The sequence below is a fragment of the Schistocerca gregaria genome, chromosome 11 (genome assembly GCF_023897955.1).
Source record: "Schistocerca gregaria isolate iqSchGreg1 chromosome 11, iqSchGreg1.2, whole genome shotgun sequence".
In the NCBI taxonomy this organism is placed as follows: domain Eukaryota; kingdom Metazoa; phylum Arthropoda; class Insecta; order Orthoptera; family Acrididae; genus Schistocerca; species Schistocerca gregaria.
In genome coordinates this window covers 61,340,379-61,484,557 of record NC_064930.1, presented here as the reverse complement: position 1 = coordinate 61,484,557, position 144,179 = coordinate 61,340,379, and the positions used below count along the sequence as shown (strand labels likewise).

At 42.3% G+C, this 144,179-nt stretch overlaps 1 protein-coding gene across 2 annotated transcripts; it reads right to left on the bottom strand.

The window, feature by feature from the left end:
• Nucleotides 1-78,372: 78,372 nt before the first annotated feature.
• LOC126295083 (zinc finger protein 664-like) lies at nt 78,373-143,958 on the bottom strand. Of its 2 annotated transcripts, XM_049987334.1 has the most exons (7): nt 143,852-143,958; nt 143,375-143,520; nt 125,898-125,978; nt 114,615-114,689; nt 114,459-114,533; nt 98,912-98,949; nt 78,373-79,819 (listed from the first exon to the last, which is right to left on the bottom strand). In XM_049987334.1, the coding sequence occupies exons 2-7, from the start codon at nt 143,411-143,413 to the stop codon at nt 78,550-78,552; spliced, it is 1,578 nt and encodes a 525-aa protein (XP_049843291.1). In that variant the 5' UTR covers nt 143,414-143,520; nt 143,852-143,958; the 3' UTR covers nt 78,373-78,549. The 2 variants fall into 2 exon arrangements, with proteins under 2 accessions (XP_049843291.1, XP_049843292.1); XM_049987335.1 differs by lacking the exon at nt 125,898-125,978 and having other exon boundaries at nt 143,375-143,951.
• Nucleotides 143,959-144,179: the final 221 nt, after the last annotated feature.

The following is a 144,179-nucleotide window of genomic DNA, read 5'->3' as shown; positions in this document are numbered from 1 at the left end:
GACGCATCCGTCTGAGTTCCCTAAAGCTCTGCTCATGCAGGAAGCGGCCAAAACAAAAAACCTGTTATCATACAAAATACCGGGTGCTCAAAAAGTCAGAATAAATTTGAAAACTTAATAAACCACGGAATAATGGAGATAGAGAGGTAAAAACTGACACACATGCTTGGAATGACATGGGGTTTTATTAGAACCAAAATGCAGGATGGCGTTCCACCCCATATTCTCTGCCGATGACCAACTTCTCTGCCTCACTCATCTCCTCTCCCTCCAGCTTAACTCCCGTCGTTCCGCCATTTTTGTTTCCCTTGACCTTGAAAAGGCCTATGACCGTGTCTGGCATCTCGGTCTCCTGTTTCAACTCCAAACCTACGCCCTTCCTATCAACTACATCCGTCTGATGGTCTCCTTCCTCTAACACCGCCCCTCCTATATTACCATCCGTAATGCCAATTCCCACTCCTTCTACCCCGCTGCAGGTGTGCCCCAGGGCTCTGTCCTCTCCTCTCTCCTCTACCTCCTGTAAACAGTAGATATGACCACCCCCCCTCCAGTACACCTCTTGCAATATGTTGATGACATCGCATTCCTCGCCCTCACTCCTACCCTCCAACAGTCCCAACGCCTTCTCCAGAATCACCTTGACCTTTTTGTAGCACGGTGTAACCAGTGGCTCCTGAAAATCAATCCTTCTGAGACCCAGGCAATCGTCGTAGATCGTACCACTTGCTCCTTCCGGCTCCTGGATTTCTTCCTTACCGTCTGCGCCCATCCTGTCCGCCTCACCCCCACCCTCACCTACCTTGGCCTCACCATTGACCGTCACCTCACCTGGATCCCTCATCTCTGCTCCATCCAATCCAAAGCCCACAACCGTTTACGACTCCTCAAACTCCTATCTGGCCGGACATGGGGGTTGCACCCCTCTACCATCCTCCACACCTACAAATCCTTAATCCGTCCATTCCTCCATTATGCCAGTCCCACCTAGATATATACCCCCTCCCAAATTCTATTAGTCCATCCAGATCCTTGAGCGTCATGCACTCTGCCTCGCCTTCAGTGTACGCCTCCCATCCCGCACGCGGATCCTCTATGACCTCATTCCTTTCCCCCATCTGCTCCTATTCCTCGAACATATCTGCATACTCTATACCTCCTGCCACCTGAATCCCCCTCACACCCTGGTTGCTCATCTCCTCTCCCATCCCCACCCACTGCCATGTCTTCACTGTTGTGTCCCCCCTACCTTCCATCTCTACACCCTTCATCTCCTTTCCCAAGGTGGCTTCCGTCAACTCCCCCCCCCCCCCCCCCGGATGATGCCCTCTCTCCCTCCATTTATACCACCTATCAACTCTGATACTCACTCCCCCTTCTTTCCTCTGTCCTTTTCCTGGGCTCCCTCTCCCCCTTACATCCTCTTTTTTCGCTGCCTACCCTCTCTCTGCCCCCCTTCTCTCCCCCGAGTCCTTTTGCATTTCCCTCCTCTGCCTTTTCCCATTCCCTCTCGCGTCTGCCCTGCCCCTCCCCCCTTATGGGTCCTCTCCCTCCTTTGGTTCCCCCCTTTCGTTTTTTCCTCTCCTCCTTCTTGTTTTCCCCCTCATCTGTCCAGGTCCCCCCCCCCCCCCATCTGCCCTCAGCTAGCGAGTGTCATCTTTGTGCTGACATTTTCGTGCAGTGTTTTACAGTGAGTGTTCAGTGTTTTGTGTCTTTTGGGAAGTGTTGCGAACGGCCATCATACTGTCTCTTGCAAACAGAAAACAGAATGTCGCCATGATTTTTTTTCAATGGTGTGTCTGCTATGTTAGTTGTCTGATTCCCGTGTATTTTATTAGCATTGCCAACTCCTTTTCTTTATGTTTTAACTTTCCACTATTTTCCAATGTTTTACAAATTAAGTCACTGTCTTATCGACTGCTTTTATTGTTTCTTTTTTTCTTACCTTTTTTAAAAAGTCTGTAGACTGTAGAGCAGCGTACTAAGCTGCTGCTAGCCCACTCCCTTGGGGGGGGGGGGTGATCGAAATTCAATAAAGGAAAAAAAAATCCACCCTATATTGCTAGACGCCTGAAAGGTCTCTTGTGCACTTCATTTGGTGATGATCGTGTGCTCAGCTGCCACTTTCGTCATGCTTTGCCTCCCAGGCAAGGAAAAAAATTATGTTTATTTTTCAGGCAGAAGCGTGAAAAAGATAGTAAAGCAACCCCCCCCCCCCCCCCCCACTCACCATCCCTCGCTCTCTTTTCGGAATCGTATACAAACGCTTCCTATCATGTTCTCCAGGAATGCAAAACCCTTACTGCATGTAAGAAGTGAGCTGCTGTAATAAGTGCCTTACTGCATGTAAGAAGCGAGCTGCTGTAATAAGTGTCTATGGAATTATTAACGGAAATTTCCTAATATTTTCTTTCGGCACCAATCGAATGCTCCAGTAGCTGCCACTGCAACACAGTTGGGTAAAATGTAATAAAACTATTTTACATAAGCATATGCGGCGAAACACCGATACGAACGACGTCCGCAAGTCTGTCACACTCTCCGTCAATCAAAATTTCTCGAAAAAAAAAAACTTCAAACATGATCTTTGTCGAAAACGTCAAATAACTACTTATATTGTCAAATGTTTGGTGTACATAGTAGAGTTTGACAAATTACTTGATCGCATACGGAGGTGTCAAAAGTTAACAGACTGCGTACTATCAATTTGGCTGCTCGATTTCAGGTAGTCACGAACTGCAGACGGCGACAGGAGACGAGGTTTACCCAAAATGAGGGTAGCATTCATTTCATGCTAGGTGAGGCGAGCCCTACGTCAACGTGACGCAGGCACGCGTCATCATGAGTTTCACGAGTTGGCCTATCGACTGTTGTGTGCGTCTTGAATCTGCACTGTTCTTTGTTCTTAGTTGATTTACAACATGAAGGCAAAATTAAATGGAACTAGATGGTTTAATATTTCCAGCAACATTCGGAATTACTTCCAACTTCAGTTTCTCAGTTTAACGTTTCTGACCACATGGATTATGTACAATGCTTAGGCTTTTATAAAAATACGAAACACTTTAATTTCTTCCTATTTCACGTTTCCATCCACATGATTTATCCGCGATTAATCGGACTAAAATATGCCTAGACACTTTCGGTATAGTTATGATTTCTTCTTTCAGATATTCGTAATGTTCATGAAACACACAGTTACATCCCACATTCTTTGGATTGCAGCTTAATAATTAATTATTTCACGATTTATGCACGTTTCATCGGATTAAAAAAATTGACTAAAAGCTTTTATTTTTACTCTCGTGATGGTTCCTTCGTTCATACATTCATTATGTTCCTGAAACACATAATACCATCTCAAATTGTTGGGATTACAGCTTAATAATTAATTCAACTGGGATGAGCGTAACAGATAACTCCTTTCACTTCGTTTGTACACATGTATTTACATTTAGCTTTGACGTTATCGGTAAAACCGCAAAGATCGATATACACACTCATGTAGTCGATTTGGGTTATTTACGTCACGATGACGTAGTGCTACGTCGCTATGACGTATGGTTCTCCTCACCTAGCGTGAGAAGAATGCTACCCTGAGAGTAGCATTCATCTCACGCTAGGTGATGAGAACCCTACGTCATAATGACGTAACGCTACGTCATCATGACGTAAATAACTTAAATCGACTAAATGAGTACGTATATAAATCTTTGCAGTTGTACCGATAACGTCAAAGCTAAATGTAAATACATGTGTACAAACGAAGTGGCAGGAGTTGTGTGATATGCTCATCCCAGCTGAATGAATTGTTAAATGTAATCCCAACAATTTGCGATGTTATTGTGTATTTCATGAACATAATTAATGTCTGAGCGAAGGAGCCATAACGCAATAAAAAAAAAAAGCTTGTCATTCTTTTTAAATCCGATGAATCGTGCATAAATCGTGTGGACAGAAAAGTGAAGTAATTAATTATTAAGCTGCAATCCAAAGAATGTGGGATGTTATTGTGTGCTTTGTGAACGTAACGAATATCTGAATGAAGGAATCATAACCATAACGATAGTTTAGAAAGTGTCTAGTCATGTTTTCAATCCGATTAATATTGAATAAATCATGTGGATAAAAACGTGAAATAGGAAGAAATTACAGTGTTTCGTATTTTTATAAAATCCAATGAATTGTACATAATTCATGTGTGCAGAAACGTTAAACTGAGAAATTGAAGTGGTTCTGAAGATAATTTCGAATGTTGCTAGAAACATTAAACCATCTAGTTCCATTTAATTTTGCTTTCGTGTTGTAAATCAACTAAGAAAGATAGTGAAATCTTTCAGACTATCTTCATGGATCTGCTCGAAAGTTCTCTCATCTCCGTTAGAGTCCATGTTCAGAACGACGTACACGCTAGCAACACCGGACAATAGGGCAATGAAAGCACATAAATAAATAACAATGCAGATTCAAGAGGCACACAACAGTCGATGTATACAGAATGCACACAAAAGTCGATAGGACAACTCGTGAAACTCATGATGACGCGTGCCTGCATCACGTTGACGTAGGGCTCTCCTCACCTAGCGTGAGATGAATGCTACCCTTAAAATGATGGGTGCCATGTTTTCCCGGCATCGCGTGGCGCTGACATCTGTCGGCGACGCCGAGCAGCAGTGGAGCACGCATAAGCTGTGTATTGGATCTCGCAATAAGTGTCCATATCTGTTAAAAACTTGTGAAGAGAATACTTCACACCCAGCAATATTCTTGCTAACGTGTTCGTTATATATGTCAAAAAAGAATAAAATTCCACTCTCTCCGGTGGTATTCCGCAAATTTACCGCCCTTCGGTTGTGCCATTCCAGCACTAATCGAAGCGCTAGTTTTCCAGCCAGCTGGTACAGTCGAGCAGCAGCAGCAGTAACAGCGGTCCCGACTGGCAGCAGCGGTACCGGCCAGCATCAGCGGTACAGCCTGTAGCAGCCGGCCACCCTTCCAGCAGCAGCAGTCCAGCCAGCCAGCCCGCCCTCCAGCAGCAGCAGTAACAGCGGTCCCGACTGGCAGCAGCGGTACCGGCCAGCATCAGCGGTACAGCCTGTAGCAGCCGGCCACCCTTCCAGCAGCAGCAGTCCAGCCAGCCAGCCCGCCCTCCAGTAGCAGCAGCAGCAGTAACAGCGGTCCCAACTGGCAGCAGCGGTACCGGCCAGCATCAGCGGTACAGCCTGTAGCAGCCGGCTACCATTCCAGCAGCAGCAGTCCAGCCAGCCAGCCCGCCCTCCAGCAGCAGCAGCAGCAGTAACAGCGGTCCCGACTGGCAGCAGCGGTACCGGCCAGCATCAGTGGTACAGCCTGTAGCAGCCGGCCACCATTCCAGCAGCAGCAGTCCAGCCAGCCAGCCCGCCCTCCAGCAGCAGCAGCAGCAGTAACAGCGGTCCCAACTGGCAGCAGCGGTACCGGCCAGCATCAGCGGTACAGCCTGTAGCAGCCGGCCACCCTTCCAGCAGCAGCAGTCCAGCCAGCCAGCCCGCCCTCCAGCAGCAGCAGTAACAGCGGTCCCGACTGGCAGCAGCGGTACCGGCCAGCATCAGCGGTACAGCCTGTAGCAGCCGGCCACCCTTCCAGCAGCAGCAGTCCAGCCAGCCAGCCCGCCCTCCAGTAGCAGCAGCAGCAGTAACAGCGGTCCCGACTGGCAGCAGCGGTACCGGCCAGCATCAGCGGTACAGCCTGTAGCAGCCGGCCACCATTCCAGCAGCAGCAGTCCAGCCAGCCAGCCCGCCCTCCAGCAGCAGCAGCAGCAGTAACAGCGGTCCCGACTGGCAGCAGCGGTACCGGCCAGCATCAGTGGTACAGCCTGTAGCAGCCGGCCACCATTCCAGCAGCAGCAGTCCAGCCAGCCAGCCCGCCCTCCAGCAGCAGCAGCAGCAGTAACAGCGGTCCCAACTGGCAGCAGCGGTACCGGCCAGCATCAGCGGTACAGCCTGTAGCAGCCGGCCACCCTTCCAGCAGCAGCAGTCCAGCCAGCCAGCCCGCCCTCCAGCAGCAGCAGCAGCAGTAACAGCGGTCCCGACTGGCAGCAGCGGTACCGGCCAGCATCAGCGGTACAGCCTGTAGCAGCCGGCCACCCTTCCAGCAGCAGCAGTCCAGCCAGCCAGCCCGCCCTCCAGTAGCAGCAGCAGCAGTAACAGCGGTCCCGACTGGCAGCAGCGGTACCGGCCAGCATCAGCGGTACAGCCTGTAGCAGCCGGCCACCATTCCAGCAGCAGCAGTCCAGCCAGCCAGCCCGCCCTCCAGCAGCAGCAGCAGCAGTAACAGCGGTCCCGACTGGCAGCAGCGGTACCGGCCAGCATCAGCGGTACAGCCTGTAGCAGCCGGCCACCCTTCCAGCAGCAGCAGTCCAGCCAGCCAGCCCGCCCTCCAGCAGCAGCAGCAGCAGTAACAGCGGTCCCAACTGGCAGCAGCGGTACCGGCCAGCATCAGCGGTACAGCCTGTAGCAGCCGGCCACCCTTCCAGCAGCAGCAGTCCAGCCAGCCAGCCCGCCCTCCAGCAGCAGCAGTAACAGCGGTCCCGACTGGCAGCAGCGGTACCGGCCAGCATCAGCGGTACAGCCTGTAGCAGCCGGCCACCCTTCCAGCAGCAGCAGTCCAGCCAGCCAGCCCGCCCTCCAGTAGCAGCAGCAGCAGTAACAGCGGTCCCGACTGGCAGCAGCGGTACCGGCCAGCATCAGCGGTACAGCCTGTAGCAGCCGGCCACCATTCCAGCAGCAGCAGTCCAGCCAGCCAGCCCGCCCTCCAGCAGCAGCAGCAGCAGTAACAGCGGTCCCGACTGGCAGCAGCGGTACCGGCCAGCATCAGCGGTACAGCCTGTAGCAGCCGGCCACCCTTCCAGCAGCAGCAGTCCAGCCAGCCAGCCCGCCCTCCAGCAGCAGCAGCAGCAGTAACAGCGGTCCCAACTGGCAGCAGCGGTACCGGCCAGCATCAGCGGTACAGCCTGTAGCAGCCGGCCACCCTTCCAGCAGCAGCAGTCCAGCCAGCCAGCCCGCCCTCCAGCAGCAGCAGCAGCAGTAACAGCGGTCCCGACTGGCAGCAGCGGTACCGGCCAGCATCAGCGGTACAGCCTGTAGCAGCCGGCCACCATTCCAGCAGCAGCAGTCCAGCCAGCCAGCCCGCCCTCCAGCAGCAGCAGCAGCAGTAACAGCGGTCCCGACTGGCAGCAGTGGTACCGGCCAGCATCAGCGGTACAGCCTGTAGCAGCCGGCAACCCTTCCAGCAGCAGCAGTCCAGCCAGCCAGCCCGCCCTCCAGCAGCAGCAGCAGCAGTAACAGCGGTCCCAACTGGCAGCAGCGGTACCGGCCAGCATCAGCGGTACAGCCTGTAGCAGCCGGCCACCCTTCCAGCAGCAGCAGTCCAGCCAGACAGCCCGCCCTCCAGCAGCAGCAGCAGCAGTAACAGCGGTCCCGACTGGCAGCAGTGGTACCGGCCAGCATCAGCGGTACAGCCTGTAGCAGCCGGCCAACCTACCAGCAGCAGCAGTCCAGCCAGCCAGCCCGCCCTCTAGCAGCAGCAGCAGCAGTAACAGCGGTCCCGACTGGCAGCAGTGGTACCGGCCAGCATCAGCGGTACAGCCTGTAGCAGCCGGCCACCATTCCAGCAGCAGCAGTCCAGCCAGCCAGCCCGCCCTCCAGCAGCAGCAGCAGCAGTAACAGCGGTCCCAACTGGCAGCAGCGGTACCGGCCAGCATCAGCGGTACAGCCTGTAGCAGCCGGCCACCATTCCAGCAGCAGCAGTCCAGCCAGCCAGCCCGCCCTCCAGTAGCAGCAGCAGCAGTAACAGCGGTCCCGACTGGCAGCAGCGGTACCGGCCAGCATCAGCGGTACAGCCTGTAGCAGCCGGCCACCATTCCAGCAGCAGCAGTCCAGCCAGCCAGCCCGCCCTCCAGCAGCAGCAGCAGCAGTAACAGCGGTCCCGACTGGCAGCAGCGGTACCAGCCAGCATCAGCGGTACAGTCTGTAGCAGCCGGCCACCCTTCCAGCAGCAGCAGTCCAGCCAGCCAGCCCGCCCTCCAGCAGCAGCAGCAGCAGTAACAGCAGTCCCAACTGGCAGCAGCGGTACCGGCCAGCATCAGCGGTACAGCCTGTAGCAGCCGGCCACCATTCCAGCAGCAGCAGTCCAGCCAACCAGCCCGCCCTCCAGTAGCAGCAGCAGCAGTAACAGCGGTCCCGACTGGCAGCAGCGGTACCGGCCAGCATCAGCGGTACAGCCTGTAGCATTCGGCCACCATTCCAGCAGCAGCAGTCCAGCCAGCCAGCCCGCCCTCCAGCAGCAGCAGCAGCAGTAACAGCGGTCCCAACTGGCAGCAGCGGTACCGGCCAGCATCAGCGGTACAGCCTGTAGCAGCCGGCCACCCTTCCAGCAGCAGCAGTCCAGCCAGCCAGCCCGCCCTCCAGCAGCAGCAGCAGCAGTAACAGCGGTCCCGACTGGCAGCAGCGGTACCGGCCAGCATCAGCGGTACAGCCTGTAGCAGCCGGCCACCCTTCCAACAGCAGCACTCCAGCCAGCCAGCCCGCCCTCCAGCAGCAGCAGCAGCAGTAACAGCGGTCCCAACTGGCAGCAGCGGTACCGGCCAGCATCAGCGGTACAGCCTGTAGCAGCCGGCCACCATTCCAGCAGCAGCAGTCCAGCCAGCCAGCCCGCCCTCCAGCAGCAGCAGCAGCAGTAACAGCGGTCCCGACTGGCAGCAGCGGTACCGGCCAGCATCAGCGGTACAGCCTGTAGCAGCCGGCCACCCTTCCAGCAGCAGCAGTCCAGCCAGCCAGCCCGCCCTCCAGCAGCAGCAGCAGCAGTAACAGCGGTCCCGACTGGTAGCAGTGGTACCGGCCAGCATCAGCGGTACAGCCTGTAGCAGCCGGCCAACCTACCAGCAGCAGCAGTCCAGCGAGCCAGCCCGCCCTCTAGCAGCAGCAGCAGCAGTAACAGCGGTCCCGACTGGCAGCAGCGGTACCGGCCAGCATCAGCGGTACAGCCTGTAGCAGCCGGCCACCATTCCAGCAGCAGCAGTCCAGCCAGCCAGCCCGCCCTCCAGCAGCAGCAGCAGCAGTAACAGCGGTCCCGACTGGCAGCAGCGGTACCGGCCAGCATCAGCGGTACAGCCTGTAGCAGCCGGCCACCATTCCAGCAGCAGCAGTCCAGCCAGCCAGCCCGCCCTCCAGCAGCAGCAGCAGCAGTAACAGCGGTCCCAACTGGCAGCAGCGGTACTGGCCAGCATCAGCGGTACAGCCTGTAGCAGCCGGCCACCCTTCCAGCAGCAGCAGTCCAGCCAGCCAGCCCGCCCTCCAGCAGCAGCAGTAACAGCGGTCCCAACTGGCAGCAGCGGTACCGGCCAGCATCAGCGGTACAGCCTGTAGCAGCCGGCCACCCTTCCAGCAGCAGCAGTCCAGCCAGCCAGCCCGCCCTCCAGTAGCAGCAGCAGCAGTAACAGCGGTCCCGACTGGCAGCAGCGGTACCGGCCAGCATCAGCGGTACAGCCTGTAGTAGCCGGCCACCATTCCAGCAGCAGCAGTCCAGCCAGCCAGCCCGCCCTCCAGCAGCAGCAGCAGCAGTAACAGCGGTCCCGACTGGCAGCAGCGGTACCAGCCAGCATCAGCGGTACAGCCTGTAGCAGCCGGCCACCCTTCCAGCAGCAGCAGTCCAGCCAGCCAGCCCGCCCTCCAGCAGCAGCAGCAGCAGTAACAGCGGTCCCAACTGGCAGCAGCGGTACCGGCCAGCATCAGCGGTACAGCCTGTAGCAGCCGGCCACCCTTCCAGCAGCAGCAGTCCAGCCAGCCAGCCCGCCCTCCAGCAGCAGCAGCAGCAGTAACAGCGGTCCCGACTGGCAGCAGCGGTACCGGCCAGCATCAGCGGTACAGCCTGTAGCAGCCGGCCACCATTCCAGCAGCAGCAGTCCAGCCAGCCAGCCCGCCCTCCAGCAGCAGCAGCAGCAGTAACAGCGGTCCCGACTGGCAGCAGCGGTACCAGCCAGCATCAGCGGTACAGTCTGTAGCAGCCGGCCACCCTTCCAGCAGCAGCAGTCCAGCCAGCCAGCCCGCCCTCCAGCAGCAGCAGCAGCAGTAACAGCAGTCCCAACTGGCAGCAGCGGTACCGGCCAGCATCAGCGGTACAGCCTGTAGCAGCCGGCCACCATTCCAGCAGCAGCAGTCCAGCCAGCCAGCCCGCCCTCCAGTAGCAGCAGCAGCAGTAACAGCGGTCCCGACTGGCAGCAGCGGTACCGGCCAGCATCAGCGGTACAGCCTGTAGCAGCCGGCCACCATTCCAGCAGCAGCAGTCCAGCCAGCCAGCCCGCCCTCCAGCAGCAGCAGCAGCAGTAACAGCGGTCCCAACTGGCAGCAGCGGTACCGGCCAGCATCAGCGGTACAGCCTGTAGCAGCCGGCCACCCTTCCAGCAGCAGCAGTCCAGCCAGCCAGCCCGCCCTCCAGCAGCAGCAGCAGCAGTAACAGCGGTCCCGACTGGCAGCAGCGGTACCGGCCAGCATCAGCGGTACAGCCTGTAGCAGCCGGCCACCCTTCCAACAGCAGCAGTCCAGCCAGCCAGCCCGCCCTCCAGCAGCAGCAGCAGCAGTAACAGCGGTCCCAACTGGCAGCAGCGGTACCGGCCAGCATCAGCGGTACAGCCTGTAGCAGCCGGCCACCATTCCAGCAGCAGCAGTCCAGCCAGCCAGCCCGCCCTCCAGCAGCAGCAGCAGCAGTAACAGCGGTCCCGACTGGCAGCAGCGGTACCGGCCAGCATCAGCGGTACAGCCTGTAGCAGCCGGCCACCCTTCCAGCAGCAGCAGTCCAGCCAGCCAGCCCGCCCTCCAGCAGCAGCAGCAGCAGTAACAGCGGTCCCGACTGGCAGCAGTGGTACCGGCCAGCATCAGCGGTACAGCCTGTAGCAGCCGGCCAACCTACCAGCAGCAGCAGTCCAGCCAGCCAGCCCGCCTTCTAGCAGCAGCAGCAGCAGTAACAGCGGTCCCGACTGGCAGCAGCGGTACCGGCCAGCATCAGCGGTACAGCCTGTAGCAGCCGGCCACCATTCCAGCAGCAGCAGTCCAGCCAGCCAGCCCGCCCTCCAGCAGCAGCAGCAGCAGTAACAGCGGTCCCAACTGGCAGCAGCGGTACCGGCCAGCATCAGCGGTACAGCCTGTAGCAGCCGGCCACCATTCCAGCAGCAGCAGTCCAGCCAGCCAGCCCGCCCTCCAGCAGCAGCAGCAGCACTGGCCCCATCCGCAGCAGCGGCGCCAGCTGCGCCATTCCTGCCAGTCAGCTTCCGCGCCAGCAGCGTGAGCTGCTGAGCACAAGTTTTCTCAGGATCCATCTTCATAAAATAATCCCACACCGGGCTCCATAAGGTCATAGCTGAAGACAGAAGAACCGACACGAACGGGACTGGAGGTGGGAGCAATACCTCTGAAACCCAGTAGCACGTCCTCTTCCATTGATGCATGACTGTTTTCGTCATGGTATACTATCCACAAGTTCATCAAGGCACTATTGGTCCAGACTGTCCCACTCTTCAATGGCGATTTGGCGTAGACCCCTCAGAATGGTCGGTTTGTCACGTCGTCCATAAACAGCCCTTTTCAATCTATCCCAGACATGTTAGATACGGTTCATGTCTGGAAACATGCTGGCCACTCTGCTCGAGCGATGTCGTTATCCTGAAGGAAGTCATTCACAAGATGTGCACCATGGGGTCGCGAATTGTCGTCCATGAAGACTAATGTGTCGCCAATATGCTGCCGATATGGTTGCTCTGTTAGTCGGAGGGTGGCATTCGAGTATTGTACGGGCGTTACGGCGGCTTCCATGACCACCAGCGGCGTACGTCGGCCCCACATAATGCCACCCCAAAACAGCAGAGAACCTCCACGCCGGCCGCAGTGGCAGAGCGGTTCTAGGCGCTTCAGTCCAGAACTGCACTGCTGCTGCAGTCGCAGGTTCGAACCCTGCCTCAGGCATGGATGTATGTGACGTCCTCAGGTTACTTAGGTTTAAGTAGTTCTAAGTCTAGGGGACTGATGACCTCAGGTATTATGTCCCACAGTGCTTAGAACTTTTTTTTTTTGGAACCCCCACATTGTTGCACTCGCTGGAAACTGTGTCTAAGGTCTTCAGCCTGACTAGGTTGCCTCCAAACACGTCTCTGGCGATTGTCTGGTTAAAGGCAAATGCGACGTTCTTCAATGAACAGAACATGATGCCAATCCTGAGCACCCCATTCCGCATGTTGTTGGGCCCATGTGTACTGCACTACATGGTGTCATGGTTGCAAATATGGACGTTGGGAGTGAACTTTCGCATCATGCAGCCTATTGCGCACAGTTTGAGTCGTAACGCGACGTCCTGGGGCTGCACGAAAAGCATTATTCAACATGGTGGCGTTGTTGTCAGGGTTTCTCCGAGCTGTAAGCCGTAGGTAGCGGTCATCCACTGCAGGAGTAGTCTTTGAGCGGCCTGAGCGAGGCATGTTATCCACAGTTCCTGTGTCTCTACATCTCCTCCATGTCCGAACAAAATCGCTTTGGTTCACGCCGAGACGCCTGGACACTTCCCTGGTTGAGACCCCTTCCTGGCAAGAAGTAACAGTGCGGACGTGATCGAACCGCGGTATTGACTGTCAAGGCACGGTTGAACTACAGACAACACGAGGCATGTACCTCCTTCCTGGTGGAATGACTGGAACTGATCGGCTGTCGGGCATCTCTGGACAGTCAAAGGGACTGTGTCTGTGATTCAACATCCACAGTCATCATCTTCCATGTAATGTAGTTGAGAGTGTAGAGTTTAGAAAAACGACTTATTTATTAAATGAAAACCATATACCTCCCAGTAGAAACACACTCTCCAACAGTTTACTTTCTGAGTAAACTAGTACTAGTTCGAGTAAGATCTGCAGTGCAAACTGAACCTTACATGTCCACTGTGACTGTGACTGATCACTTCATTGATGAAAACTGCAATCCTAAGTCATATTTGTTATCTAGTTTTAAATTCCATTACAAGCATTCAGTTGACAACAGTTCCAGTGACTTACAAAATGCGACTTCAACTTGGGTTATTACCAATAAAATTGTAGCTTACACCATGGATAATGCAGCTAATATGGTGAAGACAGTGCTGATGTGCAAATGGTGGCATGTACTTTGTTCTGCACATACACTGAATTTAATTGTGCAAGCAAGCCTTGTACCAATTACAGACACAAGGGCAAAAGTGAAGTCAATGGTGGAATTTTTCAAAACAAGTCCTTAAGTATTTGAGAAATTACATTATATTCAGAAGCAAATGGGCTTCCCTATTTTAACACCAAAACAAGATTGCCCTACGAGATAGAATTCCTCATGTGAAATGTTTGACAGGCTTTTGAAAATCAAAGAGCCTTTGCAAAGTACCCTCGCCATCCTCAGTGTGGCAACATTTGGCAAGATTTTGACCAAGCTGTAGGAGGCTTGATCCAAAGTGTAAACAATCCATGTGCTGCAAGTATAGTCGAGCTTAATAAATATACGAAGATGTCACTGATACAAAGATCACAAGTCCTATTGCTGTGGTGGAAAGAAAATCATGCGTCCTTTCCTACATTATTTGAAATAATAAAACGACATCTTTGTATTATGGCCACCTCTGTTCAAAGTAAGGGCATATTTTCAAAGCAGGTGCAAACAATAACAGACAGACGATTCCGTCTTCCTAGTAATAAAGCATCAAAAATGATATTTCTAAATTACAACTTAGAACAGGTCCAGTTGATGTACTCAGAAATGAAACAATAAAATTTCAGTTGATTTTGTTCTCTTCTGGACAATGTGCACAGAAATTTTATCCAACTGCATTTTGTTTAGCCTACACAATCTTACATGTAGCTACCTTACAAGACCATTTTACACAAATTTGTTGTACACAGAAGACATTTACGTTTTTGATCACCATTCAGCGAGTTTAATTTTTTGAATATGTTATTTACTTATGTGTTTGAGAATAATTATCTGATTCATGTATGTATAAGTTTGTGTGTTTAATTTTGTACATGTGCTATGTTATGGTTATTGCATTATAAGCATCTTATTCCTTGCGTATCATAAGTAATTCTCAAGCAAATCAACAATGATACTTTTGTTTTTGGCGTTCATATACTGTGATAGAAATTACATTCCAACAGCAGCTTAATTTCATTTCTGATTTCCTGGGGAAGTTTATAACAAAATGATAATATATCTGCTTGCTTTGAGTACTTGAGGGAACTCCATACACCTGTAACTCATCCAAACTTCTTTAGCAAGAACAGAAAGTGGTGTAGAGCCAAATTTGCTATGAAATAGGTACCACAAAGGCATTACACTATATGAATTGTTTCAAATTTTACTCTGGTTTTTATACTTCATGGAAACATACCGAACTCTGCATTTTAGTTATCTTGAAATGTTTAATATGTTTTCCAGTTCTGTCAAGTGTACATATTATGAGCTTTATCCATCTGACTTTTAAATTTTAGATGAAAAACTGCCACACTCGACCATTGTGTTATATGCTGCAGTCCATTATGGTGTAGTGGTTAATAAAGAAAGAAAAGAGAGAAGAAAAGAAAAAGGAAAAGAGAAAGGTTGAAAATATGGGAAGGAATCGTAAGTGAAAATGGGTTTTTTAAAATCGTTAATGGCCGTGAAAAAAGGGAAAGAAAGAAAGAAATGCAGATTGGACTTCCTATTACAGAAAAGCTATCGGACTTCATGATTCGGAAAAGCTATTGTTGGGGTGGTCCTTGTGGCGTTTTTGAGCAAAAGTTAAACCAATTTCCACTACAAAAATGATTGAAAAGAAACAGAGAATAACAAAATGTAACTGACAGGGGAAGTGGCGTAGATAAGAGTTCATCCTTTACCAGGTTAACTTGTCTTCTTTCGTGCGGCGTCCAGGTCTTCAAAAATCTCCTTCATTTCTGCGTGAAAAGTCTGCTCCGAAATCTTGCAATCGTCCAGGAATCACTAATTTATACCAATTAAAATCATCTTGATACTGTATGCAATTTAATTTACTTTGGTACTCCCATCCTCCAAATTTCTTAACAACTTCCACAATATGTCTACACATTAAAATCAGATCAAGACTAGCTAATAAGGTTTTTTTTTTACATCTTCATCAGATCACATCTGGCTTAAGCTTCGGCTATCAAGAGACAATAAAGAAATGGATAGAAAACAAAAAAGAGTTACTCTCTGCCGTCAAGCGCTCATGCCGCTGCGACGGTACAATTTTTATCTGAGGGAACGAGTGAAGCGCGGCGAAATTCAAAGTCTGACTAGAACGGTAATTTTTTGATCAGTCACTATGCAGTCCTGCTCTGTGTGACAAACAATGGAAAATTCAACTGTGAGTAAGAAAAATGTGAGTGGCACACTCATAAGTGTGAATCATTCACAAGATGTGCTATACCTCAAGGATCACAAGGGGTATCTGAAAAAAGTTAAATAATAGTGATTCAGTTTTTGAGTTGTGAGCTGACTCAAGGTTTTCCGGTAGGTGCATTTCATGTCTTTAATATGTTCATTGCACTTTGACTGTTAGGTAAACATAGTCCAAACAGACAACATACTTGTTTACCTTCTGACCAATGTCTAGAGTGGTATCAAATACATCAGAATAGTTGTGAATAAAATGTAATCACAATTAGAGACTTGGAAGGTTCTATAGTTGTATGTTTAAAATTAATAAAATATAAGCTTCATAAAAAATCAACAAGTTTGTAATCAATGCTATAAATAAAAACATTAGTCAAACTGGTTTAGAGCCACAATTTTTGTTCTAGCTCTTTTGGACTGGCCTCCAAAAATTTCTCCATAATGAAGAAAATTGCTGTGTTCAAGTCCTCTCTAAGTTTTCTTTTCAAGTCTGCTAATGCTTCCACATGCTTCACATTCTCAGTTGGACTAGTTAATAAAAAGTTAATATCTTTGTGGGATCTTTATCAGCAAGTTTATGTCTTGAACTGCCGATATAATAATTATTTTTGTCTCATGTGTGATAACTGGGCCATTCTTTGTTTAACGTAAACGCACTGTTTATTTTAACAACATGATGCTTCTGCATAGCTACATGTACGGAACTGTTAGTATTCATTGAAATTATTCCTGCAAGAAGTCTGGGTAACAGCAATGTAATACATGTTACTGATTTTTTCTTATGCTTTTAAAGCCTGTTTATATATGTATGAGGGTGAGTCAAATTACAACCTTAAATTTGTAATAACAAATCGAAATTTCACGCCGTCATCCTGTAAGTTGGTAAGCGTGTTACAAATAGCGTGCAGAATGGCCTGTAGGTGGCAGCATACTGCAGATGCACACATACCGTCGGAGTATCATTATAAAGATGGCTGCCGCACTTGCGACTTGCACCAGGGAAGAACAGTGTTCTGTTATTCGGTTTATGGGTAGTGAAGGTTTGAAACCTACTGAAATTCATCGATGAATGAAGGTTCAGTATGGTTATGCATGTTTGTCACAGCAGCAAAAGTACGAATGGAGTAGGAAGTTCGCAAATGGTGTGACTTCAGTGGAAGATGCTCCTCGTCCAGATCAGGCACAACAAGTTGTGTCTCCATAGAACATTGCAGCAGTTGAAACAATAGTGAAGGAAAACCGCCGAGTGACACGGAATGACACTGCACCATGTTTACAGACTAGTCACAGGTCAGCACGCAAAGTGTCTGCAAGATGGGTGCCACGGCAGCTGACTCCTGAAATGAGAGAACGACGTGTAGATGCTCGTGAAGAATTTCTTCGACACTCTGAACGAGAAGGTGATGGCTTCTTTGCAAGAATCGTGTCGAAACCTGGGTTCACTTCCACCAACCAGAAACGAAGAGGGCGGGCAAGGAATGGTGCCATTCCTCATCAAAACCAAAGAAGCTTCGAACAGAACCATCAGCAGGGAAGGTTATGCTGAGTCTCTTTTGAGAGGAAAAAGGCGTCATTTTGGAGCATTACGAGCCTAGAGGGACCACTGTCACCAGTGCATCATACACAGATCTCCCAAAATATCATCTGCGGCCTGCAATCAAATCAAAGCGACGTGGATTGCCGTCAGCAGGTGTCCTTTTTCAACATGAAAATGCGGGGCCCCACACTGCCCATGCAACAGTTCCATCAATCACAGACCTGCATTTTGAGTGTCTTCCTCATCCACCATACTCAGCATACGTTGCTCCAAGTGATTTCCATACGTTTGGACCACTCAAAGACGCAGTTGGAGGAACGAAGTTATGTTCTGATGAAGAGGTGTAGTGCATGAGTGCTTAAACGGACTACCAAAAGAACTTTTTTTCTAAAGGAATTTATGCACTTTGTAAGCGATGGAGGACTTGCATTGAGCGTGGGGGAAACTACGTTGTAAAGTGGTACAGCTTTGTACCACTTCTGCACAATAAATAATATTTAAAATAATATTTAAGGTTTTCATTTCACTCACACTAGTATATTTGCTGCTATGGTCCATATTATCATGTAGTATAACAAATGTCCCCTCCCCCCCATGAACCATGGACCTTGCCATTGGTGGGGAGGCTTGCGTGCCTCAGTGATACAGATAGCCGTACCGTAGGTGCAACCACAACGGAGGGGTATCTGTTGAGAGGCCAGACAAACGTGTGGTTCCTGAAGAGGGGCAGCAGCCATTTCAGTAGTTGCAAGAGCAACAGTCTGGATGATTGACTGATCTGGCCTTGTAACAATAACCAAAACGGCTTTGCTGTGCTGGTACTGCGAACGGCTGAAAGCAAGGGGAAACTACAGCCGTAATTTTTTCTGAGGGCATGCAGCTTTACTGTATGATTAAATGATGATGGCGTCCTCTTGGGTAAAACATTCCGGAGGTAAAATAGTCCCCCATTCGGATCTCCGGGCGGGGACTACTCAGGAGGATGTTGTTATCAGGAGGAAGAAAACTGGCATTCTACGGATCAGAGCATGGAATGTCAGATCACTTAATCGGGCAGGTAGGTTAGAAAATTTAAAAAGGGAAATGGATAGGTTAAAGTTAGATATAGTGGGAATTAGTGAAGTTCGATGGCAGGAGGAACAAGACTTCTGGTCAGGTGACTACAGGGTTATAAACACAAAATCAAATAGGGGTAATGCAGGAGTCGGTTTAATAATGAATAGGAAAATAGGAATGCAGGTAAGCTACTACAAACAGCATAGTGAACGCATTATTGTGGCCAAGATATATATGAAGCCCACACCTACTACAGTAGTAGAAGTTTATATGCCAACTAGCTCTGCAGATGATGAAGAAATTGAAGAAATGTATGATGAAATAAAAGAAATTAATCAGATAGTGAAGGGAGACGAAAATTTAATAGTCATAGGTGACTGGAATTCGAGTGTAGGAAAAGGGAGAGAAGGAAACATAGTAGGTGAATATGGATTGGGGCTAAGAAATGAAAGAGGAAGCCGCCTGGTAGAATTTTGCACAGAGGACAACTTAATCACGGCTAACACTTGGTTTAAGAATCATGAAAGAAGGTTGTATACATGGAAGAACCCTGGAGATACTAAAAGGTATCAGATAGATTATATAATGGTAAGACAGAGATTTAGGAACCAGGTTTTAAATTGTAAGATATTTCCAGGGGCAGATATGGACTCTGACCACAGTCTATTGGTTATGACCTGTAGATTAAAACTGAAGAAACTGCAAGAAGGTGGGAATTTAAGGAGATGGGATATGGACAAACTGATTAAACCAGAGGTTGTACAGGTTTCAGGGAGAGCATAAGGGAACAATTGACAGGAATGGAGGAAAGAAATACAGTAGAAGAAGAATGGGTAGCTTTGAGGGATGAAGTAGTGAAGGCAGCAGAGGATCAAGTAGGTAAAAAGACGAGGGCTAGTAGAAATCCTTGAGTAACAAAAGAAATATTGAATTTATTTGATGAAATGAGAAAATATAAAAATGCAGTAAATGAAGCAGGCAAAAAGGAATACAAATGTCTCAAAAATGAGATCGACAGGAAGTGCAAAATGTCTAAGCAGGGATGGCTAGAGGACAAATGTAAGGATGTAGAGGCTTATCTCACTAGGGGTAAGATAGATGCTGCCTACAGAAAAATTAAAGAGACCTTTGGAGATAAGAGAACCACTTGTATGAACATCAAGAGCTCAGATGAAAACCCAGTTCTAAGCAAAGAAGGGAAAGCAGAAAGGTGGAAGGAGTATATAGAGGGTCTATACAAGGGCGATGCACTTGAGGACAATATTATGGAAATGGAAGAGGATATAGATGAAGATGAAATGGGAGATATGATATTGCGTGAAGAGTTTGACAGAGCACTGAAAGACCTGTGTCGAAACAAGGCCCCCGGAGTAGACAACATTCCATTGGAACTACTGATGGCCTTGGGAGACCCAGTCCTGACAAAACTCTACCATCTGGTGAGCAAGATGTATGAGACAGGTGAAATAACCTCAGACTTCAAGAAGAATATAATAATTCCAATCCCAAAGAAAGCAGGTGTTGACAGATGTGAAAATTACCGAACAATCAGTTTAATAAGCCACAGCTGCAAAATATTAATACGAATTCTTTACAGACAAATGGAAAAACTAGTAGAAGCCGACCTCGGGGAAGATCAGTTTGGATTCCATAGAAACACTGGATCATGTGAGGCAATACTGACCCTACGACTTATCTTAGAAGAAAGATTAAGGAAAGGCAAATCTACGTTTCTAGCATTTGTAGACTTATAGAAAGCTTTTGACAATGTTGACTGGAATACTCTCTTTCAAATTCTGAAGGTGGCAGCGGTAAAATACAGGGACCGAAAGGCTATTTACAATTTGTACAGAAAGCAGATGGCAGTTATAAGAGTCGAGGGACATGAAAGGGAAGCAGTGGTCGGGAAGGGAGTAAGACAGGGTTGTGGCCTCTCCCCGATGTTATTCAATCTGTATATTGAGCAAGCAGTAAAGGAAACAAAAGAAAAATTCGGAGTAGGTATTAAAATCCATGGAGAAGAAATAAAAACTTTGAGGTTCGCCGATGACCTTGTAATTCTGTCAGAGACAGCAAAGGACTTGGAAGAGCAGTTGAATGGAACGGACAGTGTCTTGAAAGGAGGATATAAAATGAACATCAACAAAAGCAAAACGAGGATAATGGAATGTAGTCGAATTAAGTCAGGTGATGTTGAGGGAATTAGATTAGGAAATGAGACACTTAAAGTAATAAAGGTGTTTTGCTATTTGGAGAGTAAAATAACTGATGATGATCGAAGTAGAGAGGATATAAAATGTAGACTGGCAATGGCAAGTAAAGCGTTTCTGAAGAAGAGAAATTTGTTAACGTTGAGTATAGATTTAAGAGTCAGGAAGTCATTTCTGAAAGTATTTGTATGGAGTGTAGCCATGTATGGAAGTGAAACATGGACGATAAATAGTTTGGACAAGAAGAGAATGGAAGCTTTCGAAATGTGGTGCTACAGAAGAATGCTGAAGTTTAGATGGGTAGATCACATAACTAATGAGGAGTTATTCACTAGAATTGGGGAGAACAGAAGTTTGTGGCACAACTTGATCAGAAGAAGGGATTGGTTGGTAGGACATGTTCTGAGGCATCTAGGGATCGCCAATTTGGTATTGGAGGGCAGCGTGGAGGGTAAAAATCGTAGAGGGAGACCAAGAGGTGAATACACTAAGCAGATTCAGAAGGATGTAGGTTGCAGTAGGTACTGGGAGATGAAGAAGCTTGCACAGGATAGAGTAGCATGGAGAGCTGCATCAAACCAGTCTCAGGACTGAAGACCGCAACAACAACAACATAACAAAGTTTTTCAGTTTTGTGTCAGTTAATTCCAAGTTTACAAAAATCAATAACTTTTGGCTTCTGCCAATAGGAAGAATTTCTAAAAGAACATTTTTAGCTATATTTCATGCTGACAAAATTCTGCAAAAAGATAAGTGTCCCTATTCTTGTTACCATCCAGTCGCTAAAAAATGATGGATAAAGTGCTGTATACCTTAGGGGCATAATTTCTTAACTCAGTGCCTCACTTCCCAGAATGCTACCTCAATAAGATATATCTCATGATATGCTTTTTCAAGAGCACATACAGAATGTCACTTATAAAACCTGTGAAAATTAGACACTAGAATACAGAAAACGAGTTTGCCAAAATCTGTTACGTCAAAGATATAAACATCAGTCCTCAGACGCTTGGCGTGGTGATTCAAGATTGAGGTGCTGCGTATAGACATTCTAATCAACAGATCCGCGGAAAATTACGAATTTTTCCATCCTGTGTGTGTAAAATGTAGTAAAAATGTGAGAAATGGTGTTAAATTATGCCCTTGATCGCAAAAAGCATCCATCGACAATGTTTAAATACTTTAGAAGAAAGAAACATAACATGTGACTGTGGAAATGTGCACTGTAGTTATCGAAATATATTGTGTTTACAAATGGAATATCAAGAAGACTGTGTGACTACTTCATTAAAATACGATCTTATGTTAGCCAAACTGTATGTACAGTAACTTGAAAAAGTGGTAAAAGTCAATTCAGAGTGTAGTGAAACTGTTGTAAATGGGCAAAACGATAACTTCATATGACCCAAAAAGTTCCATCATGTTAACGATTACAAGAACAACTCCAGGCTCCAGCAGCAAATAATTTTGAAATTTTAACCAGTGATGAGCCTAAAAGATGTGAAAATAGCAAAAGAAAGGAAGTACTTTCACCAAATGCAGAGATTAAAAACCAGTCGAGTACGAAGCAAGGAAATACCGGTACTATAATTAGCAGGGAACATACATGTCATGAAAATATGTGAACCTCAAGTAAGAAGAACAAACAAGATATTTTCATGCTGTCAGACAGTCATGGAAAGGGCTTATCTGGTATCATATGTAACATGCATACTATATTTAAGGTTAGTGGAATAACGAAACCAGGCACTCCATTGAGTGAAATTCTAAAAAACTGTGAACATTTTTTGCAGCCTGGAAGAAACTGTTTAATAATCAGAGGTGCTAATGACGTTTATAGAAATGAGGGTAAACTCGCCACAAGAGCGCTAAGAACCACACTACAGAAAATTACAAATGTGAACTTCTATGTTGCAAGTATACCACATGACCTGATGGAAAAATGTTGTGTCAACAAAGAAATCGCTGTTACTAACAGAAAATTTGAAAAGAAAAATGTGTCGAAGCTTCTCGAATGCCACATATGTGAATGTACCATCTTCAGAAAGAAGTCATTTTACCAGATATGGGATACACAGAAATAAACTTGGAAAGGCATTCATTAGACGAGAAATACTTAATGCAGTGTTAGCAGTTGAAGACAGGAACTGCCCTTCCATACCATTACCACTACCCATCACAGCAACTGAAGTTCTCCAACATAAGAATGAAACTGGTTCACTGGCAACAGATCCAGCGGTAGAATCTTCACTTGCCACAAAAGTAGCTGAAACAAATGAAGCCTCCACAACAGCTCCGACAGTATCGGAAGCAGCTATAAACTATTCAGGGGCATCATTAGCAATAAATGTGCTTACAGCAGGCGAGTCATTGGATACAACAGGAATTCCAACATCGAAAGTTGCTGCACATCCAGAAGAAAGAAAGAGAAGATGCAAGAAACCTGTGTCCCTAAAGGATTTTTGGTATCCAGCCTCAACACGAATAAACCATTGACACCAGAGAATACAAGTAAGAGTTCCTCTCAACCGAGTTCCAATAGCTTAAAGGTACTTAGCCTCAATGTACAGTGACTCAAAAATAAAATTCTAGATCTCGAGATTGAGGCCAGTGAATATTAAGTTGACTGTATTTGTATTCAAGAACATTGGTGCAAAAATTATGAATTAATATTTCTCCATATACCTTGATTAGCCATTTTTCTATGAAGGAAGCCAAGAATGGGGGTGTCTGCATTTATGTAAAATCTGATATTAAAGTGCAAAACCGGCCTGAAGCTGAACCCCTGAGCATAGAAAAACTTTTTGAGGCAACAGCAGTGCAAATGACTGTAAAAAATAGGAATATAAAAGTCATGTCAGTGTATAGATTACCATGTGGAGACCCAGAATTTTTTCTAAATAAGATTGAAGAACTACTGAGCATGATGAGAAGTCATCAATAATTTACATGAGGACTTAAATGTCAATATGTTGGCAAATAGTCCATTTAAAATTAAATTCCTCAATATTCTACACAGTTTCAACCTATATTCTATTATAAACAATCCTACAAGGGTAATAAACATTTCAGAATGGATTATAGATAATATATTTTCAAATATAGCAAGCCCAGATACAGAAGTTTTGAATATTGACCTAGCAATATCTGACCATAACGAACTTATGATACAAAGGCTGCATACAATGTTTTCTCCTCTGTTTTCACAACAAATTTTAAAATTTGCTTTCCAAAAGGATTAGTTAAAAACAACTCATCTAGCCATAAAAACACAAATTCTTGGATCATATCTAGCATTAAAAACTTTTCCAAGATTAACATCTGAAATCAAAATTAATACTGACCCTAATCTTAAAAAACATGTTAGTAATTACAAAAAGGTATATAGAAGGGTAATTACCAAAAGTATTAAGTAATGATAGACTGATAAGGAAGTCAGACAATAAATCAAGGACCACATGGGAAATTGTTAAAAGAGAAATAGAAAGAAGCTCTAAAGACCATGACATCATACTTAATTCTAGTGATAACATTGAAATAAAGAAGGAAGTCTTGCCCTGTTACATTAACAACTATTTTCTAAGTACACCAGATAAATTATGCAAGAGCTTTATCAAAGAGGAGAAAACAACAACTACATAAGTAGTCAATACCATGATAATAAGTTCCACTCATAAATATGAAATACTGAATGTAATTAACAGTATGAAACCCAAAATATCTGCAGGACTGGACGAAGTGCCAGTGACAATAATAAAAAAAAGTCGCCACACAAACCTTGGAACCACTAGTACATTTTGCCAATTTATCATGCAGTGGAGGTGTGTTCCCCCAAAGGCTGAAAATTTCTAACGTTGAACCATTATTCAAAAATGGGGATATACATAAGGTAGAAAACAATAGACCTATATCCCTCCTTTCATCTCTACCAAAAAATTTTGAAAAACTGATGAAAATTAGACTCATAAGCTACCTTGACACCTTCAATCTTCTAAATTGTAATCAAGATGGTTTTTGTACAGGTTACAGCACAGAAACAGCTATACAGTACTATGCAGAAGAAATTATTAGAAATTTAGACAATAAAAAATGTGTGGTAGGAATCAGCCTAGAACTTTCCAAGGCCTTCGATACAGTAGCTCATCAAATTCTCTTTGACAAACTGGAGGCAATAGGCATCAGAGGAATTGGAAGGAAATGGTTTGAATCCTATCTCCAAGATAGAATTCAGGTTGTGGAACTCATTCATCCCAGAATGAGCAAAAAATAAAATGGGTTTCTGATGCTAAGAAAGTGGCAGCAGGTGTCCCTCAGGGTAGTGTTCTTGGACCCCTATTATTCCTAATGTGTGTAAATGACATTTAAAGGCCCAATAGAATATCAAAAATTATGTTATTTGCAGATGATACAAGCATAATTATAAGTGATGACAGCAAATCCTTGTTCACTACAGCTGAAAAGGTTCTGAAGAGTGTGCAGCAGTGGTTTTACGCTAATAACTTAACACTCAATTTAAATAAAACAAATTACATGCAGTATGGTTAAGTAAATGACAAGGATGTCACCACTTATCATTGAGCGACCATGAAATAGAGAAAGTCTAGTCTACAAAATTTTTGGCCATGTACATTGATCAACACTTGAGCTGGAAAGACCATGTAACATACATATCCAAAAAAACTCAATTCAGCTTGATTTGCACCGAGAATAATTTCTAGAGTTTGCAGTGCAGAGTGTACAAGATTAGTTTATATGGCTTGTTTCGATTCTATTATAACCTATGGAATAACATTCTGGGGTGCAACTAAATGTCGCTTGAGAGAGGTTTTTAAATTGCAGGAAAGGGCCATTAGAATAATTACACACAACTCCCCACAAACACACCGCAAGCCCTTGTTCATGCAGCTAAACATACTTACAGTACCATCTTTGTAAATATTAAAAAGCATACTGCATACAAAAACACACTTGAGTAGTTTACGTGTAAACTCAGTCCTTCATGACTACAATACACGTATCTGTAAGAATCTGCGTGTAGAAAGAACAAGAAAAACAAAAACTCAAGAACATGTGAGCCACTATGGAATAAAGCTTTATAATGCTCTGCCACTCTGCATCAGGGGAACACAGATCAAGGAAAAATTAAGTCATAATTAAAAAAGTTCATGATAAATATATGTTTTTATAGCATAGAAGAATATTTTGAATCCTTAAATCACTAACTGATAGTTGTATTGTCAATATCATGTTGTTCTCATTGTCAGTTATATGTATCATCTATACTCTTTTAACTCTAAAATTATGTGTAATATGTGTTTCCCAAAATGTACTTAATATATATAAATCCATCACGTACGGTACATATTAAAAGAGTATGTAAAAGAATAACACATTAATTCAATGTTTTCATTTTCAATATATTATATAATGTTAATTTTATGTGTTTTAATTCAACGTTTCAATTTTTAACACAATGTTAATTTTGTATGTTTGATAGAACTTTGTAATATTCTGCTGTTCATAATTTGAACAGCATTATGACAATTCCTCTATCATGTAAATGATGAAAAGGGTGATAATAAATGAAATGAAAATGATGGGAAAGTATGAAAGTCACATGACACTAACGTATTGCATTTGGTACAGGAAATACGAAACTTCCAAGACTCTTGACAAAGTTTGATACTTCTCGCGATTTGATTGGCTCTCTCACATCTCGTTTGTGTTTATATGGCAATATTTATACAGCAGACACTCAAAATGATATAATGTGCAGGTCTATATGACTAAAAAACACAAACTGTTTCATTGTTTTGAAATTGTGTTTTGAAATATTACATTGTACTGTTTCATTTGTTTCGAAACAGTTAGATGTTTGAGTTTGCTCAACTTTAATTTACAGTATATATATAATGTTCACATCGCTTCTACATAATGTTTTCAATGCTTCTATCAAAACTCGTTTGTATTATGATATACCGTGAGATTTCGAACATTTGCGTGTGTGGTGACATAGGCCACATGTGCCATTATCTTCAATTATGGATTCCAAATTATTTGTGCTCTCTTGAAGCTTTTAACTATAATAGGCCTATCCTCATATAAAATTATATAAATGTCATATAAATGATACACAACATTCTTTAGATGGTGAATATTGTTATTGTTTATAATGCTAATAACAATTATCCACTACTTTGTTAAATTATAGACCCTCTAAGCAGAATAAACAGTAAGTATAGTCCCTTTTACAAACTGATCTCAGTACTAGTCATATCATAAAATTCTTGATGCAGTAAAATAAGTTGTCTAACAACCATTTGTAGAGTCATCCTTTAAGAATTTGTGAAGGAGTTGATGAGCAGTTTGTAACACCTTATTGAAGGTTTTTAAAGTGTTCACTTTGTATGAGTTAAACGTTTTTGTTAATCTGTACCTTGGTATGCATAATCTACCTTATTTCTAGTGTTGTAGTCATGAATTTCTTCCCTAATGCTCCTTTCATGCCACTGTTTTTACACATGCTACACAGACATGTATGTACACGTTTATAACTGTTGATAGCCTGTGTCTGGCAAACTGAGGACGATAATGCTCCTTGGGATCTATTTTACACATTGTATACATAACATTCTTTTCTGTGTTTTCAAAATTTTGGTAGTTTAAGATGAGTGTTTCCAAATGTGAAAGCCATTAGTAATACTTGGTGTCTAAAAAGCCTTTCCCTGAATACATAAATTGATAACTCAGGCTAGAAGTAAGATACAAATACGAAACTGGTGTCTAATTGTTTACAAACTATCAAAGTTTTTTCACACATCAGTGAACTTCCAATTCCATTGTTGCCCAATGACAGTACACGTCGATATGACTTTGCCATCCAAATGCTATCACGTATTGAGGACAATGATGGTTATGTCAGACGAATTGCCTTTTCCGACGAAGTGACCTTTTTTGGCAGTGGAGTAGTGAATCACCATAATGTGCGCATTTGGGGTTCACATCTCCCTGGCGAGGTCATGGAAATGCACCAGAGGCAGTCCAAAGGTGAATGTTTCGTGCACGCTATTGCACTATTCACTGAGGCTACCATCACATGTGCAGTGTATCTGGACATGTTGCATCTGTATGCTGTTCCTCAGCTGCTTCAGTGTCACCGTGATGTCTTGTTTCAGCAAGATGGTGCACCGCCTCATTGGGGTTTGGATGTCCGTGCCTATCTCGATATGACCTTTCCTGGGAGTTGAATTGGTTCTGATGGGCCAACTGTTTGGCCTCCATGCTCTCGTGACATAACCCCATTATGGGGGACTGATGACCTTAGCTGTTTAGTCCCCCTTAAACATCCCAACAACCACCACCACATAACCCCATTGGACTTTCTTTATTGGGTTATGTCAAGGACGAGGTCTACCGAACACGTGTGCCAGATCTTGAAACCCTGCGGCAATGGACAGCCACAGTCATTGAATCGATCCCTCCAGTGATGTTGGCTTATGTGTGGACGGAAATTGAATATCGCCCAGATATGCTTCGTGCTACCAAGGGTGCTCATGTGGAAGTTTACTGATGAGTGAAAAAACTTTGCTAGTTTGTAAACAACTAGACACCAGTTCCATATTTGTATCTTACTTCTAGCCTGAGTTATCAATTTATGTAATCAGGGAAAGACTTTTATGACACTCTGTATGTGATTTTAAGGGTCCAAAGTACGTTAGTCTAAGTAATCCATACTCATCACATCTCTAAGTTTGGAAAGGAGATAGAAGGCCCTTTTAATCTTTTTGCGTACCTGGGCAACCCTAAAGCCATAGAAAATTAACCCAGAAAACCAAGCAGAAATGCTCAATTTCATTTTCACAGCTGAAATCGTTCAAACTTAACAAAACGCTAGGGCCTGATGGAATCTCTGTCGATTCTATACTGAACTGGTGGTTGTTTTAGTTCTCATGTAACTATAATCTGTCATAGAACCTCCGAACAAAAACCCACACACGGTAGCTGGAAGAGAGTACAAGTCACACCCATTTACAAGAAGGGTAGTATAAGTGATCCATGAAACAACCTTATGATCCCCTCAACACCGATATGTTGTAGAATCTTGGAACACATTCTGAGCTCAAATATAATGAGGTATCTGAAACAAAAACCTTCCCCAATTGCAACCAATATGGATTCTCAAAGAAATGATCATGTGAAACCTAAGTCACACTTGTCTCAGATGACATACTGTACGCTTTGGATCAAGGCAATCACGTACTTGCAGAATTTCTTTACTTCCAAAAAGCTTTTGACTCAGTACCAAATCCATATTTACTGTTGAAACTACCATCATTTGGGGTATCAATCGAAATTTGTGAGTGGATTGAGAAATTTTTGGTAGGAAGGACACTGCATGTTATCTTGGCTGGAAAGTCATCATCAGATGTAGAAGTAACATCGCATGACCCTCAGGGAAGTGTATTGAGACACTTGTTGTTCATGTTGTATACTAATGACATTGGAGACAATATTAATAGTGACATCAGGCCTTTGACAGGTGATGCAGGTACTTATAATGAAGTACTATCTATAAGAAGCTGCATAAATATTCAATCGAATCTTGATAAAATTTCAAAGTGGTGCAAATATTGGGAACTTGCTTTAAATATTCAGAAATGTAAAATTATGCAGTTCACAAAACGAAAAAAAAACATTATTTCCTATTATTATAATATCAAAGAGTCACTCACAGTTGGAATCGGCAAAATCATACAAATTCCTGGATGTAACATTTTGTAGGCATATGAAATTAAATGATTACATAGACACGTTGGTGGGTGGAGCAGATGATAGACTTTGGTTTGTTGGTGAAATACAGGGGCGGTGCAGCCAGCTTATGAATGAGATTGCTTAAAAATGAATCGTGTGACCAATTCTAGAATATCGCTCAAGTATGTAGAAACTGTACCGAATAGAACTAACAGGGTATATGGAATGTATACAGAGAAGGGCAGCATGTATGAAAACAGGTTTGTATGATGTGTGGGAAAGCGTCACGAAGATGCTCAGGATTGAACTTGCAGAAGATAGACATAAGCTGCCCTGAGAAAGACTTCAAGATTACGTATTAATCACATAGGAATCGTGAGGAAAGGCTTACATTTATTACTGCACACACAGAGGTATTTAAACTATCATTCTTCCCACTCTCCATACTTGAATGGAATGAGAAGAAACCCTGATAGTTGGTACAATGGAACATACCCTCTGCCATGCACTTCATGGTGGTTTGCACAGTACAGATGTAGATGTAATGCCAGTAGAGCATTTTCATTTGGGAAAGTGTGTATAGTCGTTTGTTCCCAGTTAACTGTGGTAGTAAAATATGATTTTGAGAAGCATGCAAACATAACCTGTTTTGGTATCAGATGGTCGCACCGAAGTACACACTGAGGTGACAGTAGTCATGGGATACCACCTAATATTGTGTCAGATCTACTTTTGTCTGGCCTGGTTCAGCAAGTCGACTTGGCATGAACTCAACAAGTCATTGGAAGCACCTGCAGAAGTATTGAGCCATGTTGCTCTATAGTCATCCATAATTGCAAAAGTATTTCCAGTGTAGAATTTTGTGCTCAAACTGATCTCTCAATAATGTCACATACAAGGGTCGTTTGAAAAGTCCATGCAAAAATAAAAACTACTTGTGTGTTTGGGATAAACCTTTTTTATTTTTCGACATAGTCTCTATTTAGACTTATACACTTTGTCCAATATTGTTCTAATTTGTTGACCCTTCTGAATAAAACGAATTGTCTAAGTCTGCAAAGTAGCTATTAGTTGCTGCAATCACCTCCTCATCTGAATAAAATCTTTGTCCCGCCAGCCATTTGGAGAATAGGGGGATGTGAAACGAGTTGGAATCCTATTTCTATTAATTTTGCGGCCACAACTGCTGAGGTGTGTACTGGTGCATTGTCGTGATGGAAAAGGATTTTTTTGCTCGAATCGCCGGCGTTTTTCTTGGAGCTCCATTTTCAAACAGTCTGATGACGATGAATAACTTTCACCTTTCATAGTTTAACCCTTTTCCTGATAGTCGATGAGGATTATCCCTCACAAATACCAAAAGACAGTCGCCATAAGCCTTCCAGCCGAAGGAATGGTCTTCGCCTTTTTTGGTGCAGATTCTCCCCTGGTAACCCATTGTTTAGATTGTTGTTTGGTCTCAGGAGTATAGTAATGTATCCATGTTTCATCCACAGTGGCGAAACGACGCTTAAAGTCCTTCAGATTCTTCCTGACCAGCTACAAACCATCCTTGCAACACTTCACATGATTCCGTTTTTGGTCAAGCATGAGCAATTGCAGAACGCATCTTGCAGATAGCTTTCTCATGTCCAAATTTTCATGCAAAATATTATGTACCCGTTCATTCGAGATGCCCACAGCCCTAGCAATCTCGCGCACCTTAACTCTTCTGTCATCCATCACCATATCATGTATTTTATCAATGATTTCTGGAGTCGTAACCCCACAGGGCTTACAGAACGTTCAGCATCACTTGTGCCCATATGGCCACACCGAAAATTTTGAAACTACTTACAAACTGTTCTAATCGAAGGCGCAGAGTCACCGTAATGCTTATCAAGATTCTCTTTACTCTCCTGGGGCGTTTCGGTTTTCATAAAGTAAAGTTTAATCACCACACGAAATTCTTTTTCGTCCATTTTTTGAAAATCACTCGACTTCCTTGATTCATACGAATGCCAAACACAACGAAATAGACCAATATGGCTGAAACCCGGTGTGCGTTCTTTCCAAAGATGCTACTAACTAAACATGACCTCGATACGCACCGGTGGTGGCATTTCTCGGACTTTACACAGACTTCAAACGCCCCTCGTAAATATTCAATGGGATTCAGGTCGGGCGATCTGGATGGCGAAATCATTCCCTCGAGTTCTCCAGAATGATTTTCAAATCAATCGTGAACAACTTTGGCCGAGTGAGACAGCGCATTGTCGTCTATAAACATTCCATCACTGGGTACATGAAGTCCGTGTATGGCTACAAATGTTCTCCAAGTAGCTAAACATAAGCATTTCCAGTCAATGATCGGTTCAGGTGGATCAGAAGATTCAGTCCATTCTATGTAAACATAGCCCACAGCGTTATGGAGATACCATCAGCTGCACAGTGCCTTGTTGAAAACCTCGGTACATGGCTTCAAGGCGTGTGCTTCAAATTCGAACCCTAGAATCAGCTTTTACCAACTAAAATTCGGACTCATCTGATCATGAGACCAGGAGAGTAGGTGCAGGCGATGTTGTGCTGTTAACAAAGGTACTCGCATAGGTCGTTGGCTGCCATAGACCATTAACGCAAAATTTCACAACATTGTCCTAACGGATACGTTTGTCTGCAGTTATTTCACCCAGTGTTGCTTATATGTTAACACTGACACCTCTATGCAAACGCTACTACTCTCTGTCATTTGAAGGCTGTTGGCTATTGCGTTGTCTGTCGATCTCATGGAGGGGTAATAAGGGGAGATGGCGCTACAGACTTACGCTGAACGTTGTTTTAAACCCAGTGGGCGGAACCTGCCGCCATCGTGGATCCCCCAAAACATTAGCAGACGAGTTTTCACAATAGCTTCTTTTTCGTTATTTCTGTCGTGTGCACGTGATATTTGTCTTATATAGTAGATGTTACACTGTTTTAGTGACGAACACACCATAAGAAACGCAACTTCAAACGTTTTTCTGGTCATAAATGCATATTCAATATAGTAATACGACACGAAAATATGACGCTTCTCGCCTCAGTACAGTAATTCCTTTTTATTTATACACTTCGAATAACCGAGAGGAGAAGTATGTGCTATGAAAAGCGTGCTTTCATAATCCAGTTCTATTCACTTTAATTGTGTTTGTGTCGATAAATGATAAAACCAGAACTTGATAGTTTAGAAGTATCGATTTGTATTCGTTGCAATTTCAAGTCAAATGCAAATTATAAATGTTCAAGTTTGCAAGAAACGTACCACATTTCCTTTGGTGTCCCATAGATGTATGCAGGGATGATATAAACAATCCAGCTGTCAAGTCAACAAAGTGAAAGATTCATTAAATTAAGAAGGAAAAGAATTTAAGATAGTCAAGCCCATTGTAGTTTACACATCTGCTTTGCTTTTAAATTGTACCTACCAAGTGACATTCAGTGTGGCAAATAACAGCAATCTACAGAGTAACACGACAATACAGTGATTCATGTAATGATCTAAGTAGCCTAGACTTAGATAGGGAACTTTGCTTTAACAAATATGTAACCCTTTAAGTACTTATAAGTTAACCACTGTAACAGCTGTTTCACACATTTTACTGAAGGTTTAATTAACTACATATAGCTACATCACTTTTATATTACATTATTTCATTTAAAAATATTAGTCCCCTTTTCCAGAATATTCATTGCCAGGACTTATCAGTTTCTTGGCAATAAGCAAACAATGAAAACCAAGTGTATTGCTAACCTACAGAGAGCTCTTCACATTGGATTGATACGAAATCTAAAGCCAAACCACAGAAATAAAACCATACTGTAAAATTTTACAGTGCATCAGAAATTCAAGTATATATAAGAAAATAGCTCTTAAATAAGTCACCTCGCGTAGTGTAAGAAATTCTGTTGGGAAATATTAATTGGAAGTATCGTCAAGGATGCTGTCCATTATCTCCATTGTCTAAAGTCAATGTTGTGCATAAAGAAGGCAAAGTCGATGTCTTGGTTTGTTTCTGATTACCTCATTAAGACTAAAGAATTTAAGAGTGGCATAATGTAGAAATGCGTAGTCAGATATTTATACAGTGACATTCTTCATTAATATTTGCCTGTATAATGGGAGAATTTTTAGTTGTGAACTCTTATGACTGCTTGCTTATAGCAGACACGAAATTACTTTGAGTTCTTCCTCAGTGCTTGAGAGCTTTAGAGCTGACTATTGTTGGACATATGTACATAATTTCGTCAGTGTCATTCCAACACATCTTATCGTACTTTAATGTCCGTCAGTTATCAGTTTTGACAGTAGCTGGCCACAACAGTCAAGATTAGGTACCTTGTGTATAATAACTTTATTGAGAGTGCATACCTATGTTTCATTTTGACAGTATTACACAAACTGCTAAGAAGTACTAACAGCACAACACTGCTAGTAGGTACAACAGTGGTGAAACAAAAAACGACGAAAAAAACACTACAGCGACGAGAACTACCAAAGATCATGTTGATGCGTTCTCGGTTAGTGTGGCGGGTAAATGGGTGGGGCTTGTGCAAATGTCCGGGGCTGTCGCTAACGTTTCCTGCTCTTGGTTGGTGTTGTGGGTGGTAGTTGTGGAGGGGGCTAAATGGGCGGGGCTTGTGCAAATGTCCAGGGCTGTCGCTACCGTTTCCTCTTATTTTTACCTCCACGGTCGATCTGCTGTCTTCGACTTCTCTGATGTAAGATATTTATGTTGTTATCTACTGTATATGTCCAACTTTTTGTTATATCTACACCTCAGTTGGAGCGGCCAGAAAGATCTTCACTGTAATGGTGACTAAATTTCGGGTTTCCTTAATAATAATAATAATAATAATAATAATAATAATAATAGCAATAATAATTATAATAATTAATGCGAACTTTTTGCACAGTCTATCATCCTTCATTTGTTGCTGTGTTACCGAGGACAAGATAGTTAATAATGGCTTTGGATTTTAGTTATTACCTCAACTTCCTATTTCCGACGTTTCTACTTATCTGCACTGTTTCTGACTTTGTATCATTTCTGCCCGATTGGAAATGAAATGTTAAATAGCTTTTTAGTCACAATTTACGTTGTGTAATGCTTTATAATCGAACCTCCCGTCATCCAGAGATACAGTTTGCAGTTTGCCAATGATTATCGTTCAATAATACACACGTTATTTTGGAAATCACTTTAGTTTTTTTATTAACAACATTTAATAAAAATTAAATGATCATGAATGCTTGCATTTTTTCAAGTATGGCAACTAAAATGTCACTCAAAGGTATTATAGCAAGGACTATGGTTCTATACTATACTTCGATACAGTCATTAGATATTTGTACGCTTTTACTTTCACAATGCTAAGTGCCCAATACCGTTCTTATATTAATTTTAACGTCCCTTCGCATGGTCCACAGATCCTATTACCGGTTATTCGGCTTGTAATATAGGTTAATACTGAGTGCTACTTTCTCATATGCACACGATTCCTCATATATTCTTGTCCGTGATCTTACAGTAAAGATCTACCTATACCTCAGTATACGTTTCAATGTAAGTCTGTCCTGTATAAATTAACTATATTAACTTTTTTTGCAGTTTAACAGAAGTGCCCTGATCCATTTTGTAGCACATCACACGGAAATGCCACCTACACTAAGTGATCAAATGTATCTGGACACCCCAAAAAAATATGTTTTTCATTAGATACTGGCAGAAGTAAAGCTGTGATGACCGGGCGTGAGTCGTGCTTTGATAGCTCAGATGGTATAGCACTTGCCCGCGAAAGGCAAAGGTCCCGAGTTCGAGTCTCGGTCGGGCACACAGTTTTAGTCTGCCAGGAAGTTTCATACGTTTTTCATATTAGGTGCATTGGGTTGCCCCTTCTCCCCCGCCAGGTACACCATATCAGCGACTTCAGCAGTCATTACACATCGTGAAAGAGCAGAATGACGCATTCCGCAGAATTCTACACTCAGCTGGCGGCTACACGGGTAGCGGAGGCTGTGTGGCGTGGACTGGGCGGTTTTTTAGGTTAGAAGGTCTCGGGAAAGGTCGGGGTAGGCTGCAATCTCAAAGGGTGCATGGCAAATACAGGACGTGCTTGGATCAAGGAACAGTCGGAATTAAAGTTGTAAATTGTTGTAGTTGTGCTGGGAAAGTCCCTGAGCTACAAGCGCTAATAGAAAGCACAGAAGCTGAAATCGTTATAGGTACAGAAAGCTGGCTAAAGCCTGAAAAAAGTTCTGCAGAAATTTTTACGAAGTCTCAGATGGTGTTCAGGAAAGATAGATTGGGCAGAATTGGTGGGGGAGTGTTTGTGTCTGTCAGTAGTGGTTTTTCTTGTAGTGAAGTAGAAGTAGATACTCTGTGCGAATTGGTATGGGTGGAGGTTATACTTAACAGCCGAACTAAGTTAATAATTGGTTCCTTCTACCGACCCGCAGACTCCGATGATATAGTTGCTAAACAGTTCAGAGAAAATTTGAGTCTCGTAACAAATAAATACCCCACTCATATGGCTATAGTTGGTGGGGACTTCAACCTTCCCTCGATATAATGGCAAAAATACTTGTTCAAAACCGGTGGTAGGCAGAAAACATCTTCCGAGATTGTCCTAAATGCTTTCTCCGAACATTATTTCCAGCAGTTAGTCCACGAACCCACGCGAATTGTAAATGGTTGCGAAAACACACTTGACCTCTTAGCCACAAACAATCCAGAGCTGATAGAGAGCATCATGACTGATACAGGGATTAGAGATCACAAGGTCTTTGTAGCTAGGCTCAATGCCGTTTCTTCCAAATCCACCAGAAACAAATGCAAAATAAATTTATTTAAAAAAGCGGATAAAGTGTCACTAGATGCCTTCCTAAGAGACAATCTCCATTTCTTCCGAACTAACTATGCAAATGTAGACGAGATGTGGCTCAAATTCAAAGATATAGTAGCAACAGCAATTGAGAGATTCATACCTCATAAATTGGTAAGAGATGTAACGGATCCCCCATGGTACACAAAACAGATCCGAACGCTGTTGCACAGCCAACGGAAAAAGCATGCAAAGTTCAGAAGAACGAGAAATCCTGAAGATTGGCTATAATTTACAGACGCTCGAAATTTAGCACGGACTTCGATGCGAGATGCCTTTAATAGGTTCCACAACGAAACATTGCCTCGAAATTTGGTAGAAAATCCGAAGAAATTCTGGTCGTATGTAAAGTACACAAGCGGCAAGACGCAGTCAATACCTTCGCTGCACAGTGCCGATGGTACTGTTACCGACGACTGTGCCGCTAAAGCGGAGTTATTGAATGCAGTTTTCCGAAATTCCTTCACCAGGGAAAGCGAACGGAATATCCCAGAATTTGAAACACGAGCAGCTGCTAGCATGAGTTTCTTAGAAGTAGATACCTTAGGGGTTGCGAAGCAACTCAAATCGCTTGATACGGGCAAGTCTTCAGGTCCAGATTGTATAACGATTAGGTTCCTCTCAGATTACGCTCATACAGTAACTCCCTACTTACCAGTCATATACAACCGATCGCTCACCGATGGATCTGAACCCACAGATTGGAAAATTGCGCAGGTCGCACCAGTGTTTAAGAAGGGTAGTAGGAGTAATCCATCGAACTACGGACTTATATCATTGACGTCGGTTTGCAGTAGGGTTTTGGAGCATATACTGTATTCAAACATTATGAATCATCTCAAAGGTAACGATCTATTGATACGTAATCAGCATGGTTTCAGAAAACATCGTTCTTGTGCAACGCAACTAGCTCTTTATTTGCACGTAGTGATGGCCGCTATCGACAGGGGATCTCAGGTTGATTCCGTATTTCTAGATTTCCGGAAAGCTTTTGACACCCTTCCTCACAAGCGACTTCTAATCAAGCTATGGGCCTATGGGGTATCGTCTCAGTTGTGTGACTGGATTCATGATTTCCTGTCAGGAAGGTCGCAGTTCGTAGTAACAGATGGCAACTCATCGAGTACAACTGAAGTAACATCAGGTGTTCCCCAGGGAAGCGTCCCAGGACCTCTTCTGTTCCTGATCTATATAAATGACCTGGGTGACAATCTGAGCAGTTCTCTTAGGTTATTCGCAGATGATGCTGCAATTTACCGCCTAGTAAGGTCGTCGAAGACGAGTATCAGTTGCAAAATGATTTAGAAAAGATTGCTATATGGTGTGGCAGGTGGCAGTTGACGCTAAATAACGAAAAAAGTGAGATGATCCACACGAGTTCCGAAAGAAATCCGTTGGAATTCGATTACTCGATAAATAGTACAGTTCTCAATGCTGTCAATTCATTTAAGTATCTGGGTGTTAAAATCATGAACAACTTCAGTTCGTTCTAGGCGCGCAGTCCAGAACCGTGCGACTGCTACGGTCGCAGGTTTGAATCCTGCCACGGGCATGGATGTGTGTGATGTCCTTAGGTTAGTTAGGTTTAAGTAGTTCTAAGTTCTAGGGGACTAATGACCACAGCAGTTGAGTCCCAAAGTGCTCAGAGCCATTTGAACCATTTGAACTTCAGTTGGAAAGACCACGCAGAAGGCGAGCCAAAGGTTGCGTTTCATTGGCAGGACACTTAGAAGATGCAACAAGTCCACTAAAGAGACAGCTTACACTACACTCGTTCGTCCTCTGTTAGAATATTGCTGCACGGTGTGGGATCCTTACCAGGTGGGATTGACGGAGCACATCGAAAGGCTACAGAAAAGTGCATCGCGTTTTGTATTATCACGTAATAGGGGAGAGAGTGTGGCAGATATGATACACGACTTGGGATGGAAGTCATTAAAGCAAAGACGTTTTTCGTCAAGGCGAGATCTATTTACGAAATTTTAGTCACCAACTAGCTTAAAGTTAGATATAGCGGGAATTAGTGAAGTTCGGTGGCAGGAGGAACAAGACTTTTGGTCAGGTGAATACAGAGTTATAAATACAAAATCAAATAGGGGTAATGCAGGAGTAGGTTTAATAATGAATAAAAAAATAGGAGTGGTGGTAAGCTACTACAAACAGTATAGTGAACGCATTATTGTGGCCAAGATAGACACAAAGCCCAAGCCTACTACAGTAGTACAAGTTTATATGCCAACTAGCTCTGCAGATGATTAAGAAATTGAGGAAATGTATGATGAGATAAAAGAAATTATTCAGGTAGTGAAGGGAGACAAAAATTTAATAATCATGGGTGACTGGAATTCGTCAGTAGGAAAAGGGAGAGAAAGAAATATAGTAGGTGAATATGGATTGGAGGGAAAAAATGAAAGAGGAAGCCGTCTGGTAGAATTTTGCACAGAGCATAGCTTAATCATAGCTAACACTTGGTTCAAGAATCATAAAAGAAGGTTGTATACATGGAAGAATCCTGGAGATACTAAAAGGTATCAGATAGATTATCTAATGGTAAGACAAAGATTTAGGAATCAGGTTTTAAATTGTAAGACATTTCCAGGGGCAGATGTGGACTCTGACCACAATCTATTGGTTATGAACTGTAGATCAAAACTGAAGAAACTACAAAAAGGTGCTAATTTAAGGAGATAGGACCTAGATAAACTGAAAGAACCAGAGGTTGTAGAAAGTTCCAGGGAGAGCATAAAGGAACAATTGACAGGAATGGAGGAAAGAAATGCAGTAGAAGAAGAATGGGTAGCTCTGAGGAATGAAGTAGTGAAGGCAGCAGAAGATCAATCAGGTAAAAAGACGAGGGCCAATAGAAATCCTTGGGTAACAGAAGAAATATTGAATTTAATTGATGAAAGGAGAAAATATAAAAATGCAGTAAATGAAGCAGGCAAAAAGGAATACAAACGTCTCAAAAATGAGATCAACAGGATGTGCAAAATGGCTAAGCAGGGATGGCTAGAGGACAAATGTAACATTGTGGAGGCTTATCTTACTAGGGGTAAGATAGATACTGCCTAGAGGAAAATTAAAGAGACCTTTGGAGAAAAGAGAGCCACTTGTATTAATATCAAGAGCTCAGATGGAAACACAGTTCTAACCAAAGAAGGGAAAGCAGAAAGGTGGAAGGAGTATGTAGAGGGTTTATACAAGGGCGATGTACGTGAGGACAATATTATGGAAGTGGAAGAGGATGTAGATGAAGACGGGAGATACGATACTGCATGAAGAGTTGGACAGAGGACTGAAAGACCTGAGTCGAAACAAGGCCCCGGGAGTAGACAACATTCGATTAGAACTACTGACGGCCTTGGGAGAGCCAGTCATGACAAAAGTCTACCATCTGGTGAGCAAGATGTATGAGACTGGCGAAATACCCTCAGACTTCAAGAAGAATATAATAATTCCAATCCCAAAGAAAGCAGGTGTTGACAGATGTGAAAATTACCGAACTATCAGTTTATTAAGTCACAGCTGCAAAATACTAATGCGAATTCTTTAGAGACGAATGGAAAAACTGGTAGAAGCGGACCTTGGGGATGATCAGTTTGGATCCCACAGAAATGTTGGAACATGTGAGACTATACCAACCTTACGACTTATCTTAAATGAAAGATTATGGAAAGGCAAACCTACGTTTCTAGCATTTGTAGACTTAGAGAAAGCTTTTGACAATGTTAACTGGAATACTCTCTTTCAAATTCTAAAGGTGGAAGCGGTAAAATACAGGGAGTGTAAGGATATTTACAATTTGTACAGAAACCAGATGGCAGTTATAAGAGACGAGGGGCATGAAAGGGAAGCAGTGGTTGGGAAGGGAGTGAGACAGGGTTGTAGCCTTTCCCTGATGCTATTCAATCTGTATATTGAGCAAGCAGTAAAGGAAACAAAAGAAAAATTCGGAGTAAGTATTAAAATTCATGGAGAAGAAATAAAAACATTGAGGTTCGTTGATGACCTTGTAATTCTGTCAGAGACAGCAAAGGACTTGGAAGAGCAGTTGAACGGAATGGACAGTGTCTTGAAAGGATATAAGGTAAACATCAACAAAAGCAAAACGAGGATAATGGAATGTAGTGAAATTAAATCGGGTGGTGCTGAGGGAATTAGATTAGGAAATGAGACACTTAAAGTAGTAAAGGAGTTTTGCTATTTGGGGAGCAAAATAACTGATGATGGTCGAAGTAGAGAGGATATAAAATGTAGACTGGAAATGGCAAGGAAAGCGTTTCTGAAGAAGAGAAATTTGTTAACATCGAGTATAGATTTAAGTGTCAGGAAGTCATTTCTGAAAGTATTTGTATGGAGTGTAGCCATGTATGGAAGTGAAACATGGATGATAAATAGTTTGAACAAGAAGAGAATACAAGCTTTCGAAATGTGGTGCTACAGAAGAATGCTGAAGATTAGATGGGTAGATCACATAACTAATGAGGAAGTATTGAATAGAATTGGGGAGAAGAGGAGTTTGTGGCACAACTTGACTAAAAGAAGGGACCAGTTGGTAGGACATGTTTTGAGGCATCAAGGGATCACAAATTTAGCATTGGAGGGCAGCGTGGCGGGTAAAAATCGTAAAAATCGAGACCAAGAGATGAATAGACTAAGCAGATTCAGAAGGATGTAGGTTGCAGTAGGTACTGGGAGATGAAGAAGCTTGCACAGGATAGAGTATAATGGAGAGCTGCATCAAACCAGTCTCAGGACTGAAGACCACAACAACAACAACAGTCACCAACTTTCTCTTCCGAATGCGAAAATATTTTGTTGAGCCCAACCTACATAGGTCAAAATAAAATGAGAGAAATCAGAGCTTGAACAGAAAGGTTTAGGTGTTCGTTTTGCTCGCGCGCTGTTCAGGAGTGGATAGTATGATTGTGGTTCGATGAACCCTGTGCCAGGCTCTTAAATGTGAATTGCAGAGTAGTCATGTAGATGTAGATGTAGATTCATGGCCTTTGAACGTGGTCAGGTGCTTGGGTGTCACTTGTGTCATACGTCTGTAGACGAGATTTACACATTCCGAAACATCCCTAGGCCCATTATTTCTGATGTGATAGCGCAGTGGAAACGTGAAGGGACATGTTCAGCACAAAAGTCTACATGCCGACCTCTTCTGTTGACTCACAGAGAGTGCCGACAATTGAAGAGGGTCGTAATGTGTAATAGGCAGTTGGCCCAATTGAAGGAAGGTAATGTTGACTTCAGAGCTTGTGTTGACATGCGACTCATTGCTCTATAGTACTAGCATCAAGCACATCATGCGTAGCATCAACAGGTTAGTGTTCATCACGAACGTGGTTTTGAGGTCAGTACAATGTTTACAAATGCGGAGTTGGCAGGTGCCCATTTGATGTATGGATTAGCACGGGGCAATAGCCGTGGCACGGTACGTTTGTATCGAGACAGATTTCCAGAACGAAGGTGTCCCGACAGGAAGACGTTCGAAGCAATTGATCGGCGTCTTAGGGAGCACGGAACATTCCAGCCTACGACTCGCGACTGGGGAAGACCTAGAACGACGAGGACACCTGCAATGGACGAGTCAATTCTTTGTGCAGTTGATGATAACCGTAATGTCAGCGTCAGAGAAGTTGCTGCTGTACAAGGTAACGTTGACCACGTCACTGTACAGAGAGTGCTACGGGAGAACCAGTTGTTTCCATACCGTGTACAGCGTGTGCAGGCACTATCAGCAGCTGATTGGCCTCCACAGGTACACTTCTGAGAATGGTTCATCCGACAATGTGTCAATCCTCATTTCATTGCAAATGTTCTCTTTACGGATGGGGCTTCATTCCAACGTGATCAAATTGTAAATTTTCACAGTCAACATGTGTGGGCTGACGAGAATCCGCACGTAATTGTGCAATCGCGTCATCAACACAGATTTTCTGTGAACGTTTGGGCAGGCATTGTTGGTGATGTCTCGATTCGGTCCCATGGTCTTCCACCTACGCTCAATGGAGCCCGTTATGATGATTTCATACGGGATACTCTACGTGTGCTGCTAGGACATGTGCCTTGACAAGTACGACACAACATGTGGTTCATGCACGCTGGAGCTCCTGCACATTTCAGTTGAAGTGTTCGTACGCTTCTCAGCAACAGATTCGGTGACCGACGGATTGGTAGAGGCGGACCAATTCCGTGGCTTCCACGCTCTCCTGACCTCAACCCTCTCGACTTTCATTTATGGGGGCATTTGAAAGCTCTTCTCTACGCAACCACGGTACCAAATGTAGAGACTCTTCGTGCTCGTATTGTGGACGGCTGTGATACAATACGCCATTCTCCAGGGTTGCACCAGCGCATCAGGGATTCCATGCGACGGAGGGTGGATGCACGTATCCTCGCTAACGGAGGACATTTTGAACATTTCCTGTAACAAAGTGTTTCAAGTCATGGTGGTACGTTCTGTTGCTGTGTGTTTCCATTCCGTGATTGATGTGATTTGAAGAGAAGTAATGAAATGAGCTCTAACGTGGAAAGTAAGCGTTTCCGTACACATGTCTACGTAACATATTTTCTTTGTGTGTCAGGAATGTTTCCTGAAAGTTTGGCCGTACCTTTTTGTAACACCCTGTATATCGATAATTTTAATCAAAACTTTTTCAATGGTATTAATTATTACTGATATTATTGATCACCTGTATTGTTCTCAATTAAAAGAGCAGTTATACATGGTGAGAGGGCAATGTGTGAAATCTGGCATTCTCGGCTCACAATCGACGCTGTGGATCAGGGAATATTGAATTCCCCGATAACTTCCGAGAGGAAATGTCCCATGCGTCTAGCTCCAACTACCATTCTCCGTTCAAAGTCTTTTAATTCCCATTGTGCGACCATAATGATGTTGAACACCTTTCCGTATGAGTCGCCTGTGTACAAACGACTGCTGTTGAACACTGTCTGTACACGATACTACTGCCATCTGTATATATGGTGCCCATAACCTCAGTGTATAGGTGAAAGCCATTGACATCAAGTATATCGTTATGTGGTTATAGTCGCTGGTTTTACAGTTCTGCAATCCGTTTTCGTTCCCATATAAACACACAGCCTGTTCTGAAGTGTTATAGGATTGTCAGGTTTTGTCTTATGTCATCTTGTCTCATTTTAAACGTCTCGTAATATGGAGAAAACAAGGTTTTCTACAGCCAAGGAGGGGAAATACTGGACCGGACAGGAAGTAATTTGTACGCTTTATGTAATAGGGGAAAAGGATATCTTAAATTCGCTGGATGTAAAGAGGTTCTGAAATAGTGATATTTTGACGGAACTAGTGCAATCTATGGCTGAAGGTGGATACGAACGAACACCCGACCAGTTAAGCAAAACTATGACTGAAGGTGGATGTGAACGAACAACAGTTCACTTAAGGATGGGGTAACTTTTTAGATAAAAGTAATGTGTAAATATAAATATTTCTATTTACATTTAAACTGGAGGCACCTCCATTTATTGTTGTATTTCAGATCAAGGTGAAAGAAAGTCTCTTGAAGAGGGATTTCCATGAGGTTAAAAAAGCGCTATCGAAATCGAACGGTCAGATTTCGCATTTTACGATGAGATGGTTAGTATCTTGGACTGGAGTTCGCCTGCTCTAATTGTAGAACGTGGTGTAGAGTCCACATCACGCAAAGAACCTAAGTGCTTGGCTCTTATCAGGAAACAATGTTTTTAATTAACTCGATAAAACCAAACGCTACATGGCGCATTATTTTACTGTGCCGGATCTTTAGAAACACACCAGGAAATGGTAGATCGGAGTCTCTAGTAAATGAGGAAATTGCTTTTATTTTGTCTGTGGAGGATTCTCATAATTTTACAGTCACAGCAGCCAGCAGACCTGCAAAAAGTGGATGCTGCTTTTATCTGAAATTTATTTATCCTTGCCAGTTGAAATTGAGTTTTGTTATTGATAAACGGCAATGATTGCCATCATGGTTTTATTACACAAGGTGAACATTAATAAAACCAACAAACTGAAAGGATTGATTCCTGCATGTAAGTGGAGAAAGAAAGGTACTAGAAACATGTGTCAAGAAATGGAGAGTGTGTGCACGACGACGACAAATTGTCCTGGGACTCAGTACAGAGCTGTGTTTCATCTACATTACAAAAGATGGTCAAAATAGCCTCCATGGGATGCAATGCATGCATGTACATGACGGATTACGGATTGCCACAATCTTTTGCACGTTTCGGCCTCTCTCTGAATAGCATCACAAGCATCGCGAACACACTTTTGGAGGATCTGCACATAAAGAACCTGTTCAGCATACACAAAGCTTTCCAGGTGGCCCCAGAGGTAAAAATCCAGGGGGTTTAAGTCAGGTGATCTAGCAGGACGTGCTACAGGGCCTCCAAGTCCTAACGAACACCTGGAGAAGATCTTGTTGAGGTGTCAGTGAACTGTAATTTCGGTGGTGGGGTGCTGCTCCGTCATGCAGAAACCACATAACCTGTCATACTGCCAAAGGGACATTCTGAAGTAGCCCCTGTAGACTATTCCACAGGAAGTCTAGGTATGTTCCTCTGTAGAGGCATTGTGGAATAATAACTGGTCCAAATGTGTGGTCACCAAGAATCCCTGACCACGCATTGATGCTGAACCGATGCTGATGAGACACCTAACCATTTCCCAAGGATTGTCTTAAGCTGGCAGATGATGGTTATGGAGTTTAATTATGCGTCTTCTAGTAAAGGTTGATTCGTTGGTAAAGAGGATTGATGACAGATATACCATAACTGTGACGGTCTGGTGCAAATGTGCACTTTGCGGGTGATAGGTGTAGCACTGGTTGTCAAGCAGGATACGCATAATCCTACTTTGGCTTACGCCATTTTGGTGGACCACTTTCCTGGAGATTGTACTATAGTTCGCCTCATAGTCCTGTAGAACCTGTTCCTCCAAATATGGTGTACGCACAGTCCACCGACTCCCTGCATCAAACTTCCTGACAGATGTAAACTGTGTGCCGGACCGAGACTCGAACTCGGGACCTTTGCCTTTCGTGGGCAAGTGCTCTACCAACTGAGCTACCCAAGCACAACTGACGACCCATCCTCACAGCTTTATTTCTGCCAGTAACTCGTCTGCTACCTTCCAGACTTCACAGAAGCTCTCCTCCGAACCTTGCACAACTAGCACTCCTGAAAGAAAAGATATTGCAGAGACATGGCTTAGCCACAGCCTGGGGGATGTTTCCAGAATGAGATTTTCACTCTGCAGTGGAGTGTGCGCTGATATGAAACTGCCTGGCAGATTACAACTGTGTGCCTGACCGAGACTCGAATTCGGGACCTTTGCCTTTCGCGGGCAAGTGCTGTACCATCTGAGCTACCCAAGCACAACTGACGACCCCTCCTCACAGCTTTACTTCCGCCAGTACCTCGTCTCCTACCTTCCAAACTTTACAGAAGCTCTCCTGCGAACCCGAGTTCGAGTCTCGGTCGGGCACACAGTTTTAATCTGCCAGGAAGTTTCATATCAGCGCACACTCCGCTGCAGAGTGAAAATCTCATTCTAGCATTTAATTAAGAATTCACAATGAACATAAAAAAGGCCTCACATGTCCTTACAACACACAATGTCATGTAAACAAATGAAGGCCATGCTGTGTGTGACGTCATTACCAAGAAAAACAACGATCGGCTGCCAGGATGTGGTACTTCTTGGAAACAGAATAATACTGGATTTGGTACTCCTCGCCTTGAATAGCAAGTCTTAGGGAAATATAAAACGGCTATGGTCAATTTTGGCATACATAACAGTTCCTATTACATAGGTAATGTTTCTAAGTAGTGCTGATACATGTCATCTCATTACTTCACATTTCTGTTTCAACATTCCTTCCATGCAGACATTTACCCCAATGAAGAGAAATGAGACACGCTATTTTTATACAGCAGGTAATGGCATGAGGTGTATTGTGAAAGAATGTAGGATCACCCAGAGGAGTGACACTAGCATCATACCCATCGTTATCATTTGTCACCACATCAGGCACTCAAAGGATGTGATTCCAAAAGTGGTATAGAATTTTGATGGTTTGCACTACATTGCTTGGAAGACAGCACTACATTTCTCCAACGTGTTCACTTTACCCACGAAGCAATGTTTAGGAACCACGGTAATGTAAATTTGTGGAAAATGCACTATTGGGCAGCTGAAAATCCACACTGGCTTCGTCAGGTACAACAATAATGACCGTAAAGAGTACATCTACATCTGCACCAATACTCCTCAATCCACCCCAGAACGAGTGACGGAGGGTACCCCGTTTACCACTACCAGTCATTTCCTTTTCTGTTCCACTCGCAAACAGGACGAGGGAGAAACGACTGCCTAAGCACTTACTTATGAGCCCTATTTCGTCATATATCCTCTTCGTGGTTGTGGTGTCACAAGGCTTAGGCCTGTCCCACCCCTCATTAAATCGACCAAGACTTATACGAATAATTGTAAGAACAGTTATTATTATTATGTTCTTTAAGTTCGTTTTTGGGTTTTCAGAAATACTGTGGGAAGAAAGTTTATTTATGTTGCAGATGACGTGTAAGACGTTGCCCGACGATCACCACGAAAGTTCGATGTAGCGGCAAGTGGGTAAGGAATAAAACGAATGCTACAAACTACCGCTAGCTGTGGAAGAGCCCGGGCTGCGAGGGCGTTGAGCTTCCTAGGTCGTTGTTGGACAAAGTCAAAGGAAGAGATATTCTGCTTTCTCATTGTAAACAGATCGATCGAGTCTTGAAAGGTTCATGTAAAACGTATAGGCGGGTGACACATTAAATGGGACCCGATGCCTGTAATACTTCCACAGTTATAAAAAAAGTTGTTAAACGGCAAAACCAATAGTTCATCATTTATAGAGATAAAAAGTAGTAAATGTATAGGAAAGGAAGAGCTGTGGCGTCAGAACGAAAAGTGATACATAGCTCAGCAACGAAAGAGGACATAAACAGGGGTGTTATGTGGTGAAAACAAATCAACTGATAAAATAGTAAGTCTGTAATTAAGCACAAAGCCAGACAACAGTGCGTGGTCCTTACGTGTAATGTATGTTGGAAGTAACAGAATCTTTCTGCAGTCAGTTTCAAATGCCACTTCTCTAAACTTTCTTAACAGTGTTTCTCAAAAAGAGCGTCACCTTCCTTCCAGATGATATACATACGTGGTTTGCTGGCCCGAGGAGGAGGCGTGAAGTTTGAGGATTGGCAGTAATGTCACGACAAGAGGTGGTCACGAGGTCTGAGTGGCTGAAGACATGAGCTGCGCATGGATGGCCTGTGCAGAGCAAATATATCGGAGTATTTGACCGGGCTCAACGTCGGCTACGAGCAGCAGGCCATCCCGTCGGCTGGTTGGCAAACATTCGTGTCTAACGACCGCTCGCGGCCTGGCTGCCCTCTTCTACCTGGCTGTCATAGGCACCACTCAGTAACCGCTGCGACGCACCGTGGATCCATGGAGCTGCTTGCTGGTAAATAATCCTCACAGTGATTTGTTTCATTGTCTACCTGCCCTCCTACCTATCAGGTTGCAGCTAGCAGTCTACTGGCGAAGGTTTCTTATGGTTCCTTGGTTCCAGACAGGCCATTTAATTTGTCTACAAGAAGAAAGAAGAAGCTGAATGCTGACGTGTACCTGTTCATTTGGGTCAAAGCAGGCAACAGCAATTGTAACATAAAGATTGTAAAATAAACAGGTTGTATGAAAAGAAAATTATGTTGGTGGGTCCTCCCTCCACGTTTTCCTTAATTCCAGTAAGTACCACATATCAGATGGTATGTGCAAGGAAGTGGTAGACAGTACGCAGGCGACTGTTCCATTGTTGTTGTTGTTGTGGTCTTCAGTCCTGAGACTGGTTTGATACAGCTGACCATGCTACTCTATCCTGTGCAAGCTTCTTCATCTCCCAGTACCTACTGCAACCTACATCCTTTTGAATCTGCTTGGTGTATTCATCTCTTGGTCTCCCTCTACGATTTTTACCCTCCACACTGCCCTCCAATACTAAATTGGTGATCCATTGATGCCTCAGAACATGTCCTACCAACCGATCCCTTCTTCTAGTCAAGTTGTGCCACAAACTTCTCTTTTCCCCAATCCTATTCAATACCTCCTCATTAGTTATGTGATCTACCCACCTAATCTTCAGCATTGTCCTGTAGCACAACATTTCGAAATCTTCCATTCTCTTCTTGTCCAAACCAGTTATCGTCCATGTTTCACTTCCATACATGGCTACATTCCAAACAAATACTTTCAGAAACGACTTCCTGACACTTAAATCTATACTCGATGTTAACAAATTTCTCTTCTTCAGAAACGCTTTCCTTGCCATTGCCAGTCTACATTTTACATCCTCTCTACTTCGACCATCATCAGTTATTTTACTTCCTTAATAGCAAAACTCCTTTACTACTTTAATCCCCTCATTTCCTAACCTAATTCCCTCAGCATCGCCCAATTTAATTTGACTACATTCCATTATCCTCGTTTTGTTTTTGTTGATGTTCATCTTATACACTCCTCTCAAGACACTGTCCATTCCATTCAACTGCTCTTCCAAGTCCTTTGCTGTCTCTGACAGAATTACAATGTCATCGGCGAACCTCAAAGTTTTTATTTCTTCTCCATGGATTTTAATACCTACTCCGAATTTTTCTTTTGTTTCCTTTACTGCTTGCTCAATATACAGATTGAATAACATCGGTGAGAGGCTAAAGCCCTGTCTCACTCCCTTCCCAATCACTGCTTCCCTTTCATGTCCCTCGAATCTTATAACTGCCATCTGGTTTCTGTACAAATTGCAAATAGCCTTTCGCTCCCTGTATTTTACCCCACCTTTAGAATTTGAAAGAGAGTATTCCAATCAACATTGTCAAAAGCTTTCTCTAAGTCTAAAAATGCTAGCAACGTAGGTTTGCCTTTCCTTAATCTTTCTTCTAAGATAAGTCATAAGGTCAGTATTGCCTCATTTGTTCCAGTATTTCTACGGAATCCAAACTGATCTTCCCCGAGGTCAGCTTCTACTAGTTTTTCCATTCGTCTGTTCTATTAGTGTTGTGTAAACCTTCACAAACTATACCTGCAACTTGCACAGCAAATATTGTGGAAATTGAAAGTGCCATTGATGTGTGGTCTTCACAGAATGCATTGGTAGTAAGAGACTCATACTGTTAGACAGTCAATAGATAGTGATAACACTTAAGAAGTGTACTCTTTGTACAAACATACAGTTTTTTAACACGGAACACGTAACATTACTGCTGGGAATGTAAGTAAATACTATTATTTAAAACAGATATATAGTAATGTTGTCTTTGGAATGTGACTGAGCAGTCTCACCAAAATGGGATAATAAAAAAAGTTCCTCCACTAGGTACGGAACACAATGTGCTTGTACTGAAAATTTAGACTGAAACTAATAATCGTGGAGTATTGAATTCCCTAACAATACCAAAATGGAATGTCCCACGCATCTAGCTCTAACTGTTATTTTGCTTTCAAAGTCTGTTAATTCCCATCGTGCAGCCATAATAACGTCGGAAACCTTCTCACCCGAGTCACAAACGCCAGCCCTGCCAGGGCACTGCCCTTTTATACCTCGTGTACACGATACTACCGCGATCATATGTGAATGTCGCTATCCCGTTACTTTTGTCAGCTCATTATAAGTCTCCTCTGTACAGTTTACAACAACAGCTGCAGTAATCAGTAGTGCTGCAGGCACAGTGAGTAAACTGTGTAAATACTTGTACTTGAACACAATAGAGTTGAGGACTAATAAATATAAAATGAATTGTATTGGCACACTGGAAAGCTGTTGGACCCACACAGTCCATTTGGCTTCAGTGAAAAATGTAATGTAATCTGTGATAAAACCTAGTTTTCAAGAAAAGTGTTTCAAAACAAGTATAATAAATTCTAATTCTCATTTATTTTAAGTCATCTCCTTACCAACCAACACAAAGCTCACAACAGACTCCGGCCAGACACAGGGTCTGCATCCTTCCACCATCCTTCACACCTACAAATTCTCGATTCACCCCATACTTTGCTATGCCATCGTTGCTAGGATTTCCGCCGCTCCCAGGTTCTATAAAGCCCTCCAAATCCTCGAACGCCATGCACTCCGCCTCGCCTTTTGCATTCTGTGAAGACATCGTTATTTTGCGATAGATATATAATTATTTTGTTTTTTTCCCCGTCTGTTCATATATCTTTGATGTTGAAGTGCATTTTTTTTTTCTTTTGTCCTGTAATATAGAGATAAAAGTTGTTTTCTAGATGTAATATGTAACTGGAAATTATTTCTTTTTTGTAAGTAGATAAATATGTTTAGAGTTTATTGATTGTGGAAACCTTTAATTTTTTGTGTTTATCGTTTACTGTAATAAGTTTGGTAGAAAATAGTTGTGTGAAGATATATGTAATTTACTTTGTTGTTGTATAAACTGTGGGCGCGAGTATTGAGCAAAAGAGAGAGAGAGAGAGAGAGAGAGAGAGAGAGCAATATCGATAGTCGACCCAACAAAGGTGTGTATTGTTGGGTAGCTAGAGAAGCGGACACGTGTTTTCCTGCGGGAGTCGTGACTTTTACGAGCTGGTGAAGATTGAGTTTAGTGGCGAGGAATGTTCACTTTGAATGACTGTTTTATACCAGTACGTGATATGATAATAGTGAGTGTAGAAACTGGGCGAAGTAAATACTGAGACTGTGCCGTGAGACGAAGTAGCTATGACAATGCAACCGAGAATGGACGGTATTGTAGCTCTGTGTCTGTGAATTGAACTGCACTTGTATTTTGACTGTGTTTTTCGTACAATCAAGTACTGTGTACTTACATATTTATTCGCGTTTCGATGAACTGTCGGACGCCTATAATCAGTAACAGTCGTTATGAACTTATGCGAACTGTCTGTTGTGCGTGAGTACATTTCCGCCCAGGGCGGTTTTTCGCGATCGCGGCAGGTATATTAGGAATTGACTTTCTATAGATTTCGCCGTCGGCTAGTTTTATAAACTGTGTGTGGCATAAGTAGACTTAAAATGTGTGTGCCAGAAACATTAATACTGTGCACTGTAACAGCAATTACATCGACCAACCTGTGGCCTGCAAAACGTCACTGTAATCAGATTTGCAGCTTAATACCACCGCCCGCCCGATTACAAGCAAAAATGATCAGCTGCAATCACACGACCGTGGGAAGCAGATCTCAGCGTTTGACCAGAACCAGCCAGCTGCTGTCGATGTCGCGACCATCGTCACAACACACAAGATAAGATTTAAAAGCAGCGCTGTCCTCTCAAAGACTCAAAACTATTGCAAACAATTTTAATTTGTAATTTCTTTTTCTTTTGGCTGAAATTCAGATAACATTTGTCTTCTTTAGAATAAAAGTGTTCCCCACGAAGTGGGTTGTTCTATGTAGACACTGTTGAGTTTCATTAGCAGTAGCCATTTCCCTTTTAATTATTTCCATTTCTTTTTTTTTACATTTTAAATCCGCTGCCGCTACATGTGTATTTTTTTATACTCTCCTAGAAATTGAAATAAGAACACCGTGAATTCATTGTCCCAGGAAGGGGAAACTTTATTGACACATTCCTGGGGTCAGATACATCACATGATCACACTGACAGAACCACAGGCACATAGACACAGGCAACAGAGCATGCACAATGTCGGCACTAGTACAGTGTATATCCACCTTTCGCAGCAATGCAGGCTGCTATTCTCCCATGGAGACGATCGTAGAGATGCTGGATGTAGTCCTGTGGAACGGCTTGCCATGCCATTTCCACCTGGCGCCTCAGTTGGACCAGCGTTCGTGCTGGACGTGCAGACCGCGTGAGACGACACTTCATCCAGTCCCAAACATGCTCAATGGGGGACAGATCCGGAGATCTTGCTGGCCAGGGTAGTTGACTTACACCTTCTAGAGCACGTTGGGTGGCACGGGATACATGTGGACGTGCATTGTCGTGTTGGAACAGCAACTTCCCATGCCGGTCTAGGAATGGTAGAACGATGGGTTCGATGACGGTTTGGATGTACCATGCACTATTCAGTGTACCCTCGACGATCACCAGAGGTGTACGGCCAGTGTAGGAGATCGCTCCCCACACCATGATGCCGGGTGTTGGCCCTGTGTGCCTCGGTCGTATGCAGTCCTGATTGTGGCGCTCACCTGCACGGCGCCAAACACGCATACGACCATCATTGGCACCGAGGCAGAAGCGACTCTCATCGCTGAAGACGACACGTCTCCATTCGTCCCACCATTCAAGGCTGTCGCGACACCACTGGAGGCGGGCTGCACGATGTTGGGGCGTGAGCGGAAGACGGCCTAACGGTGTGCGGAACCTTAGCCCAGCTTCATGGAGACGGTTGCGAATGGTCCTCGCCGATACCCCAGGAGCAACAGTGTCCCTAATTTGCTGGGAAGTGGCGGTGCGGTCTCCTACGGCACTACGTAGGATCCTACGGTCTTGGCGTGCATCCGTGCGTCGCTGCGGTCCGGTCCCAGGTCGACGGGCACGTGCACCTCCCGCCGACCACTGGCGACAACATCGATGTACTGTGGAGACCTCACGCCCCACGTGTTGAGCAATTCGGTGGTACGTCCACCCGGCCTCCCACATGCCCACTATACGCCCTCGCTCAAAGTCCGTCAACTGCACATACGGTTCACGTCCACGCTGTCACGGCATGCTACCAGTGTTAAAGACTGCGATGGAGCTCCATATGCCATGGCAAACTGGCTGACACTGACGGCGGCGGTGCACAAATGCTGCGCAGCTAGCGCCATTCGACGGCCAACACTGCGGTTCCTGGTGTGTCCGCTGTGCCGTGCGTGTGATCATTGCTGGTACAGCCCTCTCGCAGTGTCCGGAGCAAGTATGGTGGGTCTGACACACCGGTGTCAATGTGTTCTTTTTTCCATTTCCAGGAGTGTAACTTTTGGAGGGTATGTGTCTATATTCGTGTGCCGTAGCATTTAACAGAAGTATGGTAATGCTTTGCTTCTTGGACAAGGGCGCACGCCATTAATTTCTTAAATGTTGACCAGTGACAGTGAAGCTCGCTTGCTATTGGTGCTAACGTTCTATAGTGGGTAATTCAAAGGTGGGTAGCTGTCAAACCACACAGGTTGTGATTACTTTGAATGAGAGTCGTGTAAAATTGTAGGTTCATCACTCAAGTTTGGTATTCTTTTGTTTATTGATGTTAGAAACAATTTTTTTTTGTCAATGTCCTTAAATCTTATTTAATATGGTTATTCTATGCTAAACTTTGATAAATGCATGGTCAGATTTTGTGTTGGGAAGTAAAATTTGGAGAAACGTCTATTTAGATACGGCTTGATTTGGACTGCAATAGTTAACAGTCTATTTTTCGGGTATTTTGGCGATACTTAGTGAGAGGGTAGAAATGCAGTCGCCACAATCCCTCATGCGCATCCGCTATGACCTCATTCCTTTCCACCACCATCTCCTTTTCTCAAACACATCCACATCCTGTATATTATCTGCTGCCTCGATCCCCCTCACCACCTGGTGTTTCCCTACCTCTCCACCTGCAGCCTGTTGCTACGCCTTCACTGTTGTGTCCCACCCTCTCTCCATCTCCATACCCTCCACCACCTTTCCCGATGCAACCTCCGGCATCTACCCCTCCCGGATAATGAGCTTCGCCCTGACGTCCACCCTTCCTACCGACTCTAACCCCACCTTCCTCCTGCCTCCTCCTCAGGACTCCCTCTCCTCCCCCTCCCTCCTCCTGAGCGGCTTTCCCCTCCTACGCCCAGTCCCTCTTCTGTCCTCCTTTTCAGTGAACTCCCTCTTGCCTTGTCTTCCCTCTTCCTCTCCCGCCCCACGTGTGTCTTGCCTTTCGGTGCACCCCTGGCGCCCCTCCTCTTTTCATCCTGCCCCCTCCCCTGCTGCACCTCGCTCTCCCCTCCTTTTCCATCCTCTCAGGCCTCTCGCTCGGCAGGTGCCTCCTGCCTCATTCTGGAGTGCTTTTAATACTGTCGCCAACGTTTAACCCGTGTGTGTGACTCTAGTGTCTTTTTTTGTGCCCTACAAATCGCCAGCTGTGTTTTTTAACTTTATGTCGACTTTTTTAACTGCCCCCCCCTCCTCTATGAACGTTTCCATGTCCCTGTATTTTTACCTTCATTATCTCCCCTTACTCTGTTTTTACGTCCCCATTTTTTATCTCCTTTATATGTATAATTTTCTTCTTGTATTAGCTGTCGTGTCACTTGGCTGAAGATGGGCAGATTGTGCTGCTGATAGCCCTCCCCTGCCTATATGGCAGAAAAAAACATTATTTTAAATTTATGTTTTGAGGGCATTTGTGGGGATGCAGAAATTAGCGGCAATTGCTGCTAAACGTAGCAGATAATTTTCCCCAGCAGAATTTCTCGACACAGTAATGTTTGTGTAATTCATTGAAATTGCTTGGTAAATAAGTCAAGTGTCAACCGTCAAGGCGAGTGACCGACTGCAGGCGATACTGCCTGTGACGGATCGCTGTGCTCTGTCACTCGTGTGTGTGGGGCCCTTTTAACCCGTAGGCACCCCCTAACCGTTAACCTCGTAGAAACTTTGTCTATTAATGTCCTGATTGCTATAGAACAGGTTTCGAATCTTCCTGATCTATGACACTTAGTAAATTTGTTTATCTTTGCTGCAATGTATTTAAGATACAAAAATGCTAACCTTGGTCATTCAGCAGATTTCCTTTTATATATATATATATATATATATATATTAAAAATAAAGATTCCAAGACTTACCAAGCGGGAAAGCGCCGGCAGACAGGCACATGAACAAAACACACAAACACACACACAGAATTACAAGCTTTCGCAACTGGCAGTTGCTTCGTCAGGAAGGAAGGAAGGAGAGGGAAAAATGAAAGGGTGTGGGTTTTAAGGGAGAGGGTAAGGAGTCATTCCAATCCCGGGAGCGGAAAGACTTCCCTTAGGGGAAAAAAAAAGGACAGGTATACACTCGCACACACACACACACATATCCATCCGCACATACACAGACACAAGCAGACATATATGTCTGCTTGTGTCTGTGTATGTGCGGATGGATATGTGTGTGTGTGTGTGCGAGTGTATACCTGTCCTTTTTTTTCCCCTAAGGGAAGTCTTTCCGCTCCCAGGATTGGAATGACTCCTTACCCTCTCCCTTAAAACCCACACCCTTTCATTTTTCCCTCTCCTTCCTTCCTTCCTGACGAAGCAACTGCCAGTTGCGAAAGCTTGTAATTCTGTGTGTGTGTTTGTGTGTTTTGTTCATGTGCCTGTCTGCCGGCGCTTTCCCGCTTGGTAAGTCTTGGAATCTTTATTTTTAATATATTTTTCCCATGTGGAAGTTTCTTTCTGTTTTATTTATATATATATATATATATATATATATATATATATATATATATATATATATATATATATATATATATATATATTTTACAATAAATGTCAGATTGCAAAAACTTCGAAATGGCACACAGAAATTAAAGACTATACAGTAACTTCAATATGTAATAAAAATGTGAGAAAACACTTGGAAATAAACATTTAAAAATGTTGCCCAAAATGAGATCAACTAATGCTGTCAATTATTTGTCTAGTGAAACAAAACCAAATTGTAGCTGCACACTTGCATATTCTGTGCGAACAGGCCATGAAGGTCCAACGGTACAGACCGGCCGCCATGTCGTCGTCAGGCCACAGGTGTCATTGGAAGCGGATATGGAGGGTCACGTGGTCAGCACACTGCTGTACCGGCCGTGTGTCAGTTTCAGAGACCGGAGCCGCTACTTCTCAGTCAAGTAGCTCATCAGTTTGCCTCACAAGGGCTGAGTGCACCCCGCTTGCCAACAGCTCTTGGCAGACCAGATCACTTCGGTGATCTGATGGTAGACAGTGTCACCACTGCGACAAGGCCTTTAGCCACTAGCATACCAGTAAAATCAAATTGTAAAAATTGATTACTCACTTGCTGAAGACATGTCTTCATTTCAGAAAGACAAGTGGCGATGTTCCAAATGTTGCCATAGCTCTGAATAGGCCATTCATTAATGGCTGCAGCAGTGACCTGGACATAAAAAATTTCCAGGAATAGTGGGGCTCACCTTGTGCGAATATTCACTTGTTACTTAAAATGCTTTTCCTTCAAAAATGTTTTATCACATCAAAAGCAAGTACTACTCCAAAAAATATGTTTTTAATATTTTTTTTTTTTTTTCCCCCGTCGTCAGTCTACTGACTGGTTTGATGCGGCCCGCCACGAATTCCTTTCCTGTGCTAACCTCTTCATCTCAGAGAAGCACTTGCAACCTACGTCCTCAATTATTTGCTTGATGTATTCCAATCTCTGTCTTCCTCTACAGTTTTTGCCCTCTACAGCTCCCTCTAGTACGATGGAAGTCATTCCCTCATGTCTTAGCAGATGTCCTATCATCCTGTCCCTTCTCCTTATCAGTGTTTTCCACATATTCCTTTCCTCTCCGATTTTGCTAGAACCTCCTCATTCCTTACCTTATCAGTCCACCTAATTTTCAACATTCGTCTATAGCACCACATCTCAAATGCCTCGATTCTCTTCTGTTCTGGCTTTCCCCCAGTCCACGTTTCACTACCATACAATGCTGTACTCCAGACGTACATCCTCAGAAATTTCTTCCTCAAATTAAGGTCGATATTTGATATTAGTAGACTTCTTTTGGCCAGAAATGCCTTTTTTTGCCATAGCGAGTCTGCTTTTGATGTCCTCCTTGCTCCGTCCGTCATTGGTTATTTTACTGCCTAGGTAGCAGTATTCCTTAACTTCATTGACTTCGTGACCATCAATCCTGATGTTAAGTTTCTCGCTTTTCTCATTTCTACTACTTCTCATTACCTTCGTCTTTCTCCGATTTACTCTCAAACCATACTGTGTACTCATTAGACTGTTCATTCCATTCAGCAGATCATTTAATTCTTCTTCACTTGCACTCAGGATAGCAATGTCATCAGCGAATCGTATGATTGATATCCTTTCACCTTGTATTTTAATTCCACTTCTGAACCTTTCTTTTATTTCCATCATTCCTTGCTCGATGTACAGATTGAAGAGTAGGGGCGAAAGGCTACAGCCTTGTCTTACTCCCTTCTTAATACGAGTACTTCGTTCTTGATCGTCCACTCTTATTATTCCCTCTTGGTTGTTGTACATATTGTATATGACCCATCTCTCCCTATAGCTTATCCCTACTTTTTTCAGAATCTCGAACAGCTTGCACCGTTTTATATTGTTGAATGCTTTTTCCAGATCGACAAATCCTATGAATGTGTCTTGATTTTTCTTTAGCCTTGCTTCCATTATTAGCCGTAACGTCAGAATTGCCTCTCTCTTCCCTTTACTTTTCCTAAAGCCAAACTGATCGTCACCTAGCGCATTCTCAATTTTCTTTTCCATTCTTCTGTATATTATTTTTGTAAGCAGCTTCGATGCATGAGCTGTTAAGCTGATTGTGCAATAATTCTCGCACTTGTCAGCTCTTGCCGTCTTCGGAATTGTGTAGATGATGCTTTTCCGAAAGTCAGATGGTATGTCGCCAGACTCATATATTCTACACACCAACTTGAATAGTCGTTTTGTTGCCACTTCCCCTAATGATTTTAGAAATTCTGATGGAATGTTATCCATCCCTTCTGCCTTATTGGACCGTAAGTCCTCTAAAGCTCTTTTAAATTCCGATTCTAATACTGGATCTCCTAGCTCTTCTAAATTGACTCCTGTTTCTTCTTCTATCACATCAGACAAGTCTTCACCCTCATAGAGGCTTTCAATGTATTCTTTCCAACTATCTGCTCTCTCCTCTGCATTTAACAGTGGAATTCCCGGTGCACTGTTAATGTTACCACCGTTGCTTTTAATGTCACCAAAGGTTGTTTTGACTTTCCTGTATGCTGAGTCTGTCCTTCCGACAATCATATTTTTTTCGATGTCTTCACATTTTTCCGGCAGCCATTTCGTCTTAGCTTCCCTGCACTTCCTATTTATTTCATTCCTCAGCGACTTGTATTTCTGTATTCCTGATTTTCCTGGAACATGTTTGTACCTACTCCTTTCATCAATCAACTGAAGTATTTCTTCTGTTACCCATGGTTTCTTCGCAGCTACCTTCTTTGTACCTATGTTTTCCTTCCCAACTTCTGTGATGGCCCTTTTTAGAGATGTCCGTTCCTCTTCAACTGTGCTGCCTACTGCGCTATTCCTTATTGCTGTATCTATAGCGTTATAGAACTTCAAACGTATCTCGTCATTCCTCAGAACTTCCGTATCCCACTTCTTAGCGTATTGATTCTTCCTGACTAATGTCTTGAACTTCAGCCTACTCTTCATCACTACTATATTGTGATCTGAGTCTATATCTGCTCCTGGGTAGGCCTTACAATCCAGTATCTGATTTCGGAATCTCTGTCTGACCATGATGTAATCTAATTCAAATCTTCCCGTATCTCCCGGCCTTTCCCAACTATACCTCCTCCTCTTGTGATTCTTGAACAGGGTATTCACTATTACTAGCTGAAACTTGTTACAGAACTCAATTAGTCTTTCTCCTCTTTCATTCCTTGTCCCAAGCCCATATTCTCCTGTAACCTTTTCTTCTACTCCTTCCCCTACAACTGCATTCCAGTCGCTCATGACCATTAGATTTTCGTCCCCCTTTACATACTGCACTACCCTTTCAATATCCTCATACACTTTCTCTATCTGTTCATCTTCAGCTTGCGACGTCGGCATGTATACCTGAAGTATCGTTGTCGGTGTTGGTCTGCTGTCGATTCTGATTAGAACAACCCGGTCACTGAACTGTTCACAGTAACACACCCTCTGCCCTACCTTCCTATTCATAACGAATCCTACACCTGTTATACCATTTTCTACTGCTGTTGATATTACCCGATACTCATCTGACCAAAAATCCTTGTCTTCCTTCCACTTCACATCACTGACCCCTACTATATCTAGATTGAGCCTTTGCATTTCCCTTTTCAGATTTTCTAGTTTCCCTACCACGTTCAAGCTTCTGACATTCCACACCCCGACTTGTAGAACATTATTCTTTCGTTGATTATTCAATCTTTTTCTCGTGGTAACCTCCTCCTTGGCAGTCCCCTCCCGGAGATCCGAATGGGGGACTATTCCGGAATCTTTTGCCAATGGAGAGATCATCATGACACTTCTTCAACTACAGGCCACATGTCCTGTGGATACACGTTACGTGTCTTTAATGCAGTGGTTTCCATTGCCTTCTGCATCCTCATGTCGTTGATCATTGCTGATTCTTCCGCCTTTAGGGGCAATTTCCCACCCCTAGGACAAGAGAATGCCCTGAACCTCTATCCGCTCCTCTTTGACAAGGCCGTTGGCAGAATGAGGCTGACTTCTTACGCTGGAAGTCTTTGGTTGCCAATGCTGATTATTTATCAAAATTTAGGCAGTGGCGGGGATCGAATCCACGACCAAAGACGTTTAGATTATGAATCAAAGATGCTATCCCTAGACCACAGGTACACCTATTACCAGTATGCTAGTACCAGTAAATTCTGCACAGGATTTGGCGGCTGGTGCACAGTGACCAGTTTTCGTCCAAAGTGCTGGGCGAGTTCATTTATTTGTTTGGAAGGAGAGGCCAACATTGTCTGCCTGTTTTCAGCTGGTCAGTTATGCACTGTGATGACAGAATTGAGGTACAAGCCCTGCCATCTTTATCAAATAATTTTACAGATACTATCTGCATTACTTACAGCTTGGTAAGTCAAAAATTGTTCAAATGGCTCTGAGCAGTATAGGATTTAACATCTGAGGTCATCAGTCCCGTAGAACTTAGAACTACTTAAACCTAAGGACATCACACACATCCATGCTTGAGCCAGGATTTGAACCTGTGACCGTAGCAGGTGCGTGGTTCCGGACTGAAGCGCCTAGAACCGCTTGGTCACCACGTCCGGCGTTGGTAAGTCAACTTCTTGATGACATGCCTATAATTTCATTAATGGTCATAGTTATTGTGAATTTGCATTTAAGTTAGACACTGCATCAAATTCAAAAAAGTTTGCAATGAATACTAGGGGTCGCTGTGATTTTGTGTTTGGTGCATGTTACATAACATGTTTCACGTATGAAATTAACTAACATATTGGATTTTTGTTTAGACTTGGGTGGAGGCCCCCTTCCCAGTCTCGAGAAAATTTGATGTAGCACACTTATTTGCAGTTGTGCAGGCCAGCAATAAAAGGATATTTCATAAATGGTTTGATATACTGAAATTAGATTTTTTCAAATGGTAGCGAGCAAAGAGAGAATTTGGCATATTGTTATTACAAAAAACTTCATTACCCTTCTGTTGTATTCCACTAACTACATACTTTTTTGATGAAACAATGTAAGTTTAAAGGCACCATAGAAGAGATGAGCTGGTCAGTTCTAATGCCTTGGACATTGCCCATTTCTGGGTGAAGACAATTTAATTCAATGTCTTAGTCCTTACTTAAGTGTATTTATGAATGTTCATTTATGTACAATTACTTCCAACTGTATGCTAACTGTAATGCTTTGAACGTTGCTCACTTTTGGGCAAAAGCAAGTTAATTATAGATTTCTTTGTCCTTCTTCATGTTTACTGGTTAATGTCTATTGCCTACTTACATGTTTTATAACTGTTAATTTTTGTTAAGTCCCTTGTAATTGATGTCTTTGACATGAATAAAAAAACTGTAAAGGCTACCAATAGTTGTTAAAATGAGAATTGCTGTGGAGTTTGGATCAGCATAAGTGAAGACATTACACATTTAATTTTGTATTTTGGATGTGCTCTTTCATAAGCTATTGACCTTACTTTCATCAGTCCCTCACTTAATAAACCATGGTTTCAGAATTCTCTTGTGCCTGTGTCTGCACAATGTATTAGTGAGGTGACATTGTGTGAACACTGCTGGTAAAAGAAGCAACTTTTAACATGACAACAAGGAAAATGCAGGTTTTACTCAAAATACACCAAACATGACACTTCTCTTAAAGTTACAAATGGTTAAAAACCAAACGAAAATAAATTATTGTTTTTCTTGCATTTTCAATGGAATTCTTTTTCGATACTAATCAAAGCAGAGGAGACAGAAGATCTTTTTGCGAATGGTCATCATGCAAGTGTGGGCATGGAGGGCGTCCACTTAATGTTTACAAAAAAATGTGAGGCATAAGCTTCAGTTCAGAATGGCATTTCCCTTCCAGCACTCTACATTTCTCTTACAGCACCTGCCCGCAATTCCTACCACTTGCCGAATGCACATCAATCCGCCACGACATTCTGAGTACATTCTACCTTCTACCACAGCACATAACTCAGGCCATTTCAGAGAACACACTAGGAATGACTTATTTGCCGTTAGGACCTATATCGACATCCAAAATGAAGGTGCACCTAAAATATCAACAATATGGCACTTCAAGAAGAATATAAGAAAGCAGGTGTTGACATCTGTGAAAACTACCAAACTATCAGTTTAATAAGCCAAGGCTGCAAAATACTAATGTGAATTCTTTACAGACGAAAGGAAAAACTGGTAGAAGCCGACCTCGGGGAAGATCAGTTTGGGTTCTGTACAAATATTGGAGCACGTGAGGCAATACTGACCCTACGACTTATCTTGGAAGCTAGATTAAGGAAAGGCAAACCTACGTTGCTAGCATTTTTAGACTTAGAGGAAGCTTTTGACAATGTTGACTCGAATACTCTCTTTCAAATTCTGAAGGTGGCAGGGGCAAAATACAGGGAGCGAACGGCCATTTACAATTTGTACAGAAACCAGATGGCAGTTATAAGAGTCGAGGGACATGAAAGGGAAGCAGTGGTTGGGAAGGGAGTGAGACAGGGTTGTAGCCTCTCCCTGGTGTTATTCAATCTGTATATTGAGCAAGCAGTAAAGGAAACAAAAGAAAAATTCGGAGTAGGTATTAAAATTCATGGAGAAGAAAGAAAAACTCTGATTTTTGCTGATGACATTGTAATTCTGTCAGAGACAGCAAAGGATCTGGAAGAGCAGTTGAACGGAATGGATAGTGTCTTGAAAGGAGGATATAAGATGAACATCAACAAAAGCAAAACGAGGATAATGGAATGTAGTCGAGTGATGCTGAGGGAATTAGATTAGGAAATGAAACACTTAAAGTAGTAAAGGAGTTTTGCTATTTGGCGATCAAAATAACGGATGATGATCGAAGTAGAGAGAGTATAAAATGTAGACTGGCAATGGCAAGGAAAGCGTTTCTGAAGAAGAGGAATTTGTTAACATCGAGTATAGATTTAAGTATCAGGAGGTCGTTTCTGAAAGTATTTGTATGGAGTGCAGCCATGTATGGAAGTGAAACGTGGACGATAAATAGTTTAGACAAGAAGAGAATAGAAGCTTTCGAAATGTGGTGCTACAGAAGACTGCTGAAGATTAGATGGGTAAATCACATAACTAATGAGGAGGTATTGAATAGAATTGGGGAGAAGAGGAGCTTGTGGCACAACTTGACTAGAAGAAGGGATCGGTTGGTAGGACATGTTCTGAGGCATCAAGGGATCACCAATTTAGTACTGGAGAGCAGCATGGAGGGTAAAAATCGTAGAGGGAGACAAAGAGGTGAATACACTAAGCAGATTCAGAAGGATGTATGTTGCAGTAGGTAGTGGGAGATGAAGAAGCTTGCACAGGATGGAGTAGCATGGAGAGCTGCATCAAACCAGTCTCAGGACTGAAGACCACAACAACAATATTGCACAGTGACATTGTGAAATATATTGATGATAGGCTCTGGACAGTGAATCGAAATTGTGTCAAATCCTGGGTGTGCAAACATGGATGCCACATGTTATTTGGCTCTCAGTCTGGCTTCGCATTCTTGTACAGAAAAGAGAAAGTGTAGATGGATAAAGGAGTGGTATACAAAGAGAGGAAGCCTGATACACAAAAATTTACTAAGTGAGCTAAGGAAAAGTGATCCAAATGATTATCGAAAATTTCTGAGGAGAGACGTACTTTTGCAAATAGTTACACATTTATTTAAGATAAAGAAATCGTCCTTGCAGATGCTATTCCTGCAACTCAGTGCCTGTTAATTGCATTACATTATTTGGCAAACAGGAAGTTCATTTGAAGAGCAGAAATTCATTAGTGCAATACCAGCACAGCTTGATCGTTATGGAAACATGCACATGCACCTTTATTTACCTATACATTACAAGGGGGACTGTGGCTGTTCTCTTTTCAAAGATATACTTTGGATGAAGAGAGTAAGTGTGTGTGTGTGTGTTGAGTGAGTGAGTGAGTGAGTGAGAGAGAGAGAGAGAGAGAGAGAGAGAGTACAAATGACTAAAATAGGGAAGCTGAAACTGGCATTTGGCTCGGGTCATGTGACATCCCTCAATTCCTACTTTGGAGAAATCATAATTCCATTGCATTGTACTTTGTTGTTTCTATATCATAACTTCGTGTTATTACAGTATGCCATTTCAAGGAAATGGCACATAGAAGATTTATTGAAACTGTCTCTCTTGGTATGATTTGTTACAATTAAATATCAGTTAACAACATATTGGTGGTGACAGGTCTTTGGGAGATCCTATGTAAACTATACTAATGCTCAGAGTTGGGCGCAGGTGCGTTGTTGTTACAGACATGTGGTTATGGAGTCTAAGTAAGTAGATTTTTGTCCTGCTATGTGCTAGTATTTTTTTTTTCATCTTTCCTTTTGTAACAGATTCTTATTCTTTCTTATCCATGTAATAGAGTATGTTCTACAACAGTCACTGTTATGCACTCTCAGGAACAAATTTCTTTGATTTTCAGTCTGATTAAAGCAATGAACGGATGAAATTTCTGCAAGTGATACGACCGCCAACGATATTTGTATTCTTGAGCATCACAAATATTTGTCTGTTTTTGCCTATTATGTGGCTTCCGTTGGTTATCCTGCACGCGTCCCATCGGAAGTCAATTTCTTCCCCAATTCGCTGTAGCATTGCAGGTGTAACTTGTTCAGTGGCACCATAAATGCAGGTAAGTTCAGGTAGAGAAGCTGGCACAGGAGGTACAAACATGATATCCTTGATGAACCCCCATAAAAAAAAAAAAAAAAAAAAAAGTGGTGTAACATCTGGGGACCATGCAACTGCTGCATCACAGCAAATCCACTGACCTGGAAGCAGTCACTGAGAAAATCCCAGATGTCAGCCAGTTAGTGATGTGGTACACCATTTTGCATGAAGTAAATGTTTTGTTCTTGATCATTCTTATCGATCTGTGGTACCAAAAATTGTTGTAACATATTCAGGTACACTATGCCATTGATGGTTCTATCACACCAAAAAAAGGAGCTGTACTCTTTATTCTTGCTCAATGCAGAAAAAATATTCAGTTTAGGGCTATCACGAACAGTTGCAATGTTTGATGTGGATTTTCACAGCCCCAGATTCTACAGTTGTGCGTGTTAAACTAGCTAGTTACGTGAAAAGGTGAATCATCAGAAAAGATGATTTTGTCCAAGTAATGTTCATTTCCAAGTAACCGATTTAACACATCTGCACAGAAGTTCTTCCGAGCAATTTTATCAGTATCTTTTATTGCTTGTACAACCATCAATCTGTATGGTTTCAGATGCAATGGTTTCTCAACACATGCTAAACAGCCGTATGTGGAATTTGCAGCTTGCAAGATACATGCTGGGTTGATTTTCTAGGGCTGTTGAGAAAACATTGTTTCACTTGCTCAACCACGTCATCAGATGTGCTTGGACAACCAGATGATTTACCGTGTCTTACCAAGAACCCTGTTTCTACAACCACTTATGCCACTCATAAATTGTAGGTCTACTAGGAGGATCTTTGGCATACTTGGTACAGAAATTAAGCTGAACTGTTGTCACCGACTTTGATTCTTCAAAACATACAGCTAGCGCACTTGGGTCCAGTGAAAGCAGCCATTGTTAAGGCAACTGCCGCTAGCACTCCTTGCGGTACCATTTGATACTAGCAAACTATGAGAGACAAAACTTGATGTATTTCCCTACAAATTGACACTACCATCACCTCTGTAGGTACTATGAATTACTTTATACGAATTTTCAAAGTTGTAAAGTCCTTTTTGAAACACCCTGGAAGTCAAAAGATATCAGAATGGTATGAAGCAGGAATTTTAGAAATGTTCTCAATCTTGCTAATGACAGATCTGGCCTATATGACCAGACGCTTTCATGGCAAGAACGTATATTTCATACCAGTCTGATTGACATACAAATAAGTTTTTGTACTTAAAAATGGCATAAGGCCGAAATCTGGATTGCATAACAACTACAATGAAGCACCAAAGAAACTGTATTCAAATACAGAGAAATGTAACAGGCAGGATATGGCACTGCGGTCAGAAACACCTATATAAGACAAGTGTGTGGCGCAGTTGTTGGATAGGTTACTGCTGCTACAATAACAGGTTATCAAAATTTAAGTGCGTCGCAGAAGCAGTGGGACACAGCATCTCTGAAGTAGCAATGACGTGGAGATTTTCCTGTACGACCATTTCACAAGTGTACTGTGAAATCGGGAATCTAGTAAAACATCAAAACTCTGACATCGCTGCAGCCAGAAAAAGGTCCGACGACTTAAGAGAATTGTTCAATGTGATAGAAGTGCAAACCTTCTGCAAATTTCAATGCTGGGCCATCAACTGGTATCAGCTCGCGAACCATTCAACGAAACATAATTGATATGGGATTTCAGAGCCTAAAGCCCACTTGTGTACCCTTGATGACTGCACAACACAAGGCTTTACACCTCACAGGGCCCATTAACACCAGCACTGAACTTTTGATGACTGAAAACATGTTGCCTGGTCAGACTAGTCTCATTTCATATTGTATCGAGCGAATGGACGTCTACAGGGATGGAGACAACCTCACGAATCCGTGGACCCTGCATGTCAGCAGGGAACTGTTCAAGCTGGTGGAAGCTCTGTAATGGTGTGAGGTGTGTGCTGTTGGAGTGCTATGCGACTCCTGATATGTCTAGATACGACTTGACAGGTAACATGTACATAAGCATCCTGTTTGATCACCCGAATCCATTCATTTCCACTGCGCATTCCAATGGACATTGGCAAGCGTTGGCCATCAAACACCCCAGACGTGAACACTACTGAGCATATCTGGAATGCCTTGCAACATGCTCTTTGGAAGAGATCTCCATCCCTTCGTACTCTTATCAATTAGTGGACAGGCCTGCAGGATTAATGGTGTCATTTCCCTCCAGCACTATTTCAGACATTAGTCGAGTCCGTGCCACATTGTGTTAGGGCACTTCTACATGCTTGCTGGGGCCCTACACAATTTTTGCCATGTCCTGGCGTCTGTTTACTGGTTAAATATGTGATTTTTATATTTGATTTCTGTGGTGTCACTGCCAGACACCACACTTGCTAGGTGGTAGCCTTTAAAATGGTCGCGGTCCGTTAGTATACGTCGGACCCGCGTGTCGCCACTATCAATGATTGCAGACCGAGCGCCGCCACACGGCAGGTCTAGAGAAACTTCCTAGCACTCGCCCCAGTTGTACAGCCGACTTTGCTAGCGATGGTTCACCGTCTACATACGCTCTCATTTGCAGAGACGAAAGTTCAGCATAGCCTTCAGCTACGTCATTTGCTACGACCTAACAAGGCACCATTACTATTGAGATTGATATTGTGAATCACGTACCATCAAGAGCGACGTTCATCATTAATGGATTAAAGTTAAGTATCTAACTGGCTACGTCCGTTTTCTAAATTCTAATTCCTTGTCATGTTCCAGACCTCACGTCAGTATAGTCCTTCCCTCCTCACAACAGCCTGTGTGAGCTAAAACGCGTGCATTTTGGCCTCCTCTAGTAACATGGTGTTGACTCTGCTGCCAACTACAACATTGGTGACGAGTCAAAACAGTGTTCTTATCTATACTGCCCTGATTTCATTGTGTCATGGCTTCGCCACAATCTCCATATGTACTGTCCGAATTTTATCGCTTACAGAATCATCAGACACAGGCATTACTGGATGCCCTTGGACAGCTCATCCAGGGTCAAAGTGCAATGCAAAACGATGCGGCAGCAGCCGCTCCACCGCTAACGCAGCCACAACACGCCATTGCACTGACTTTCCGACCTTTTGATGCTGCACTGGAAAGCTGGACGGAGTGGTCACGCCAATTTAGATTCCATCTCGCCGCCTACAGAATTCAAGGTAGCGAGTGGCAGCCTTTTCTTTCGTCATCTGTCGGAGAGAAAACCTACCGTGTGATGGTTAAATTATTTCCCCGACGCGACATAGCAACTCTGTCCTACGAAGAAATTTTGTCTGCATTAAATACATATTTCAAAGAATCAGTCAATGTAGTTGCCAAACAGTATACCTTCTTTCGTACAAAATGTACCGCAGGTCAGCCTAATCGGGAGTGGGTTGCAGCCTTGCACGGCCTTACTAGGGATTGTGCTTTTGAGTGTCAATGTGGACTCCCATATTCAGATACTATGGTGCGTGACGTAATTGCACAGAACGTTTCTGATGTTTGTATAAGGGAACAGATTTTGAAACTAGTAAATCCCTCCCTTCAACAACTGACGGAGATATTGGATCGGCAGGACACACTTGACTTTGCTCAGGAATCATTTGAAACTTCGCCAGCAGTGTGTCAGGTTCACCGGCTGTCGGGCGAGCTGCACGGAGCAGTAAACAGCCCTCGCACACGGCCCCACCGCTGCCGCCAGGCTCTCAGCCACATGCTCAAATCATGCCCGCAGTGCACTACTAAACATTCGCGTGAGACTTGACCTCACGCCAAGCTATTTGCTTTCAATGTAATAAAAAAGGACATGTTCAGAGTGTTTGACAGAAAAAGCTCAGATCGGAAACTCAAAACCATTCCAGGCCCTTTGCTACGCGCCGGAATTGTAATCGAACCAAGGATACTCGGGCTCGCAAAACTTCGCCCATGGAAATTCATGTAGTTCATTCCACTCCGTCCAGTGTCACACTCTCCAACACTGACTGTGTTCGTCCCAGAAATAGTGTGCGTCGACATCGCCGGAACTCCCGTCAAGTCGCAAGTGATTAGGTACCAGTGTCAGTTCATGTTCCCTCCCAGGGGACACCGCCTTATAGTAGGCACCTTCAGTGCCGGGCGGGAGGGTTTGCGTGCTTCGGTGAAGTCGATATCTATGCCGGCGGTAGCATAACTACTGGCAGGGTCTCCCAAGCCGGACTGGTCTCGACAGAGGATCCAGACAAAGTGTGTCTCACAACATGGGGCAGGGAGGGCTCTAGAGGCGTAGTGGAGCCAGCTTCCCTAGAGTAGTAAACCTCATACAAATCCTTGCCCTCCAGGCTGGGGGATGGGTATGGGGCTACTAACCCCATACTGTAAAAAAAAGAATATTACGGAAATTCAACAGAAGCCTCGGAAACTGGATGGAAAGCATGTATCACGACACTGGCAAAGGAAACGGATAAAGGAGCTAACAGTAGCATCATGGAATGTGAGGACAGTGCTTCAGCCTGGGAAAATGAAAGAAATAGCCAATGAAATTTTAAAATTCAAATATGATATTGTACGGCTACAGGAAATAAAGATGGCAGGGGAATGGGCAGATAGATAAACCTGAGTACTCTTTGGTATACAGTGAACCAGAAGAAAGAATTGGCCAACTTGGAACAGGGTTTATAATAACTAGGGAAGTTAGGAAAAGCCTTCTAGAATTTGAACCCATAAATGAAAGCATGTGCAGACTCAGACTAAAAGGTAAATTTAGGAATATATCAATAGTTAATGCACATGCACCAACAGAGGAAAAAGTATACTGTGCAGTACCTAAATATGACCTGATGCTAGTAATAGGAGATTTTAATGCAAAAATAGGGAGGAATGAACATCTGTATGGAGTTTCTGGAAAATATTCACTACATGAAGAAAACAATGAGAATGGAGACTTACTATGACAATTCGCAGCAAGGAATAATATGATTATTAAAAATACCTGCTTTCCACATAAAAGGATCCATCTGGGTACTTGGAAGTCTGCAGCCAATGGAGTAGTCAATCAGATTGACCATATTTTAGTGACTGCACGCCACTCCACGTCAGTTACGGATGTACGGAGCTGCAGAGGACCAAACTGTGATTCAGAGCACTTTTTGATAAAATCAGTCTTGAGAGAGAAACCTTCACTAACAAATGGCAACAGAATGGGAAAGATGATGAAATGGAATACAGACAAATTGAACATCCCTGATGAAGTAAAACAATACCAAGTAACTTTAAGCAGAAAGTTGAGCAATGAAGAGACCACAGTAGGAGTAGATGAAAGGTGGAACAAGTTTGAAAAAGCCGATAAGGATGCTGCTGAGGAAATAATAGGCATAAGAAGGAACAGAAGAACCCAGGAGTGGTTTGATGAAGATTGCAGGTCAGCAATAGAGGAAAAGAACAGGACAAGAACAGAAGTGCTACAGAGAGAAACCAGCAATAATGTGGAAGAATATAGGGAATTAAGGAGAAGAGCTAATAGACGGAGCAAGAGAAAGAAAAGAGAGTGGAATAAGAAGAAATTTCAAGAACTAGAACAACTAAAGGAACAGAGTGAAATAAGAAAGTTATATCATGCCATAGGCAACATGAAGAATAGATTCCAACCAAAAACAATGGCCTGTTCCAGTAAAGATGGGAAAATGATAAGGGAGGAAGAACAGATAGTGGGAAGATGGGCAGAGTATTTCAAAGATACACTAAGCACCAGCCTAGAAGATGAAGAGACAGCTGCACAGGAGGGAGCAGTGGAGCTGGAAGTAGAAAACGAAACCAGTGAGGCAAGAAAGCCAACACTACAAGAGAATTCTCCCAGACTGTGCACAAGTCAAAAAACAATCGAGCCCCTGGAGAAGACAGCATAATTGCTGAATTAATAAAAACTGGTGGTGAGGCTGTAATAAAGGAACTGCACACATTAATATCAGATATTTGGGAAACAGAAACTATCCCAGATAACTGGAAAATTGGAGTAATAGTCTCCATTTATAAGAAAGGGGACAGAACAGCATGTGAAAACTATAGAGGTGTAACACTCCTAAGTACAGCTTATAAGATCTATATTAAACGAAAGGATACAGAAGTGTGCAGAAGGCATAGTAGGGGAATATCAGTGTGGCTTTCGACCAGGCAGAGGAACAACTGATCAAATATTTGTGATAAGGCAAATGATGGAAAACTTCTATGAATATGATATAGATCTGCATTTCTTATTCATCGATTTCAAACAAGCCTTTGACAGCATAAACAGGCAAGAACTATACAGAGTACTGAAAGAATTTGGTATATATGCTAAATTAATAAGACTAATCGGAATGACAATGACAGAGACAAGAGCAAAAGTAAAGGTCCGTAGCAGAACAAGTGAAAGCTTTGACTTTAATAAAGGTGTGAAGCAAGGGGATAGTCTCTCCACTGTCCTATTCAACAAAGCCCTGCATAGTGCTGTGAATAAAACCAACAAAAGAGGCACCATATTTATGAAAACTAGTCAGATATGTGCATATACTGATGACATTGGTATTGTAGGAAAAAATACCAATACACTCCTAGAAACATACCGGGCAATGGAAACAGAAGCCTTAAAAATTGGCCTCATAGTAAATGAAATCAAAACAAAATATATGTTAATGTCACAATCTGAGGCCAGAAGAACCCCTAAAAACCTAAACATCAATGGGAAATGCTTCAATGGAGTGTCCTCTTTTAACTACTTGGGAGCTCTAATAACAAATGATAACAGTATTGGAAAGGCTATAAGGGAAAGAATACAAGCAGGAAACAGAGCTTACTTTGCAAATATGCAGCTTTTCAAAAGTAGCCTTGTTACAAGAAAAACTAAACTGCTAATGTATAATTCCCTAGTCCGCCCAGTTATCACATACGGCTCAGAGGTATGGACGTTGACAGAACACGATAAAAATGCTCTGAGAAGCATTGAGCGGAAAATACTACACAAAATCTGTGGGCCAATAAGGGAGGAAGAAGGATGGAGAATACGCTACAATGCCGAGTTACAAGAGTTAATACAAGGCAGGGTCATAGTAACATTTGTAAAATCACGGCGAATACTATGGCTAGGACACTTGGAGAGAATGGCAGAGGATAGAATTCCAAAGAAAATGATGAAAGGTATGATCCATTCAGTTAGTCGAAAAGGGAGACCTAGAAGAAGATGGATCGATGAGGTAATAATGGATATCAGCAATATGGGAGTCTGGGGGTGGAAAAGAGCAGCAAATAACCGAGAAGTATGGAGGAAGATTGTTGAAGAAGCCAAGGCTCACCAAGAGCTGTAGCACTACTGATGAAGAAGAAGAAGAAGAAGAAGAAGAAGAAGAAGAAGCAGAAGCCAGTTCACGTAGCACGAGACAGTCGCTCTTGTCGTCAGCAGGACAATTAACTTTTCGTAGACTTGGACATTAATGGCAAAGTGATACCATTCCAGCTCTATACCAGAGCTACAGTTTCACTGATCAATTAGGACACTTACAAACTGTTGGGCACACCTCCGCGTTGGGTGCCACAAATGTTACGTTAACTAGCTACTCAGGTCAAGGGATCCCTGTGTTTGGACAGGGCAGCCTTCTTGCAACATAAATAAAAACTTGTGTCATTTTACGTCCTTTGTTCTTCTTCTGCAATAAACTTGTTTGGTTTCGATTTATTTCAGTTGTTTAACTTGTCTATAGTGAATCAGGGCCTATCAGTGAACCAGACTGTACCTTCTGACAGTGTTTCTCGTCTATGTGAAGAATTTGCAGACATTTTTGCACCAGGTCTCGGCTGTGCTGAGAACTATAAAGCACATTTGTAACTGAAAGTGAACGCGCAACCGAAATTTTTCAGAGCGCACAATGTTCCCCACACATTGCGTGATGAGGTCGCAAAAACATTACACAATTTGGAATCACGAGGTGTAATTGAACGTGTGCAGGTTTCTCTCTGAGCATCACCCTTAGTAATTTTGCCAAAACCTTCAGGAAAATTGAGACTTTGTGTGGACTTCAAGGCAACAGTGAATCCACAACTAGTGATTGCAACTTTTCCTTTACCCCGCCCGGCAGATCTTTTTGACAAACTGTGCCCGGGTAAATATTTTTCGAAGTTGGACCTAGCAGATGCGTACTTGCAGATACTGATGGATGAAGAATCCCAGCACGTTTTGGTGTTTAACACGCATCTTGGTTTGTATTAATTCAAACAACTGCCATTCGGGTGTGCATCCGCCCCTGCATTGTTTCAACAATATCTACAAACTGTTTGTGCGTCGGTCCCTACTGCAGCACACTATCTGGACGATATTATGATCTCTGGAAAGGCGGAAGAAGAACATTTAGCCAATCTCAGAACATTATTTCAGGTCTTGCGACAAAATGGTCTTCGCTTGTGGAAGGACAAATGTGTGTTTTTTGCTTGTGACTTGCAATAGCTGGGACATGTACTCAATGCCCAAGGCATACATTCCAGTCCCACACACCTCCGTGCCATACAAGACTTGCCGTCACCACAGAATTTGAAGCAGCTACAGAGTGTGCTGGGAAAAATTAATTACTATAACTGATATATGCCACATGCCTCTTCCATTTCAGCTCTGCTTCATCACTTACGCCGTAAAGGTGTTCTGTTCATATGGACGATGGAATGCGAACGCGCCTTTCGCCGGTTGAAATTGGCTTTGCTTTCCAATACTTGCCTTACGCAATTTGATCCCTAAAAGCCCCTTTTGTTGATGGTGGATGCATCGGATATCAGAATCGGTGCTGTACTTGTGCACAAAGATGGATCGCACGATCGCCCTATTGCCTTTGCGTCTAAATTGCTCTCGCCTGCACAAATAAATTATTCACAGATCGAGGAAGAAGCATTGGCTGTCGTATTTGGTGTTACAAAGTTTCACGACTTCTTGTATGGTCGTCACTTTACCATAATCACAGACCACAAACCTTTGACATCGCTTTTTCATCCGAACAAGCCTGTACCTCCACGTACAGTGCAGAAATTCATTTGCTGGTCTATTTTCCTCTCACAGTGCCGCTACGATAGCTTGTATCGGTCCACTGCTAAGCATGGAAACGCCGATGTGTTGTCCTGTTTGTTGCATGTTGCTGAGAATGGGGCATTCGATTCCTCCGAACTTGCTTGCATGTTCATTGATGCGGAAACCGATGACGTGGTCGAATCGTTTCCGATTGATTTTCGTCGTGTAGCTACAGCCACAGCAACCGACTCTGTCCTTGCTACTGTTCTGTGTTTTGTTGCTACGCAATGGCCCTTGTCAAAGTCACGGATCGGGGACCCATTGGTTCGCTGATTTTTTGCTCATGATGAAAGACTTTTTGTTCGACGTGGTGTTTTGCTGTTGCGTTCTGATAATGATCAGTCCAGGGTCTTCGTACCACGTTCGTTACAGCCCTCTGTCTTAAAGCTTCTCCACCAAGGACATTGGGGTATAGTGAGAACGAAACATCTTGCTCGTCAGCACTGTACTTGGTTCGGAATCGGTGCTGCGATTACGAGTATGTGCTCTTCTTGCTTGGTGTGTGCCGAACAACAATCAGCACCACCGCGGAAATTCTTTGTATGGCCAAAAGCCACTTCCCCTTGGCAACGCTTACTCATCAATTTTACTGGTCCATTCTGGAATGCTCGATGTTGTCCGGATGTCTTTCACGACGTCATCTGCCACCATCCACGTGTTATCCGCCATCTTTTGTATTGAAGGTCTTCCACAGACAATAGTTTCCGACAATGGCTCACAATTCATGTCTGCAGAATTTCTGCAAGGCCAATGGTATGCAACATCTGACATCTGCACCATTTACGCCAGAGTCAAACAGTGCCACTGAACGATTGGTCAGGACTTTCAAGTCACAGATGTTGAAGTTGAATGAGTTTTATTCTCGGGAGCACACGTTATTGCTCTTTTTGTCCTGTTATCGCTCTCAGCCCCGAGATGGTCACTCGCCGACTGAGTTGCTCCACGGTCGCCCTCATCGAACCTTGATGTCTTTGCTCCATCTGCCGCATCAGGTTCCTGTGCAGCAGCAGACACCTGCTTTTGCCTCAGGCGACGCTGTCTACTACCACCATTATCAAGGTTCACGGTGTTGGCTTGAAGGGCACATTCTTCGCTGCCTCAGACATGATATGTATCTGGCTTTGGGGGCCTTTGGTGAGGTGCGCCGGCATCTCAATCAGCTGCACCTTTGTCGGCACGGGATCTGCAGCTCCCCGTCTGCTTTCAGCAACGGTGCCGTCCGGTCAGCGCCCCGGGGACCCATCTACTGCAGCGCCAGGTGTTACCGGCGCTGCCTTCCATTCTGCCGCTGCTGCCTGTTCTCCCGCCGGCAACGGCTGCAGTGGACGCATCGCTGCAGCCACCAGACACCTCCGTGGGTCATGCGCCGCCGTTCGCTCGCCGTGACCAGTTGTCCTCTGACATGGAACTCTTGCCCGCTCCGGACCATATGTCATCTTTGCCCGTCGGGTGCCCGACGGTGGTCGACCCTTTGTCCCCTCTTGTCTCTCTACGGGCGCATACACCGCATGTTGGCGTGCACCCTGGAGCAGGTTTTCAGGCATTTCCTAGCTCCCCCGCGGTCCGAATGGCAGGGTGCGGGTGGCACAGCCTCACCTGTTGTTAGGCTTCCCACTTCGTCGCATACGTCAACATGCGGTCCTCCCCACGGTGGGCGGAGGCCTTATACCACAACCGTTCGCCGATTTGCGGGTGAGTAATGTGGTGTCACTGCCAGACACCACCCTTGCTAGGTGGTAGCCTTTAAATCGGCCGCGGTCTGTTAGTATACGTCGGACCCGCATGTCGCCACTATCAGTGATTGCAGACCGAGGGCCGCCACACGGCAGGTCTAGAGAGACTTCCTAGCACTCGGCCCAGTTGTACAGCGACTTTGCTAGCGATCGTTCACTGACTAAATACGCTCTCATTTGGAGAAATAACAGTTCAGCATAGCCTTCAGCTACGTCATTTGCTACAACCTAACAAGGCACCATTACTATTGATATTGATATTGTGAATCATGTACAACCAAGTGCAACATTCATCATTAATGGATTAAAGTTAAGTATCTAACTAGCTACGCCTGTTTTCTAAATTCTAATTCCTCGTGTTCCAGACCTCACGTCAGTATAGTCCTTCCCTCCTCACGCCAGCCTGCGTGAGCTAAAATGCGTGCATTTCGGCCTCTTCTAGTAACACGGTGTTGGCACTTCTGCCAACTACAACAATTTATATTTCCATCTGACTGGTGGCACATTACTAATAGTTATGCTGGGGCCCATTTCATGATTACAGACAAATGTTTTAGAAAGTAAATTTTCATATGAGGTGTGGCTATTTTCAGTTGTTTATAGGGATATTGTCTAACTTTGGAATTTCCTCAGGGAAGTCATTTTCCTGTGTAGTATGTTGCTTATTTTGTAAATAATCTCTGTATTTAACCATTTAGCATCTAACTAATTTAACACCCTTGGGCACTCTAAAGCTACTGCATAAATGTGAAGTCCATAAGCAAACTGGATAAAGTACAACCCATATCAGAGTTTTATCACTGTGCCAACAAACATGTTAAAATAGAAGACTGTACTATTAAAGTGGAGAGATATGTCCAGCAGTCAGCATCTTCAAATGAAATGGGATGCATGTCAACATATCAATGTGTTATGTGAGCTGGTGCAGTGGTGGTGGTTTTTTTTTTATTAATTTTTTATATGTATTGAATTCATCACATTTTGCATCCCCAGCACTGGTGTGTGAAATACAGGAGACTAGATACATAATTTCTACTGTGATGTAGTTTGATAATGCACAAGCAGGCAATATTAGCTAATTGCTACATTACAAAATAAAATGTTTATTTTCAAAATAAAACAATAGCCTACACAGGAAAATTTGTTTCATTACAGAATTTGCAGCAGCTATGGACCCATGCGTACACTAACTCTGGTATTGAGAAACTTCGTTTTCATGTTGTTGATTGTGCAAGTCTACTGAATTCCATCATGGGGACCAACTGGCCGCCAAGCATTCCACAGCGCAGGTTTACAGGTTCTGTCCCAAAAGGTTCAAGAATAACGTTTTTAAAGAAGTTTATTGATTTTTAATGTAAAAAATCTTGTCTATGCATCACTTTAACGGTTTCATCCAGTCCACACAGGCTCCCTGGACAGTATCACTAAAAACATCCTTAAGACAGGGCATCGAAGCCTCTTTTTACCCTTCTGATATCTCTTGACGGTACCCCTTCAAGCTTGTCTTTCATCCTCTGAAACAAAAAGGTGTCAAGGTGGTACAGTGCCCGAGGCAGTCTGTTCCTAATAAGAAACTCTTCCACAGCAAGGGCAGTGTTGCTCGGTGCAGTGCCACAATGCTAAATCCTGTTGTCTGTGATGTCTCTTACCTGAGTGTTTTACCCTACACCACACCTGGGCGAAGTCCTGAGTATGAAACTGGCCATTAACTTTTATCCTTGAGGCAGAAATTCCCTGTGAATCATACCTTTGGTGTCAAAAACGACAATGAGCATTAGCTTCGCACCAGATTTGCTCGTGTGTGCCTTCTTAGGATGAGGTGATGTATCAAGCACCACTCACTGCTTTGTCATTCAAAAACCCATATCTTGTCACCTGTCCCAACTCTGCCCAAAAAATTATGGTTACTTTCACAGGATTCCAATTATTCTCAGCACTTCCGCACATGGACTGCCTTCTGTTTGTCAGTCAGTTATTTGAGATCCTCTATCTGTACACCTTTCATATCCCTATTTCATCTCTCAAAATGTGATAAATGTTTTATTTCAGCTTACTACAATTCTCTGCTACCATTCTTACACTCACGCACTGATCCCCGTTTAAAACTGTTTGCAGTTTCTCCAAATTTTTGTGAATTTCTGATGTTTATGGATATCCAAAGGGCTTGTTGTCATTCCATTTCCTTGGTCCTCCTGTATCATCTAGTGTCAGTCAAACTCTCAGCAGGATAGCACGACTTCATCTCCGAAGGCTTCCCAAATTTTTTTTTAATGCGAAAGTGGAATGTGTATCACTCCCCAATAAAGTGCTGCATCTCAAATCTTGGCATGTCACCGAGGAACACTGTATGTGGAACTTAGTCCTCACTTTGTCTCTGTAAGGAGGCAACTGAACCAAATTGCATTTGGTAGCCATGATCCCTCACCACAGTTTCCACAGATAACTACATCACTCTACCCACTGTGATTCACTGGAGCATTTTATTTTCAAAATTTCTGGGTTAGACCTATGAGAGTCCATTGAACCATGTTAGCAGAACCAACCAATCAATGTGCACGATGACAAGAGCCCTGCCCAAGGGCTCACAGTGTTGTAATGTAAAAGACTGTGATAGAGGTACTGTTGTACAAAATACACTGGTTTTCTATATCACCAAACCCTGATCAGTTCCAATACGTAAACAAATGCAAATATCGAAATTACTTTAATGCAATCTTTTACCAAATTTAGCAAAATTGTATGTATAACTGTTTTAATGTAGACAGATGCCATATTTATCATTTTCAGTAAATACAAACTTGATATAAAATAATAGGAATTGTAACAAGAAACCACAACAACTGGTGGGAAAAAAAATTATAATTTAATTATGTTTAAAATGAACATTTTGTAAAATTAATTGTTAAGAAGACTTACGATTTAAATTTTTATTTAGAAGAAGGAACATGTATTAAATTTAAGTACAGAAGTTGAATTTATATTTTGTCATGGGCACCACAATGATTTAATTGTAAATCAATAAAAATTTTACAGTCTAAATGAATGTACTTGTTTATATCGTTCAAACTATATTTACACTTAGGTGGTTGCCTCTGCCAAACGAGTAAACTGTACGTACCTACCATCAGTGTACACTGCAGGCCAGTAAAAGTATTGGCAGTTCAGTTCAGGTAGTTACAACAGAACACTAATGTGAATAACGTTTCATGGAAGTTTAATGAAATAAATGTGGAAATAAATTTTTAGGTGCTATTTGATTTTTATTTAACAATTATCCAGTCATACAAAACAAAATTAGATGCGATCAGACCAATAATATTGTAAGAGGACTGAACATATGAAATTAAGTACTTTTGATCACAATGTGTCACATTACGTTCTAAAAAAATTGAAACCTGCAAATAAGCTTCACATTCTACCTGAAGCAGTTGCAAATAATTAATGTGGTGCGATTTGAATTTATTCTGGGATTCCTCTTACAACAGTAATAATTAGAATGGGGATTTTTCAGTGTGAAATTGTAAGGTGCACAGCAACTTTTTATAAACTCATCTTCACTCTGTCGGCACATCATCTTCGGTGGTTTTTCTTATAGTACGGAGGCACAAATGCCGGTGCAGACTGGTCCTCCGTGCAAAGTGCTCCTAGAAGGCGGTGCAATCTCAGGACTTCTCTCGCATTTGGACCTGCCCAGGTTTTTGCGAGGTGTCGCCACTGATGAATGCCTTTCCACACGCATTGCAGCCATACAGCCACTCACCCGTGTGGGGGCGGTGGTGCACTTTCACACTCCTACTTCGGGTAAACGACCTTCCGCAGGTGTCGCAGCGGTACGGCCGCTCACCCGTGTGCATACGAAGGTGTACCTTGAAGTTCCTGTTCTGTGTGAACGACCTACCGCAGTAGTCGCAGCGGTAGGGCCGCTCACCCGTGTGGACGCGCGAGTGCTGCGCCAGGTTGCTGCCGTTGGTGAACCGCTTGTGGCAGACGCCGCACTCGTGAGGCCGCTCACCCGTATGCTGCAGCAAGTGCTGCCTCAGATTATTGCTGCGCGAGAACGCCTTGCCGCACGTATCGCAGCGGAAGGGACGCTCGTCCGTGTGCTGCAGCGAGTGCAGCCTCAGCTGACCACTGTGCGAGAATGTCTGGCCGCAAGTGTCACAGCGGTAGGGCCGCTTTCCAGTGTGGACGCGCATGTGCTGCGCCAGGTTGCTGCCGTAGGTGAAGCGCTTGTGGCAGACGCTGCATTCGTGAGGCCGCTCGCCCATGTGCTGCAGCGAGTGCTGCCGCAGACCGTTGCTGCGCAAGAACGCCTTGCCACAGGTATCGCAGCGGTAGGGACGCACACCCGTGTGCTGCAGCCTGTGCAGCCTCAGATGATCTCTGCGCGAGAACTTCTGGCCGCAAGTGTCACAGCAGTAGGGTCGTTCTCCAGTGTGTGTCCGGTAGTGCAACTCGAGGCCGTTGGCATCGTTCCAGGTCTTGTGGCAGATGTCGCATTTCAGCAGGTGCTGTTGCACGTGGGTCCTCAAGACTCTCTTGTCGACAAACACTTCCCGGCAGACGTCGCACGTGTAGGTGTCACCTCCGTCAGGCGAAAGTGACTGCTGCCCGACGACACTGCCGTCTGTCGACGCGGAGAGCCTCCCGCAACTGTCATTTACCTGGTAGCAGTTCGAATTTGCATCCTTGCAGAATCCGTCGCTCAACACAGTACTTGTAGTGGAATAGCTGTCTTTATGGGTCCCGAGCTTCCTCTGCCTCTCAGAGCCCACCGCCTGGCCTGGCAGTACGTGCGTATTGCTTTCATTCCAGTCACATTCTTTCCGACTGCCACTGCGATTACTGTCACTACACGGTATCTCATCTGTTCTGGTGCTTATGGTGGCACATTTGTCAATAGTACAACCATCCTGGCCTTGTGGGATACACCTGAAAAATTGCAGAGATGACATCAAAACATCTGGTAATAATAAGACATTTCATATTCATATTAATGTAACTGCCAATGTTCAGGAGTATTCAATAACATAATACACAGCACTAACATAAAACCTGATATATATTTCATCTATGTAATTTATTTCCTCGGCCTTTTGCATTGTCATTTGATTTTACATAGATTTTTTCAACTTCGATTATTCTTCACAAAATTTTATCCTCACTGCAGTCTTACACGTAGCAATGGCAAAAATGAAGTATAGATATATGGGGCAATCCATTGTTTACCTAGGTTAAATTTCAATTTTTTTCATAAGTTCTAAAAGTAATGTGAAAGGCAAAATTAGCTTCATAATCCGATCAATGCTAAATAAACTGATGTTGGCAACTATTAAAATCTGATAATGAAATAAATTTTAATACTTGAGAAAATGAAATCCGATATAACAAATTTAAAATTGAGAAACAGTAATACTATTATGTCGCAAAAAACCCTGATTGTTTAAAAAAATTGAGTAATTTATGATCTAGTAAATTGGTGTAGAATAACAAAAGCAATTCTACAATGTTAATGGACAGATTAAAAAAAGTCTACTCAACCACACAAAAGGATTTAACTTCTACAGGCTTTCAGAGCCAGAGGCTCCTCCTTCTGGCAGAAGAGTTGAAGGAGAAGGAAGAGGGGTCAAGGAAAAGGTTTAGGGAAAGGAGTACAGTTCACAAAAGTCACCCAGAACCCAAAGTCAGTGGAGACTTAACCGGACAGGGCAAGCATCCTGCCCGGTAACACTCTCACACACTCTCACACACTCTCACACACTCTCACACACTCTCACACACTCTCACACACTCTCACACACTCTCACACACTCTCACACACTCTCACACACTCTCACACACTCTCTCCCCTACCCTCCCAATCCGTTTCCTCCCTTTCCTTGTAAAAGTTAAATCCTTTTGTGTGTGTTTTCCCATACCATGGCATGGAGAGTACATTTTTATCTAACCATTTACATTATATCATCAATAATTGGTTATTTTACTTGTTATAAAAGCAATTCTATGTAATCAAAACGGTAACACACAACAGTAAGCTAATTGTAAATTTTTTTTAAATAGGTATGTGGCGGATGCCGCTGGGCAGTGCTGTTGCAGTTGATGTATGAGTTGTGGCCTCTGTGTTGGTGGGCACTCCTCTTACAGCTATGACATATATATAACTGAAGCTCCAAAAATTACAATTAAAATTGCAAGAAAAATGTGTCAGCATATCGCACAACAAGAACACACAGCCCATTAATCCTGGATCCACATATAAACTATGATCACAAGAAGCATTTCATTATCAATCCAACAATTTCTGGTTCGTTGCTGGCAAGGTGCAAAGTGTTCTGGGTCGTTTGGTCAAGTAAATCACACACAGAATTAATTTTTCATGCTTTCCCACTTTTGTAATGTTTTAATGAAGTAGGATACATTAGAAGCTGTCGCCTGCAAAAAGTTTGGCGAGATTACAGATAGTAGTATCGGTTGATAGGACTCGTTCTGAGGCACCGAGGAATTATCAATTTGGTAGGCAAAAATTGTCGATTCGGACCTGCCTTAGAACGATGCAACATGTTTAATGCTCACACATATTACAACACCTTTGGGAAATTAGAAACACTATACAAATCGTGAGCAATCCCACAAACTGAGGCGTTGCATAACACAACTAGCTAAGTTCAATCACAAGATCCATGGCATCAGAGAAAACAGCACCCGCATTCCTACCGTGTTCCTTGACATCCAGAAATCATTCAGTACAGCTCCTGCAATGTTGTTTGGTCAGCAAAATAGAAGCGTGTCAAATATCGGACCAGATTTGGGATTCGATTCGAGACTTCCTAACAGATAGAATGCAACACATCTTTCTTAACGGAACAAAATCAACACATGTAAACGTTAATTTCTACAGGGTGTCAAGAGAGTGTCATAGAGCCACTGTTATTTACAATTTATATTAATGATCTGGTGGATAATGCTGGAGACTTCACAAGGCTATCTGCAACTGATACTGATGTCTGTATAGGAAAGTTGCAAACCAGAAGACTGCAATGAAATGCATGAAAGCCTGCCAAAGACCAAAGATTTGTGCAGGGACTAATAGTTAAGGCTGAACCTAAATAAATGAAATTTGTTTTGCACAGAAATATATTACTGTTTGATTATACTATTGGAACAAATCACTGGAAACAATAACTAACATAAAATACATAGGCATAAATGATCAGAGTGACCAAAGTGATATGCCCACAACAATAAATGGCTCTGAGCACTATGGGACTTAACGTCTGAGGTCATCAGTCCCAGAACAAAAAAGAGAGGTAGGAAAAGAAACTGCCAGACAGAGATTCACTGCCAGAATCTTTAGGAAATGTAGTCACCCACAAAAGAAGTGGCTTACAAGACACTTGTTAAGATCTATTCTTGACTGTTTGATATTAGAATGTGTCCTTTACCAGGCTGGATTAATAAGAGAGATCGGGAAGGTTCAATGACGAGTTGTGCATTTCTTCACAGGTCGCATAGTCGGCATGAGAAGGTTATCGAGATGCTCAACAAACCGCAGCGGCTGACGCTACAAGAAGAGGCGGTATCATTACCGACAGGCGGACTATTGAAATGGCAAGAACTTACATTTCAAGAAGAGTCTGTCAACATATTACTTACTTCCTCCTGTAGCCACAGTGAGAAAATACAACAAATTAGAGCTCATTCTGAGCTTTATTGACAATCTTTCTTTGCAGGAATGGAACAGTTGCAACAGAAGTACCATCTACCACACACCATGACGAAGTTCTCTCAGTGTAACTATATTTGTATATTAAGTTGGTATTCTGGAGATCACACTATGACCTAATGTTTAATTTTGTAGCTAACGTTTTGTCTTGCTCGTGAAGGCAAAGACGGTTAATTCTTCACAGAAAACACGCTCGGCTAGCCGAAACTACAAAACTGTTCAATTGTAGCCGTGTTGTGACGTTGTCTGACAGCTGTAAAAGATGACTGGAGAGTTGTGTCAACATGTATTACAGAATCTACATGCATTACAGAATCTGCATGCCGGAGGGAAATGCTTGCGTCATTTAGTATGAAGTCCCAGAACTTTCATAATTTCAGCCCTCCTCCTCTTGGTATGGCTGTTTTTCTGTTGACGAGTAAGTATGAACTCTCTTTGAACCCTAGCACAGAAACAATTGCAACTTGATAAAATTTTAGTATTTGAGAACATAATTAGGTGGTTCCACGGCACAGAAAAATGGTGCACTCAGAACACTGGTTCACTGGGCATGAACTCGTGTCAGATCCAGATAATTTGGTGATGGAGATAGAACATCTACAATCCGTGTTCTACAAAAATGGGCACTTTTCTAAGGATCTTCAAAAGGTGCTGCACCCCGTTTCCCTACGACAGGTTCCTGGAACAATTGTGAAAGGTTGCACATTTGCCAGATCGGTAGAATTCTCCGGAAACATAACATTAAAAGCGTGTTCCATCAACCTGCCAAGATTAAGGCTCTGCTAGAGAGTGTGAAGGATGACCTGTGTCTACAGAAGCCGGGTGATAACCACGTACCATGTGAATGTGGTATGGCATACTTTGGCCAGACGACCAAGAACGTTGACACCAGGTGCGAAGATTACCAGATGCACACAAGACTGAGACAGGCAACCAAATCAGCGATTGCCAAGCACTGTTTAGAACTCTATAAAGTATAATGATGCCAAAATCTTAACACAAACATCAAGACACTGGGACAGCGTCATCAAAGAATCTATTCAGATTAAGGTTGCGGAGAATCTCATTAACCGGGACACCGGTATCTAGGTGTGCTCGGTTTGGAACCCAGCACTCGATCTTCTGAAGACACACCGTAGGCAACATCCAGACCCCAAGGGACTCAAGTATAAGGATGGAATTACAGATAACAGCCCAGTACATATAACAAAGGACATATGTGAAATGGCACCTCAGGCAACAGACACAGAATCTGAGAACGCTCTTCCGAGTCTGGAGCGACAGTTTGAACACAAATGGCCTGAAAATAGCACTCTGCAGCCGCTCCTGGGGGGGGCCAGAACTTCGAACGGAACACCTAGCACGACACAGCACAGTAACAGAATGTCCTAATTCACAGAAGGACTCAAATGATGGCAATCGGAAGATAAAATGTCTAGCACCGCTTGGACGCCATTCACAACTTAATTCAGCTACACTGACAACGGATAATAACCACAGAGTACTTCAACAGCGTTCATAACAGTCGCGGCTATAAGAAAATGTTACAGCCATTGCTACGGGTCGGCGCACGCTGCAGACAGAGCACCAGACGCGGCGTGGGTCACAGGGGAACACCTAGCACAATGTAGGCACAAATACTGGACTCATTCCACACTGGAATCACTATCAAACAGCAGCTGAAGAAGACTGCGAGTCACACAGTTGAAATATCGTGCAGGAGAGATGCGAATAACCGGCAGAAAGCCGATTAATCAAGATGACAACTCCTCGCCAGGAAAGCTTGAAGAATTATAGCTAAATACTTACATGGTCAACAAATTTTGGGAAACTAGTGAGACAAATAATCCAACATATTCTTCACTTTAGTCAAACGCGACTGAACCTGAGTGTCGACATGTGTAGCACCCTCTGAACCAGAAACAAAGTGCCCAGAAAATTTGCAATTATAGTCTGAAATGAGGACAGATGATTGTAAACATTCTCTTGGAGCGGGAAAAAAAAAAAAAAAAAAAAAAAAAAAAAAAAAAAAAAAAAAAAAAAAAAAAGGTCATGCAAGTTCTTACACTTTTGTAATGCCATATTCAGGAGCACACCATGGAAGCTTTTCATTTCTTCCTTGGCAATATTTCTCCAGTCCCGCCACACAGGATCTTGTGCAAGTGATGTCACTTTATGTATTTTGGCCATGGCACACCTGTTTTTTCGGTCTTAAATTTCTTGAAATAGGTTGTCTGTAAAAATTAACTGAAAGACATCAACCGGCACTGATGGAACATTACCAGTTTTGTGGTAAAACAACACTTTGTACAGTCAAAAGGAAAATTTGTGAACTCTAGAGTATTTTTGCTCCACATTTGCCACAAATCTTATGCTGAATCATTATAAAGATGCACATTTTCACAGTTTTCATCATGATCCTCACTATAATTGTTTAGAAATGAACCATTCTCATCATCACCACATCACAGCCATTGCATGCATGCATGCAAACTTGAGCATAGTAATTCCAAAATTCCTTTGAACAACTGCTATAGTTTGACACCGAGTTAACACAGGTTTCCCTAGATGGCAAACCTAAGCACCATTAATGCCTAGTACTGTCAGAATTGGGAATTGAGCACGTGAGAGCCGGGAAAAAAAAAAAAAGAAACCCTGTCAAATGAGGCTTGCGGGGAAACAAATTTCACAATGTTGAGCACCACTCGACGTTTGAGTGGAAAGGTTAAATCTCCTGACTACTGTTTCAATGTTTACAAAAAAATTTCCTTGAGAAGGAAATAACTGACACGTTGTGACAAAGGTACATTAAAAAATAGCCGAAAGGTGTCAGTGATACATAAAATTTCAGCTTGATAAATTAAAAACATGCACAACATGGTGGTTATCGTTTAGTATTACCTCACAAATGAACAGCTAGTGCACAAGTGTCGCATACACAATGCTTGTGCTAAGGAAAGCTTCTGGCAAGAGAGGTCACTAGTAGTACGTGTAAAGAGGATGTGCGATAATGACTGAAATTTTATTGTGCTAAACTTGCTTAATACATTAAAATTATGACATTAAAAACCATCTCATGCTCTGGACATATTTAAAAATAATAAAATGTCCACAAATAGAGAGATGGTTGCGGTAGTGGCTGGAGGGAAGATGGTAAAAGTGTATAACTCACATACACATGTCTGAAAAACTGTGAAAATCAAACCTCTTTGAATACATTTACATCATAACAGAGCAGAAACCCAAGTACCATTAGCATTAACAGGTGAGGAAAATGATATATCCTCTAGACATATGGAAGATAGAGTCTTTTCTCTGTTACATTAATGAAAGTAGTGTTCTGAAACTGTCTAGCAAATTCCTATTTTTGAGTTGCAAAATAGATCCATCTTTGTGGGTAAAATGTTTAAGAATCTATAATTCTTCTATGAAGTCATACCTGTAACCTATACTTTCTTTATGCAAAAGTACTAAGTTTTCTAGTCTCCGCAGTTGGTGTTGAACAAGAAGCAGAAGTCCTCTGAAAATAGAACTGTATATAAAATGCAGACTGTATATAAAATGCAGACTGTATATAAAATGCAGACTGTATATAAAATGCAGACTGGCAATGGCAAGGAAAGCGTTTCTGAAGAAGAGAAATTTGTTAACATCGTGTATAGATTTAAGTGTCAGGAAGTCATTACTGAAAGTATTTGTATGGAGAGTAGCTATGTATGGAAGTGAAACATGGACGATAAATAGTTTGGACAAGAAGAGAATAGAAGCTTTCGAAATGTGGTGCTACAGAAGAATGCTGAAGATTAGATGGGTAGATCACATAACTAATGAGGAGGTATTGAATAGAATTGGGGAGAAAAGGAGTGGCACAACTTGACAAGAAGAAGGGACCGGTTGGTAGGACATGGTCTGAGGCATCAAGGGATCACGAGTTTAGTATTGGAGGGCAGTGTGGAGGATAAAAATCGTAGAGGGAGACCAAGAGATGAATACACTAAGCAGATTCAGAAGGATGCAGGCTGCAGTAGGTACTGGGAGATGAAGCAGCTTGCACAGGATAGAGCGGCATGGAGAGCTGCATCAAACCAGTCTCAGGACTGAAGACCACAACAACAACATACATTTTCCCCAGTTTTACTTACCAGATTCCCTTTATATCTTACTTTAAATGATATCTGTGTCTGTCCTACATAACAGTTAGGGCAATCATCACATGTAACTTTACAAATACCAGAGTTTGTGAAACAACCTTCTTGCATTCTGATAGAGTAGGTTACTTTTTGTCTCAGGCTATTATTTACAGAGAAAACAACCTTTCAGCAACATTTCTTACTTAACAGTGGACTTATCCTGGACGATACTTTTCTAGAAAGGGTATAGTAAGAAACTTGTTACTCACTGTTATAAGTAATTTGATTTTCACACAATGACCTGTTTTAGATGGTAACCTATTATTTGTTGCCATTTTATTAATTTTAAATATGTACACATCTAAATATGATCTGGCTTTTATGTCGTAATTTTAATATTAATGTTAAAAGCAAGTTTAGCAAGACAAAGTGTCATTCCCTATTGCACATCCCACTGGCACATATTGCCTGGAGCTTTCCTTAGCTCAAGCGTTGCGTGTGTGATGCTAATGCTCTAGCTGTACATTGGTGAGGTAATCCTAAATGACAACCACCATGTTTTGCTCATTTTAATTATTATGGAGGTGAGATTTCATATTTTACCGACACCTTGCCGAGATAGTCACCTCAGTTCCGGGGTGCACTCAAGTCATAGTACATAAAATGCTCCCACAACACTACAGAACCAGCTCTGGCTCTAACTACAGCCCTTCATACATGATGCAAGATAAACACCTCTCCCAACCAATGATGCACTCGACACCTAACCTCATCTGAGAGGAGGGAAAATTGCAACCTGTCTAGTCACAATGTGTGCCTCTGGTCAGCTACTGCCTAGTTTGTGTTGTTTGGTCCACTGAAGGCATCCAACTTTATATACTGCTTTGAGCAATGGCCTTTTGTGATATGGCAGACTCCTTATGTTGACTGTGTGATGAAGCAAGCTGCGATAATTTTTACTTCCCCTCTTGTTTTGCGATCTGCCTCCTTGAAATTCATTTTTGTTTAATTATAATTAACATAACCTCCATTTTCATAAAAGAGAAAGATTGGACCCTAGCTTTAGAGAATACAAAACCAGAACTAATTTTGTGCCTAGTTTTAGGTACGTAATTGCTTTTCTAATTTATTTTGACTATTACTAGTTAGTAACTTTCATTATAGGGTGAAATCAATAATTGTTTCTTAACTTAAATTCTACTGTTGAGATATAAACAAATAATGATAAACATTTGGAAGATGAAATGCTAGTATTCTTAAAGTACCTATTTGGCTCTAGTCGAAAACATGTTAGCAAAGCCAGCTCTTAATTAATTCCAAAGTAAGTTCCAGTTTCGTCGAAAGTATTGTTTGCATAGCTACATATGTGAATTTCATCATTTAAACAAATAGTTCAGCTTAGTCCTCATTGTAGGAGAAACTGTTAAAAAGAAGGAAGTTTTCGTTGTATTTAGTTAATTTAATTAGTTAAGATTTAATTGTAATTTGTGTAGTTTCAGCACGTATCATTGTAATGATATGTAAGGGCCAAATTTTTGGTCATGAGACAATCAGTTCACGGTTAAGTTTCAAACGAGGAACCCGTGCGGGTTAGAACAACAACAATGCATCAACGTAACAGTGAAATAAGCATTACACCAATAGGCCATGTGTTAAAGCAATAACAGTGTCTGTTCGATTTATTTGAAAAACTGAACTGTGAGGTTAGGCTTTTACTGCTCGTAGATATTCAACAGTAAACCATTGTAGCTGTATGTGGATGTTCGCCTGCAAGCTATCAATGACACTTGTTGAAAGCTAAACAATAGTGCATTGGCCATGTAACTGCCTAATATTGGTGGGTTGTGAGCAGTGAAAGTAAAAGACTGTGAAACAAGACTGTACATCTGTTGGCTCCATCATTTACAGTAGACAGTAGTTTTACTTCCACAACCCATCTTTGAGCCAGTACGTTGATTCAAGGACAACAAGCGAAGAAACAAACAAATGTGAACCGTCACAACTGCGTGCAGTTCTCTTAACAATATTTGTTCAGAAATTGAATATAATAGAGGGAAACATTGCACGTGGGAAAAATATATTTAAAAACAAAGATGATGTAACTTCCCAAACGAAAGCGCTGGCATGTTGATAGACACACAAAATTCAAGCTTTCGCAACCCATGGTTGCTTCATCAGGAAAGAGGGAAGGAGAGGGAAAGACGAAAACATGTGGGTTTTAAGGGAGAGGGTAAGGAGCCACTCCAATCCCGGGAGTGGAAAGATTTACCTTAGGAAGAAAAAAAGGACAGGTGTATATATATATATATATATATATATATATATATATATATATATATATATATATATACACACACACACACACACAGATATATATATCTGCACGTACACAGACACAAGCAGACATTTGTAAGGGCAAAGACTTTGGGCAGAGATGTCAGTCAAAGTGGAAGTACAGAGACAAAGATGTTGTTGAATGACAGGTGAGGTGTGAGTGGCGGCAACTTGAAATTAGCGGAGGTTGAGGCCTGGTGGGTAACGAGAAGAGAGGATATACTGAAGGGCAAGTTCCTATCTCTGGAGTTCTGACAGATTATTGTTAGTGGGAAGTATCCAGATAACCCGGGCAGTGTAACACTGTGCCAAGATGTGCTGGCCGTGCACCGAGGCATGTTTAGCCACAGGGTGATCCTCATTACCAACAAAAACTGTCTGTCTGTGTCCATTCATGCGAATGGACAGTTTGTTGCTGGTCATTCCCACATAGAAAGCGTCACAGTGTAGGCAGGTCAGTTGGTACATCACGTGGCTGCTTTCACACATGGCTCTGCCTTTGATCGTGTACACCTTCCGGATTACAGGACTGGAGTAGGTGGCGGTGGGAGGGTGCATGGGACAGGTTTTACGTCAGGGGCAGTTACAAGGGTAGGAGCCAGAGGGAAGGGAAGGTGGTTTGAAGATTTCATAGGGATGAACCAGGAGGTTAAGAAGGTTAGGTGGACGGCGGAAAGACACTCTTGGTGGAGTGGGGAGGATTTCGTGAAGGACGGATCTCATTTCAGGGCAGGATTTGAGGAAGTTGTAAGCCTGCTGCAGAGCCACATTCAGAGTTTGATCCAGTCCCAGAAAGTATCCTGTCACAAGTGGGGCACTTTTGGGGTTCTTCTGTGAGAGGTTCTGGGTTTGAGGGGATGAGGAAGTGGCTCTGGTTATTTGCTTCTGTACCAGGTTGGGAGGGTAGTTGCGGGATGGAAAAGCTGTTTTGCAGGTTGTTGGTGTAATGGTTCAGGGATTCAGGACTGAAGCAGATTCGTTTGCCACGAAGACCTAGGCTGTAGGGAAGGGACTGTTTGATGTGGAATGGGTGGCAGCTGTCATAATGGAGGAACTGTTGCTTGTTGGTGGGTTTGATGTGGACGGATGTGTGAAGCTGGCCATTGGACAGATGGAGGTCAACGTTAAGGAAAGTGGCATGGGATTTGGAGTAGGACCAGGTGAATCTGAGGGAACCAAAGGAGTTGAGGTTGGAGAGGAAATTCTAGAGTAGTTCTTCACTGTGAAGATGTCATCAATAAATATGTACCAAACTGTGGGTTGACAGGCCTGGGTAACCAAGAAGGCTTCCTCTAAGCGACTCATAAATAGGTTGGCATACGAGGGGGCCATCCTGGTACCCATGGCTGTTCCCTTTAATTGTTGGTATGTCTGGCCTTCAAAAGTGAAGAAGTTGTGGGTCAGGATGAACTGGCTAAGGTAATGAGGAAAGACGTTTTAGGTAGGGTGGCAGGTGATCGGCATGAAAGGAAGTGCTCCATAGCAGTGAGGCCCTGGATGTGTGGCATATTTGTGTATAAGGAAGTGGCATCAATGGTTACAAGGATGGTTTCCGGGGGTAAGAGACAGGGTAAGGATTCCAGGCGTTCGAGAAAGTGGTTGGTGTCGTTGATGAAGGATGGGAGACTGGGTAAGGATTCCAGGCGTTTGAGAAAGTGGTTGGTGTCATTGATGAAGGATGGGAGACTGCATGTAATGGGTTGAAGGTGTTGATCTATGTAGGCAGAGATACGTTCTGTGGAGGCTTGGTAACCAGCTACAATGGGGCGGCCGGGATGATTGGGTTTGTGAATTTTAGGAAGAAGGTAGGGGTGTGGGGTGTCAGTGGGGTCAGGAGGTTGATGGAGTCAGGTGGAAAGTTTTGTAGGGAGCTTAAGGTTCTGAGGATTCCTTGAAGCTCCGCCTGGACATCAGGAATGGGATTACCTTGGCAAACTTTGTATGTAGTGTTGTCTGAAAGCTGACTCAGTCCCTCAGTCACATACTCCCAATGATCAAGTACCACGGTCATGAAACCCTTGTCCGCTGGAAGAATGACGATGGAACGGTCAGCCTTCAGATCACGGATAGCCTGGGCTTCAGCAGTGGTGATGTTGGGAGTAGGATTAAGGTTTTTTAAGAAGGACTGAGAAGCAAGGCTGGAGGTGAGAAATTTCTGGAAGGCTTGGAGGGGGTGATTTTGAGGAAGAGGAGGTGGGTCCCGCTGTGATGGAGGTCCTTTCTTCCCCCTAAGGTACGTCTTTCCACTTCCAGGATTAGAATGACTCCTTACCCTCTCCCTTAAAACCCACACCCTTTCATCTTTCCCTCTTTCCTGATGAAGCAACCGTGGGCTGCGAAAGCTTGAATTTTGTGTGTATGTTTCTGTTTGTTTGTGTGTCTATCAACATGGCAGCGCTTTCGTTTGATAAGTTACATCATCTTTGTTTTTAGATATAATTTGTTCAAAAATTGATAGAGATAGATATGCACTCACTGACAGCAATAATTCCTGTCATGTTTGGAACCGTTTATGACTGACAATGCAAGACACTCATCTCTGGTCCCTGTCTGTATTTTTGCAACAACCATTCACCCGACAAAAGATCCGTACCCAAAGACTGGAAAGTTGCACGGGTCACACCAATATTCAAGAAAGGTAGTAGGAGTAATCCACTAACTTACAGGCCCATATCATTAACGTTGATATGCAGCATGATTTAAGAACATATATTGTGTTCGAACATTATGAATTATGTCGAAGAAAACGGTCTACTGACACACAGTCAACAAGGGTTTAGAAAACACTGTTCCTGTGAAACACAACTAGCTCTTTATTCACATGAAGTGTTGAGTGCTATTGACAAGGGATTTCAGATCGATTACGTATTTCTGGAAAGCGTTTGACACTGTACCACACAAGCAGCTCGAATGAAATTAAATGCTTATTGAATATTATCTCAGTTATGTGACTGGATTTGTGATTTCCTGTCAGAGGGGTCACAGTCCGTAGTAATTGATGGAAAGTCATCGAGTAAAACAGAAGTGATTTCTGGCGTTCCCCAAGGTAGTGTTACAGGCCCTTTGGTGTTCCTTATCTATATAAACGATTTGGGAGACAATCTGAGCAGCCGTCTTTGGTTGTTTGCAGATGACACTGTCGTTTATCGGCTAAAAGTCATCAGAAGATCAAAACAAATTGCAAAACGATTTAGAAAACATATCTAATGGTACGAAAAGTGGCAGTTGATCCCAAATAATGAAAAGTGTGAGGTCATCTACATGAGTGCTAAAAGGAACTCAAACTTTAGTTACACGATAAATCAGTCTAATCTAAAAGCCGTAAATTCAACTAAATACCTATGTATTACAATTACAAACAACTTCAATTGGAAGAAACACACAGAAAATGTTGTGGGGGGAAGGCTAACCAAAGACTGCGTTTTATTGGCAGGACACTTGGAAAATGTAACATACCTACTAAGGAGACTGCCTACACTATGCTTGTCCGTCCTCTTTTAGAATACTGCTGCGCGATGTGGGATCCTTACCAGATAGGACTGTCAGAGTACATCGAAAAAGTTCAAGAAACCTAGCACGTTTTGTGTTATTGCAAAATATGGGAAAGAGTGTCACAGAAATGATACAGGATTTGGGATGGAAATCATTAAAAAAAGGTGCTTTTTGTTGCGACAGAATCTTCTCACAAAATTCCAATCGTCAACTTTCCCCTCCGAATGCGAAAATATTTTGTTGACACCGACCTACATAGAGAGGAATGATCACCATGATAAAATAAGGTAAATCAGAACTCGTACGGAAAGATATAGGTGTTCATTCTTTCCGCGCGCTATATGAGATTGGAATAATAGAGAATTTTGAAGGTGGTTTGATGAACACTCTGACAGGCACTTAAATCTGATTTGCAGAGTATCCAAGTAAATGTAAATGTTAGATTGGTTGATGGTTCACCATTCCTTGTAGACATGTTGGAGAGCCTACATGAATACACTGACTCGTACGCAGGATGCAGCAATAGATGTCACTGGTGTACAATAGGAATTGAAACAGTTGAAAACAAATACACTCCTGGAAATTGAAATAAGAACACCATGAAATCATTGTCATAGGAAGGGGAAACTTTATTGACACATTCCTGGGGTCAGATACATCACATGATCACACTGACAGAACCACAGCCACATAGACACAGGCAACGGAGCATGCACAATGTCGGCACTAGTACAGTGTATATCCACCTTTCGCAGCAATGCAGGCTGCTGTTCTCCCATGGAGATGATCGTAGAGATGCTGGATGTAGTCCTGTGGAACGGCTTGCCATGCCATTTCCACCTGGCACCTCAGTTGGACCAGCGTTCGTGCTGGACGTGCAGGCCGTGTGAGACGATGCTTCATCCAGTCCCAAACATGCTCAATGGGGGACAGATCCGGAGATCTTGCTGGCCAGGGTAGTTGACTTACACCTACTAGAGCACGTTGGGTGGCACGGGATACATGCGGACGTGCATTGTCCTGTTGGAACAGCAAGTTCCCTTGCCGCTCTAGGAATGGTAGAACGATGGGTTCGATGATGGCTTGGATGTACCGTGCACTATTCAGTGTCCCCTCGACGATCACCAGAGGTGTACGGCCAATGTAGGAGATCGCTCCCCACACCATGATGCCGGGTGTTGGCCCTGTGTGCCTCGGTCGTATGCAGTCCTGATTGTGGCGCTCACCTGCACGGCGCCAAACACGCATACGACCATCATTGGCACCAAGGCAGAAGCGACTCTCATCGCTGAAGACGACACGTCTCCATTCGTCCCTCCATTCACGCCTGTCGCGACACCACTGGAGGCGGGCTGCACGATGTTGGGGTGTGAGCGGAAGACGGCGTAACGGTGTGCGGGACCGTAGCCCAGCTTCATGGAGACGGTTGCGAATGGTCCTCGCCGATACCCCAGGAGCAACAGTGTCCCTAATTTGCTGGGAAGTGGCGGTCCGGTCCCCTACGGCACTGCGTAGGATCCTACGGTCTCGGCGTGCATCCGTGCGTCGCTGCGGTCCGGTCCCAGGTCGACGGGCACGTACACCTTCCGCCGACCACTGGCGACAACATCGATGTACTGTGGAGACCTCACGCCCCACGTGTTGAGCAATTCGGCGGTACGTCCACACGGCCTCCCGCATGCCCACTATACGCCCTCGCTCAAAGTCCGTCAACTGCACATACGGTTCACGTCCACGCTGTCGCGGCATGCTACCAGTGTTAAAGACTGCGATGGAGCTCCGTATGCCACGGCAGACTGGCTGACACTGACGGCGGCGGTGCACAAATGCTGCGCAACTAGCGCCATTCGACGGCCAACACCGCGGTTCCTGGTGTGTCCGCTGTGCCGTGCGTGTGATCATTGCTTGTACAGCCCTCTCGCAGTGTCCGCAGCAAGTATGGTGGGTCTGACACACCGGTGTCAATGTGTTCTTTTTTCCATTTCCAGGAGTGTAAGTCACCAGGTCTGGAGTGGCATTCCAGTTCAGTTTTAATGAGAGTACTCTGCAGCACTTGGCCCTTACTTAGTTTGCATTTATCGTGAATCTTTGACGCAGTACAAAATCCTGAGCAACTGGAAAAAAAAGTGCATGCAGGTCCTGTACACGTTGTTGTTGTTGTTGTTGTTGTTGTTGTCTTCAGTCCGGAGACTGGTTTGATGCAGCTCTCCATGCTCCTGTACATAAGAAGGGTAAAAGAACAGACCTGCAAAATTACAGACCGATAACCTTAATGTCAGTTTGCTGCAGAATTCTTGAGCATACTCTCAGTCTGAATATAACAAATTTTCTGAATATGAAAGAACTTCCATCCACAAATCAGCACGGTTTTAGAAAGTGTCACCCATGTGATATGCAGCTAGCCCTTCTCTCACATGATGACCTGCAAATCGTGGATGAAGGGCAACAGGCAGATTCCACATTTCTAGATTCCCAAAATGCATTTGGCATTGTGCCATACTGCAGACTGCTAACAAAGGTCTGAGAATACAGAACTGTTTACCAGATATGGGAGTGGCTCAAGGATTTCTTAAGTAACAGAACTCACAACAATGTCCTCAATAGCGACTGTTCATCAGAGACAAGGCTACTGTCAGGAGTGTCCCATGGAAGTGTGATAGAACCACTATTGTTCTCCATATAAACAACTGATTTGGCGGATAGAATGTGTAGCTGTTTGCTGGTGATGCTGTGGCATAAGGGAGGGTGCCGTCGTCGGGTGACTAGGAGGATAAAAAAATGACTCAGATAAAATTTCTAGTTGGTGTGATGAATGACAGCTAGCTTTAAATGTACAAAAAAGTTAATGCAGATGAGTAGGAAAAACAAACCCATAATGTCCAGATATAGCATTACTGGTTACCCACTTAACGCAGTAATGTCATTTAATAGCAGGTTGCACCGATATGAAACGGAACGAGCATCTAAGGGGTTTGTAGTAGGGAAAGAAAATGGTCGACTTCAGTTTATTTCAACACTTCTAGGAAAGTCTGAGTCATCCATAAGGGAGGCCACATACAAGCAATGCTCGATTATTTGGGATCTGCGCCTAGTTTACAGCAAGGCAGTTGAGGGGCAGACTGCTACATTTGTTAACAGTAGGTTTAAACAACACACGAGCATTACAGAGAGGCTTTAGGGTCTCAAATGAGAATGCCCGGAGGAAAGGCAATGTTCTTTTTGGGAAACAGTAGTGAGAAAATTTAGAGAAACAGTATTCGAAGTTGACTGCAGAACGATTCTACAGTCACTAATGTACGTTCCGCAGAAGGATCACAAAGATAAGACAAGAGAAATTGGGGCTTGTACAGAGGCATATAGACAGTCTTTGTCTCAGTTTACTTCCAGCTGGAACAAGAAAGAAAATGACTAATAGTGGCACACGGTACCTTCTGCCATGGACCTATGGTGGGCTGCAGAATATGTACGTAGATGCAGATGTAGAACAAATCGGGCAACTTCATTCACAGTGTGGTGACGATCCCTCCCAGCGACAGCAGTTCCTCTCTGCCACTGTGTCACATCTCCATTGAGGCTCATCTTGCTGCCCTCATTCTGTACAATCGACTGGCACAGCTGGAGGTCACACGGCTATCTGGTAGCAGTTCTGCACCATCTGATGCACTCCAAAGAGAGCAGTGTGCTATTTTAATGAGGTGAACAACACTGGGCGATTCAAAATACAGAACAATTTCAATTCTTTATTAAAGACAAGCTACAAAACATAGAAAAACATTATGCATGTCACCAGATACTGAAAGGTTCAAAATGTTGATACATCTGAGCTGTTGTCAGTTTATAGCCGCACAGCAACTACACCACCAGAGAAATCATTTCGTGTGTCAAAATTTACGAGAAGTTCAAGTGCAGCGTGCATTCTGCCATCGATTTGGCAAGCAGCCTCTTGTGCACGAGTAGATTTATGACTGGCATATAAAATTCTTGGAAGTTGTTTGCATATGGAAAGAGAAGAGCATTGGATGGCCGCACACATCTGATGAAAATGTCAAACATATCCGAGATGCATTCACAAGGAGCCCATAGAAGTCCCCGAGCTCGGCAGAACAGTTCGTAGTAATAGACGGCAAACCATCGAGTAAAACTGAAGTGATATCAGGTGTTCCCCAGGGAAGTGTCCTGGGACCTCTGCTGTTCCTGAACTATATAAATGACCTGGGTGACAATCTGAGCAGTTCTCTTAGGCTGTTCGCAGATGATGCTGTAATTTACCGTCTAGTAAGGTCATCCAAACACCAGTATCAGTTGCAAAGCGATTTAGAAAAGATTGCTGTATGGTGTGTCAGGTGGCAGTTGAGACTAAATAACGAAAAGTGTGAGGTGATCCACACGAGTTCCAAAAGAAATCCGTCAGAATACAATTACTCGATAAATAGTACAATTCTCAAGGCTGTCAATTCAACTAAGTACCTGGGTGTTAAAATTACGAACAACTTCAGTTGGAAGGACCACATAGATAATACTGTCGGGAAGGTGAGCCAAAGGTTGCGTTTCATTGGCAGGACACTTAGAAGATGCAACAAGTTCACTAAAGAGACAGCTTACACTACACTCGTTCGTCCTCTGTTAGAATATTGCTGTGCAGTGCGTGATCCTTACCAGGTGGGATTGACGGAGGACATCGAAAGGGTGCAAAGAAGGGCAGCTCGTTTTGTATTATCGCATTATAGGGGAGAGAGTGTGGCAGATATGATACACGAGTTGGGATGGAAGTCATTACAGCATAGACGTTTTTCGTCGCGGCGAGACCTTTTTACGAAATTTCAGTCACCAACTTTCTCTTCCGAATGCGAAAATATTTTGTTGAGCCCAACCTACATAGGTAGGAATGATCATCAAAATAAAATAAGAGAAATCAGAGCTCTAACAGGAAGGTTTAGGTGTTTGTTTTTCCCGCGCGCTGTTCAGGAGTGGAATGGTAGAGAGGTAGTATGATCATGGTTCGATGAACCATCTGCCAAGCACTTAAATGTGAATTGCAGAGCAATAATGTAGATGTAGATGTAGATATAGATGAAGTTCAATTACCGCAAACAATGGCGTGCCATGTTTTAAAACAAAGTCTGCATATGAAGGCTTACAAGTCGTAGGTACTGCAGCAACTGTGTCTCAGCGACCGTAACAGGAGGTAGGAATTTTGCATTTCAGTTCTTCAGGATATAGTATACGATAGTTTTTCCAAACAACTCATCTGTCTGGACAAATAAATCTTAGGTAAAGTAAACTGCCATAATGTAGTAACCTGGGGGTTACAAAAACCTGGTGCCGCAAAATATATAAAAAAAGGGAGTTCAAATGGCTCTGAGCACTATGGAACTTAACTTCTGAAGTTATCAGTTCCCTATAACTTAGAAATACTTAAACCTAACTAACCTAAGGACATCAGACACATCCATGCCCAATGCAGGATTCGGATCTGTGACCGTAGCGGTCGCGCGGTTCCAGATTGTAGCGCCTAGAACCGCTCAGCAACTCTGGCCGACCTGTGTGTTGTGGTCGAGCGAGAAAGAGACTCACAGAAGCTGAATGTGTTTTGTGCTGCTTCTGTTCACAAAGTTCATGGACCTCTCTTTTTTGCAGGGGATACTGTGACAGGAATGGCATACCTGGAAACACTGCAAAATTTGTTTCCTCAACTTCATGAAAATTCCAAAAGTTTTATTTTTATGCATAATGGTGCACCAGCTCACTTTCACCTTGGGGTATAGTGCTACCTTATACCAGCGCCCCCACAAAACTGGACTGAAAGAGGTGGACAACAAAATCTCGTTTATCGCTTTTGGCCTCCTAGGTCATTAGATTTCAACCTTGCCATCTTTTTCTGTGGGGTTACATAAAAGACTGAGTCTTTGTCCTGCTTAGGGCAGCTACTCTTCAAGATCTGAGGAATTGAATTGTTGAAGCTGTCAGTTCAGTAAACAGATACCTGTTGATTTGTGTGCAGGGTGAAATGGACTACAGTTTCAATATTTCTTGAGCAACATACGGTGCTCGCATTCAGTGTACGGTATAGTGTCTGTGCGAGCACGTAACTTTGAACCTTTCTCTGTTCAGCACCATGTGTGATGAGTTTCTATCTTTCACAGTTTGTCTGTAATAGAGAACTGAAACCTGTTCTTTCTTTTTGAATCAACCTATATTCTGTCCGACACGGTTATTTTTGTGACAAAAAGGCAACATCGTACAGTGATGAAAAATGTACTTTCTGACCATCTCATGGCTGTGTCAACTGAAAATTACCTCCTGTGAAGAGGATTTTCAATGTCTTACGAATGGAGTGCATCTTACCTTGCATTGCCCATTGCTGTATCTGCCGATTCAGGTTCCTGGAACAGTTTTAATGCAGAATTAGCTAACACTGATCTGCAAAGCAAGCAAATTACATCGAGACATCACTGCACTACCAGAGTATGGTAACCAATTACAAAACATTATGATACTCCTACTTGTTATTATTGCCACAATCTCCGTTTCTTTACTGGTACAGAAACATCTCCCTCTCTCTCTCTTTCTTTTTTTCCTGAGTTTCTTTGAGAATTGCATCATACTGCTATAGGAAACTGATGCCAAGGAATGACACTCAAACGCTGTCATATGGAAAACATTGAAGAAGGATGCTATATGTGTGTGTATGGGGGGGGCAGAGGGAGAGGGAAAGAGTTTTCTGAGATATTTGCTGTTCCAGTGTGTGAAACACACAAATGCCAGTAACCATTAGTACTGCTGACAGGCTTACACAGTCGAGCAATCGCAATCCGGCACTACGCAACACAGGAGAGACTGCTTCTACCACTGCAATGCAAGTTATTTCTTGAACAACCCAAGAACATTTTGTAGTAGCCCGTGTTAAGATCTAGGAATATCAACCACTGCTTCTTAGTCTACAAGGTGCTTCTGGGAAGTTCAGTGAATGGCATCAGGAAATAAAAGAAAAAGAGAGTACCTTTACGGGTCTTCGAAGTAATCACCGTTAGCTAAAACACGCTTCTGTCATCGGTTGCAAAACTGTTGGGAACTGTGGGGAAATGCTTCTAGTGGAATCATTTTATGCACAGTTGTCACACCTTGTTGGATATCTGCAACATCTGCAAATGTTAGTGAACAATAGTGCTTACAATATCTTTGCTTATCTTTGACTGTTCTGGTCTCGTTCTCAAAGACAGGTGCCAACCGTATGCAAGAATCAGTTGCACTTGTTCGGTGTTGACTGGGATTGTGTGTGCCGATCTGAATGTGGGTCCTTCTCAACACTATCATCTCCATCTTTAAAGCATTTAAACCACTCAAACAAACACTTTTTAGTCACTACTCGAACACCGTACACTGACACTGCATTCCACTAGCCTCCGTCGCCGTTTTCCCTAATCTGAAGCAAAACCACATTTTAAAGCACTGCTCCATTTTGCAAAGACACAAATGCTACAGATGCTACAGATGCCTGCAGATAATCAGTGGCTGTCTTTGAGAATGAGTTGGAACTAAGAAAGACAGTGTAAGCACTATTGTTCACAAACACTTAAAGACGTTGCAGATATCCCACACGTGACCACAATGCTCCAAGGGATTCCGTACCGAGTGCTTACTGACAGTTTCCAACAGCTTTACAGCTGATGTAAGAAAGGTGTTGTAGCTCATGGTGATTGCTTTGCACACCGGTAAAAGTATTTTGTGAGACAGTTCACAGAGCTTTTGAGACACACATTATACTTATGCTTTAAAGAAACTTGTCAAAAGTAATAAGTTTCTCTTTCAAACAAATAGATCAGTGCATAGCACCAGTAACAGGAGTAAGAACAAATTTATATTTACATTTAAAATCACTTTTATCCAGAAAGGTGACCATTATTTAGCTGCACATGCCACCAATCGTAAAAAGGATCACTAGCAATGAAGAACAGCGCAAGAACAGCCTAAGGGATTTATTTGTTGCTAACTTGTACTCCACTGATAAACTTCTTAACAAAAGCAACTTATGTACTTGTTATTAGCATCTCATTTACCTGAGCCTTGCAAAGTGTTTTTGTTCTGATAATGCTTGGCTACAACAGCCATGGAATTATCCTATGTCTGTTAGTGTGCAAACATTTTAATGCTTGTGGTAAGCAAATGAAAAGTAATACACAATAATTTTTTTCTATTTTGTCCTCATCCTCGATAACTACCTTCCTAATTAACTGGAAGTAATATTTGAGTGTCAGTTCTTCTTCTGTAGATATGGATTACATATTTCCGTTTTTATGAAATGTAGCAGATGACACATACATTGTAACTAACTCTACTGCAGGTAAACAAACAGAAAAAAACTATTAAAATGTTAGTCAGAAAATTTTTAAGTAACTCTCTGGAAATGGACTACCCCTTCAGTTTAGAGGAAAAATCCCCTCCCCACCCTCACTCACTCCTGCTCTCTCCTCTCTCTCTCTCTCTCTCTCTCTCTCTCTCTCTCTCTCTCTCTCTCTCTGTCTATGCATTATGGCATAAATTTTATGAGGTAACACATCACCTGATTGCCCATTTCTGTACAAAACATAACACACAGGATTTAATAAAAATCTTCTCAGTTTTTGAGCCATGTCAGTTCGAATAAAATTCGAGAGCTTTTGATGGCTAGCTCTGCCATCATTGTCAGGAGCAAAACTACTGACTGGGGGCTGATACTATTTCATATTTATATACCTACCATTAAGGCATCTGGCACCAATCACGGAGGGCCAAAATGCAGCGTGTGCAGATCCGGCTCGCCAAGAGAGAGAGTGACGTCAGGGGGTGCGTGGGGTCAGGGACACGTTTGAAACGTGAAACTTATCAGCTCCCACCCATACGCACAATAAAATCATGTGCAGTTCTAAGGCAAACCAGAGAATCACACTTGTGTCACACCCAGTGACATCAACATAGTATTGTACATGCGCAGATCACGTGCTGCAGCTCACAGAGTTACCCAGGGGTGCCTCTTACAGAGAGCACTCCAGGGTACCCCTAAGAGCCACAACACCAAGAAGAATCACTTCTCGGCTTTTGGCAAGATCAATGTGTAGCACATGTGGGATGTTTTTTAAACATCTCATGGGAGATAAGGAAAGAACATTTACTTTATTTCAGTTTCGATAATAGAAGGTAACATCACCAGAAACTTTGTAAAAAAATTAAAGTCCATCTCCTTTATGCCATACAGCAACAGAATCTGATACATTTATTTTATGATGATTCCTGGTCGTCACAACAAAAGAAACCATTCACGTAAATACGACTGACCCATGTCCTGGTTGTACATCTTGTTCACTTGAAATGTGCAATAAGCAATTACTTCTCTGCTGTTAAAACTCTCCAGACCTGCAATGGCTTTGATTGTATCACAAGCATACCACAGAGTTGCAGCAATCATCCAACCATTACCATGAGAAGCTGTGTCATTGTTTGCAACTGTAAAGTTCCCAACACGTCTGTAAAACACGGACAGGCCTTGCTGGATCTCTTGTGCTCCCAATTTCCCAGCATTATCTAGAAAGATGCAACTGCATGTTGTAAAGGGACACCTCTCCTCTAACAATACTTTTCTTTAACAGGAGTAGTTAATATCAGGAATATTTTCGAATCTTGAATAGGTGAACACTATCTCAGCTATTTAACTAAGTGAATTTCATATAGTTTTGTATAAGATGCATTATATTTCAGGTTAAAATGTATGAAAAGAAATTACTTTATTACAATCAATATGTATTAACTCTTTATCTACAGTGAAAATCACACTTCTTTTAGAAACATTTGAAATTACAAAATACCCAGCATACTTAAAATTCATATTATTAATTGCACAATCTGATAATATTTATTGAATTTATTTCTGGATTCATTTATGATATAACTTGGTGAAGATTCTGCTTTTGTTAAGAAAGTTTGTAAACTCTTTTTGTTTTGTAAACTCTTTGGAATATTTTTAGTACTGCAGGAGTAGTAGTAGTGGGCATGCCTCTGGTGAAATTGGACTGGTTTTTATGTTTGGCAATAAAATTGTAAATTTCGGTTTTAAAGAAGAGATTGTAAAGACAGTGTGACACAGAAAAACAGGATAGAATAAAAGAGTCATAGAAACAGAAATGACGCAGCAGACTTATTTGTTATCAAGTCATCTGTAACCCACCAAGTCAAAAAATTTTAGCCGCAAGAATCTACCCCTAGATGTGACAAACTGCAGCCAACAACGAGAAAATGAAGATAAGTAAAAAACTTATTTGTACATCTTATTCGTCTTAAAGATTTTCAAATGAATCAATCATCTAGGAGAATTAAAATCTACTGGTGATATATGTTAGGGTAAGATTACAACGTGCAACAGAAGTAGACAGCAAACGGAGATGCCACTTTAGAGGGTGAGGTTTAGAAGTCCTCAGGCGACTGTGTATAAGGCCTTTAATAACGTTGAAGGTACTACAAGTAGGGAAGGTGGGTGCACAAATGATACAACATGGTACGTCCACGTTCAACCGGTGTGGTGTGAAGTTTATAAATAATGACGCAGATTCTCTTGGTAATGATTAGATCACTGCTGTAATGATGCGGTATCCTGGTGATACAGTGAAAGCTGTTGCAGGTCTGGAGAGCTGTAATAGCAACGATGTGACTGCTAATCGCACATTTCAAGTGAATGATGTGTACAACCTGAATTTGGGTCAGACTCTACATTTTAAATGTGACACCGGACCCTCGCTACACCTAATGTCACTCGGTCCTGCAGTGGGCAGGAGCTGCTATGAGCTGTCCAACTCACTTTCCGCGCACAGGATGTGTCAGCCCTCTCTATTGTGTCAGTGGCCCTAGTCATACAGGGTGTTTCAAAAATGACCCGTATATTTGAAACGGCAATACAAACAAAACGAGCAGCGATAGAAATACACCGTTTGTTGCAATATGCTTGGGACAACAGTACATTTTCAGGCAGACAAACTTTCGAAATTACAGTAGTTACAATTGTCAACAACAGATGGCGCTGCAGTCTGGAAAACACTATAGCACGATATTTTCCACATATCCACCATGCGTAGCAATAATATGGCGTAGTCTCTGAATGAAATTACCCGAAACCTTTGACAACGTGTCTGGCGGAATGGCTTTACATGCAGATGAGATGTACTGCTTCAGCTGTTCAATTGTTTCTGGATTCTGGCGGTGCACCTGGTCTTTCAAGTGTCCCCACAGAAAGAAGTCACCGGGGTTCACGTCTGGCGAATAGGGAGGCCAATCCACGCCGCCTCCTGTATGTTTCGGATAGCCCAAAGCAATCACACGATCATCGAAATATTCATTCAGGAAATTAAAGACATCGGCCGTGCGATGTGGCCGGGCACCATCTTGCATAAACCATGAGGTGTTCGCAGTGTCGTCTAAGGCAGTTTGTACTGCCACAAATTGACGAAGAATGTCCAGACAGCGTGATGCAGTAATCGTTTCGGATCTGAAAAATGGGCCAATGATTCCTTTGGAAGAAATGGTGGCCCAGACCAGTACTTTTCGAGGATTCAGGGATGATGGAAGTGCAACATGGGGCTTTTCGGTTCCCCATATGCGCCAGTTCTGTTTATTGACGAAGCCGTCCAGGTAAAAATAAGCTTCGTCAGTAAACCAAATGCTGCCCACATGCATATTGCCGTCATCAATCCTGTGCACTATATAGTTAGCGAATGTCTCTCGTGCAGCAATGGTAGCGGCGCTGAGGGGTTGCCGCGTTTGAATTTTGTACGGATAGAGGTGTAAACTCTGGCGTATGAGTCGATACGTGGACGTTGGCGTCATTTGGACCGCAGCTGCAACACGGCGAACGGAAACCCGAGGCCGCTGTTGGATCACCTGCTGCACTAGCTGCGCGTTGCCCTCTGTGGTTGCCGTACGCGGTCGCCCTAACTTTCCAGCACGTTCATCCGTCACGTTCCCAGACCGTTGAAATTTTTCAAACAGATCCTTTATTGTATCGCTTTTCGGTCCTTTGGTTACATTAAACCTCCGTTGAAAACTTGGTCTTGTTGCAACAACACTGTGTTCTAGGCGGTGGAATTCCAACACAAGATAAATTCTCTGTTCTAAAGAATAAACCATGTTGTCCACAGCACACTTGCACATTGTGAACAGCACACGCTTACAGCAGAAAGACGACGTACAGAATGGCGCACCCACAGACTGCGTTGTCTTCCATATCTTTCACATCACTTGCAGCGCCATCTGTTGTTGACAATTGTAACTACTGTAATTTCGAAAGTTTGTCCGCCTGAAAATGTACTGTTGTCCCAAGCATATTGCAACAAACGGTGTATTTCTATCGCTGCTCGTTTAGTTTTTATTGCCGTTTCAAATATACCGGTCATTTTTGAAACACCCTGTCGGTATATAAATGGAAAATAAGTGGAAAATATTGCCAGCCCCTTCAGTCAGTAGTTTTACTCCTGACGACAATGGTGGAGCTGGCCATCGAAAGTTCGAGAATTTTATCTGAATTGACGTGGCTCGAAAGCCAAGAAGATTTGAAGATCTTATTGAGTTATACTGCTGTGAAAGACTCCGAGGACAAATATGGAGGATTGTCCAATATCGGTAGTCCAAGAAGCTGTGGCACATAAATGGCTGAATAAAACCATAAATAACAGTATGCATAGCCTACACTTTGATTAATATTATTTTCTGATTGACGTTTCAGTGAGTTGAAAGGTAGGGCCCATACACCAACCAATCACAGTTGTGGCTCACAGTCTCAGGTGTTGCCTGCTATCCTGGTACAAACCATTTCAGGTGACGTGGATGCAACTGCAGATTTGGTAGGGGAACAGGTGTGGCTGGCAGCAAGGAAGGGAAGGGAGAAATGGAAATGTCAACACACAGTGATTTTCGTGTTGCGTCACTGTAACAGTACTATTATGGAAATAAGGTGGAAGGGCATCTGCTGCTGAAATTAGTCTTTGGTAAAGTTTTAGTTTCTACAGAAAATATTGAAAATAAAAATATCAAATTTACAGTGTTTATTACACGATCACAAATAAATTATTTGATTAAAAAACTATTATGAAAAGGACAGTTGTCACCAAATAGCACAGATGCCGAGTTGCAGTTAGGTACAACAAAAATCTGTGACTTTGTGTGTGTGTGTGTGTGTGTGTGTGTGTGTGTGTGTGTGTGTGTGTGTGTGGGCGCGCGCGCGACAGATTTTTGTTGTGCCTATCTGCAACTCGGCATCTCTGCTATATGGTGAGTAGAAACTATCCCTTTCATAATACTGTTACATTCCATCCTGAGTTTTCCATTGTTTTATTTGGTTAATAGCTTGTAATCTCTCACATCTTGTAGTCCAATGTCACAGCTTTCCTTTGTTTAGTGGTCATAGTTATTATGATGCTTTGAAATTAAAAAACCTACAGCACTGAATCTGGGGGGCTTGCAGCAAAAAACATGGTCGCTTTACGTCCAGTGGACGTTACTGTACACAAAATGCAGCTATTGTACTGAAAATATTTTCTAGGGTGGGAGGAGAACCACATCTCACTATCATGTGGAGTAAAATAATTTATATTTGTAGTACACCATTGTGAACCACAGTCAAAGTTGTCCCGTGACTAAGCTGAATGAATGTTTAGCTTTTCTGTTTCTCATGTAATTTATCACATAGGTCAATCCGCGCTCTAAGATAGCCTTACAGTAACAGCATACCGTAACAAGATTAAATTAAACAAAATTGTCTTTTTGACACATTAGTATAAGAACAAAGCCCTGGCCTGTTAATGGAAATGTTGTGAGTTCACAAACAAATCAACCTTTTTTTTAACCTTCCTGTTATTTTTCTATAACAAAACTGTTTTCGTACTAACATGGTCATAAAATTAATAGCTCTGATTTTAATCAGTACAGCACTTTCATCAATGTAAAACTGTTTTATTTATTTCTACATCCAAGAATGTAAAATGCTGCAAATTTACATAAACCATTATTTCTCAGTGTAAGTTGTTGATATAAGTATTAAAATGCAATGAAGATTTGTCTCAGCTAAAAGCTTTAAAAATTCGAATCTGTGAATTGTTCTGTATCTTATGCTATTATTAACGAGCCATAAAAAAACTTGAGCAAACCTCCAGCAATAGCTGTCATTCGATTATCCTTGATAAGGCGTCTACAGTAACTTCGAGAAAATGAGACATTAATGACCTGCTACAATTTAAAAAATAAACAAACATCCCAACACTAGACAACTGAAGGAGGGTGAATTACTGGACCAGGATAAATCATTGCTATATATTGCAGCTGAACTGGCAGAATGTAGTTAAAGTGATTCAGCTGTAACTGGAATGCGTCCGATCTCGCCACTACCCACAAAGACATTAGCAACCGTCAGTATACGACTTCCTACTTTTTTGGTGCACTTAACTATCGATCACATGAGTGCGTCGCACACTGTGTGCAAGCCATCAATTCTGCTCCCCGTCACTGCTATCTGTTAATCACAAAGTAATTTTCATCCTAGTATAAATAAAGAAATAACACATGTGTATCACAATCTATTAATAAAAATATAAATTTTTGACAATGTAATGTAACTGGATAGATAAAAAATCTACTCGCCAAGCGGCAGCAAGAGAAAACACACATTTTTTTAATGTTTCACTTACGCAAGCTTTCAGAGTCAATGGGTCCTCCTTACGGCACAAAGGTTAAAGGAAAGGAAGAGGAGTGAAGGGAAAGGAACTGGAGAGTTTACGAAAATGGTAGACTTTACGAAAATGGTAGAGTTTACGAAAAGTCACCCAGAACCCTTGGTCAGGGAGACATACAAGACAGTATGAGAAGGAAATGCTCCATATTATTATGGAAAGTCCAGGAGGTAATAAAAAACAATATGGAAAAGATAGATTGCTACTCACCACATAAGGGAGGAGTCGAGTCACACACAGGCACAATGAAACAGAATGCTTGAGAGATTTAGGTTTTGAACAAAATCCTTCTTCAGTAGTAGAGAACTCCCACAAATTCACACAAGAACAACTCACCTACATGTGGCCACTGCCTAGGGGTGGCCTTAGTGCCCAGAAGAGAGGCACTGTGTAAATGAGTTGTCCTTGTGTGAACTTCTGATGGACTTACTCCGAAACCTGAAATATTTATAGCATTCTTTTACACTGTGCCTGTCTGTAAGTCAAAGCTTTGTTTATTGGATGAGCAGCCATCTGTCCTTTCCATATTGTTGTCACGTATTACTAATTGTTTATATTTTTGTACATTAACGCTGTCAATTTGGTAATGGAGGGAAGATTGGGGAGTAGAGTGCGTGCAGAATAAGGTGGCCCGGTAGATGCGCAGTTGGCATGGCACAAGTGGGGTGAGAAGCGGGTAGTGGTGAGTGCTGCGGCCAGGTGCTGTAGAGGAAATACTGAGCATTGGAAAAGAAGTGCCATTCGAAACTGAAACCTACATTCACATTTTTTGTAAAAATCAAGTGGAGATCATCCACGCACACACTTGCATGGTGACCATTCAAATAGATGTACTGTTACCTCTACTTTGGTTAGTACCTAGGAAATGCAACAAGGACAATGATTTATTTTCACCTAGCTTGTTAACCATTTGCAACTTTCAGAGAAGCATCACGAGTGTCAAAGTTTGCACAATGCCACCTCACTAAAATGTCATGCACATGCAATTACGAAAGAATTCTGAAATAGTGGTTATTTAAGAGAAGAACTGAGGAAAAGTAAGGTCAGCAGCTTATGGAAAAGCACATCATCGGTACAAATGTGTGTATTGTCCTCACTTATTTTGTTCCAAAACACTCAGCATTTCTCATTTCAACAGTTGTCGATGGCCCTCAAAAATTACATTTTCCATTGAAAAACACTGTAGTTAGTGGAGTCACATGGTAGACAGTGAAGTTTTGTATACTAACCATATAGCAAAATACTTCCCTCTTTGCACGTTATTATTTACCAAAATCTCATTTCAGTATCTCAAAATTGTTTATGAAATATGAGGAATGATGTGGATATTTCATTCTGGCTTTATTGCTGGGATGCGCAGTCGCAAATGAGTGTGCTGCAACATCACATCAATTTTCTTGAGACTGTTGACATAGACACCCCTACCAAAATCTAACAGAAACTTCAATGTGTTAGCTAAATTTCATATGCATAACATATTACTTAATAAGCACCAAATGCAAAATCATAGTAACTCATACTTTCCATTGCAAACTTTTTCAAATTTTTATCAGTGTCTTATCTAAATGGAAATATCACAATAACTATGAACATTAACAAAATGATGGCCACAGCATAATGAAGGTGACATAAAGCAGTAAGCAATGCAATAAAAAAATAAAAAATTTAGGAAATGTTTTTGTAAGAACTTTTGAGGAAAATTGCGGGGTGTGTGCCTCAATTCTGTCATCGCAGCATGTTGCCGATCGGCCAAAAGCGGGCAATGTTGGTATCCCATTCCAAACAAATGAATGACCTAGTCCAGTGCTTTGAACAAAAACTGTTCACTGCGCATCAGCCACTGTATCATGCTTGGACTCTCAGAATCATAGAGGGAGACAGAGATGAATACAGTACACAGATGCAAATGGATGAAGGCTAAAGCAGTCATTCAAAGGCTTGCACAGGATAGAGCAGTGTGGAGAGCAGCATCCAACTAGCTTTTGGACTGAAGACTACGATGACGACAACAACACCCACTAACTTTCTTTTAAAGATTACAGTGTTGAAGCTCGTACATTAATCACATGTGGCACTCATTATCAAAATGATAGAAACAGATTGCCTCTACAGAACTATGTTATTCAGGTAATTCAGTTTGTTGTCCTGGTTGCAATGAGCTAATTAGTTTCATCAGAAATGATGGCAATCAAAAATTATTACAATTATAAAATTTCGTATGTCTAGTAATGAGAAGAATCTTATGAGCTAATAGGTAAATTCGGAAGGAAAGGCCACTTCCAAATGAAAATGCTATTTTTCTTCTTTTCAGTAAAGTATTTACACTGACTTAAATTCAATTAGTTTAAAAGACATTGTTAATTAAAGATTTTTACCTGGTCCAAATTTTCAGTGCCAATTATAGCCAACAACTTTAAATTTACCAGATCTGTTAATATACTTTTGATCACTTGATTTTTCTGAATTTATTGGTGACAGCCATGTTAATGAGGAAGGGTCCTTAATTACAAACTACTAAATTTACAATTACTAAATTTTAAATAACACACAAAATAGCAAATAAAAGATGAACTTTCTGACATGTAAAATGTGCGAACAGTTATAAATTAATGAAGTTCAGTGACATTCTGAGACCTTTCATAAGGCCAAAGTTTGAACTGTTTTCTACGAGTCTGTCCTCTCGCTCATTCTGTTCATTACACACACTGTCTACGTGTGATATAGATTTAGATTAGTTAGTCTGTATTTTCGACCAGCCTTGGGAACCATTTGTGTTGCCTCTCCTTTTGTTTAATTCACACTGAGAAAACATATTTCATAATTAAGTGCAATAAAACAACAAAATGTGTGTTTTGGTCATTTGAACAATATTTGTGACTACAGTAACAGTCCTGTGACTTCTTCTACTTCACTCTCAAGCACGCACACCTTCGTATAAAGTGCACCAACCGCAAACAACACAAACTTCCTGGCAGATTAAAACGGTGCGCTGGACCGAGACTCAAACTCAGAACCTTTGCCTTTCTCGGGCATGTGCTCTACCATCTGAGCTGTCCAAGCATGACTCACGACCCATCTCACAGCTCTACTTCTGCCAGTACCCCATCTCCTACCTTCCAAACTTCACAGAAGCTCTCCTGCGAAACTTGCAAAATTAGCACTCCTGGAAGAAAAGATAATAAAATTCAAGTCTTGGTCTGGCACATAGTTTTAATCTGCCAGGAAGTTTCATATCAGCCCACACTCCACTGCAGAGTGAAAATTTCATTCTGAAAACATTCCCCAGGCTGTGGCAAACCTATGTCTCTGCAATATCCTTTCTTCCAGGAGTGCAAGTTCTGCAGCTTCGCAGGAGAGCTTCTGCGAAGTTTGGAAGGTAGGAGTCGAGGTACTGGCAGAAGTAGAGGTGCGAGGATCGGTCGTGAGTCGCGCTTGGGCAGATCAGATGGTAGAGCTAAGGCCCCGAGTTTGAGTCGCAGCCTGGCACACAGTTTTAATCTGCTAGGAAGTTTCCCTCCAGCGCAGTCTCCGCTGCAGGCTGAACATTTCATTCCACAAATAATAATGTCTAGTAAATTTCCACTGTTGCTTTACAACTGTGAGTCCATTCCTATCCTTCATCATCATTCAGTTAACACAGTGCTACATTGTGAGGAGCAGTAATATAAAATAAAAAGCATGCCAGATGAGAAAAAATGTATGATCTGTGCAAGAAAATGACCCAGATTCCGAGCAACAGGCACAAACCCACAATGAGGCAGTTTTATATGAGGTAATTAGCAATCTAATAAGTGGTTGGCTGTGACCTGATGAACTCTACTGTTTAAAGATTCAAGTGTGACATTACTGTGAGGTAAGACTCATACATGGCATCAAAGTGATATAATGAAAGTTTATTTTATTATTTTTTCATTAAATAGTTATTTAGCAGATATAATGCACATTTATTTCATCAACGCTTAATTTAACTATGATTAAACTGTGATTTTGCTTACTCTTATTTACCTTAGCAACATGAAGACAGCTATCCTTTAAATATGTACGAAATGCATCTTGTGCCCACTCATGTTACAAAAATTGACATGCCTACTTGAGGGTTAATGACATGTGAAACATCTCTTTACCAGTTCATCTGTACTGTGTGTTCTTTTACTTTCTGACAGGACAAGAACAATTAAGCTCAGCTTATATCCATACTAACTACCTGTTTGCAGAAATTACAGACTGTAAGAGACTGATCATGATTGAAAGGATCTTAAAGATGTGATTAAAGATTATTAAACTCCCAATTTTGAACTTTAGAAAAGCAGCTTCTGGCTATTTGTTTTAAGGATAAGTCCTACAAAGTCACTTTCAGATGGTGATCCAGCAAATCTGTGCAGCTACCAAGTAATAGGTGGGACTACTTTACGTCGCAACATCCACTCTGTGGGGCCGCTGGAAGCTTTCCCAGTCGATGACTGCATTTTTTAAAAGTCCTTCGTCCTTTTACCACCTCTGATCACTGGCTTCTGTAAATACATATTTACTTGACAACATAAGTGTGTGTTTCTGCTGAATGCCAAAAAGGCAAGGTTTTGAAATTTGCATCATAACACCTGCATCTCTTTGAAAAATTTGGTATTTAATCTACATCTATACTCTGCAAACCACTTTGAGCTACATGGCACAAAGGATGCCCCCATTGTATCAGTTATTAGGGTTTCTTCCTGTTCCATTCACATATGGAGTACCCGAAGAATGATTGTTTGAATGTCTCCATGCATGCAGTAAATTTTCTAATATTAGTCTCACGATCCCTATGTGAACAAGTGGGAGTGTAGTGTATTCCTAGAATCGACATTTAAAACTGGCTCTTGAACCTTTGTTAACATGTCTGTCTTCAAGAAACTGCCAGTTCAGTTCCTTCAGTATCTCTGTAACACTCACCCATGGATTAAACGAACCTGTTATCATTCTCCTCTCCTCTGAACACTATCAATAACCCCTGTTAGTCCTATTTGGTACAAATCCCCCAGAATTTAGTAATATTCTAGGATGGGTCGCATGAGTGATTTGTAAGCAATCTCCTTTCTAAACAGATTGCACTTCTTTAGTATTTCACCAAGAGACTAACTTCTTTAGCCCTATGTCATCATTCCCTTTCATATCCCTACAGAGTGTTACACACAGGTATTTGGAAGATATGGCCAATTCCAACAGTGACTCAGTGATACTATAACCATAGGATACTATGTTTTTTCGTTTTGTGAAGTGCAAAATTTTACACATCTGAACATATAAAGCAAGTTGCCAATCTTTGCACTATTTTGAAATCTTATCAAGATCTGGCAATATTTATGCACCTTCTTTCAGACAGTACTCCATTACAGATAACTGCATCATCTGAAAAAAGTCCGATGTTACTATTGTCTGCACAGTCATTAATGTACAACATTGTGAGTTGTTTTACACTTCAATCCTTTACACACTTTACTACGCAATTTAGAAGTGAAATCTGCAAAGTCAAATACAACTGAGGAAACATATTTGCCACACGAAACACTTCCTGCTATCGTACAAAAATGCTCAAAGAGCAGGTGTACATTCACGGTTAATGCGGCAGGTGTGGCAAAGACTAGAGTTACAGCTTAATGAAAGCTTTAGGTTCTATTTGGCAGAAAAAGATTTTTGATCATATGCAATGAATGCAAGATGACACCCTACTTTTGAGCCACTAAATCTTGGAAACAACCTCATCTTGGATTCGGAAATATATGGTCACACCACCACCACCACCACCACCACCACCACCACCACCACCACCACCACCACCGCCACCAATAATAATAATAATAATAATAATAATAATATAGTTATTATTGTTATATTTCTTTCCTTTCTCAGACGTTATGTCTGGTTAAAAATGGAAAGTGATGCGGACCTTGACCAAGCGCGACTTCCTTTTAACTGTACGGTATATGTTACATTGCGTTTAGGAACATTCGGGTACTTGAAAACATATCAATAATTACAGATTTCTGTAGTTGTATATGTACATTTGGATGTAGCTGTATTGCGCTGATGTACTGGTGGATATTGTGTGGTATGACTCCTGTAGTTGATAGTATAATTGGTATGATGTCAACTTTATCCTGATGCCACCTGTCCTTTACTTCCTCAGCCAGTTGGATGTATTTTTCAATTTATTCTCCTGTTTTCTTCTGTATATTTGGTGTATTGGGTATGGATATTTTGATTAGTTGTGTTAATTTCTTCTTTTTATTGGTGAGTATGATGTCAGGTTTGTTATATGGTGGTGTTTTATCTGTTATAATGGTTCTGTTCCAGTATAATTTGTATTCATCATTCTCCAGTACATTTTGTGGTGCATACTTTTATGTGGGAACGTGTTGTTTTATTAGTTTATGTTGTGTGGCAAGCTGTTGATGTATTATTTTTGCTACATTGTCATGTCTTCTGGGGTATTCTGTATTTGCTAGTATTGTACATCCGCTTGTGATGTGATCTACTGTTTCTATTTGTTGTTTGCAAAGTCTGCATTTATCTGTTGTGGTATTGGGATCTTTAACAATATGCCTGCTGTAATATCTGGTGTTTATTGTTTGATCCCGTATTGCAATCATGAATCCTTCCGTCTCACTGTATATATTGCCTTTTCTTAGCCATGTGTTGGATGCGTCTTGATCGATGTGTGGCTGTGTTAGATGACACGGGTGCTTGCCATGTAGTGTTTTCTTTTTCCAATTTACTTTCTTCGTATCTGTTGATGCTATGTGATCTAAAGGGTTGTAGAAGGGGTTATGCAATTGCAGTGGTGTAGCCGATGTATTTATATGAGTGATTGCTTTGTGTATTTTGCTAGATTCTGCTACACAGAATTTTCTTAAATTGTTTACCTGTCCATAATATAGGTTTTTTATGTCGATAAATCCCCTTCTTCCTTCCTTTCTGCTTAATGTTAATCTTTCTGTTGCTGAATGTATGTGATGTATTCTATATTTGTAGCATTGTGATCGTGTAAGTGTATTGAGTGCTTCTAGGTCTATGTTTTATTATTATTATTATTATTATTATTATTATTATTATTATTATTATTATTATTATTATTAAGGAAATACTCAGAAACACTACAATCCCAGCTACTCTACCTTCAATATGCACCATTCAGATGGCTGTGTTTTGACGTGAATCCCATCTTCCTCTACAGCTGCGTTCTCAGGCCCCTGTAACAGAACCCACACATTAATGGATTGACCAAGGAGAGGTAATGCACCAACATACCTCTCATCAGGGTGAAGACCAACCTGAGCTTCATCCCTGTCATCATTCTTCATGTCATCTTCGACCCATTCCTCTTTGACAGCCACAAACTCAAACATCTGCAACACAAATAAATTCTTACTTGTTTATTAATACATTTATTTCATGTGGCAAGATAGGGATCTTAACACCCTGTTTTACATTTAACTAGACACTCTTAGCAAGTCAACATTACAATATGTATAGGACAAGGGCAGTATACGCTGGTAAGCCAATACCCCACTGCAATGTTGGATGCCATATGGTGGTGGCGACGGCATGTAATGTGGTAACAAAAGTACGAGTGCAAGTCAAATGAAAACCTTAAATTTGTAATAACAAATCAAAATTTCAAGCCGTTGGTAAGTGAGCTCAAACAGCGTGCAGAATAGCCTGTAGGTGGCAGCATAGTGCAGATGCACACACACATTCGCAGTATCAGTATAAAGATGACTGTCCCATTTGCGACTTGCACCAGGGTTTTTGCATTGTGAAGATGTGAAACCTATTGAAATTCATTGACAAATGAAGGTTCAGTACGGTGATGCATGTTCGTCACAGCAGCAAGTCTATGAATGGAGTGGGAAGTTTGCAACTGGTGTGACTTCAGAGGAAGATGCTCCTCATCCATGTCAGGCACAACGAGTTGTGACTTCATAGAACATTGCAGCAGTTTAAGCCATAGTGAAGGAAAACCGCCGAGTGACACTGAATGACGTTGCAGCACGTTTACAGATTAGCCATGGGTCAGCACACCACATTGTGCACGATATGCTCCAGTTTCATAAAGTGTCTGCAAGATGGGTGCCACGGCAGCTGACGCCTGAAATGAGAGAACGACATGTTGATTCTTGTGAAGAGCTTCCTCAGCACTTTGAACAGCTTCCTTGCCAGAATCGTTACTGGGGACGAAACCTGGGATCACTTCCACCAACCGGAAACGAAGAGAGCTGCTAGCAAGGAATGGCACCATTCCTCATCACCAAGTTATTTCCATATGTTTGGATCACTCAAACACATAATGGGAGGAAAGAAGTTCCATTCAGATGAAGTAGTACACCACGCGGTGCATGAGCGGTTGCGCAGACTACAAAAAATTTTCTAAAGGAATTTATGCACTTTGTAAGCACTGGAGGACTTGCATTGAGTGTGGGGGAGATTATGTTGAAAAGTGATTCAGCTTTGTACCACTTCTGCACAATAAATAATATTTTAAAAAATATGTAAGGTTAGTGAATGAGTATCGCAAAAATGGCAAAGGTGTTCAAATTTTCATGTGCTACAGTCGTGGACTTCTACAGAATGAGGTAGGACAGTGAAACTACTACTGGATGCTAAATGGTTGACCGTCCACGACTCTTCGCAGGGTTCAGAGGCTTGTCTGCTCTGTAAAGAAGGATGGATGGTTATCTGTGGCATCTCTGCTGAGATAGTGCATTGCTGGTGCACACACAAGTGTTTCAGAGAACAAGGTTCATCGTACATTGTTGAAAATGAATCTCTGCAGCAGACCACCTCTACATGTTCACATGTTGACCCAATGACATCTTCAATTATGGCTGCAGTGGGCACAGGACCATCAGGATTCAACTGCTGATCAATGGAAACATGTCTGCTCTTCAGGTGAATTACATTTTTGCTACACCAGGTTGATAGTCGTCTCCACAAATGCCATCGCCGAGGTGAATGGTGGCTTGACACATGCAGTGTGCCATGGATGCAGGCTGATAGGAGGAGTACTATGCTATCGAAAAAATTCTCCTGCACTTCCATGGGACCTGTGGTAATAATTGAAACATGCTGACAGCTGTAAACGATCTGCATCCCTTCGTGGCTTATGTCATCCTCGGTGGCAATGTCATCTTTCAGCAATACAATTCTTCATGTCTCAGAATAAGAACTGTCGTACAGTGATTTGAGGAGTGTTATAGTGAACTGACGAAGTCTCAGTGACCAAATTCGTCTGATGTAAATCCAATGGAACCCATCTGGGTCACTATTGGGCACCATCACCGCACACGCAAATAGCGCCTCATTAGTTATGTCAATTACGTGACCTGTGTGTAAACAGATAATGCCACATACCTCCACAAATCTACCGACAAACTGTTGCATCCTTGATACAGATAATCAGTGGTGCATTTCAATCTGAAGACGGACGAAAATGCAATTAATCAGGTGGTCATAATGTTTAGTTCATCAGTGTATAGTGGTCACAACAAGAATAATTAGTCAACACAAAGAAAAGGAAGCAGTGGTTGAGAGGAAAGAGAGGGAGGATTGTAGAGCTTATTCTCAATGTTATTCAATCTGTATCCTGAGCAACAGTTAAGGAAGCCAAGGAGAAATTTAGGAAGAAAATTAAATTTCAGGGAAAAGAAAAACCTCTACTTTGACAGCTGCCACCCGTTCCGTACCGAGAAATCCCTTCCATACAGCCTGGCCACCTGTTGTCGCATCTGCAGTGACGAGCGGTCCCTCTCAAAATATACTGATGGTCTCAATGAAGCTGTCACAGACTGTAATTATCCTCCCAACCTTGTACAAAAACAAATATCCCATGCCTTACCTTTCCAGCCACCCAGCACCTCCCAAAGGCTGCAGAGGAAAATTCCCCTTGTAACTCAGCACCACCAAAGGCTGGAGCAACTAAATTACATTCTCCGCCAGAGTTTCGACTACCTCTCGTCGTGCCCTGAAATGAGAAATGTCCTGTTCACTAACCTTCCCACCCCTCCCACAGTAGTATTCCGCCGTCTACTGAAACTACACAATACACTTGTCCATCCCTACACAACCCCTGCTCCCAAACCCTTACCTCATGGCTCATATACCTGTAATAGACCTAGATGCATGACCTGTCCCATAAAATCTCCTACCACCACATACTCCAGTCCGGTCACAAACATCACCTAGCCCATCAAAGGCAGGCCTACCTGTGAAACCAGTCATGTGGTCTACAAGCTAATTGCAACCACTGTGTTGCATTCTATGTGGGCATGACAACCGACAAGCTGTCTGTCCACACGAATGGCCACTGCCAAACTGTGGGTAAGAAACAAGTGGACCAACCTGTTGCTGATCACACTGTCAAACATGACATCCTTCATTTCAATAACTGCTTCACAGTCCGTGCCATATGGGTCCTTCCCTCCAACATCAGCTTTTCTGAACTACACAGATGGGGGCTCTCTCTGCAATATATCCTACATTCCTGTAATCCTCCTGGTCTCAACGTTCGTTAGTTATGTCCTTACCCATCCAGCTCCTTCCCTGTTCCAATTCCAGCATTACACAGCTTCATTACACCAACACACCCAGTCTTTTTACTTCACTCCTCCTCTGCGACTCAGCACTTGTGCTATATGGTGAGCAGCAACTTTACTTTTAATAAAATATAAATATGACAAAATATGGTATATAAATATAATATTTGTTTTCAAAATTTGATAATGGTGACAAGCTTAACTGAAACTCATGATGTAAACTTCCCACAATTTACTGTCACTGTGGCTTGACTACTATAATGAAGTCAAGTTGAAATAAAAATCAATATAAACCATTTCTTTCTGCCTATTGTATTTTATTTCTCCTTGTATTATCAAAGTATTGTACTATCAGGAAGTCTTTTCTGAAAGTATTTGTATGGAGGGTAGCCATGTATGGAAGTGAAACATTGACAATAACTAGTTTGGACAAGAAGAGAATAGAAGCTTTCGAAATGTGGTGCTAGAGAAGAATGCTGAAGATTAGATGGGTAGATCACATAACTAATGAGGAGGTATTGAATAGAATTGGGGAGGAGTTTGTGGCACAACTTGACTAAAAGAAGTGATCAGCTGGTAGGACATGTTCTGAGGAATCAAGGGATCACCAATTTAGTATTGGAGGGCAGTGCGGAGGGTAAAAATGTTAGAGGGAGACCAAGAGATGAACACACTAAGCAGATTCAGAAGGATGTAGGTTGCACTAGGTACTGAGAGATCAAGAGGCTTGCACAGGATGGAGTAGCATGGAGAGCTGCATCAAACCAGTCTGTGGACTGAAGACCACAACAAAAACAACAACAACAACAACAACAACAACAACAACATGGTTTGACTACTATACTGAAGTCAAGTTGAAATAAAAATCAATAAACCATTTCCTTCTGTTTATTTTATGTCCCCTTGTATTATCAAAATGAGGACAATCAATAAATCACATAAGTTTCGAATAAGTGTAATGTTAACTTTTTAGCCAGATACCTTATGTCCATGAAGGTCTGTAATTTTGATTAGGTGTATTTGTTAACTTTTTAAGCAGATACCATATGTCAATAAAAGTTTTTAATTTTGATTAATCATAGTACGTTCAAAAATAATTTTTTTTCTCAAGGAATCTATGTACACATGGTACATTGACTAACTAATGAAGAGGCACTAAATCAAATTAAAGAAATATGAAGTTTATGGTACAATCTGATCAAAAGGGGTTGGTTAACAGCACAGACACATCCAAAAATATAAATAAATGGAGGAAAGTGTATGAGTGTGTGTGTGTGTGTGTGTGTGTGTGTGTGTGTGTGTGTGTGTGTGTGTGTGTGTGTGTGTGTGTGTGTGTGTGTGTGTGGCAAAAATCGTTGCGGGATACCAGGAGGTGATTACAATAAGCAGAGTCAAGCGGTTGTGGGTTGAAGTAGTTATGTAGAGATGAGGACTCTTTTACAGGACAGACAAGTGTGTGAAGCTGCATCCAACCAGTCTTTGGACTGAAAACAACCACTACACACACAAACAAAATATGGTGCGGTAAGCAGTCAGAATGTGGTGTGGGTACAGAAAAGGAAAGTAACAATCAATCACAGGATAAGTGAAGTTGTGGTACATTTATTAGGATATAGCCACATGTTACAACATGTGTTTAATATGGGCTCTAGTCTCTGTAACACGCTGCATCTGTTAACATGGCACAGTCTACAGTTGCTCACAGCATATCCAATATAATCAGAGTGATATGTCATTGTACGCTGTCCTTCAAATCGGGAAGAGTCGAGATACATTTCTGACAGACACAATCTTCCAGATATCCCCACAACGAGAAGTCACACAGTTTTAAGTCTGGAAAGCTACACATTTTGAAACAGGCCAGAGATGATGCAGTTGTTACCGAAGGTCTCCAAAGCAAATACTTCACCTGGCAAGCGACATGATATGTCACTCATCTTGCATTCTTGCAAAGGTGGAATCACATGTTGCACATGTAGGTGCTTATAATGTGGAGTGTCACTGTACACCTAACAGGCCCGCAAGGCGTCTCCTCAGAGAAAAATGGATCGAGAATGAAGGACACACTACCCATATGCTTAAGACTAGAACTCTACTTCTGAGAGCTCTGTCTATCCACAGACCTGTGCTGAGTAAACTGTACCTTGCCCGTCCAAAGAATTCTTCCTGGCCAAATGTCATTCATTTCAAAGCGTGCCAAAACACAAAGGGCAAAGTCAAGGTGTTTTAGCCTTTCTTGTTGCTTCACTCTGAGCACATTTTGAATCTTACAGGGATACCGGTATGAAATATGCTGCAAAATCTTTTCAATTGTTGGCCAGGAAAGAGACAATTTATGTGACACAACTCAAGCACTGGCTAAAGAATCTGAGGCATGTGTGGCACGGTCGGCTATGGCCACAGCAACCGCATCAACAACTGCTTTCCTCTCCCTGCTGCACCACTGAATTCACCTGTTTCTTTAGATTTCCTGATCATATTTTTTAGCCCAATCATTAACATGGGGGCTCTTCACGGCTGTTTCTGTAGGCAATGTTCCCAAAATACAGCACTACTAATTCTGCCATTCTGCAGTTCATGGGTTTTCTTCTCAATAGCCATTGTGTTACATACAGAAAAGTTCAACCTTCTTAAAGCTTCACACAAACAGTCACTTCTCAAAACAAATCAACATACATCAAGTGACAAACAGGATACTGACGTCAAAACAGGAAACATTTCACATTCTGACTGCATACAGCACCGCACTTTCTTCTGGTTGCAGAAAACAGAACTATTATTTTGTCAGCATACTCCACTAGTGCACCGATTAATGAACATACCTACAATGTTTCAGTGTCCTGCAATGTATACAGCTTGCATGCAGCATCCTTATCACGGTTAGTTTAATCATAACACCTTGCAACATATAGAATGCAGGAAGTATCAGTCTTACTCACATTGCATAAAGCAAGATTTACATTACATTCTTGGTGAATGAGGAATGATCTGAGAAATGTGTGATAGCAGTGCAGAAGGAACAATGAGAAATGAAGTTGACTGTCAGAAGAAGAGTGACAAATAATGGTGTAAGATTAGCAGATGAGGAAGGGGGGAAGATAACAGAATGGGAGAGGAATGAGAAAAGTGTGTGTAGTTTACAGTGTGACAGGAACACTGGTGTCTCCTCTGACACAAGGAAGATGGCTGGGATATGTGGAGAGTCCAGCTATGCTGATGATAATCGATGCCAATAACACTTTTGAGGAGGTTTCTGCCTGAGCAAACACAGTTCTCCTCCTTTTTCAGGTATTAATGTTTTGCTGAAGTTTCACCACCTTATAGATTTATTTTACTTTGTGTAGAGTAAGGGGAAAAGCAACTGAATGATAATATTTACTATGCTGGGATTATGGTCATTATATACAGAATATTGTACAGAATACACATATACACTTATAAGCACACTGTTCCATATGTAGCAACCTGTTGGGCGCAGTATAAAATCGGCACGTGTCATCAGCAGCTAACCAGGATTTCTCTACAGCAGGGTCTACATTACTTACACTGAATGAACATGTTAGCTCTAAAACGAAACTATTAGTGTCCGGCTATTTTGTGATTTGGTAATGTTATAATATATTACTGCAATTATTTAATGTTACTTTCTGCTATCAATACTACTAAGTTAATGACCTTTCGACATTTGCTCGGTAGATTATTGTAGTTTTTCTTAAAAATGTTTCTCCTTATTGGATGTCAGAACATGAGGGAGGAGGGAGACAGTGTTTACTGTTTACGTAATTTGTTTGCACTTAGTTTCTGTGGTTTCCATGTTGTCATGACTCTACAGAACTATGTTGCCAACACAAACTGCGTCACATGTTCAATAGTTGCCCAAAATATCCAATTCTTATTTAAGAAAGGATTCTCACAACTTTTTATTTACTATGTAATTTCTCAATTATGGAGTATACTCTTGTGATTAGTTCACCTAGAAATATTTTTAAGGGAATGTTCATGAATTACCACACATACAATCATTCTTGAAGTAAAATTTTCAATGAGTAAGACTTGTTTGTTTCTAAACTGATACAGCTGATTTGAAAGCCCTCATTCTTCTCTTTTCATTTAATGTTTTATTTATTTATTTATTTATTTATTTATTTTTAACCTTCATATTTCAAAAGTTATTTGTATTCACAAGTATCATGTTTAAGCTTTACTTCTTTCCCAAATTCAGTTTCATAACCCCCAGTTTTTTTCATTACAAAAAAAAGACTAATTTGAGTAAAATAAATTGTTAGTTTGTTAATTATTCAAACTAGAAAATTTCAGTTTATCGATATTTTACTACTTAACTTTGGGGATCATCATCTTGTTAATTTTGCTCTCCCATGAAATAGTACCTATATTTTGGCTATTTCCTAAGTATATAATCATGTTTTTTAACATTTAAGAAGCACATGTTTTACTGTTTTGTGATTCCTGTTAGTCTATAAATATGCATGATGCACAAGGGCCTTAGTTAACAATTGTTTGGAAACAGTAATATAACATTACTATGTTGTTCAGTTCCTGCTCACTAACTGAAGTGATTACTTGCCATGTTTCTATATGCTCAAAAGTTGTATTTCTTAGTCAGGTAGCACTGGATTGTTTAAATTGTAAAGCCCCTCGGTATATCAGACTGGTGAGAAGTATTATGTTTGTTCATCACCAATGAATTGTGAGAATGTTTGTTAATTAGTGTAAGTTGCTGATCTGTGCTTTATATTGAGAGTGCTGCATATACCAAAGCTAATCTTCAAAAAGAGAAATTGTGCATCAATAAGAATGATGAGACCAAATATCATTTCATCCTGTGTTGTGTATTTTCTTCAACAAATGTTCACCAGTTGTACTAATAGGAGGATGACCAAAGAAAATGAATGAAACAATGGAAATTTCAGGATGGAATAATGGCAATATTTTTGAGAAGGACAGATTAATGTCAATATTATGAAAAGGATAGCTGCTACTCACCATATAGTGAATATTCTGAGTCGCAGATAGGCACAACAAAAAACTGTAGTCTTTTTGTTGTGTCTATCTGTGACTCAGCATCTCTGTTATACGGTGAGTAGCAAACATCCTTTTCACGAGACTGTCATCATTCCATCCTGGATTTTCGCTGTTTGAAGAGAACAGACTGCTGCTCATTACACAAGGTGTCCCATTCGTCTTAACCACCCAAAATAACTGTTTGTCCAGATACAAAATGTTTCAAGCAAATGTTCTTTAGCCATCAGGACGACACCAATCAGCATGATTACCTTTACAGTAGCTTCGTTTTTTACAAAGATATGAACAGCGGTATGATTTTTTTGAATGGCACCCTGTATTTTTTATTCAGTAATTCATATCATCTACTAGAAGACTTATTCAAAAACGTATCACAGTGTACCATTCACTGAAACACAATGTTATAATTACACAACACAACATTCACATTGACACTCCCAGTGCTTAGTCCATGTACTCGGGGTAATGGAACACATCCACATGCTGACATTGACAGAGAACAAATGTAAAACATAAGTAGAACGCACACCCGTCATTCCATAAACCATTGTCAGTTGAAGAGTTGTGCAAGTAGAATGTACACCAATGAAGAGAAGGAAGAAATGTTACTCATCTATGGGGAATGTAAGTTGGCAGAACAGTAATTGTAATACTGTTTTCTTACATACATGTACATTTAGTACAGTAGTTTAGTCCTTTTAAATATTGTTGTGTAGAGTAGGCACACAGCAAAGGCTGCCCTTACAAACTGCATTGACATAATGTTTCTTTTATTGTTGTTGAAGGTAGGCGAAATGCTACACAGACAGTGGAACTGTACAGATAGTGATATCCTGGCAAGAACCCACCTTCCTGACGGATGTTTTCTTGTCTTCTTGTGACGCTTATGGAAATGGTAAGTTTACACCCATGAAAACGCAATCGTCGTAGCACTCATACAGACGAAGCTCCCAAAGTTACTTTTCTCGCTTCCGTTTCTATGAATCCACATGTGAGCACATGACAGCTTTAACACGAGACTGGCATTTCTAAAATCAGTGTAATCTTGTTCTTACACATCACCAGTTTCATCCTTACCTTGCACACCTCCATCAAGAATTGCATGTGAATGATTTCCATAATCGTGTACAGTTCTGTCAGTGGGCACAGCAGCAAATCCTCACCAACGCAAACTACTTCTCCAATGTTCTGTTTACCGAAGAATGTCCCTTCTCAAACAAAGGACAGATAAACACAAGGAACAGGCATTATTGGTCCAACAGAAACCACGATGGCTCTGACAGGTGGAACATCAGCGTCAATGGAGAGTTAACCTCTGGTGTGGGAAGTTTGGTACTACACTTATTTGCCCTTATTTCATCAATGGTAGTCTAAATGGCACAGCATATGCCAACTTCCTGGACTAATTCTTCCTCCTCTTCTGGCTGAAGTGGCACTAAGTACCAGAATGCTTATGTGGTATTAAAACAATGGATATCCAGCACATAATGCCTTGGGTGCACACTGTGTTCTGAACCAAAGGCATCCTGCCAGGTGGATCGGTCGAGGAGGAACATTTACTTGGTCTGATATGTCTCCCGATTTAAATCCTCTGGACTTTTTAATTTGGGGATGAATTAAATCACATCGTCTATAGCAATACTCCAACAACTCCAGAGGACATGCAGGAATGTATCGTGCTTGCTTGTGATTCTCTTCAACAAGCAACACTGGGAGTAGTAAATAATTCTTTCATTCAATGAGTGCACCAGTGTATCGGTGTTCAGGGTCACCACTTTGAGCACCTTTGAATGTTCTACTCCTTTGCAACAGTATAGGAGAATCAAAGTCAATTTCGTGTTATTTTTTTCCTTGGTTTTCATTTTTTTTTTTGACAACTCCAGCAAGTGGACGAGTTTGTGATCCTGGGCTCAAAGTCAATGTTGTGTTATGTAATTAATAACATTGTGTTTCAGTGCATGGTACACTGTCATACATTTTGAATAGTGTCTTTAGGAGAGGAAACGAATTACCAAATAAAAAAACACAGGGTGCCATTTAAAAAATTCGTACTGCTGTTCATATTTCTGTAAAAAATACAAAGCTATAATGACAGCAATCATGCTGATTGATGTCCCCTGGACAGCGAAAGAACACTTGCTTGAAACATTTTGTAATTTGCATCTGGACAAACAGTTGTTTAGGGTGGTCAAGGTAAATGGGATACCCTGTATAGACGAGATACAAGTCACAGAGAGGTACAAGATAGACTGCTACTCACTCTACAGAGGAGGTACACAGTGAAGGAGAGCCACAAAATAAAGAGTGCTATTCTTTTTGTTGTGCCTGTCTGAGAGTCAGTGTCTCCTCTATATAGTGAGTAGACATCTACCGGTTCCACAATATTAAAGAAAATAAATTGTGAGACTTTCTACTAGCAGAACCGTGTCAGTAAGCTTTCAATGGTTTATAAAACAATCCACTGCTGAGCCATCCTGTTTTGCATCTACCGGGTGGAAAGTTCGACCTTTGTTTTGATTGAAAATAAAGAGACCCGAGTGATGGTGGTGATTCTTCAGTGAAATATATTCGGGTGAAATTGGAGAAAAATTTGTGTTTGTTCAAGGCAGAAGCCTTCTCAAAAACTAACTAACTTTAAAGAAAAAGGAACAAATGGTGAGAAGACAAAAACAGAAAGATTTACTCTACACTCAAATGTATAGTGGTCTTGTGTAAGACACAGGTTACTGGGAATTTCTTTCCACAGATGTATGGCGGCAGAGGAGAAGGAGGTGGGGAAAGATTTGGTATAGTCGAGATGCTGGATGTGTCTGATCTGGTATTGCAGTTGTGGAGTGGTGGTGAGTACCCGATATGCGAGGAGTGGCACTGATGATACTATTAACTAAAAAATTGATGATGTAAACAGAGTGCATGAAAATCATATTGGCGTCTTTCTCTTTCTTTGCCTGGAAGCAGTAACAGGAATGTGGCACCCACCTGAGTTTCTGTCGCTTCCGAGACTGGAAATTTAGCAGCACACTTGTTGCGTCCTTTTGCAGCTGTGAAGCATTTGGGTGCCTGCAAAAGACATAACTTGCTGTAATGAAACATAAAAAACAAAGATATCTCACTTTGAAAACTGCAATGTAAAACTAACTTCCTCTCCAAATGAGTCACACAGTGGTAAAGTGCAGCAATGCTACTAACAAGTACACTTCACACGTCTTACACGTTCACATGAATATCGTACGAAGTTTGTAAGCGTACTGAGACTTACTCGGTAAGTGAGATGCAGATGGGAGATAGACGTAGAAGTAACTTTAGGTGTGCCTGAGGGAAGTGTGTTGGCATTCCTGCTGTTCATGTTGTATATTAATGACCTTGCAGACAATACTAATAGTAACCTCAGACTTTTCTCAGACGATGCACTGACACATAATGAAGCAGGACCTAGTGTCTGAATAAAGCCGCACAAATATTCAGTCAATCCTAAAAAAATATCAAAGAGATGCAAATATTGTCAACTAGTTCAATGTTCAGAAATGTAAAACTGTGCACTTCAGAAAATGCAGAAAGCTAGTATCCTAAGACAACAACATTAATGAGTCACAGTTGGAATCTGACAACTTATGTAAATATCTTGATGTACCAATTTCTGAGGATGTGAAAACAAAATACACTACGTGATCAAAAGTATCTGGACACCCCAAAGATATACATTTTTCATATTATGTGCATTGTGCTGCCACCTACTGCCAGCTACTCCATATCAGTGACCTCAGTAGTCATTAGACATCGCGAGAAAGCAGAATGGGGCTCTCCATGGAACTCACGGACTTCGAACATTGTCAGGTGATTGGGTGTCACTTGTGTCATACGTGTGTACACAAGATTTCCACTGTCCTAAACACCCTTAGGTTCCCTGTTTCCGATGTGATAGTGAAGTGGAAATGTGAAGAGAGATGTACAGCACAAAAGCGTACAGGCCGACTTCGTCTGTTGAGTGACCGACTGCTGAGAGTTTGAATAGGGTCATAATGTGTAATAGGCAGACATCTATCCAGACTGTCACACAGGAATTACAAACTGCATCAAGATCCAAAAAAGTGGTTCAAATGGCTCTAAGCACTATGGGAGTTAACATCTGAGGTCATCAGTCCCCTAGACTTAGAACTATGTAAACCTAACTAATGTAAGGACATCACACACATCCATGCCTGAGGTAAGATTCCGTAGCAGGCACGTGGTTCTGGACTGAAACGCCTAGAACCGTTCGGCCACTGGGGCCGGCGCATCAGGATCCACTGCAAGTACTATGCCAGTTAGGTGGGAGGTGAGAAAACTTGGATTTCATGGTCAAGAAGCTGCTCGTAAGCCACACATCATGCTGGTAAATGTCAAACAAAGCCACGCCTGTGTAAGGAGCGTAAACATTGGTCGATTGAACAGTGGAGACACACGCGAGACAGATACGAATCACAGTACACAATGTGGCGATCTGATGGCAGGGTGTGGGTATGGCGACTGCCCAGTGAACCTCATCTGCCAGCATTTGTAATGCCAACAGTACAATTCGGAGGTGGTTGTGTTATATCCTTGTTGTGTTTTTCATGGAGGGGGCTCGCACCCATTGTCGTTTTGCATGGCACTATCACAGCACAGGCCTACATCAATCTTTTAAGCACCTTCTTGCTTCCCACTGTTGAAGAGCAGTTCGGGGATGGCAACTGCATCTTTCAACATTATCGAGCACCTGTTCATAATGCACGGCCTGTGGCAGAGTGGTTACATGACAATAACATCCCTGTTACGGACTTGCCTGCACAGAGCCCTGACCTGAATCCTATAGGACACCTTTGGGACGTTTTGGAACACTGACTTCATGCCAGGCCTTACCAATCGACATTGATACCTCTACTCAGTGCATCACTCCGCGAAAAAAGGGCTGCCGTTCCCCAAGAAACCTTCCAGCACTTGACTGAATATATATCTACAAAAGCAGAAGCTGATTTGATTTATTTATCATGTACCCAAAGATTCATGGATTCCTTTTAATATTGATGTGGATGACCTCACACTTTTCATTATTTAGGCTCAATTGCCAATTTTCGCACCATACAGCTATCTTTCCCAATTTGGTTTGCAATTTGTTTTCATCTTCTGATGACTTTACTAGATGATAAATAACAGCATCACATGCAAACAACCTAAGAAGGCTGCTCAGATGGTCTCCTAAATCGTGTATATAGATAAGAAACAGCAAAGGACCCATAACACTACCTTAGGGAATGGCAGAAATTATTTCTATGTTACTCGATGACTTTCCACATATTACTATATTACTACGTATTGTGACCTCTCCGAGAGGGTATCACAAATTCAGTTGCAAAACTGAGACGATATTCCATAAGCATGCAATTTGATTACAAACCAGTTGTGAGGTATGATGTCAAAAGCCTTCCAGAAATCTAAAAATACTGAGTAAATTTGAATCCCTTATCGATAGCATGCGACACTTCATGTGAGTAAAGAACTAGTTGTGCATGGCAGCCCATACAACTATGCTTTTAGTGGAACAGTTTATCATGGACAGAAAGTGTTGTCACAATCTCTTTTTGCTCTCCCTAGTAATTGGGCAAGGCAACAGCCTTGCCGCAATGGATACACCTGTTCTCGTCAGATCACCGAAGTTAAGCACTGTCAGGCGTGTCCGGCACTTGGACTGGTGACCGTCCGGGCCGCCATGCGCTGTTGCCATTTTTTGGGGTGCACTCAGCCTCGTGATGCCAATTGAGGAGCTACCTGCCCGAATAGTAGTGGTTCCGGTCAAAGAAAACCATTGTAACGACCAGGAGAATGGTGTGCTGACCACACGCCTTTCCTATCCGCATCCTTATCTGAGGATGATACGACAGTCAGTGGTCCCAATGGGCCACTTGCGGCCTGAAGACAGAGTGCTTCAATAATTGGGTGACATTTTGTCATCACTACCCTAAAGGCTACAGGATTCTCTCCAGCTGACCACCACTTGAACCGATGCACAACCGCCCACCTGCACCAGATCGCAATGTCTTATTTACTGTGTCCAGACTAAGCACTTCGCTTCCCGCATAGCAGAACGGTACAGCAGGCTCCGGACTGAGTAGGGGTCAGCCCGGCCAGTCGTCCCGGAAACACAGACGCTCCCCAGAGACCACCAGGAGGCGTCCACGGCACCGCAAGGGGTCGCTACAGCCACGGACCTCTTTCCTTCCGCTCGACACATTCCTGCAAATAGAACCAGCCATATCCATGCGCCAAGCAGGATTTAAGCTGGCGCAGGTGCCTGGACAGGCAGTTCACGCCAAGCGAGCCAACTGGTGTCATCGTAGCCACGCCGCGTCATCATCCACCGCCGCCAGCGTACCAGAGCCATCGTCGCAGGGCCTCTACTCGTCCTCGGACTCAGGTGACGGCAACGTGGACTCAGCGCCGCTCTTCACAAGACGCCCGGGGTTTGGTTTGGGTAAGTTGTATGGTTACTACAGACAGTTTATGTTTGGAAGAATCTCTGATTTAGTTATTGGTAGGCTTGGAGGATCAGTCCTACCTCACGAATATTGTTTTGCAAATTTTGAAGAAAGACTTTAGTTTAAATAAAAACGCTATAACTAACACTGAGATTTTCCTATGCGTGGACAGCGGATATATCAGTATTCATCACTCCATGAAGGATAGATGGCCTTTTAAGAAGTCCTAAAGACTGTGGAATGCACACTTCAGCGGAGTGACGGGTTATACGGGTAATTAAATCCACCTATTCCACACAGCGAACTGGCATCCAGTCTGCCCTGCGAAGTAGCCATCGTGGCTGATGTCTTTCAGGCACTACTCTGCCTGGCAAGTGAATCCAAATCGGGAAGTGGGGACTCGAGTGCAAGTAACCGACCACTTCCCATCGACTGGTGTGTGCGGGGCCTGGAGAGCCTGAGAGATCGATAGCACTGAACGACCTCGATGCAGTGCCAAAGTACAAGTTCTGCCCCGTGTCCGACAAATGTGCATGTGAGGATGAGACGAGACTTTTGATTGCTCTACCCCTAGGGCAGATGGTTGCACAGCCCCAAAGCACACCCTACACCTGCATCGACAGCTATATCTATATTCTGCAAAGTGGCATGAAGTGCACGGCATTGTACCAGTTACTACAGTTTCTTCCCATTCCATTCACATAGTTAGTGTGGAAAGAATTATTGTTTGAATGACTGTGTGTGTAGTAATTATTCCATTCTTGTCCTTATGATCCCTAAAGTCATCATTTAACACCGGTCCTTGAAACTTTGTAAACAGACTTTCTCTGGATAGTTTACATCTATCTTCAAGAGTCTGCCACTTTAGTTCCTTCAGTGTCTCTCTAACACTCTCCTTCAGAATAAACCAACCTGTGACCTTTCATGCTGCCCTTCTCTGTACACGTTCAATGTCCTCTGTAACTCCTACTTGGTACAGCTCCCACACACTTAAGTAATATTCTAGAGCCATTTGCGCAAGTGATTTGCAAGCAATCTCCTTTGTAGACTGGTTGTACTTCCCCAGTACTCTACCAATAAACTTAAGTCTACCACCTGCTTTATTCACAACTGTGTCTATGTGATTACACTATTTCATATCCCTACAAAGTGTTACACCCCAGTATTTGTACAAGTTGGCCAATTCCAATTATAACTCACTAATGTTATCGTCTTAGCATATGCTTTTATCTATTTTGTTAAGTGCACAGTTTTACATTTCTGAACATTTTAAGCAAGTTGCCAATCTCTGAACCACTTTCAAACATGATCAAGATCTGACTGAATATTTATGCAGCTCCTTTCTGACAGTACTTCATTATAGATAACTGCATTATCTGCAAAAAGTCTAAGGTTACTGTTAATGTTGTCTGCAAGGTGATTAATATACAACATGAACAGCAAGGGTTCCAACACACTTCCCTGGGGCACATCTGAAGTTACTTCTACATCAGACAATGAGTCTCCATCCTAGAAAAAACACTGCATCCTCCCTACAAAAAACAACTCAATCCAGTAACAAATTTCACTCGATACCCCATCTGATCATACTTTTGACAATATGCATAGATGTGATACCAAGTCAAATGCTTTTTGGAAGTCAAGAAATACTGCATCTACCTGACTGCCTCGATCAATGCTTTCAGTATGTCATGTGAGAATAAGTGCGATTTGGGTTTCACATGATTAATGTTTTCAGAATCCATGCCGGCTGGGATTGAGGACGTCATTCTGTTCACAGTGTCTCATAATGTTTGAGCTCAGAATATGATCTAAGATTCTATAACACATCAAAGTCAAGTACTAGAGGTTGAAAATACTGCTTCAGTTGTAAATTTCTTTTATCATCACGACCGGTTTCGGGCTCTCATAAGCCCATCCTCAGGTGTCTGTGGCTCCTGAGCGCCGCGGTGGACGTGTACTAGGCATCGTGTGCTACATATGAGTGCAGAAACCTGTTCTTCAGTTGTAAATTTCTTTTGTTATCACAACTGGGTTCGGACTCTCATAGGCCCATCACCAGGTGTCACAACAGTGCTATGGGTCCCAAGCACTGCAGTGGACGTGTACTAGGCGCGGTCTTCTGTACTAGGCAGGGTTCTGTGCTCATAGGAGCACATAAACTCTAGTATAATGCTCAGTTGCTGATGTTCGTACAACAATACTGTTTGCAATGTCAAGTACACTTACATTAAAATTGCCACACAGGATGAAGGGGTGGGGGAGCTGAGATCATGGAGAGCCTCTTCACCTAACATCTCACGTGTGGGCAAGTAAAGTGAACATACTGTTAACTGATGATGCACAAGGACCAATACAGCAACTGCTTGCAGGGCAGTTGTGAAGGAGAGAAATGAGGACTAGCAGGGGATGTTGACAAACATAGCCACTCCTCTTTTACCAGTCTCTCCACTGAGGTCACCCTTGTTGTGGAGAATGATATCACATAGCTCAGGAGCATCAGAGAATTTAAAATGTCAGTCTTTAAGACAGACACACATTGGTCAGTTAACAGACACAGTTCCTCCAAATGTGTCCCGAAACCATTCAAGTTCACTGCAATAAGAAGCTATTTTAACACTGAGGTTTTCCTCTGTAGCAGGAGTAATCCATCGAACTACATACCTACATCATTGACGTCGGTTTGCAGTAGGGTTTTGGAGCATATACTGTATTCAAACATTATGAATCACCTCTAAGGGAACGATCTATTGATATGTAATCAGCACGGTTTCAGAAAACATCGTTCTTGTGCAACGCAACTAGCTCTTTATTCGCATGAAGTAATGGTTGCTATCGACAGGGGATCTCAAGTCGATTCCGTATTTCTAGATTTCCGGAAAGCTTTTGACACCGTTCCTCACAAGCGACTTCTAACCAAGCTGCGGGCCTATGGGGTATCGTCTCAGTTGTGCGACTGGATTCGTGATTTCCTGTCAGGAAGGTCGCAGTTCGTAGTAATAGACGGCAAATCATCGAGTAAAACTGAAGTGATATCAGGTGTTCCCCAGGGAAGCGTCCTGGGATCTCTGCTGTTCCTGATCTATATAAATGACCTGGGTGACAATCTGAGCAGTTCTCTTAGATTGTTCGCAGACGATTCTGTAATTTACCGTCTAGTAAGGTCATCCGAAGACCAGTATCAGTTGCAAAGCGATTTAGAAAAGATTGCTGTATGATGTGTCAGGTGGCAGTTGACGCTAAATAACGAAAAGTGTGAGATGATCCACACGAGTTCCAAAAGAAATCCGTTGGAATTCGATTACTCGATAAATAGTACAATTCTCAAGGCTGTCAATTCAACTAAGTACCTGGGTGTTAAAATTACGAACAACTTCAGTTGGAAGGACCACACAGATAATATTGTGGGAAAGGCGAGCCAAAGGTTGCGTTTCATTGGCAGGACACTTAGAAGATGTAACAAGTCCACTAAAGAGACAGCTTACACTACACTCGTTCGTCCTCTGTTAGAATACTGCTGCGCGGTGTGGGATCCTTACCAGGTGGGATTGACGGAGGACATCGAAAGGGTGCAAAAACGGGCATCTCGTTTTATATTATCACGCAATAGGGGAGAGAGTGTGACATATGATAACACACGCGAGACAGATGTCATTAAAGCAAAGACGTTTTCCGTCGAGATCTATTTACGAAATTTCAGTCACCAACTTTCTCTTCCGAATGCGAAAATATTTTGTTGAGCCCAACCTACATAGGTAGGAATGATCGTCAAAATAAAATAAGAGAAATCAGACCTCAAACAGAAAGGTTCACGTGTTCATTTTTCCCGGCGCTGTTCGGGAGTGGAATAGTAGAGAGATAGTATGATTGTGGTTCGATGAACCCTCTGCCAAGCACTTAAATGTGAATTGCAGAGTAATCATGAAGATGTCTTTCCCATTCTCTTTAAGCTGTAGTGGTAAGACTGCAACGGAGGGGTGGGGGTGGTGGAGGGGCAATTGAAGGACTCGCTGGCTCCCTCTGGCAAACACTGACATCCACACCAGCGATGGTATGATTATTGTCAGATCCATCAGATGACAACGGCTTCGGAGCGGATCGCTTAGGCCATTTGGCCTTCATCCACAGCTCAGATTATGGGAAAGGTGGGAATGCCAATGTAACACAATCACTCTGCTGGATCTCCTTCACATCTGTCGTGAGTGTCTGCTAATTAGGCCAACCTTAAAAGTTTCAGCGACAGGAAGATTGGGCTGCGGGGACCGGCAGCGCAGGCCATCAGTTGCGTTTAAGCACGCAGGTAGATGTGCCCTGCCCAACTGTAAGTCTGAGTGCTGACACTGACATTCTGCACAAGCTGTTTCAACACAGAGACAAAAGACTTGGAACTGGATGAATATGTGAACAAGGAAATAAAATTCCTAGATTTTTCACAGACTTCCCTTTTAAAAATACACTTCTGAACGGGTTGAAATACACTCTGTCCTGGCCGAAACACTTCTGAACAGGTTGAAATACACTCTGCCCTGGCTGAAAATACAGTCTTCCTTGTTAAGTGGCAATATAATTTCCATCAAACGTGTCAAACTTCTCAATCCTTTTAGTGCTAAAGGTTTCATACAGTGACACAGAATGTCTCTGCACATTTTTTTTTTTTTTTTGGGGGGGGGGGGGGCGGCAATTTTGGAAAGAGCTTTGACATGTGAAAACATGAAAACAAGTACACTGTATATTTTCATATTATAAACAAATTCCACCAAATACAGAATGGTGCTATTATAATTTTCACTGCTTCAAAATGAACATTTAGCACGTTACCTGGCTGAATACTTGTTCCGCTGCGCACTTCAATTTTTCCATAGGAAAGTCAGTTACATGTGAAATTGTTCACGAACTCACCTCACATTTTTTTTTATAAATATACTTTTTGCCATAATTACTGCATAATTTGAATCTGCGAAAGAACTAAAAGGAATATGAAAAAGTAAACTTGAAGCTTGGTCCATTAAAAAATAGTAGACTAAAATGTGTCAGTAAGCTCAAAAAACCCGGTACTCCAAATTTCACTTGACCTATGTAGTTCAAATGCAGCCTTCACTGTCAGGGACCCACATATGAAACAGTGTACCGCCAATTGCTCTTATCCTATATACCTCGTAAGAAACGCCTCAATACCAAGAAATGCACACACAACTCCAAAACCAGACAGGATCAGGTGGGGTATTTGTAAACTATGGGTAACTGGAAGTGCAGGTATAAAATTTTGCTGGATAGACATTTGGTGCAATTGTAGGCAGCGTTGTTTTCAGCCATCCTCTTTTTATTCTGACATGATTTTGCTCTCTTTTTTATTGTTAAATTTTCTAAGACGTTGAGCTTTTTATGTTGATGTGTTTAGCAGTTTGTTAGTTTTAGATTTTGAAACAAAGAAAGTTATAATTATTCCTCTATTTATCCGTAAGTTGAGCATATTTATGGTTTATGAAGTTATTTTATCATTCTCAAATGCGATTATAATAATGTAATTACTTAATTTCAAGTCAAATAATAACCACTGCTTGTATACATTTCCCCCAAAAAATTTACAAAGTGGTGTAATTGGGTACAGAGACTGAATTGAGATTGCAAAGAAATAGGACGGTGTTCTTCCATATGATGTTATGAAAAATGCCCAGGACCAAAATTAGAAAAAAAAAAAAAAAAAAAAAAAATGTTCAGTTTGCAATTACACTGCAAATGATGGGGCAAGGGATATACAAGATGTTATAAATAAAGTTAACACATTTAGGAAAGTAGAAGCAATCTTTGGTATCCTAAAATTAGTCATATGCCACTCAATAAAAGAGTAAAACTTATATTTTTCTGGGAGCCCAGAATTAAAGAATAAAAATTGTATCTGATGCTTTACACAGGATTTACATGATTTTATTCTACCTACTTCTTTAGATCAGAGGTTATCACTGGATAAATTAGACCTCAGGCAACATCAAAATCTTTCTAGATATACCAAAACTACACTGGATAACTGTTGCTCATGCAGAAATAGGAATGTGACAGAGAGAAACTTAGGTCACTGGTACAACAATATGTTAAAAAGAACTCCAAGTAATGATTGTCACCCTGGTGAGATGGGTATCAGGCCTTTACAAAACACAAACCCTGTATTTCTATGAAGAAACCTGAGCACCGTCAAAAGTCCCAAAAGAATATTAGAGATCTATTTGTAGTTTATATCTTCTACACTGAATGAATAACTTGTATTAAATATGTACGCCAAAATAATGTGAACTAAAACATAGGTTTCAGGAGTGATGAGTCTTGCTTTGGCAGTGACCCAACGAGGATAAAAGCTCTCAGGGAAGACAGAATATATGTTGTTCTACTGGATCAGAAATCAACAACTATATTGGTCTGTCTTGTTGCAGATGACACTTGCCACAACTGATCTTTTAAAAGAGTGGTGCAGTTCAGACTCGATGGACTTAGGGTAAAACTTGTCTGGGGACACTTGGTTGCCTCAAAAACCGAATGGAAGGAGAAGTCTAAGTTTTGTCAGTGGTTCACCACAGCTTTTATGCCTCGTATACAAAAATGCCATGCAAATCACTAATTACCCAACCAAAATGCTGTTTTGCTATTTGACGGGCATGCTAGCCATGTCAGTCTAAGACTAGAGGAAATAGCAGTAAGAGATAACATTTATTTAGTGTGCTTGCTGAGTCATTTACCTGACACACTATAACCTCTTGACAAATTTGTGTTTGGTCTTGTTACAAACAAATGGGGAGAAAAAGCATAGCCATACATTTTTGTGTTCTGTTCATATATGCTGACAATGACTACCACTTCAGTTTTAATGCTATTTGATACATTCCTTTCAAACATTGCTTATTTTGAAATGTTTAATAAATCTCTTTGAGAAATGGTTCATTTTATAATTTTAAGTACGTGTTGGTTGGGGTAATTGTAACACTGTTTTAATCATTGAGGAAAATGTTCGTAGGTAATACAGCAATGTTGCTTTAAAGTTAACCCAGCTGGCAAATGCATACCCAGCCCACACTTTGTGAGATAGCAGTTTCCATTTACCCCTGACCTAATGGGTAATTGGGAACACAAATGGTAGCCTAAACGTAAAGGTATAATTATGTCAGTTGGAACCAATAAATTAATTAATCCAAGAGTAGAGGTCATATTTCAGCCTATCAAGTCTCCAAATTACAAAAATATATTAAAACAAAGATTCCAAGACTTACCAAGTGGGAAAGCGCCGGTAGACAGGCACAATAAAATAACACAAACACACACACAAAATTTCTAGCTTTTGCAACCGACGGTTGCTTCTTCAGGAAAGAGGGAAGGAGAGGGAAAGACGAGAGGATGTGGGTTTTAAGGGAGAGGGTAAGGAGTCATTCCAATCCCGGGAGCGGAAAGACTTACCCTAGGGGGCACACATAGATCCATCCGCACATACACAGACACCATATCCTGCCTAATAATTACAAAAATAAGTTGTTTAAATTTAGCAAGCTAGTAATTACTTCAAATCATAGTGCAAACTTCTCAAAATTGTTTCCAATTACCCCACCTGACACTAACGATAATTTCATTGGCCTATATGGCAGCTAAAACAAAGCCTGCAGTGTCAAAAGCAATACATTCAAACAGTCAAATCCACTGTCCAAACCTTCACTTTCCTACCTACCTAAAACAAAGTCCACAGTATAACAAACCAAAACTTAATCATATATCTACTACCAGAACAATGGTAACTCAAAATCCATAATACATATCAACCATAGTCTGAACACGTTTACCAAACACTAATAGGAAAGATCGAAAAATTCATGAGAATGTCCATCATAATCGATTTCGATAGACCCAAACTGCTGTAACAACCACATACCATTTACACTGTCTTACCCATTACTGGCAAAAAAAGCAAAAACACTTAAATTTCCGACCATAAGAAACATACAGCACTAATAATACAAATCACTCATAACACACAAAATCAATGTAACTCGTTAGCAAACCAACACAAACTCTTTCAATGATAACCTCTCACACTTAACTAATACCGTCAAATCACTGGCTGGGATATCTAACAAATAACTTTGAAACATAAACATACAACACTATAATGTGGCTCATCCCAACAGGCCATCTACAAACATGATCTCACTCAAAAAGACTGTGCCATCATGAAGTCACACAACATAACACAGTTGAAGCAGATGGGTGGAATCGCAACGTTCAGGTGACAATAAACAAACATCTATCATTTCAGATAATGCTTTTGCACTGTCTTTGGTTTAATTTTCTTTCTCGAGAAAACTTCCTTCCAAAGCTATGCAATATATTATGCCTTACCCCCTTTCTGAACTTTTAGATACATGCTGGCTTAATTTTTTCAGTCCACAAAATGGGAAGTCACGGCAAACAAAATCTAAGCCAAACATTCTCATTGTGGTTCTGCTGGCAGTAGACAAAGAGTGCAGTGTTACACTACGAAACAGTGTGCGAGTAGTGTGTTCATGACTGGTACTGAGTAGTGTATGAGCAGTATGGCACTATTCTTATTACTTAACTTTTTTGCAAAGCAGCACTATACTCTAAGGAACAACCACATGACCTCGTGCTGTTTTGAGGAGAACTGCCTTGCATTTGGGAGGGTGGATGCTCTGATCTCCATCCGCTCATCCAAGCTTAGGTATTCTGTCATTTCATGAAATAACTTCCAAGTAAATAACAGGACGGTGGCCAATTACCTCTCAAACCCCTGTCAAAATACACCTGTAAGTACATACACGTCTGTTTATATGGATTACGTTATTTTTGATGTTCCTAAATTGTATTACTATGCCACGTCCAATATCCTTGCAACAGTGGTACACAGACGAATAGAGTCAATGGAAGCGTCCGAATCTACCTAGCTGCTTTGAGCCGTGACGTAATGGTGGGGTTGTGTGTCACATCACTACTATGCGGTGTTTCTGAGTTGGTTGTGTTTGTAGATGTCATATTATTGTATTCGGTCGACAGAAGCGTCTGATCCGACGCGTCGGCTTTGACCCGTGATGTAAGGGTGTTGTCGCGTGTGACGTCGTGACGGCGCGGAGTTTGGTTTGCGAGTGTGGCGTGTTTGTAGATGTAGTCGTGTTGTGGTTTTTTTGTGCTCTCTGGTGGTATGTTCAGGGTCTTCGTTTGTGTGGTGTAATGAGCTCAGTTTGCTTTTGATCATTATCCAGAATTGTTCAAGGGTCGGCTGTGTTTGTAGTGGAATTCGTTTCAGTGAGTTAACGATTTTGTGTGAAGGTTAATTTAGTGTTGTTCGCTGTACATCGTGTGGTAATTTTAGTAAAATTAATAGGTTGTTGTTTTTGTTAAATACTGGATATGACGGATAAAATTAACAGGGAGCAGGTCAAGGGAAGTGTTCGATCCCAATGTGTGGCTGTGTATGTTGATATTGGTATCGGGAGATGTTTTTGAGCTATATAGGCCAAGGGAAGCGTTTGATCCTAATTTATGGGATCGGGAGCTGCTGTTGAGCTATATGGGTCAAGGGAAGTGTCCGATTCCAGATGATATTGTGTTTAGTGGTATTTGGGGAGTTTTGTGATGTCGGCTTTTTCGTCGTTTTGTGTGGTTTCCCGCGCTTGTCCCGTTAGTGTCATTATGCTTTTTGTGGAAAGTGTGTGTGTTTGTTTTACGATGTATTTTCGATCTCATAATGTGTACATACCGACTTTATATGCGCAATATTGGAATCGTGGTTTATGGTCGTTTCCGCCATATTTGTGACGTCATGGGTCAAAGCAGACGGGCGGGATCGAACGCTTCCGTATTTCTGTTGTATTTGATGGTGCCCTCTGCTGGTGGATATGGAAGTGTTCAGTTTAACAAGTGGTATTGGGTTCATTTGAGTTTTGATTGTCACTATGCTAACGTGGTTTTGAGTTTAGGTAGTTGGTGCAGTAACGTGGGTTGTGTAAGTGTTTCCAGTGAGTTGAACTAAGGTGTTTTTTTTTATGTACATGTTTGGTGTTTCTGTTAGGTCTGTTTAGTTCAGTGTTTGTTGTGTGGAAACAAGTAATTTTTTTTATTGTTTTTTAGTTAGAAACGGATATGGCAATGATATTCACGAGTGGGTGTTTTAGGAGACTTTTTAGCTCTGTGTATGTGGAGGGGGGGAGGGGGAGGGGGGCACCGTGTGTCCATGCATGCACATGCTGTGGGAGAGGGGGGGGGGGGGGGATGCAAGGCCACACGCGCCTGTCCATGTGTGCGCACTGTGGGCAACCTAAGTGGTATTGCCAGAGGCTTTTGTTGGTAAATAATTTTTGTTTCCGTTTTACTCTATAATCATTCTGTTGTTTTGTCTGTAGTATTTTTATGCTAGGTCGTTTCTGTTTTAATTTACGTAGTGGGTGTAGAGCATTTGTATTTTTGAGCTGGTGCGGTTTTGGTTTCACTTTTCGGTGCTGTCAATGTTAGTTTTTTGGTATCAGTAGCTGCAGTCAAACTATATAGGTCGAGGGAAATTTCCAAATCAACTTTCACCATTGTACGTATTAGAAATAATTCAAAAGCCACGATCGCTTAAATACTGTTTACAGGATAACCGGTTTCAACACACTAAAGGTGCCATCATGGGATCTGAATGTAGATTAACATTTATAAACCACTTGGATGTAACGATACATGAGGCAGATCAGCTTATATAAAATCATTGTCACAAAAATTAAGAAAAACTGTTCTCCTGGTCATTCTTTTCCATGAGATATGTAAAAGAATAACTAGGAGAGCAGTTGTTTCTTAAATTTTTTTTGTGACAATGATTTTACATCAGCTGGTCTGCGTCATGTATCATTATATCCAAATGGATTACCGATGTTAATCTACATTCAGATCCGATGAAGGCACCTTTAGTGTGTTGAAACCGGTTATCCATAAAGCGATCTTGGCTTTTGAATTATTTCTACAACAGAGTGATTACCCCACTACACTTTGTGTGTTCACTGCAAAACTGTAGGTATTGTTTTTTGGTAACGATAGTTGTGGTTGAATATATAGGTCAACAGAAATGTCCATTCCTGTGGTTCTGCTGGTGTAGCAGAATGTAGTAATTTAAATTTTTATATTGTTTGTTTTAGGATGGTGCATGGTTTTTTTATTGTTGTTTATTTAGCCTATTCCTCACCATAAACCCTCAATTTTCCATGGTTGTCCCGTTAGTCTAATTTTATTTTTGAAGTGGGATCAACGGAAGCATCCAATTTCACCCGTCGGCTTTGACCCATGACGTAAGGCTGTTGTGTGTGACGTCATGAGACATGTAATTTAGTTTGTGAGTGTGGCGTGTATGTATGTGTCTTTTTGATGTGATTGGTGGTGCTCTCAGATGGTGTGTTTGTGTGTTGTGTGTTAGGTGATGTTTTTGGTTTAGTTTGTGTGTGTGGCGTGTTTATGGGTAGCGTGTTACGTGGCGTATGGGGTTCATTTGCGTCGTAGCATCACATGTGTGTCGTATCAGTAGTGACTGTGCTTTCAGCGGAATATTTTTCCGTGAGTTAACGATTTTGGTTTTGTTATGTCGATGTTATTGCAGTTATTTTTTTTTTTTTTTTTGTCATGTGTGAATTTTGGTGTATTGCTTTGTTTATGTCTTTGGCAGATATGGATATAACTGATAAGGATAACAGTTTACGGTTGTCGGCGATGATGGGGGACAGTGCATTGTCTATAATAAAACTTCAACTATTCGGATTGTTGGATGAAATCATGAAGTATTAAGTGTGTCGTGAAGAAATGGGGCTTCCTGAAGTTCTGGTGATTCGGACCAGGGACGGCTATATGTGGAGACGTAGTGAGGGTAACAGGTTGATTCCAATTTTGATTTTCTACGAGTTTTTTTTTTAAGGGTTAAGTGTGGTGTGGTGTGATGGTGGTGAAAGTTTTGAGATTTATAGTGACGTCACTGGTCAAAGCAGACGGGTTGGAATTGGATGTTTCCGTTAACCCTTGGAGTGAAACCTTGTGTAATTTTTTTTTTTTTTTTTTTTTTTTCATGTTTGTTTGCGTGGGTATGTAGTCATGCCATTGTCGCCATACTGTATACACTGGAACTAGTAGTTTCCGGCATACTGATGATGTCATGGATAAAAGCAGCCAAGTGGAATCAGACGCATCTGTAATGCCGATGAATAATACTACTGCTGCTAAATGCGCAATTTCCCTTTTGGTCTACCTATGTTTAATGGTTACCGTATTCATTTGGCTTGCTCCTTCAGGTTCATTATCAAGAACATTATCAATAACATTGGATTAAGCTCATTATGTGCAGGTACTGACTGTACTGTGTTAAGTTCCTAGTCATTGCCTTCTTATGACAAAACGACGATGCATCTTATCTCATTTCATTCATTAGTTACACAAAAAAAAGTCAAATGGAGAAAATAAGTATGAGCGAGGCACCCTCAAACTGGTGAAAGGTCTGAATGAGCTATCAGAAAGTTAGGAATTTATGACAGCTCCCTATGTACCAGTGCCATTGACAACTCGAAGAAAATATCAAGCTAATTGCAGCATGCACAGTGGTGTTTAAACAGGAATTCTAACCACATTCCACAAGTGAATGGATTGGGATTGACTCTAGTAACAGGTACAATGGGAAGTACTTCTGCCATGCACTCGTGGTTTGTAGAGTATGGGTGCAGACTTCCATGGCATATTATACAGACACAAAGAGCTCCAGACTTTCAGGTTGTGGCAATGCTGGAACACAGACATTTCAAAACTGTATTCTGGTGAACGCAATCCAGCACGGTATTTCTGTAGGTTTATTTCCAAAAGTCTAGAAAGGTAATAGTTTTTCATGTGAACTGTTAAATTTTCTCTGTTAAAATATACAGAATTACCAGCAGAAGTTACTGCACGGCAAAAGGTATATTTGAAAGTCACACAAGTGAGCAACAAATGATAGTTAATTATACACGTCAAACTGATGTCTTGGCTAATAGAAAGTCCTGAAGTTGTGAGGGAGGTGGCATTCCATGTCCTGATAGACTATGTAAGTCCAGTTACTGATTTAACATGCTTCATCTAAGAGAATGGCTGAAGTAGTGTTGGTACTGTACTGTGTATGGGATTCTGTATTTAAAAACAACTAGGCCTATACACTTCGAAACATACCAGTGTAGCCAAGTAAATGTTAAATTACCAATAGAAGATATGCAGGAACTACTTGATATGTTTCAGAAATGTGCAGGTTCTTTCTCAAAGGAAGGTCTACTTTCTAATTTACTCAGCTAAACTTATGGCATATGCGTGAATAGCATTTAGCAGTATTGAGCAAGAGTATGATAATGACTGACATTTTGTGTAGACCAATGTCCAGGTTTGGTTGGATGGTGATAATATGGCTGTAATGTGGAGAAGCCAACGAATGTAAAGGCAGAATACTGGTTGTGCAATACCGACTGACATTTAGTGTAAAGCAATGTCTAGATTACATTGGACGGTGATAATATGGATGTAATGTGGAGAAGCGAACGACTGTAAATTCAGATTACTGGTTGTCGTACCAGACTGGTCTGTAGCATACTCTGATATTTCCCTACGCGACTTATTAAACGCGTTTTGCACTATTTAACTCACTTTTTGTCGTAAATACTAAAACTGCGGGGTAAATTTAGAAAATCTATATCAGGCAATCGACGGGTCTCCTGCGAGTATTTTGAGACATCTTATTCACATATGTAGCACAAAAATTAACAGAAACGCAACCCAGTATGGCTAGCGTGGAGTTAATATAGGTACACAGTATGTTTCCACGAGTTCCTTGTCTTTTTTTATCATCATACATCGGCTTGTGCCACGTACCTGAAAGTTACCCTTGAGGGGTCTACGGAACGTGATGGATGAATGAAAGAATGAAAATAATTGGGGGTCCATTCTTACCTCGTCGTCCGGCGAGGAGTTCACAGGTTCTTCCTTCATGGCAATACTACAAAGTGACACATGGACCGACGACCAGAAATCTCTGGCATCAAGTTCCTTGAGTCGGTTCGTGTTCCCAGGCACTGTTGATACGGAGACTGAAACAGCTGCACATACAGCAAGACACACACACACGCATTGATTAGCCTGATATGATTAATCACTCTCGGATTCACACCAGTTTACGCAACTGCTGTAACTACGAATTGCCAGTAGACGTGTAAAAGTCACGATTTAATTTTGAATTTTACCGAGCACAGCCATACACGCATCTACGCCCTAAAATATTGTCAAGCCAATGATAAGCTTAGCATTTTCTACATGTCTGCGTCTGCTGTGAAGCACTTGTTGAAGTTTTGCAACATTAAATATGTTATTGCAGTATATACTTTAATCTATACCTAGCCCACGGATTATCAAGTAGCGACAACGACTCACCAGCACGAGAGATAAACAAAACTCCACTCGTTTCGAATAATTTACATAATTCTACAACGCTATGCTACATTCAACTGTTCTCTCACCTAGGCTAAGCCTACGCTTTCTGAACCCAAACATGCATAGCCAACGCCTGAAGCGAAGAAACATTGTCGGTAATATGAATAGAGACGTCACTTTTGTTTAATTCGTTTTCACTGTGAGACATAGATGTCTGTTTCCGTCGATAAATAAGTATAATAACCACCATCTGAAATATAATGTTTAATGGTTGCTATGACGCACGACACAACGCTTGATGCTCAACCATTCGGCTTTCCGACATTGG

Excerpts from the sequence above, each read along its gene's own strand:
- LOC126295083 (XM_049987334.1), bottom strand. The coding sequence starts at position 143,413 with ATGAAGGAAGAACCTGTGAACTCCTCGCCGGACGACGAG. Across the intron at positions 114,690-125,897 it reads CGGAAGCGACAGAAACTCAG|ATGTTTGAGTTTGTGGCTGT; the intron begins GTGGGTGCCACA and ends TTTGTGTTGCAG. Across the intron at positions 114,534-114,614 it reads ATGACAGGGATGAAGCTCAG|GGGCCTGAGAACGCAGCTGT; the intron begins GTTGGTCTTCAC and ends GTTCTGTTACAG.